Consider the following 144,179-nt stretch of genomic DNA (forward strand, 5'->3'; position numbering starts at 1 on the left):
TAAATCCTGTACAGCAGCTTCACTGCGTTCCCACCTGCTGTTAGCTTAACTTTCAATAGTCTTTCTCAGTGAAGGTTTAGTTTCTTACATTTTTGCTTTCACTTTTGTCCAAGGCCTATTTAAAATATGCTGGTTTGACTTTTGTTCTTTGCCACTAAGGATGTCATACAGCCGCAACTTTTGTTTGTCCATGCTTTAAAAAAAAACATTTTACAAGTAGTTGCTATGTGGTAATGTAAATGATTTTATTGCATCATCATCATTCCAAATGTTTTGGGCTGGAAACAGATCAGGTGGTAAATTGTAGATGGACTTCCACCAGAGCCACAATCACCTCTGGAGAAATGGATTCTTGTCTACTTCAAAGTTAATCCACATATCTTTCAACCAACTAACTAGCCAAGCCACCAATCAACCAACCTCAATTTGTGAAGCATTAAACATTTACAGAATCGCAAAAGACTCCCACTTTCCATCAACCACATCGAGTTTTGATCACAGATAAATCGAATCAGAAAACTCCATCAATTGGACAATGAGCACCAGGAGCCAATCTGTGCCATGTCAACCCAGTGGACCAGTCCAACTGGAGCCGACAGGGGCAAGGTCCACAGCTTCCTCTGTGAATCTATAGAGTGTCCAGTGTCCATCGTAAATTGTCCATGACGCGAAAAACAGTCATCACCTTGTAAGGATTGGCTGGTCTAATCCATGGACTCATCCTCGCAGCTCGGAGCCTTTGCAGGACCTGAACGTTAAAGGTCATTCTAACACCAGTCCACACGTCACACCGCTGGACCTCATCTAGGATTGGAACAACTTCAGGCTAATTGTACAGTTTGCCAGAGTTCTTGGTTTGTATCACTGTCGTTGGTACTAATGACTTTTGGCATGGGTTGCTGGCTGGGTGATTCGTTTATTTCTGGTTAATTTGCTTTTGTCAGACTATCTTAATATGTCTCTTGAATATCTAGCTGTTTATTGTAGCTTCTATGTAACTGAGAAACAGCAGGCAACGTATTTAAATTAAGGGTGAAAAGAGTTTTTTGTAGTTTTTGTCTTTTCTTGGCTAAACAAATATATTTTGTAAAGCAAAGCAGTTGTCTCTGCTTTTGTTATTTTAAATTTTTCACTTGAAAGAGACGATCCACTGTGACAAGATTTGGGATGTAGCAATTGTTACGAATTGTCTACGGATATTATGCATGGCAGGTTCATTAGTGTGTGAAAGGGTTAAAATGACTGATCATGCAAAGAAAAAACAAACAAAAATCACACAGCATGCAAGTCTTTTAGCCATTTGCTCGTTTACTGGTGTCTTTCGTTTATCAGTGTTTGATCCCTCCACCGATTCTCAACACCTAGCATGCAATTATATTTCTACTGACGAGAAGTGAATGAAAATATGCAAAGATAAGCAGAACCAGGTCAGAGAAATCTGCTTTTTCTCCTCTTTTTCAGTGTCAATCCCCCTGTGACCTCAAAGATTTCTTCTATTGAGCTTCTGGATGTAGATCCAAACCCCTGAGGTGAAGAAGTGGAAAGGCCTTGGGAAAACTGTCAGAACAAATAATTAAAACTAAATAAATAATGAAAACACAACAAATCATTACTGGATGTTGGACAACGCATTATCCCATAATAACGGCAGATGGATTTTCTTTTGCAGTAAAGTATACATTCCCACGTCTGTAAAAAAAAAAAATAACTGTCTCTGGATAATCAATATTGATCACATTACAGTCCTCTATTAAACCCAATCATCGTCAAACGGCAGCTGCACTGACATGTAAAACTATTTGACAAAAGTGCTTTTGATGTGTTCAGCTCCACACAGTCAGCATCGCACGCAGCGATCCGGCAGATAGAGACTTGAGTGAGACTGACTCCTGTAACTCAATATATGCAAATATCAGCCAGGCAAGGTTCACTTGTAGCGATTATCCATGTACAAGATCTTTGATTAAGCCAGCACGGCGCAGTGTACATTGATTGAAAGAGCGCGTTTCCAAACGACCCCAGTGCCTCATTACAGTTTTTTTTTTCTTTAACCCACTCACTGATTACCAGTGGGTGTGGTGGTCATTACTGTAGAGCATTCAGTCATAATCAGTCAAGCATTTAATACTCATTTCATACCTAAAGATGAGCATTTTTTCATTAATTATCTAATTTTTAATAGGAAAACCTAAACATTTTCTGGCTGAGATCTTTATGGTATCTGGGAATGATCACAGTAAAAACTTTAACCTAACTAAAGCTTAAGTTTTTTTTAATCCTTCTGATAATTCATATTATAAACTTATATTCCACACTACATGATCTCTAAGGTTGGTTAATAAAGCAACTGCAGTTGTTTTTGGTATTTCTTTTACAACGTACAGTTTTGAAGATTGGCTCCCAAAAAAAAAGGGCAACTGACTTGAGTTTTACAGTATTACATTTATCTGTTGTTTGTATTATGTTCCCCAGAATGTCATTTTAAATTTTCAAGGAAAGTTAAAATCATGAGGTGGATATTTTCTTTATTAGACACCAGTAACTTAATCCCTGTTTACATGACCATGTTTTGAAGTGAAACGGGGAAACTTTCACTGCATTTTAGGTGATTATTTACACGACAGCGGTGCCATCTTCATGTAAACATTACTTTCAAAACGTTGCCTATTCAGTGCTTCATTAAAGACACGTTTTACTTCCTTCTTGCTCACTGCCAATACAAAACCCCCCCCCCCCCACAGATTCATGTGTTGAACAGGGTTTCTGATGTGTCGGTACAAACCGATTGTGAACCTGCTGCACCTCGGCGTGTTCTGGACTCACGTGTGACGAGAGGGACTGGCCCAACATGAAACTGTGAGTGACACGCTGCTGGTCGGTGTGTGCTTCACTTCACACTCATCTGCTCGTGCGATGATGGACAGCGCACACACACATTCATCTCCACGGGGAGAGATGTTCCAGGCATAGGCCATACACGGCATAAATGATCCACTGCGCCTGAGGAATACGTTACAGTGGGTTCATTCATTCATGTTGTCAGCAATCTATCTCTGCTTTTCTTTCTCTTCAGAAGAAAGACTTCAGCTCCCCTGCTGCATTTCAGCCTCTGTAAGCATTTCTTGGCTTTGCCACGCATTATTTTTAAATTCCTTATCATACGCAGCACAAAGGATAATCCCCGCCTCACATCGCCAAATACCACGGTGTGAGTTTATCACACAAGATTAATAAACATGTTTTCATGATTTAGAGAAGCCGCTTCTTTTACAGTACCACGGCGAATGTAATCGCTCAAGACTCCAGCAGAGACATTAATGCAGGAGAGCATGTGCACTTTGTAACATAATTAAAAGTTGTCCAGGGGAAGGGACTGCTGCAGGGTGCAATGACTCATAACTGCCAATGTGATAACATGAAAGTCTGTGGATAACTGTATTGTAGAAAAATTAAAACAGGTTTAAAATTGGTGAGACACGTTCTCTCCCAGGTTGTATGAGAGAACCGCGAATGTGTGTGAGAGATTAGGCGCACGCTTTGCATAACACACACACACACACACACAGACTCACACAGAGACGGGAAAGCATGTTGCTTCATGCTGCAATCCTGTGTCACTTGTCAATACTCCGCATTTGGGTAAGATTGCATTAGTCAATAGCATAGAGGTGTCACGATTGTCCCGTAGCTCAGCAAGACGACGAACGAGGGAAAAAAATGGTTTATTCTCCTCTCAAGATATCCGACAAGCTCGTGACTGTCTAACATTACCACCAAATCAATGGAAACTGCTGATTCCCGGAGCCTGCGCGCCCTGCAAACACCTGCGCTTTCATGACAGCCATTTTATGTTGCTGCAGATTTTTTTTTAATGGGCCATTGATTTGGCAGACGCAAACAAAAACAAGGTGGGAAATGCATTCTGGAGCAGTCATAATGCAGGTTTGAAGCCACCGCGCTCGTCTGGGTTGGATGCTGCATATAATTAATGTCTCATTGTTTGTGTTGGACGGGGTCACCGAGGTTAATTGAGTTTTACTTCAAAATTCTGGCTGGGAGCCACACGTGCGGTCTTTACTGTATATTCACTTTAATTAATATAAAAGGAGTAGGCAGCCAGGCTTGCCGAGCCTAATGATGGGCAAATGCTGTGTAAACAACAACAAAGGCTGGCCCTGTTCAGATGCCGGAGCAACATTAGCAGACACAGTGTCGAATCGCGCCGTGGCTGTCACCGCCGCTCCCTCTCCGCCACTGATAGATAGGCTACTCGAGTGAACTGAGAATAGAGCGAAGATAACCTCCCAAACAAAGCCTTGTGGGTTTTGGCGACTGGAGCATTTGCAACGCGTGTCGCGATACCAGCCTCTCACTCTGAGTCGCTCTGAAGTACTCTCTGGAGATAGTAAACACACTTTAAGGGTGCTCATTTATGCCCCCTCCATCGCTCTAAACTGACCCCTTCGCTGCAATTAGCCATATGTTTATACTCGTATTCTAAACTTGTAAATCTGACTCACGGGAGTGCACTTCTCCTGAAGGAAGCCGGCCATTACGGCCAAGCAGGAAACATTACCATCTGATTGCATTTAAGGTCGTACATATATAATATTAGAGTGCTGTCATAATGTCCAACTAATATTGGCTGCAGCTGTTCAACTAAAGAATGAAGTTCAGCAATTTTGATTGAATTATTTCATTCAGTTCCAACAAAGAAACATCTTTAAAAAACAAAAGAATAAATAAATTAGTGGGTTTTTTGCGTTTCTGTAGTTTGGGGAGTAGTTTGCATGTCCTCTCCATGTGCTCCAGTTTCCCTCCACAGTCAGTAAAGATGCATCTGATATGTACTGTTCTCTTCTAAAATGCCCTGATTACCTTATAAATGTGAGTGTGACTGTTTTTTACATCATGACTTGTAAGTTTTCATCCAAATGTGTCTATTTAGTCTTCAAATCCCGTTCTGCTTTTACCTGTGGAAACACGTGTTTTGGTTCTTAATGTCTTAAATTTTTAATTATGTAAATTTGAGGTTGCGGTTATTATTTCATAATTTAGGGTGATTTATTCTCAGAACATCTAAATGAGTTCCCAGCAGGTAAATTCTAATATCAAGCACTTAGTTGAGTGAGCTTTAATTAATTCAAACAACAATAATTTCATGTGGCGAATAACTCAAAAAGGATTAAGGTATACTTTGATTGCAATATCTTAAATGTCAATTTTAATAATCTTTGATTGTCCTCAGAAATTTACTCTGGACTAGAATTCTGACAGAAGATAGTCCACCGACATTTGGTACCGATACCGGCTTAATCCAACTTAGAATCTCAGGGGGAACAATTCCAAAGCCAAACAGTTAACATAAGTCAGAATACAGCTTGGACAGGTCGATCACAGGGCAAACAGAAAGCCTCACCTGAAGTTAATGTAGAAACGGAATAATTTTGCCTCTCTTGTTTCAAAACAGCTATGCATGCGGACACATTTTCATCCCGATCAGGAGCAGAGGTGTCAAGAAAGTACTTTCCCATGCCATGTTTTCCATGTACCCAGTCAGTTCTCGAAGAGCTGGGCTGATTGTGATCACCTGGGCCCAGAACTGTTTGTTGCAGGTGATTCAAATCAGGGCACAACAAAAACATGGCATGGGAAAGTACTTTCTTGACACCTCTGATCAGGAGGCAAATGGAAACTCAAGAAACACTGAAAATGCTGAGGTTTACAAGTCAGTCCTTCTGCTGTTTTTTTTTTTTTTTTTTGAAATGTGCATACATGCAACAAGGTTTGAACATTAAAATGCCTTTAAGTTGTTCTTTTTCATCTCATTAGCATCCCTGTGGATCCACATGACGGTGTGGAACATGCGCGTTTTGTTGAGGGACCTGTTAAACACAATCGTGAGCAGAATCTTGGAATCCAACAGTCAAGCTGCTTGCACATGTGCAGAACACTGACTGAAATGGCTATCAGTGCAAGTATTTACTGAAACTATAATATGCACTAACTGTAAATATCAGTATTAAGTAAAGCTGCATATTCCCTGCCTACAAGTACAGAGGTGTTCCAAATACTTTGCACTCTGGGAGCCTCCTTTAAACCTTGAAGTAGGCTTTAAGGATGTGTATTTACCAATTATGCAGCTCTAAAAATTGTGGCAGTGTTTGGAGAACATTTTTGTGATGATGTTATTTTGCTTATATTTGAAATACACCAACGTTTTCCAGATTTAAGAAAATTCTAATTAATAGCAAAAGCGATTTGCACCGAGCCACTTAAAGCCTTCACTGTGATTGAATGTTGAACCCCATGAAAAGTCATCTTGAGAGGTCTTTCAATTTTTTTCTGCAACAATAAAGTGGAATTTCCACCCATGATTGCAATCAAGGTCTCCAACATGCTGTACTTTGCATGAGCAAACATGTAAAACTGCATCTTTACAGCTGTAGAAAGCTGGCAATATCACAGAAAAGACATTTCATCAAATAAAACACTCAAGTTCTTTTTTTTTATGTACAAGAGCTGAAATGTTACTCTGACTATGCAAATAACATGACCCAAGCAAAGGACAAAAACAACATTGTGATGCTGTCTGCATTCTGATGACAGCCTGAGTGTAGGTCAGGACTGGCGATGCATGCAGCGTCGGCAGGGTCAAGTGTAATCACAGAGAGTTTTTGTGAGAAAAATTAATCACTCCTTGATTGCACTCTATAGGTTCTCCAACACAAGTGTACAACTCGGGTTTTAATTCCCCTAGTTTTCCTCCTTGACCCTAAAGGTCTCCTTGAACAAGAAGGACCATCACTCACGTGAGATTTGAAAGACTGAATTATGTTATTCTTGAAGAAGAGGTGCTTTCTGTAATGTCACAGGCTCATATGGCCATATTTGTAGATGTGACATTTATCCAGAACCTCGCCGAAGCATCTGTTCACCTAAATTCCAAATATAGAAGTGTTGATTTAAAGGTCACGAAACTGCGGTTTGATTCCCCACCGCCCTCCTTTATACACGTGAACAAACTGCTTCACGGTTTTGAGCTGGCATTCAGTGGTTATTGAAGATAGATGACGGGGATGATAAGGATGATAACGCTAATAATTCAATTGATAAATCAGGTTGGTCAGGAATCTATTATTGCTCGGTGCCTTTCTCATCTATAACCAGTGGCTGAACCCCGCTAGCAGTCATTTCCCATCTCACAGACTGTCTGGATGACTGATCAGGGTTGTGATTGTCTCCCCTCTCCCCAACACGCCACCGCCACATACGTCAGCAGCGGCACATACATCTTGAGCAGACTCTAACTCCGAGCCAGTGCAGTCCAGAGCTCCAGTAAATGTTGCAATCAACGGCAGAATTGGGCCAATTCCTCATAACCTTGTCTGCACATGGCACCTTGCCTTGAATCATAAGAGGCGGTATCAAGTCAGGCTGCAGCAAGTGTTCCCTCTGTCAGCAAAGCGGCTATTTTGCCCCGGTGCTGTTGAGGAGAGTGAATCGACATTTAATTATCTGTGTCTGCCCACAAAAGCTGCACGGGCATTGTGGAGCTGATGTAATGGGGTTGCTGCAAACGCATCCATGATGGCAGTATGCAAAAACAAAATGTACGCAACGGTGCAGCTCGTTTCGTGAAACGGCGTTCACACTCAGCTGGTCGTTCGCCGATTTGATCCAAAGTTTGAAAACTTCACACATGAATCTGGTTTACTTCACGCTCACTCTGATGCTTTTATCATCAGACCTAAGGACAAAATCAAAACATGCTGACAGATATTCTGCACAATACCTTTCACTACTAATCTTTTCTTTTGGGGACAGATTGAGGCTTTTTGAGTTAAGAACTTACTTATTGATTCCTTTTAAATGCCCCAAAAAGCTGAAACAATGTCTGAAACTTTTCTGTTATGCACAAAAATTACAATAAAAACCCAGGATCACCTCTGGAGCCTGTCACGTTTTGTTTCGTGTCCACTTACATCCACCTGTACTGCATTTATACTATCAGACTAAATTTTAACCGCAGCAGAAAGAGCTTGCAGGTGAACTGAGACCTCCTGAGGCCCACTTGTTTATATGCAGATGGCAGTGTTCACTCCTCGACAAACAGAAAGCACTAACACAAGAATACAGGGTGTATCTGGACCAAACCTGACATGTGTGAACACTCTTCTTTGCTATGACAGAAAGACATATTTATTAAAAAAGATTTCTGAAATACATCAAATCCATCTAGAGGTAGGTGTACTTAATCTCTCCTGGAATATGCATCCCCATACAGCAGCCTCCAAACAAACTGTTGCTTTGTCGTGATCGTTTCTACCAAGAGATCAATGGAAAACACTTTCACAGTTTAAAAAAGTTGACTGGTTTGTCTGTTGATGAAACAATCATCTTTTCTTTAAACAAAGCCAAAGTTTTCACCTTAAAAAAAAAAGTGAATATCACAAATAAATGAAAGACTGCAAAAAGACACTTCATTTACAACCACATTATCCTTAGAGATGAGTTCCCATTGACCATTGTTGGGGGAGACGTTCGATCTTCAGCATTATGTTCAGTCTGGTGGCAGAGTTCTTTATGCTTCTCGTGAGGAGACAAGGAAAAATCGATGGTGAAAATGTTTCACAATGATTCATTTGTGAGGCTCAATCGAAGTAGCAGCAATTTTATTCCAAATAATTATGAACAATCTGACTGCTTGGATTGCACATCTTCTCCAGCCAATCACAGATATATAAGCAAGCAGTGAAAGGCATTGTGAAAATTGATCGTCCTTTCTCCTCTCTCACAATCTTCACAAAAAAAGAAAAGAAAGAAAGAAAGAAAGAAAGAAAAAAAAAACAAATGTGTTGATCAATCCAGTCACATAAGTACACCTCTTGTCAATGTCTCCAGCTTTACAATGGGGACTTGATGTTTCTGAAGCCATTAGTTATGACCAACTTGCCAGACGAGGCATTGATCGCCGGCCGGTGGTGAATGCAACAGCAATCATTCCACACAGAAAAACTCGAGCTGACTGTGCTGTCATCTGTGGATGTGTGACCTGCTTAAAAAGTGTCGACTCAAACAGAGCTTTAATGTACTCTGCGAGGAGACCAGAGTTATTGTCAACAGTGGTTAGTATTACAGACCGCGGTGCTCCTCGGCATCATTTCTACATTTGTTTATTCAGGCCGCAGTGTGTGCTTACACGGACACACCATTGCAAGAAAACTTTAGAAAGTCCATCTATCTAGTGGAGTTATGCAGTTTCACCCTGTTGTGATTTTAAAGTCACTTTATTGTTTCTTTCCTTCATCCAGATTTTTTTTTTCCAGCATCACATATGTGAAGTTGTGGTGTTAACAGCTGTTCATGTTTTTTCCTGCCTTCCCCTGAACACGAACAGTTGCAGGTTCCAGTTATGAGAATGAATTTCAAAGCATGAAGTGTCATTAATGCGTCGGTTTGAACAGTGCGCGGCAGGCCTCCCCTGGGGGCGCCAGAGAGCTTCAAGGGAGACGCTGCAGAAGAGGAAGCAGACAACTCTGGGGGTCAGGGGAGATACCTTCTCACTGCATACTTTGAAAAGGATCATGACAAAAAGAAAGAGCTTCAGAGCAAATTGAACAAGATTTTATATGAACACACACTTTAAAAAAAAAAAAGTGAATTTATTCTCAGTGTGATGGAGGCACTAAATTATAAAAGAAGCTTTACTGTAAAAGTATGAGTGCAGCACAGCAACAGCTGCAAGCTATATAAACACTTAAAATGTAATGAGAATCTAATTTTTATTGCATATAAAAACCTACAGTCATTAAAAATTGTGTGTTATATCATGGGGAAAAACAGTAAGAAGTCTGGAGCTTCAAATGGCTACTTTGCACGAGACAAAAGCTTGTGCTGGAATAGTTGGGGAAACCTCTGTGACTCTTCTCACACTTTGCTTTGCACTATATTCATCTCACATATGTAACTTGAAAAAAAAATACAATGTGATGTTACACTTTGTTTTTGTTGCTTTGAATTGGGATTTAAACCTACAGAATATTACAAGTTTGAAAGATGAGACATTTCTCTAGTATTACTAACAAAACATTCTGACTTCACACACTTTGCACTAACACTGCCAAAGTGTATTTCTTTAATTTTTGAAACATACAACATATGGTTCTCCTGACAGCGTCAGAAGACAAGACTGATGGTTGCATGACAAACCAATGCCAGCTGCCATAAAAAAAACAAAAACAAAAACAAAAAAAAAACTGAAACCACACAGATCCACTTGGTTTCAGTGACGAGGTTAAATCTGTAGGGAAATGACTGGGACGCTCCATTTTCAGTCTCTCTGTCACAGTGGGGACCTCTCCTGCTCCGGAGCCTGACTCCCTCCAGTTATCAGCCCAGGTGATTGAGAGCACAGACCGCCATCTCTCTATAGAGGGCACCCACAGACCCAGAATGTCTTGTTTGCTAGAGCTGTGTACATTTTGTATTTGAAAGAGCAGCAAGTCAATGAATCTCGATAATGCGAGAGCCGGGCCACATAACTCACGTTGATAGTCCTTACATTGTGCCAAGAGGCAATAAATCTGCTCCGGGAGACATGAATATGCAGTGGCAGTCAGTCTGGCTTGTTCTTGCTTGCATGCCCCCTGATGCACAGTTTATTCCTCTCCCCCATTCCAAACAGAAAAATAAAACCAATGAGCCGCAGCACGATCTCATCAGCAGCATTGTATTAAGAAAAGGAAAAGAAAAATGTAGCAATGCATTGTTGAAGATATGCTTTAATAACAGCAAATCATCAATGGAAAACAGGTTCTTTTTAATGTGACAAGAGTTTTGATATGTCAAATATCTTAATTTTATATTCATAATGCTGAATATGATTGCATTTCAAAGTGGAATAACATGCAAATCAATCTAGCTATTCACCTATGTGCATTTTAAAAACATTAAAAAAGCTAAGTAAAAAAAGATTAATTAGAAGGAAAATGTGAAAAACAGGTTGATATTTACTCCTAAAGGCAGTAGGTTTCATCTTCCACACTAGATTCCAGGCTTCTAGAGTGCTTAAACTTTGATACAGGCAGAATGTATAATGCATTCACAGTTATGAGTAAAACACATGTAACCTGACTTTCCCCAGTCCACTGCAGTGGAGAGCCAGACTGGAGTAGCCTGCTCTCCGTGGCTTTGTGTATGGAACCTGCAGCTTCTATTTAAAGGCTCTTTGTGAGAAATGAAAAATGCACAGCCAGGATAGGCACACAAGCAGTTACTGGGGATTAATGTACTCACTGACACGGTCAGAATGTCTCAAATAACAGCGATAACAAGTCTGCTCTGTCAATGGCCCAGCCCTCAGCTGACACTTATTTCCCTCATGCAAATAATTTATCCCGTTCACGGTGCTGCAAGCAGTCGTGGGGTTTCCTACGTTGTGGCTTGGGGCAAAGAAATACGTTGCAATTTCCACGACAGTGCCAGAGAGGACAAGAAGAAAGTAGAAAACTACCGCCGACCACGAAATTAAACAAACCCGACATGTCGCTGTTAAAGTGTGAGTAAAGAAATGAGCTGGAGTCGAAGAGAATATTCGGGAAAGTAGAGAACCAGCTGGTCAGTGGAATCCCTCTCACCTCCATGCAACACTTCTTGGACATACAGTAGTTGACAGCTATGCGTAACGACGCGTGCCTCTAGTGGCACCGTGGAAGGAGGGTCGTCAGACGCACGCAGATGCTCGGGTTTCTGCACTACCTTCGCCTCCAGCTCGAGCTGGAAGACTGGGAAACGGACGCGGCTGCAACACAGATCCTCTTCAGCAGATTTCCACCCTCTTCAATGAGCAGCCTCCCGCGAAGGACCGTGCGCAACTGGAGAGGAGCGTCGCGGAGCGGCTTCCCCCTCACTGCGCTCTGACCTGCCGTCATGACTGCGCTGAGAGACAGGAGTGCTTAAACTGCTGCAAACACCTTTTCTTTTTTTTTTTTAATCCATCTCTAAAATGTGTTGAAATTCCTACACTCGCACCCGCAGCCTCATTTCACCCCGCGTTCGTCTTTTGTTTGCGGAGGACAGGATCGTTGGAGGCGCCTCAGAAGTTCCGCAGGCGCAGTTCCCGTCCTCCACAGCGGCGCAGCGCAGCGCAGCGCAGGAGTCCGGCTCGGCTGTTGTCGTGGTACTTGCCAGAAGAAAGATAGCATCGTCGGTAGGAGGGGATACAGAGACTCCTGCAGGCTACTTGTAGCAGCCTGCGATCGCAGGTGTTTGGCTGATTCGCCTGTGAGGGACTGGAGGCTTCATCCTTGATCGAGTCACCCTCGGACTTGTGAGAAAGAGGGAAAAAAAAAAAAAAAGAGAGAAAAGAAAAAAGAAAAAGAAACCCTGGGAGAATGTTGCACCAAGTACAATGAGCGCAGGTTTGTCGCAGACACCAAAAACCATTAATGCTCCGTCGAATTCAGTTCTGATGAGCAAATCTGACTTGGAATTTTAAAAAGTGGATCCCGCGACTTTTTTACAACCATGAGAAATACTTGGCAGCCTCCCCGGAGTGCGATTTGGGAATACTGGACATCGCTGATTGCATGTCTCTTTTGGATTCAGTACTCTAACGGGATGCCTCACGTTATCCGAATAGGTAAGTTTGTCCACACATACACCTCAGCACGCACCGAAAGGTTTGTGTTCTAACCTTGGAAGTTGCGCCCTTGTTCAGTCTCCAGCCGTGCGTACGCGGTTAGTTTTAGTAGTAAATGAGCAGTCCCTTTCATTTTCCGCTCGCCTCTCTGAGCTCGGTGTGATTTTTTTTTCCTCCTCCTTCCATTTCAGCCTTTTACTTAAACCAGCGAGCAACAGGAGAGCGGCGTATTAATACACACGATTTCCCCCTATAAAATTGAAGATGCCTTCTCCACTCAGAGCGCCTGCAATAAAATAGCACGGGTTACTGTGACCTCCATGCACTCTGCTTTGTCTGTTCCATTTTCTACAGCCAGCGCGTTGAGTCACCAGCTGAATTCAGGCTCTTTGCCATGCCTTCTGGAAAGAAGTTTTTAAGGACAGTCTGGTAAATTAAAGACGAGTTTGGAATTAAATAAACTACTTTTTTTTTTTGCCGTTGCAAATCTATTTTAAGGAGTATGATAAAGTTTATTATGGAGAGAAGACATGAACAAAAAAAGAAACATCCGAATTGGCAAAAGTTGCCTGATCCAGGTAAATAATGTTCTCTTAAAAACAAAACAAAACAAAACAAAACAAAAAACAGATGCACCATATTTGAGCTGTCTTTGTTTCTTCTCTCTCGCTGAGGAACAATGTGAGATTTGTCATTCGGAGGCAGGCGACGTGCTGAAACATTTTACGCGGCCAAGGGACAGGAACAGAATGAAGATCAATACGGTTTCTTTTTTTCTCTCTCTCTCTCTTTTTTTTTTTTTTTTTTTGGTCACCAGGCAAATCGTTTTTGACATTTGGCGGAGTGCCATGCAGGACAATTACTCAAAATGGCATTGGCCCACATTAACATGCCACTACAACAGCCGGGGCGCAGGCGGGGAAGTGAGGGCATCTTCATGTCTTGGGGGCTTTTTGTCTTCCAGGTGTTGGGCTATGAGAGGAAGTGTATGATTCTCAAAATATTATATTCCATATATTCCACTCGAAGTGTGTAAATACCCTTAAAAAGTAGTCTGTTTGAAAAATCTGCACACATCCAACATATCTCTGAGATCTGTCATTAATAATTCTTAGCAGGTGTGTGATCGTTCATAGATGAAATGCTTTTAAATAACCTTTTTTTCCTGCAATAATTTCCATTATAGCCACATTTCTTAGTACAATAACCTTGAGTGAATGCTGCTGACCTTCTGGTAATCTCTCGACCCTTGGCATGCTGTAAATCTTGAATAAAAGACGCTCAATATATGAAGCATCATGTGCAGCTCGTGGGCAAAGCTTTGCATGTACCTGTGATTGACTTTTGGACTCTGAAGAGTCATGACTTCTGACATCGCTGCATGTGGACTTTGGCAACGTCTCAGAGGCTGCATAAATCCTAAAGCTGTCCTCAGACTGATGTGAACTGAAATGGTTCGGGCAAAGGGCCATTCTCCCCTTTATTATTCCTTCTTTTCCCCCCTGTGTGTGTGTGTGTGTGTGTGTGTGTGTGTGTGTGTAGTTACAGAGGCAGCAGCTCAAATGAAGACCTGAAATAGATTTGACAGGCTTTGTTTTTAAAAATGTCAAAGTGCTGAGACAAATTTACCCTGAAATGTGCTACAGTCGCACTATTGCTTTTTATAGAATCTATCACTGCTTGCGGTGCAGGAGCAGTTTGTTTTGTGTGTGTGTGTGTGTGTGTGTGTGTGTGTGTGTGTGTGTGTGTGTGTGTGTGTATGTGTGTGTTCCTGTGATTGTATTTTGACAAGCTGAGAAGAGGGACATGTAAGAGAAGGTTGCTGCATTCTCCTCAATGCCACAAGAAAAAAAAAAAAAAGCATTCAAAAGGAATACGTCTTCATGGGATCGTTTGAAAGTAAGCGTTTGTGCAACGACTGTGTGTGTATTTATTTTTCGCTAACCTTTGGAATAAAATGTAACTGTGTGAAAATAATATTGTGGGAATTAGCAGTGACATGATGAAAGGTGCATACGGTGTGCTACATATTGAAATTCCACATTTTAGGTGAATTAAAAACAACTAAAACGATTCTCACGCTCTTCTGGTTCAGTAGGGATGTGCATCGGGTGTGTTGTGGAGCATTCCCCCCCCCAATTTCTTACTCATAAAGATGCTTGTGAGAGCGCTCTGTGTCACAGCCACCCCGTTAAAACCAACAGAGGGCTCTCTCATAGTCGCTGCACGGCGGCTTAATGTGGCTCCTCGGGACTGGGTACCAACACAGGCGAGCCAGTGAGACTGGTGGAGGTGGGCGGTGGCGTTTGAGCGCGGTGCACTCTGTCTGTGCTGTCTGCTCTTGGTTAGGTGGCTTGCAGTTCTCCAAGTACACCATCTGGGTAATGGTGGGCATCCAAGGTAGAGTTGTTGCCATTGATTTTAGTGCTTTTACAGTGCACTGCTCTAAGTTGAGGCCAGATGGTCGCTCTGTCTCATTCAGCAGCTTCTATTTGTTGGAGGGAATAAAAGACTACTCCGCCTGTATTTGTCCTCTTACATGCTGTGTTTCTTTTTAGTCTCCCTCCTCCTGCCTTTCAGAATCCTCTTTCACCCCCCCCCCCCTCCTCGTACTGACATGTTTTGCAACCTCTCATCTCATTGAGGAACCATTTCAGTCGATAATGCAATGTTTTTTGTCAAAAAATAAAACGCTCAAGGATGTGGATGTCATCTCTAGCTCTTTCTCTCTAAAGATAATATGTGTGTGAAGATTTTGTTTTTTTAAATGTTTGCCAACATGGAAAAAAATACACAGATAGAACCAGTACACTGATGATTCCATTGAATATGATAGTTTTTGGTGTTGAATTATTCTGCAAGCGGCACTCTCTCTGTAATTTATTAATGCCGTACATACATCATACAGATGGAGGTTGCACATTCAGAAATTTATTAGGATTAAAAATAAATTCATAAAGCAATCATATAATAAAATCAAAGCATGACAGATTATTAAATGTTGTCCTTTTCATCTTTAGATTGATGAAACTAATCTATCATTTGTGTACTTTTTTCCCCCCCTCTTGCTCACGGAGGTTATTCACCGGCTGACAGGGATTTATTGAATAATCAATTACTTTATCTACCTAATACTTAAAGCACTTAATCAGTGCCAGTTAATCAATCCCCCTCATGATTTCATGTTGATTTCATTTCCTCAGCTCCCCGCTCTGCCTTCACAACACCTGGTCACATGCATTTTTCATTTAGCTTCCCTAAAATGCTCTGGGCAGCCGAGTCTCCAGATTTAATTATTGTCTGTGAAGCAGGCCCAACGTTTAAACGCGAGCTGACAAATGTGCAGCACTCGAAGCCGCATGCGGTGTGACCGGTCTGAGGCTTTTCGCTGCGATAAGCCAGGCTCGTGGTCACCACTTCTTTTTTTTTTTGGTTGAAGTCTCCAAACAGGGGGAAACACTTCAACCGCTCGCCGTTATCCCCACGCAGGCGACAGAGAGAGACTCAGAAGTTTTCATGTGATTAACTCTTTATGGAGAGTGCACTCCTCGCTGGCACGCTCCCTGAGATCCTCCGCGTTGGGGTGGATTGTGCAAATGTCTCATCCGAATGACTCAGACATATTTCAAGAGACTGGGAAAAAAAAAAAAAAAAAAAAAAAGCTGTTATGGTATTTTGCAATTCTGCTTTTAAGAAAGTCAAATCCAAAGGGGTGCTTGTATTGAGAATTTCTCAAAGGAGGATATGATGGCTGGGTGGGAAGAGTGGGAAGAAGAGGAGGAGGATGTGAACTAAAAAAAAAAAAAACCTTGTGATGAAAAAGAACAATGAGAAGATGTTGCATCAAAAGTTGTATCAAATTAAGATGGCCATCAGTTGCTGAGTGGAAATGAATATTTCATTTTCATCTAAATTTAATCTCTCCCTAGACAGAGGGAGAGGAAGCAGGGAGAAGCCTGCTGGCGGAGGCTTGGGGCCGGGAGTTGTTGTGGTGAATATGAACAAAGGCTGGTAGAGGTCACAGAAGAATTGGATACACAGAGAAGCTTCTTTGATGTGTAATTCCATTATCTGTTGGTGAAAGCAGAGATTGAAATGGGAGGAATACAACTGTTGTTTTACCTGTGCTAACATACTCCTCTTCATCCGCCTGTATAAACATGGACGGGTAAATGAACTGCACAAGGAAAAGCAGAGGCCTCTTTTCTGCGTCTCTGGCATCTCAGATACTGTGCGCACACACACAGTCACACACACACACACACACACTGACCCATACTATATAAAGCGGTAGTCCATCCACAACATTTTCTAAAACATATGTCTGGTCTCAGTGGGCCTCTTGTACACAATCCAATTCCATTCTCTTTGTCAGCACACTCGTGGCTCATCATTAGCTTCAATCTTGCTGATGAGAAACGGCAGATGTTCGTTTGGTTGAGCGGAGGACCCGTCTCTGAATGTGCCGCCTTCCTCTGTGATCCTGTTTTTTTTGACGCATTCTCTCGGAACAGTTTCACTTCCATAAGCAAATGTGAGCTCCAGACGGGGCACCTTTTAAAGACACGCCGGTAAAGACAGTCAGGATTTACTAATCCTAGCGTGTGTCCGAGTGTGAGTGCAGTGAGAGAAAAAAAAAATGTCTACGCTCAAGAGAAAGTGCGGTAAACACATTACATGCTCAGAGTGTGTCTGATCGCCACCATTAACAGGACTGAAGTGCGTCGAGCGAGTGCAGGTACTTAGCTCTATGTTCAGTCACACATAGTAATGATCATCCAATAATCCGAGCCACTAGGGGCTAATAGAGCGGATCTACCAACCAGTAAGATAATCCTGTGACACAGCAGGGCCCTATCTAGCCCCGGCTAGCTTAGCCTAGCCGCTGCTCACACACCAGATGGTGTTTTCATATTGCACTACAAAGTGGTTGCTCGGCAGTGAAAGGTCTGCTGCAAGCATATGCCTCTGCCTATTGAACTAAACAAGGAGGCAAGTTCCTTCTGCAAGTGAATGCAGTCTTATTTTCTTTCAGAACTTTGTTTTTTTATGGATTTGAGGTGTTATTTTGATACCAGCACATCCTCAAAGTTTTATAATTTTAATCTTTATTCTGCAAATTACTACAATACACAGGCTTTGGCTTTTGGTTTTATACGTTTGGCTTTTATCCATCAAAACCATTGAAACAAACGCTGTTATTTTTATATAGCTACAGTAGTTTTGATCCAAAGATACCTATTTTATGCAGCCACTGCCAATAGTATATTTGCACTTGTTTTAATACAGTGAGTGGAGAATGAACAAACACTGCATGAGGCTGCAGAGGTAAAATCATGGCACTATGTTTTAGTGACACTTTCAGGAAAATCAGAAATATATTAAAAAAAAAAAAAAAAAAAAAAAAAAGGTGGGGTGGGATTCTTTGTAACATGTTTGCTCCCATATCAGTTTTTTTTTTTTTAAAAAAGACCAGAAAAAAAAAAAGGTTTTGAATAGAAACAAGTGGAGGGGAAAAGAATATGTACTATAAAATGAACTTTAGGGACTAGTTAAGACTGTCACAGTTACAGATAAAGATGTATTGGATATTTAAACATCAAACTGCTGCACTGGAGCGAAACTGTGTGGTGCAGATGTTGGTGGAGGGACTTTCAGTCTGAGAACAGGTACTTATCCTTCCGCATCTTGAAAACCCTGCAGCAGATACATGCACTCAATAAATTAATATTATATTAAAATAACAAAGGGGAGGAACGTGTGAAAGTGCATCAATCAGATTGATGTTTTTCAGAGAGGAACTCTGCAGGATGACGCCAAAGCAGCTAAAGGTCATCTCTCATAAATGAAAATTATACATTAAAACTCTTTTTTTTCTGAACGATGCACGTTATTGATCTCAAACCTGACTGAATAAAACTACTAAAATGTGTGTGTGCGTGTGTTTTGTGCTCAAACAAGTTTTAAAACAATTTTCATACCACTCAAGAAAAATATGTCCATCAAAAACACCGCCCTGATTGATTTGGTGCACATTGGGCTCGGGTTCCCCTGTGGCTGCCGCAGGCACCGGGTGTCATTATGCCAGGACGTGTGCTTTTAGGATTTGACAGTGTTTTGAAATTCATGGCATGTCAATGTTGGCTATTTCCCTGCGAATGTTTCTGTACCAAGGCAATGAATCAAATTTCATGCTCTAGCCATTTGTCTTTATTATGTGCCCTTGTCCTTTCCATTTGACTCTCCCATCTCAGCCCTCCTCGGGGCTCCGCTGGAAAAGTCAAATAACATCAAAACAGCTTGAGAAAGAAGCTTGATCATGGGGCATTTTGTTTCAGGGTCACGCCGGCAATATAACACAGTTAATTAGAACAATCTTGTTTGAGGTAATTTGGTGATTATTTTTTTTTTACATTTCAGCATGGGAAGCAATTTGTCTTCACTTCTCCAGACAGACTGTTTACTTTCACAAAGAGGGTGCACTATAGGTGCATGAAATGCTGCAGCAAAAAGAGACAGAGGGAGAGAGAAAAAGCCAGGGTGGCTCCACAGACCGAAGCTGGGGGATTCTTATTTAGCCGGTTAATTAGCTTGAACCTTTTGATCCCAATTTTAAAACTCGCCATGTTGCAATACTGGCTCCTTTTGTGTTTTGCCCCAAGCCAGATAAAACTCTGCTTTATTCCCGTGCCTTTCAAACGCCATGGCATTCACCGGAGCCGTATTAGCTCTGCCTTCCCGCCCCTACCAAAGCGTCACTCTTATCTGTTCCCAGACGTTCCGTGTAAACTTGGTCACCTCTGACACCTCACTTACATACAGTTACGTACATGCGTTGCAATAACAAGACCTTTTCTTCTGGCCGCTTTAAAGCAATCAGACTCTGACAGCGGAGGTATCAGCCGCAGTGCACAGGTTTAAATCCTATTTAACTTGGGCTAAGGACAATGAATGGAGGGTGACACCGTTTCATTCTGCCCTTTTAATCAAGCTCTCATTGTTATAGGTGCACTGCAAATGTCAGGTCTTGGTTGTGTGATTCCCTCAAATTGCCGTTCCATGACTTTAGGGAGATGTGTGTATGTGTGTGTGTGTGTGTGTGTGTGTGTGTCTGTGAGCGAGAGAGAGAGAGAGGGAGGGTGTGGGAGAAAGAAAGGAAGTGAGAGTGTGTGCATGACAAGGGGATGTATAAGGGGAGCTGGCATAGAATCCCTGGAGCGTAGGGGGAGAGCAGGAGTTACTAATCAACTGTGAGAGAGCCGGCTGCAGAAGACTCACCCTCTATTTTCCCCCCGGAGGGAAAGAGAAGGAACAGACAAGACAAACTTCTTCAGGGCAAAAACACTACAAATGAATGGCTATCGCCAAAAATATTGGTGGGGTGGGGGTTACAGAGATCCTCCTCCTTTCCTCCACATTCCGTCCCGCGACTGTCTCCCCCACTTTTTTTTATCTTCACAATAACAAACACAAAGACGGCCACAGGACTCGGGGTTTACCTCCCTCCCCATTGACGGATCGCCGGGAGGTTGGAAGGCAGTGTCAATTTAGTTAACACAGCCAATACCCAGAAGATTCCACTCAGCACTCGCAGTGTTGCTCTGTCCTCCGTCTCAGTCGGTGTTTTTTTTTTTTCTTTTTCCTTCCTGCCGATGCGCCGTCCAGGTCGCCCCCAGAGAGCAGTGTGGTTAACCACAAAATGTTCCCCTGTGACTCATCGGAGGACAGCTTGTCTGCATGCGACCACTTCAGATATATGGAACGAGGCAGAGATGATCATTGACGGGGAGGGAGGAGGAGGAGGAGGAGGAGGAGGAGGAGGAGGGAGGAGAGACTGTGGGCGGCGTGAGGCTGGCAGGACATTTTAGTAAAGCCATTAGTGACGCTTGTATGAATTAGGGCATTTAATGTAAAGCCAGAAAATGTGGTCTCTGGCTGTCCGGCAGGTTTCTTTTTCTTCTGCCCTCTCAGATGAGGTTGGAGGCGTCCAGATGGCTGTCATAGTAACCACTTAGTTGGCGATCTGGATTGGTTAGTGGAGATGATAGTTTGTGATTAAGCTGCTGGGTTTTTTTTTTCTTTGTTCAAATCAATTCTCTATCACTGGGAGTTTAATGACGAATTAAGCTTCTGATTGTTCCTAAATCATGTTTTCCAATCTCCAGTGCTTCTGTTTCGATTCCCAATCGTATTTTTTTCCTCCTTTCCTTCAGCGCTCGGTCTGGAGTGTTATTGTCATTTTGCACTTTTTTTTCCCCCACAACGTTTGACGTCAGACGTAATTCCTTCATTCTGGTTTATAAGATTCAGTTTTTTGGATGTGTAATTGAAACTCCTTAACTCCAAATTCTGTACACTCTGCTTTGTTGCGTCCACAAAACGTCACATTTTCGAAACATTTATAAAGCGCAGCTGCTGCTGCTGCTGTTTTCCATATTCACCAGAAGAGAAAAAAAAAATCACGCCTCAATATCCCCCTTATTTAAACACCCTTAACCTCCTCGTTATGTTTTTACTTTTCTTGAAAAATTGAAGGGAATGAATGCAGAGAAAGCTGGTTAATTTCTGATTTAAACCAGGCAAACAGCGAGCTATGCTCCTAATTGCTTTTTGCCAAGACTGCACATAATACCATGAAATTTTCGTGCTCCAATATAATCTGCAATCAGCAAGTATTATCTGGTTTGATGAAAAGGATCAATTGAAGTAATGCTGCAGTAATCGTATGCAAATTTAATGAGGCATCTGCAGTGTATTAGGCTGATTATTTCCATTGCCAAAGCAAACAATGCATGTCCTTCGAGCTTGCCATTTAGTCAGAGTTGTAATAAAAAAGAAAAAAAAAAAGAATACATTGGCATTAGATATCGTGGATTTTTTTCATGTTTCAGTTTTAGGGAGTTTGTGACATTTAACATCTGTATGAATAAACTGTGATAGATCTGCACAACATCAGAGCCCAGAAACATTTAGTAAATGCTTAAAGAGACTTTATTCCACAAGTGGACGCCACAATGAAATATACATCAGTCCTTCGTGACTTTAAAAGGGAAAATAAATGTGAGCCTGCTGCTTTAATCACATATCTGACTCCCGAAGCCACTAAGAAAATTCAGAGAGGAACGTTTCTGAGCGATGTCAGCTCTTCGCATGGTTTGGAAGGCCTGTTGGACGTGTTATGCACAACAGTGCTGCTGTGTCTTTTCCTTACTTTTACACTGTATTTATGTTTTTGAATCTTAATTCAGTTCACCGCCTCAAGCAGTTCTTCACTCTTTATTTTGTTGAAATAACTCTTCAAGAAGTCGCACACCGTTTCAGTATTTTTTCTGTTCACTGAACTCTTATTATTACTGAGAGAAATTCAGGACTATTGCAGCTCTGACCACATTAAAAATAATTGGCAACGTGCTGTCATCACAGAATTAATGCTCAGTTAATGTCCTGTTCAGCCTCTTTGTGCACGGTTCACATATGGATCGCCTGTCTGCCAGAGCAGTAATTACTTTAAATGTGGTTAGGAACATTTCTTCACTGCAGAGGATGCAGACTGCAATTCACAGTGTAAAGAAAAGAGCCCTGTCTTCATAAGAAACGTTTTAAAGGAATTTAAATAATTCAGTCACTCACAGTCAAGAGGATATTCCAGACAAGTTTATTTTTAATTTTGTAAAAATGTTGCAAGTGTTTATTCATAAAAGTTGGTCTCCTTCCCAAAAATTCACTGGCAGCAACCATTTGGCTTTTTATTGTTTTCTTAATTCTTAAAAACTCAAGTCCTAAACATCCAAAATGATCAAACTCTCATTTATAAAGATTCATAGGCCCTAATTAATAATTCGAGGGTTTTTAATTAATGACCTTGTCTAAGGTTGAACTTATACAGTAGTTCTGGATTATCTCCCCTTTATTCTGACATTTCGTTGCATGGATGCTACTTCATCTCTGCAGTTATGTCAACAACAATTAAGTTTTAATCGAGTACATAGTGTTTTTATGTTAAGAAGATCTCCAGTCACTGACGACAGTGCAGCATATAGAATATCATCATGATGTTCTTATTGAATATTTTACATTATCAGTTGTGGCTCTCGTCCCCAGTGTGTAAGAAAATCGAAGCTTTAACAAAAAAACAAGAGAAAAGAGTAAATCTTTAAAGTAGCTTTTCCTGAACATGGAGCTTGAGGTGGCTTTGAAACATTCAGCTGGTTTTCTGACCTGGATTTCCAGTTTGTTCTAATACAGGCCAAGCAAAGACAGATCAGAGACCTCGTGCTCTCTGTCAATACTCTGCCTTCGCGTTGGAGGACAGCGCTGGACGGCAGCACAAGCCTGCTTTTCTGAGTGGAGTGAGCCTCTTCAGCCACTGCCAAACTTAAAACAGGGGCCAGGAGGGGATATTACCTCCAATTACTTGCCGTGGTGCATGTGAGAATTGTGAGAACTGTCCAACAGCAGGGCTGTCGGGCCTTTTTCCATGTATTAATTTTTTTTTATTTTACATTATACTTATCATGGTTTCCTTGTCTTCCTCTTGTATTCCCCATCTTCCTGTCCTTATGAAAAGGAATAACTATTGAAGTCATGTTCTTTTAAGTGGGTAAAAGAGAGGCTTTTGTTTAGGTCCCATTCATTACTCTCCCTTTTTTTTCCTCACCAGAGAAAAAATGTGACCCCGGCTAACATATGCTCATTGTGTTAATCCCTCGCCGGGGTAAAATGAGAGCTGCCTCCGCTCACCTCTTCGACCCGTGCACCTTCTGTCTGCTTAACACTCCATATTACAAGACTTGCATTTCAATTTGCGAGCTCAATCACCGAGAGCTCACGAGCGGCCGGTTTGGAGGCGACTGAACCTCGTTCAATCTGTCCCCCGCGTGTCTCTGATTCATTTATCATTATTTCAACATATTAAATGGGCAGAACAAAAACGCTTCCACAACCAAAAGTTTCTACCTTTCTTTCTTCTCCACCCCCCCCCCCCCCCCCCCCCCCCGCCACCAAACACTTCATTTGATTGCAGCCCCCAGCCACCTTTGCCTCTTTCCAGTGCTTCCCTGGTCATCTGTGCACCTTGATTTGAGAGTTGGAGGTTGGGGGTGGGAATAACAGCACATGGAAATGGGCTGGTGATTGCCTTCTTTTCCACGCGGCGATGGAGGGCTTGAGTGATCGTGCCCCTCGGGCCCCTCCTTGGTGGTTGATTAGCCGGGGAGCCCTGGAGCTCTGGAGTGACACGCTGGCTCATCAGACCCTGCTCGGCCTGTCAGGGACCCCCTTGATTGCGCGGCGCTTCATAATTGTTCCCCCATTCCGCTCTAGTGTCCGGCTTGCTGCTGCCGCTTCCTCCTCATGTCTGCGGAAGCACCGCAGGATGCTCGACTTTTCACGTGGCTTTTCAAAATACGCACACTTGAGATGTTTCTGCATCAGGCAGATGCATTATATTTGAAAAAAAAAAAAAAAATCACATCTATCCAGAGAAAGATTCAAGTTAGTCAAAGATGACAACATGATAATGCTCTCTGAGGCATTCAATGCATGGAATTTATAGCACAGCTGAAACATGTCATTTCTCCGAGGTGTGATTTCTCCCTTGCAATAATGGAAAGAAAATGAAAAGGTCCTTGATACATGCCAGTAATAACACATATTGAAATGTATGGAAGCAAGGCTGAACTGAATTGACACCTGCAAAAAAATAAAGAGTTAACGTTTATGTCAAGGAGTGCTTCTGTCTGCTTCCATTCTCTTTGCCAACACTGCCAGTTGTGAATTGGCCCAGTGTAATGTCTTTTTTAGTAAGGCAATTTGAAAAGAATTGCCGCCGTGGCATTTATAATCACATGATTGAAAGTTAAAGCAGTCAGAACAGAGAACTGGAAAAGTCTTTGACCCAGGTTATTGATTCATGTGCCTTATGTGGCTGAACTGCCCGGAGAGGTGGAACTCATCAAATCATGGACTGTATTAATTATTTTTATGTTCTGGCATTAGCCTCAGGTGACACTTGAATTTCTTAAAGTTGAGACTTATGGCCATGCCACGGTGATCGAGCTGTAATTTTCTGGCCGGCATTAGATTGACTGGAGTCTTTGGAGCCTGCAGTGGGCAGCTCAAGCCCGGACCTGAAATATGTGCAATGGAATCAAGAGCTGGAGGGAAAGCTGGTCATATGTAAACTTGAGGTCATCATAGTAAACTGATTTATTTAAAAAAAAAAAACAAAAAAACACTGAATTTAAATCAGGAAATTGAGGATTATATGTAACATCTTATCATAAGAATGCCATGCATGTATTGAAAGGATTTTAGAGCAATATAAACAGAATGCTGTACGGCGTCACCATTCCGATGGCCTGAGGAGAAGAGGCTGCTCATCGCGTTAGATGTGTGGCTTCAGGACCAGCTGTCTGAGTGCTGAAGCAGAAATAGTATGTTGCTGGGGTGGTGAGGATCCTTTATAATCCTACTAGCTCTGGTTCTGCAGAGTGGTGGGTTTGATCCAATGGTACGCTTCACTCAGCTGAGCAAACCGTTCTCTCTCTCTCTCAGCTATGCTAGGCAAAGTACTTTCCATAACGCTCATTGGTGCCTCTCCTTCTGCTTTCTACAGCACCAGAGTAGGTCTTCAGGGTTTCTGTGTAGGGCCATTTTTACATTTTTTTTCATTGTGTGGAATACAAGGTTGAAGCTGGATGTGCTCATATTCTCTGCATCTGCTCTTGAAGTGCGCAATTCTCTTCTACTGCCTTTTCTTCAGTCTAGAAAAACCACTTAGAATCTTCCTCACCCATCTCTCCTTGACCTAACTGGAATTGTTAAGGATCCTTGTGCCAATCACAGTTATGTCCACCTAGCAGAAGATCTGTACCTGAGCACAGTTACACCGCAGTAACCATGTCACCGCAGGATTTCACATAAACACTTATCAGAAAAAAATATGAGACCATTTATGATGTCTAGAAATGCCCAGAAATGTTTTTAGAACTTGCTGTTTAACAGATTTAACATTTTCATGTTCCTTGGTCCAACATATAAATAAGTGTTTTTCCGTCTCGTGCATCGGACAGCTGAAGCGCTGCGCTGCGCTTTCAGGCTCCTGGTTTTTGCCGCTGGTGACAGGCCCAGCAGGACTGCACTGTCCACACATGTCTGTGGGACGTTTCCTCTCACCGCAACGCTGCGATGACCTCCAGTCACTCCGCTCAGCAGCTGCTTTTCACTCAACCACATCACACAAAATGACAGTTTTTTGGCTCCTAGAAGCCGCTGCCTGTGTGAAAGACAAACACAGCGCCCATGTAGCAGGACCCAAAATGTAAAAGACAACTTCCATGTTTTGTAAAATAGCTCAGTGTGTGCAATTGCATTTAAGTGCATGTCAGATTCTATCGTATTTTCTACCAAAGAAGTGATGACTGTGGCCACGGGCTTATTCCTGTCTGGAGTTTTTCCACCAAAAATGGTTTTTACTGATGTCAAGCTTTGGATAAAGTCACTCACTTGTGTTTGCTGGTGTGTTTTTTCCTGATTCCTCTTCCCATCAAATTGAAAGCAAAACATATTCTTTGTGGACTTACTTTTACACTGACTTTTCCGTGCTCTTCTGGCTTTGTGGAATCTTCCATCGACTTTGACACATTTGCTTTATTCACCTATAACAATCTGTGATTTTACCTGCCGCACATTTACCTGACGGTGAGCATAATACATGACTTTTCCTCGGTGTTGCTCTGATAGAAATTATAGTGTCACAGCTCTCAAATGAAATAGGACTCAGTGTCAGCCTTGTACAGCATGATAGACTTTACAGCACTGGATGAGTCTTGTATTGAAAAGTAAATCCACCTTCATATTCAGCGCCGGCATTTACATAAGAAGCACGGGGCTGCAGCAGATGAGTGGCTTGTCGTCACGTTATGCGTTTGTTCAGTCAAAAAATGAGCCAAGGTGTTTGCCGTGCACCGAAGGCCTCAGAGAAAAATCTCCGCTTTGTGGAGGGTCCCTGAAGAGCACTGTAACCGGGGTAAAAATGACATGTTAGTTTATATCATCCCTCTGTGAGTGTCTGTTTGTAGTGCGCTATGAAAGATAATGAAGGTCCACGCATCTTGATTCAACATGTGTGTGTGCTATTCAATTAAGTGCAAAAGTATCATAGACTGCATTTGTGAGCTACTATACTATGGTGTGCGATATCTAATATACCATTATGAAGTGTGTTATGGTTTGTAAAATGTCGTGTACCACTGTGGCAGGTATCACAGTTTACCATAGTGTGTGTTCAAGTTGAAGGTAATTGTTCTTTTAGTCTACAAATGGAGAATCACCTCCAGAGTGTGAAGTTTGGCGCACTCACAGAGAAACACCTGAAAAGTTGAAAGGCAGAAAGCTGCTCGCAGCCACAGAAAAACCCCGGCCTCTGCCCTCTTTGTTGGAACCTTCCGGTAAATTGAAAGCAAACTTCTACGAGGAGTCCTGAACGCTGTGATGTGTTGACTAAAGGAAGAGAGGCAATTCTGTTTGTATTTTATCGCCTACCAGACCAAAAGGAACCTTCAGCCAGCTTTATCGGTTCGACCACAGTCAGCACCTTTCCTGGTTATCAACCAGTAATCGGCTCCACAGCAGCTCCGACCCTTTTTCTCCAACTTTCTGGGTCTTTTCAACAGTTTAGCGTCTGAAATAGTTTGGGAAACATTGTGATAAAAGAAAAACCAATTTAATGGGTTAATAAATAAAAACTAAATAAATGAAAATTTGTATTTTTAAAATGGCACTTTTAAGAATAGCACTTTGATATTCTGAAACAAGAACTATTATTTTTTTCTTTCTCAGTTTAGCTTTAATGCATATTTTTACTGAGATGCCACTGGGCTTTTGAGTTTTTCAGCTGCTAAATTAAATGATTTGCTTGAAGGGTTCACAGCAAATAACAGCAGATAAAAAAGGAAAATAAATGTGGTTGATTAAACAGTTATACAGTATCTAAGTATTTATGTTTCACACATTCACAGCATATTTGGTGGACCTATGTAAAAGTTTGCAAATTCAAATAGAAGTTTTCCCAAAAAACATCTATTGTGACCTCTGACATACAGAAGTTTCACGAATCAGAGGAAATGTTCAAAATCTGTTGGTCATTCTGACAGATTTGATCACAGAATGTAACCATCATCAAGCAAATGGTGTTAAATATGCAAAGCATTATAAGTGTAACCTTTTTTTGGGATAAGTTCCGATACAGTTTGTCAATTGTCTTATCACTTAAAAAATTTTCAAATTCTTGTCATTCTGTCAATCATAGTGATAGCTGTCTAGAAGAAAGCTTTTATCCACCTCTGCCCCCTGCAAATACACTCCTACCCTCCCTTATTTAGGAAGATTTCCTTCAGAATGTGGAGTACCATCCCCACAACTTGAGGAGCGCTCAGACTTTACCGATACGTCTGTGTGGGGTCATTTGTGGCAAAAAAAAAAAAAAAAAAAATTCTCTATTTGAAATACAATGTGTGTCTCTCTGTCTTCATCAATAGCACAAACTCCCGACAAATACTATCAACAATTAACAACATGCAAATCTGTCATTGACACAAACTAAATGTGAATAAGTTGTTGAGCCCTGAGCCGCTTCTCTTGGTGTCATGCAGGAAGTTTTATGTTTACTGAAAAGCTGCGGTGAGCCCCCGTTGTATGCATCCTAATAAACGAGCTCGCGGCGGGGGCTGCGGCTTCTACCAGTCCTCCAGTGCAGATGTATTTAATATGTAGCGAAAACAGTAGGTGACTGAGGCTACAAGGAGCGGTGACAGGAGGCATTGTTTTTGCATTAGCATACACGACGACTGCGTCAGACCTCGTTACCAGTCTGTGAAACGCAGAAACACAGAGGGCTGCATCCGCTCAGGAAAATCCCGTTGTTGATAGTTATCAGGGATTTAATTGAAAATAGCGACATATTTGAAATAGTCTGCTAGAAATGCCTTTTTTTTCTTCCATCCTTCATGCAACTCTGGAATAATAAAGAGTAGGTCAACAACTAAAGTTATACCAAATACCAAAATGTCCACTGAATAGTTACAGCATGCTGTGTTAACGCTCACAAAATATTCTCCATCATGGCCAGAAAACGAGTCGATCTTTGTTCACACGCCGGCGGATCATGACGACGTGACGTTCTGAGTCCACTCTCAGTGCATCCTGACTCTCTGCGCTGAATAATATATAAAATCTTGCAAAGTTTCACACCTTCCTGATAATGCCTCGCTGCTGGAGACAGCTACATTCAGCCCAGTTCAAAGTACAGCATGTCATTTTGTTGACAAGCTGCAGCTCGGCGCTGGTGAGCACGCCTGGCGAGATGTGTAATTCTGTATTCTCTCTCAGCAAAAGTCTGTGTCTTGACAGAGAGCCTGTCTGCACCGCGTGTTCGGAACACTTCAGTGGAGCGTCGGGATGCGGCCGGAAACACTGCGGTCACATAGTGATGGATTTGGTGGACTGATGATGCTTCTGATCTTAAAAAAAGGAAGATAGGAAAATGAGAAGGACGAGGAAACGATGCTCAGAGGATTAACAGAAGCTGAATGACAGATAGTGTTCTTAGATGAGGCAGGAAGCTCTTCTCTAATTCAAATTCATGACAATATCTGAATACAAAATAAAACTCTACTGTACCTGTAAGTACAAAAGCGGAACACTGATCAGGAACAAAAGTGCATGGCTGCCATTAAATAAAACAGTAGGATTCCTCATTTATGCATTTTACTTGAAAAACAAGTGAAACTAAGACACCATAACTGCACATAAAAAACACAGTGTGTTTAATTACTGTGGCGGGGATTATTGATGATTACAAGAGCCATGAAAAGTTCATACTACCAAAATGCCAAAACATGACAGACCATGTGTTCTAGGAGGAGAGGAGGCATGGACTGTGAAATCTATGAAGATTTTAATCAAATATTCAATTTAATGCTTTGATTACATATTAAATATCAATTAAATATGGAAGAAATTACATTTTTTCCATCAAGTATTGAAATATACTGACATAGTGTGCAGCCTGTTTGCAGTTATGCTTTTAGCAGTCTTTTTTTTTACAAATAAAAAAAAGTAAAAAAAAAAAACAAACAAAAAAAAAAAAAACAAGTATTCCAGTGGAGTGTATGATTTGTACAACTGATAAAACATTCCGGACACAAGGTTCTTTAATGACAGTCAGGCCACCAGGAAACCAGATTCTTACATTCAACTTCATATATGCAAACATTTTGGACTCTATCCATTTCTGAAATTCATCTTTTAGGTCAAGATTGAAGTCCATTTTCATTTTAAAATCTCTTATACTGGACGGCACTTGTATCAAACCATGTTGACCAAGTAGTAACTGAATACCTAACCCCCTTTAGGAAAAATTTCAATGTAAATTTAAAGCGTTTGCAGTGCTTTATCTCTCTTTTGATGTCAGAGAATATTAATTTAAGTCTTCATATATTTCAGATCGTAAAAACAAGAAAATCCGACGAAATCACTTAGTTTGTGCAAGGAATTATTTCAGCTGCATCAGACTGACTCTTTTCGGGATACAGCAAAATTGAGCAGTTCATTTTGAATAAAGTGTCATTTCTGGAGGGTTTTACAGCATACAGCCATCTTTACAATGTATAAATGTGTGAATTTTGACTTACTGTATATTTGGGAAGAAGCATACAAAAAAATCTTCAATATCCTTGACCCACACCTTTAATGGACGGCCTATTAATGGTGATTGATTGTTCCAAAGTTCTTTATGAGCAATTCTCACCCATATTGTTGTTTTTTTTTTTTTTTTTTTTTTTTTTTGCAATCATTATATAATTTGAATTGAAAACAGGCCTTCAGTTGCCATGCTCATCGGCAACCAGATAAAACCAGGCTGACCTCCTGGTTTCAAACCCACATGGCTGACCTCCTCTGCAGGCCCTGGACCACATGAGCGTGCAGCAGCGAGCGCTGCCTCATAGCCATGATGTGCAATATGACCCCGGCCTCTCCGATGCAAAAGATCAATGCTGATGCGCTCATAGTATCACCCTTCCTCATGTTTCACCCAGCACATTTTAATTTCATAAGTTCTCTCGAGTAACACAGAATATGGGAATCAATAAGGATGTGCTTTTGGCATTATGATTAACTCCTCCAGAGACTGGGGATAGTGCACGGCGAACAACTGTGTGCACACTTCAGGTCAGGGAAATATGGGAGCCATTTGTTTTCCACACTGAGATTGTTCCAGGAGCAGCAAGTCAGCACTGTGGCTACTGGTTATTAACTTGTTGTGATTCAACATCTTTCTAAAGCCGATTCCTACTTTCCACCCCCTGTAACCCTTTATAGGTTCAGATGTTCGTGATATTTTGCCATTATGCTCATATCCATCTGCGAACACACTGAATTTCCTCTATATCTCCAAACATAATCCGTGCAAATATTCCTCCAAACTGCTTCCCTCCCTGCTTTGCTTTAATTAACAAAGGCGAGTGTATTCCAGTCCCTCTCATGTCACCTCATGGTTGTCATGCTCTCTGACACAGTTTAATTGAAAAAGGGTGTCTGCGAATTTATCACTACGTTCACGATCAGAACTGATCACAGAGTGTGTTGATGTGAAGTGAAATTTGTCCAAAATAACACTAACGTGCTTTCCACACTGTGACACCGTGACCACGACCCGTCCGTTCCCTCCGCTCCGTTCATCCTCCGCCTCTCTCTTCTCTCAGATATTTGTGTTTTCTGGGTTATATTCCATCACAGCGACAGTGAATGCGAGACAAGCCCTCCATTATAAGATCTTGATGGGTTCTCTGAAGGCAAATATCACAGCCCCATTTAATGCCGTAACCACACGCACCCTGTCACACGCAAGCACACCTCAACGCCGCCCGGCCGCTTTCATAATTTTCTTGTCAAGCACAGCAAGACAGCGTAATGTGTCGGGGTGAGCTCAGAGTAAACAGTGGACAGATTTTAGATGTATCACCATAATGGAGTAATTACCCGGCGGCGGGGGGGGACGGCGGCGCGGGGCTGCTTACCAACACTCCGAATCAAAAGAAATCTTCAGATAAGATATTAAATTTTAATTGCTCACGTCTTCTGGCAGCTCCATTCGTCCATTTTTCAACCTCAAAGTTAGAATTTCCCTCCACACACAGTTAATAATGCATCAATTGTTGGTCAAATAATGTTTGATCACATCTGCTGATCTGCCAGAGATTAAAATGTAATTGTCTATGTTCTAATCTATGTTCATTATATTATTGGTTTTTACCAGTAGAAGTAGCCAATGAATGAACTGCTAAGCCTTTAAAAAAAAAAAAGAAAAGAAAAGGAAAAAAATGAAGTGGCTGCACGTAATTTTATTTTAGTCACAGTTTTGGAGTTACGTTTATTTATATATTCCATTTTATGTGTGGACTAACTCATCTGAATAACTTAAATATTAGCCATGACTTCTGCTTTAATGGGGGTCACAATAACAACGTTCATGTAATTCAGTTTATGTTTTGCAGTTTTGATTCCTAATTTCATAGCAACTATGTAGCGGCCAAAAATTCTGTCAAAAAAAGAGACTTAACCTATCCTGAAATTCATATCTTAAACTATTGGAGTCAGTTTTCCGATCACACTGTGACAATCATCCTGTCACAGTGTAAAGTATCTTGAGTCACTGAGCAATAAATCACCTGGACTGCATAATAATGATTTTGCCAATATCGATGATAGTTTTTGTTGACATTTTTTGGCATTAATAAGGTCGAATATTTGCAATATTTAAATTGGACAAGAAAACTTTTGCTCCAGCGACTGGCCACTGCATCACTTCTGCTGAATTATATTCATCATATAGGGGCATTGATGGATTTATTCCTCCTCCATGCAGATTAAAGATGCTTCACCAGCTGATAGGAGAAAATATCACTTCATTTTATTTGAAAATCCAATGAAACAAGGAACTCTCGCCTAAAAACAGAGCATATATTGGACTAATAGTAATAACAATAGTGCGTGATCCTTATTAGCTCTTTCTTTGTGTCAAGTTGGTGTGTCCTTTTACCTGCAACTTCCATAACCATTTAAGTAGTTTTCACTACATTCATACCACACTAACTAATAAAATGTATTTTTTTTTAAACGAATGATGATTTATACTATGATTCATGTTGTGGAAATTCTGAAGTCACACAGCAGACCTGGATTATAGAGGCACATTGCCTTTCTGATTTTCTGCCAGTGTTGGGATTTTTTGTTTAAAATGAATCAGTATGATGGAAAATGCCAAAAAAAAAGAAAAGACAGAATATTATCCAAGCTGATAATACTGGATTTAATAGCCACATGGAAGATTTCTATCCCACTTCCTCATTGGGACGCGGAGACTCTCTCTCGCTGGTGTTCACAGTTTGTGGCAGATACCGTCCCCCCCAAAAAAGGAATTATTAGATTTAATAGTATGTAAGAGAGAGAAAAGCAATGAATAAATAAGAGGTTATACAGTGGTGCAATTCAAATCAGCCTTGGATTCAATTTGTCGATGGAATGGTAATAGGAAGGCCAGAGAGAAGAGGCAGAAAATGGTATGTGATTTCCTCCACTCGCTTGCATCACCCCATGCTAATTTGTGTTTCATGCTCTGCAAATGCAAGCATGAAATGCAAACCTTGGCAGAGAATTAGAATTTTTTTTTCTCTCTCCCTGTTTTGTTTTTATGGGTTTCTTTTATTTATTTCATTTATTCGGTTATTTTGAAAGCATTAACCTCAAACAGTGGTTTTTGGTAATAATTGCGTGAGGTGAGCAGCTCTGTGGCAGTTTTTCATGAAAACAAACTAAAAAAAAAAACAAAAAAAAAAAAACTTCAGCCCGAGTAGAGGCTCACGTTTGGTTTTTCATGTATTCTGCGTAGCCTTGTGGCTCTCTTCTAAGACCGCGGGAAAGAAAAAAAAAAAGTGTGTGAAAAAAGAAAGGCGCAGTGTAAATGGCCCTCCTAATGACTCTCAGCAGGACTACTCCTTGTATCTTTTATGAGCTCGGAAGAAAGGCGCGCATCATTATACAGTGCCCATCTGAAATCCACCAGCAGCGTGATGCTCAACAAAAAGAATCCCCTCCTGGCAAATCGGGCGTAATGGGACACATTAGCGTATCGTTAGCCTGTTAGCATGCCTGGAGGTCAGACACGGGCTGCCAAATTCCTGCTGCTGTATGAAAAGGACGAGCCGGCTCGACACGTCTGCTCATTCATTTGTGGAGAAAAGATAACAGACTATGGCAGATTTCAAACATATCCTCGGGATTTATCGCTATCAAGAAAAGACAATCGTTTGCAATCCGCCGGTAAAACGCTGATATCCGTAAAGGTTTAAGGTTTCATGTGGAAGAAGAAGCGGCTTCGCTCTTTAACAGCAAATGTTGATCTGGAATATATCTCTTAATCTCTACTTAAAAGACACGTTGGTTTTAAGTATTTGACAATATGTTTGGGCCATAAAAACAAATTAGTATAAAGAATTGAGGATTTATTTTCAACTGCGTCGATTCTGGGTCGCTGTGATGGGATATACCACAGATGTGCTCCACTGAATATGTCCCCAGTTAACGACAGCATAATGCGAGTCTGTATAGCATAAGTGGCAGTTGAAACAATCAGAGCAAATCAGTTATCTGGGTAGCTGCTGATTAAGAGTTCAGCTGCATTTTTGTATTTAGCCTCCTCGTGAGGCTATGGGATACATGTTTGAGTTGTTAATAATAGCAACGCAAGAGCAAGAGTAATTTATTAAGCAGCTCAAAGGGCTCACGTCAGCGATGTAGATACACAGAACTGAAGGGGAAGTCAGTGAAAGTAGTTTATATTATGTTTTGGTCAGGGGGAATCTAATAAATGGAAAAAAAAAAGAGATGACGGCAGTCGCTGTGGCAGTCACCAAATGTCATCTCTTAGCCGTTTTTACGGCGGTGGTTTGATGGAACTGAAATCGAAAACACCATCAAATTTGACTCACCTTCAAAGGATGGGCAACGTCCCAGTGATTGTATGCGGCATTATGGGGGAAACTTAATCTTGAATAGTATAACAAATGACCTGCTGCATCCCGCAGTACAGGGCCGGAGATGCTTTGATTTCCAAGAAATGATAAGTGGCGTTTGAATGCATCGCTGTGCAATCTAGTCGGGGGTGAAAGGTGGAGGAGCCGGGAATTGTAAGGCTAACAAGTGCAGGGGCTAGTCAGCAAATAATGGGAAAGTCATCTGTGAGAGATGACTATCAATTAAAGGCACTTAAGGTGCTAATGATCAGCAAAAGGGTTCCTAATGAGGATATGTGAAGGTGGGATCACGTCTCTTCAAGTCAAGTGCAGTGTTAAGATTCCAGCGGTACGCCGAAAGCCATGAAAGCACACAGGCCCACTCATCACACTATCAAGGTCATTAGACGCTGTAATCAACTTAGCCGGCATTGTTTCGGGAAGAAACAAAGTTGCTCCGTTTTAAAAACAGCAATGGGAAACCATGTGCTGCGGTACAGCAGGTGATTACACTAATTAGTTCCTTCTGTCAGCTCCAAGGTATGCTAATCAGAGAAATCGCCCTGTGCAGTATCGGCTGGAATAAAAACCTGCACACTCCAGGCTATTCCCTGTCACATGGTTGCTTATCCTTGCGTTATAATGGAGGCTTGGAGACAGTGAGCAGAGCCAGATCTCTCTGGCTTGCTTAGATACCTAAAAATAATTAACAGGGTTGTAAAAAGTGATTGTTACTTTGCAGCCTAAAGAAAAAGGACAACTAAACAAAATCATATTCTTCCTGAAGGTATCAGTGAGGTAAAAAAATATTATGTTTGGTTAATATATATCTCATCTAGATATTTTTTTTTTCAATTTTTCTGGTTTGAGTGTGGTTATGGGCTGGTTGTGAATGATTGGTATATCTTTCCTGTGCATATAGGTGTGTAGTTACATTTCTTTATATCGGGGTCGGACTGGCAATCGTCCAGAGTGTAGCAGCCACTAATGGATAAAAATGTTCCAAATATGGACAAACACTGTTGCCACTTTAAAACTAGGACTGCACATAAAATATTGCATCCGTAATCATGCAAAGAAACATCATTTGACAGTGTGGAGCATGTGGTGACCTCTAGCGGCTGCAGTTAGTATGACAGAAGCAATGTATGGCGTGTTTTGCAACTTTAAGTGTGTTTGGATGACAATGAATTTAATCAAATTACATAAATCTTGTGATAGTAAGCAAGAGTAACCAAGACACATTGAAAAAGCAATTATATACATATTTAATTACTCTGAGAAAAATAGAAATTAAAATAGAGCTGTTTTTTTGGGTTTCTTGGAGAAAACAAAGAGGCAGATGTCATTTACATCGACACTTTGAACTAAAATCACTGTGAAGGACAGTGAAGGTTGAGTTAAACTCTACGAATTATTCTTGATCAATATAGAATCAAACCATTTACAGCCACAAAAGCTTGAAGAGGACAATAAATAGTGTGTGCTGTCATCAAGACCAATGATTTTGTTCTTTGTATTTTGAACTGGATAAGGATCTTTGTTTAAACCTGATCAAGTGGAATAGGAACCTCAACCTAAGGCAAGATTACAAAGCTCTGGTCCTGCTGCCAGTATCAGTCTTTAACATGTATATTTATTAATGATAACAAGAAGTGAGTTTTGCATGTACAAAGAGATTTTTTTTAAATGTCCAAGATTAAGTGTCTGCCTCAAATAAGAAAAATGACAGATGAAGTGTTTTTGTCAGTGGCAGTCCATCGTCTTCCAGACGATGTGAGTACACACACGTGTGTGTGTGTTTACTCAGTTCTAGCCAAATTTACATGTTTACAGACTATAAATTATGTGCATGCAGAATACATTGATGAGATTCTTGTCAATACTATTGATACTATTTAACATGAACACATTCATGGCACCAGGAGCCGCGCTTTTCCTGAAATGACTTGGTCTGATGCACATTAAATAACCAATGAAGGAAGAGCGTGATCTGAGACCGCTGCCTTGGTTTTAGGAAGAAAACATCGTCTGGCCAGTAAAGAGCGTGATGCCACTGACACCGCACACTCTCCGGCACCTCTGGGTATTTTATTATCTCCGTAGAAACCTGCTCAGTGATGACCCCCATTACCCACCTGGCACACAGGTCAGGCACGTATTGCATCGAATAAAATGTACTTCCTGACAATCTCGCTCACAAGGCCATGGAAAAACACGGAGAGGCTGGAAGAGGGTCCTCGACAACAGTGGGACCATCTGTGCATCTGTGGGCTGATTCAATCATGGTCTGCACTTCTACATACTGTGTTATGCTCCCCAGATGTCCGCGTGGAGCTAAATGACATATTTGAAATGATTTTTCTTTTTTATTAGTGGGAGGCACTGGAAGCAGGGCATGTCCTGAAATTTCACAGTGAATCAGCTCTGTTCTGTATTTTCTCACGTTATTCATCCTCAGAGGTCTTTCAGTGAGTGTAAAAGCAGAAAATAGTATCTCATAATGCAGATTTTCAATTTGTGTGATAATGTTTGCAATGAAAAATGTAAACATTTGCATGGTTTCCAACATCAAAAAGCACATTGGCTGAGCTGCTTTTAAAGCTTGTAAAGGAGCCTCTCTTGGAGATGACTTCTTTTTCATTGACATGAGTTAATGCACGATAATATTTCACCTTTGCCATCTTACCTGCATTGCTGTAGCAGACTTTTTTTTTAAGAAATCTGTTGCAGACAACACACTGCGTGACATTTCGCTGTCTCTCAAGGCCAATACCTAATGCTTTGTTTCCTCTACAGTTACCAGCAGTCGCTGTGTTTGTGGAGCTGGCAGAGCAGTAATCTACAGGATTAGCTGTTTGATCTGAATACAGACCAGGACAAGTCCTCACTGAAACTTGGCACGGATCATAAGGTCGACTGCTTCTGACCCTCGCGCCCCTCCGTCCCTCCTCGCCTTCTCTCTCCAGTCAAATTTGAGAGAGCTGATTGTGTCCAAGTGTAGAAACAATCTTCTCTATTACTTTTTCATCGGATGCATCCACAGGTGTAGTTCAGTGTCATCCCGTTCAGCTATAATACTCCATCAGAGCGGCTTGAGGGGAGGCCCAACAGTCAGACAGGGGTCAAGGGTCATTTCCTTTTAATTTTTGAAATGAGACTATGAAAAAAATAATTAAGTGGAGGGCAAAACTGTATTCCTTCAAAACATTTATTGTTGCACGATAATCTATTCTAAGCATAATGGAGTTAAACAAAAATCATTAACCAGGCTTTGGTGCAAAACCATATTTGTATTAAAGCGGCAGGCTATATATAAAGCTTCAAATTAAAAACATCTAACTAGCATGAGAGGAGACGTTTTTTTCAATCGCCCAAGGATCACCAATAATATCATTGTGAAAAACATTAAGAATTTCATCATTAAACAAAAACTTGGCGTGAGACAGTGTGCTGGAGGGGCCGACTCTCCCCCACAGACACGTTCATAAAACCTGTTTTGCTCGACTCCGCCTGAACCCTGTAGCTCCCTCTGTCGGTCTCAGAGGAAGAGATTGTGAATTAAAAAAAGCCCGTCCTGATACTGGCATCAATTCATGCGGTTCATTTACAAGACCACTGCTGGTAATGAGTGCAAGCTCCTGCGAGGAAAAAAAAAAAAAGGGAGAAGTGTGATTTTATGCGAATGCCAAAAACTATAATTTCTCAAGAAGGAATATCATTTTGATAGAGGTATTTTTCACCTCATTTCTCTTGGCAAAGTGGAAGCGTGACTGAGTACGTCTGTGTCATTTGGCCATGTGGGTGTTTTTGCGATAGAGCGCGAGCTTTCACATATCTTGCAGGTTATTTTTTCATTCACTCAACTGTGGTAAGGAAATGGTGAAAACATATGCCGTGCATCGGTTATTATGTTGCTCACATTTTAATTTATTCTAAAACCGCCCTGCACGGTTCACAATGGACGACGTTTCTTTTGAACTGTAAAATGAAGTTACGCTAGCCTGCCTCTTATCTTAATGTTTAAAAAAAAAAATAAATTACTTTTCCTGTGCAGCAGTGCTATTTTTTTTTGCAAGTTTCCCATTCATCATTGCACTAAGAAAAGATAAGCACACCATAGCACGCTCGGTGATACAGGTCACAGTTAAACTGAGGTAAATGCACAGATTGATGAGGCAACATATACTAGATCAGAAAAAAAACAATATTTATAAATGTCAGGGATGAAATGTGGTGTAGTGGCTAGCACTCTCATATTGTCCAGAGTTCGATTCCTGGCTTTCTTTGTGGAGATTGCATGTTCAGTCTCTTTATATCGTAGCAACAACCACCAAAATAACATCTGCTGTTAACCGGAGTTTAACCTCTTAACCTCATCCAGTATCAAAGCAGTGTGACCTTTCCAACAGTCAGCGTAAAGGAACGTCAAGTCGAAATATGATACTAAAATCAAAGTATTACACATCACTGTTCTCTCTGTGTATACTGGCTTCATCCTATAGTCTAAAAATGTGTGTGTGTGTGTGTGTGTGTGTGTGTGTGTGTGTTCTTGTATTTCTATCCTTGTCGGGGCCAAATGTCCCCACAAGGATAGCAAAACGTGGAACGACGTGCCTTGTGGGGACCTTTTTCCGGTCCTAAGTAGGAGAAACAGTGTTTTCTTGACCATGTTGTTGTTACTGAAAAAAGTAAAAGTGCAAAAACATTTCTTTAGGGTTAGGCTTTGTTGTGGTGTGGGTTAGGGTTAGGGTCAGGATTAGGGGCTAGACATGAATGGGAGTCAATGGACGGTCCCCACAAGGATAGAAATACAAGACTGTGTGTGTGTGTGTGTGTGTGTGTGTGTGTGTGTGGGGGAGGGGGGGGGGGTGTTGTGTCTGTTGGGATCATCTGTATGAATGCATATCGAGTTCGAAGGCTCTGACAGGGATGTGAAAGTATAATAACCAATTAGCTGTAAAAGCTCAATATAACGCCTCGTCCCATAACTTCAGAGCTGTGTGTCTTGGTCCACATTCAATTTAGTTTTCCATACAGGACTTTCCAACGGAGTGACAAAAACATGACATTCAGAAAGCTCGGTCTCTACGCTGGTTAACTGCTTGTGTGTCTATATCTTTGTGCAGAATTCATTCTCGGAAGGGCCTTAATGTGTGAGCTCCAGGGGCCAGATTGGCGTCCTGTAGGGTGTGAGTTTGCATTTGTGGTGATGAGATTCCCCAGGTTGTGGCCTGAAAGACGCCGTAAAATGAAAAACACATTTTCCCAGTTTTTGTCTCATGGTTATGGACTATCTCAGTTTGTGCCAAATACATGTCCAAAAAAAAAAAAAAAAAAAAAAAAAAATATTAAGAAAGTATTGTCAATTCAGATTTTCTTCTTTTCCCGTGAAACTGTGTCTGATGAGTCCTTCTGCTCTGGAGGTCGCTCTCTATTCTGCATCCAGTAGAAATGTACATGCAGCTCAGTGTGTGTTTCATCTGTTGAAGCAGCAGCACCAGTGTTGAACCTTTGACCTGAACCGGTGGACATGTGTAACATTCAGTACAACTTCTTGATGGAAGTCCCAATCAAATTTGGCAAATACTTCCTTGATTTTGTATTGTTTTTACTAAAACTATGCAAATTAATTGATTCCAATATCTCCCTGACATTGCTTTAAGGGGTGTGGAATCAGCATGCTGGTGCATTACAGTCGATCACAGTCGCCTAACAGGGCTCCGGTGGCACAACGCAGTTTTTAACAAACTGAGTTACAATCTCGTCTCCTCCGCGGCGGTCTCGGGAGTCGTCCCGGCACCCTCCCACACCTGCCAGGGACGGGCTTTCCCCGTGGCTGCCGCTCCTCTTCCTCCTCCCACTGGCAGCAGGGCAGGCGGTAATTAATTTCCACATTTTAACTGGGAGGCAAAATGCAAGTGTCCTGGGACCGAGTCGCATGCCACCAGCCTACATTCCGGATTCAAGGGATTAGGATAATTAGCCCCCGGAAGAGCGGGCAGACAGATGGAGAGAGGAGATAGTGGCACCTCGTGGCCGGGCAGGCCGAACCCGTCCATTCCTTCCTTGAGCTCATGTAGGCAAAAAATTTAAAAAATATCATAAAGAAATGTTTAAACTGTAGTTTTTTAATTGAAAAAGGCAAGAAAATGTAAATGCAAACAGATTGTGGAATACTTTTGCCTCAGGACAATATTTTTTACTGGAACATGTGGATTTGGAAAGATTTCAATCTGGATTTCTTGGCAGTTGATATCTGCTAACTTGTTGCAATCCTACAGGGATTAAAAAACAAAAAAGTGAGTCTGTGTGCGTTCCTTTATGTGCACGAATGTAAGCAAGCCCTGTTATTTCTCAAAATGGGCGCCTGCTAATGTGTGTGTGATGGCTGAGCGGGGCGTTTTGACAGGAGCTCTGCTCTCTGCTCCGCTCAGCCTCCAGGATCCCTCAGTCACTTAATGAAAAAGAGAGTAGACTTGTTGCAAGTCACTGATGCAGAAAACAGATTAACTCAGCTGGGCTGTACTCGCCCAATATCATGTACAACAAAAGCATCACCTCGAGTCATGGGTGTGAGGAGACGGAGCACAAGAGGGACGGAGAGCAGGGGAGAAAGGTGGTGCAGTGATGTTTGCTTGCGTGTACAATACTGGTGCAATTATAAGGACTCCTTTTTTTTAATTGGGTTTCAAAAAGTGGGGGGTTCACATCTGAACTCCTGATGGCTTCGTACTTTCTCAAAGGCACTGTTCTTTGTGGAGAAATCCAATGCGACCGTGTCTTTACAAGACAAGTGGCTTTACTGGTTGATTGTCTCTGCGACGCGCCTTTTCAATCAAACCACAGGTTTACAAGCACAGGATAAAAAAAAAACTAAACAAAAAAAAAAAACATGTGAGCAGCTTTAATGTTGCTAATTCATCAGCTTTGTTCAGTTCAGCCTAAAATGGTTTTTAAAGGCGTGTGTAGCAGATTTACTCTTACAACAGGATGCACTGGCATCTCTTTAAATGATTGCAAAATTGAATGGGGGAGCAAAATCAGTCACAGAAGCAGACTTGCAGTGTTCACATATAAAAATCTAAGAAAAAAGATTAATTTGCCTATTCTATATATAAAGACTTCTTGAAACATGACTGTCTCATGGATTTTTCTTGTTCCCTGGAGGACGTGTGAGAGGAAGTGTTTCATATCCACAAAGACCTCTTTTTTCCTCAAAAGCAGATGTTGGAAAAGGGATGGGCATCTTGCGGTCCATCTATTCATTGATCCACTTGACTTATTTAACAACAGTGAGCAGAAGGCAGGTTACACCCTGGACAGTTTGCTGGTCCATGAACAGACACGTATTCACACTGAGCTGAGGGACACTTAAGGACACCAATTAGCCTCATATGCATGTCTCTGGAGTGTGAAAGGAAGCTAAATTATTAAGGTAAATCAGTAGAAGGGCATCAATTTCTCCTGTTTTTTGCATTGTAACATTTCAATTTTCCAAAAATTCACTCCTATGAGCCTGCATAGCTCCATGTCTCCTCTTGGTTTTATCAATTATCCAACAATGTAAGTACAGGTAGCGAATTTCTTCAAACTTGCATGATGTCTCCAGTTTCTCCATGAGCATGCTGTAGTAGCATCACTGACAACACTAATGCTACATGGACCTAACGTGTGGATGCTGTAATGTTCCTCCTGCATGCTGACAGCTGCAGCCATGTCTTCCCTCTCCGTGCATGTTTCTGTGCTTCTCCTGCTTCTCCTCATGAAAAGCACAGGAGAGGAAAAAAAAATAAAAATGACAGTTAGCTCCGGAGACTCCAGCGCAGTGGTGCACCGTGTCTGAGGCCGTCATCTGACAGACCGCAATAGGGGGGCCTGCGATTGTGAATAGGCTGAAGTAGTAAGGGAGAAGGGGCCAGCCGTGAAGGAGGGGGGGCCTGGCGTACAGGCAAGGCTTTTGACAGGTAGACAGTAGGTGTGAGTAAAATGGATATCCTTGTACCTGTTCACGGTATGTTGCGCCCCTGCAAGTGTCTCTGATATCCCCATGTTTCTGGCTTTTTTTTTTTTTTTTGTCTCTTGAAACTGTGGCATTCAGATATATGGACTGCGTCTGGCTGCTCATTTCTTTTAAAGCAATGATTTCCCCCCGCTCCAGAGACTTGCTTTGTAAATTTCAGCCTGCACCTTAAAAATGTTGGAGAGAGGGTTTGTTGTTCCACTGTAATTGTGACAAGCCGGCGCAACAACTCTGTGAATTTCAGCTGTGAAAAAAGCCGAGAATTAAAAAAAAAAAAAAACTCTCCTTTGAGGTGACTTTATTGAAGTGTTACTGTTTCCCTTCTGTAGACTCACATAATTAGAGTTCACTTTGGAGTTAACGGCCTCATATGAATTAATTCCTGCCCTACCCAAGTCTTAATCAAGTTGACCTTTTAGTTTTTGTTGAATTTACAAGTACGACAGTAACTCCGGGGCAGAAGTGGCAGTTAATTTTTAATTTTGAGAATGTAATGGTGTTTATTTTACATGAGTTAGGGCCGCGGATTAGGTGTTAACTCATCTTCAGCAAGGTTGTGTCTCCTGAATAAATCTCCGGATTGTGCGATAGCGCCGCGCGCATATGGAATCGGCCTTTTTAATGACTAACTGTGAAGTAAGTGCTGACCCGGGCATTGTTCTGTCTTAATTCCGTTTTGCCTGAATGCTCTCATAGGCACATAAAACTGCTGTTTGTGTCAAATTTCAAACTATAACACATCAGATATTAAGGCTAAATCTGGGGTCACAATAACGACAGAAATGTTAGTGCTGAGCAAGCTTAATTACTTTGTATAGTCTCAGGAAATCTTGTGTAGAGCAGAGTACAGTACAAGTCTGTAACAGTAACATATATAAATGCCTTCAAAACACGATTTAAGAAGACGGACAAAACAAACATGGTAACTACATAATGTGACATGGTGGTTTTAAATGTGTGGGATTGGCTTCCCCTAGGGGGCAGCAGTGAGCTTCGGGGAAAGACCTGGGGTCAGGGGGATGCTTTTTCCACGTGTTACCATTTTTGAGAAGTAATCTTGATGAAGAGAATAATAAATGCTTGATTAAAAAAATCCCGGAAAGCTCCTCATCTTGAGCACATGCATCATTTTTATTGACCGTAGTCTAAACTCAGCCGTTTGCATCTTTCGGGGAGAATGCATACTTCTTTATTTTAACTCAAGCACCTGGCAGGAGCAGTACAGCAGCCCTGTAGCCCTGCACGGCAGACCATGGCTTGAAAGAAGAATAATTATGTCCAAATTACCTGGTAAGCAATCATTTAATTTTCCTTGTCACATTGAATAAGGATTAATTTGCAGACAAATATTACACAATGAATTATTGAATAACCCATCTCCCAGGCTGAATTAATCTTGAGGATTGATGGTGTGGATGTAACCTGTGATCGGAGCGGCGCGTTTCATGAGTCATTGGTGGCGCGCCACGCACTCACAAGGGCATTACCAAGTGATGACTTGATTTCAACTGACTGTCCCCGTTCGGATCTAGGTTATGTAAACAAACAGGGGACGTCGGTTCGGCAGTAGACCGAATTATGATTGCATAGTCACTCGGCTTTTTAATTAAGTCTGTTAACGGATTATGACAGTGCCTGAAACATTACGCATCGCATGTAATGACTCATGAACCATTCCTCCCCTGATTTCTCCAGACAGTCGAGATGATTTAGTGCAGTGTCCTTCTTAAAAGTTGAGCGCGGCTCCCTTGATGTTCGGGATCTCGGCTCAGTGATGCACAACAGTTACGCAGCTGTACAACTTGATTTTCTGCAGGGTGTCATTCTCCTCTCAGAGGACCGCGCAAGGATATTGCAGACAAGGTAAAGCAGGTCGTTTTTAAGTTCCGTCAGGCGTCTTACGGCTCCAGGATGACTCCGCTCTGAATGACAATAGAGGTCCTTGACTTCATCCACTCGCTGCCTTTACAGCATCTTTGCTTTCATGTTTTCAAGTGACTGTCGCTTAACTGGAGCTGTGTGAAAGTCCCTAAGAAAGCAGGCGTATCTCAGTTGTTTCTCTGCATGCGTCTCCTCTCCCGCCACAGACGCCGCGCTCGCCCTGGGCTCTTGATCCTATGAGCACCCTCGAGAATGGCCAGGCGGGTTTAGTGGTTCCCTCCTGGCATACGGCCTTTATTATACTGTTTTAGATTGGCAGAGGAAAACAATCGCACTTTCTCAGTGTGTTGGAGGCGACGGGGCAGGGTCACGCCTTGTTTCAAGGGTGTCAGCAATATACTTAGCGATACACGCCAACCTCTTAAAGTGCAGCCCTGTATATTGTAAAATATATAGTATATACTGTACAGCCATAACATTATGACCACCTGTCTAATCTCCCAGTGCTGCCAAAACAACACGATCCAGGACGTCAGCTGGCCTGGACGTTAACAAATGGGGATCATTTGCACCAAAGAATTTTGGTTTTCCATGACCTTGTCATCAGTTCTGAATACTCCATTAAAACTGCAGCTTTTTGGGCTGTACGAGAGTTAATGTTTGCTCTGTGATGGGTGGAGGCTACCTGTTACTCTTGTAAATTTAGGTCAGCCCACTGTGACCCGTGGATGGAGGGATGGATGTATGGATGGAAGGGAATGTGCAAAAGAACTGTAGAGTTGGATTTTTCTTGTCTCCTTTCACCGCATAATTGCACCTTTTGTTGTGTCACCTCATTTACCATTTCATTTTATTACTTGATTCTTGACGTTTCTCTGCCTTCCTGCCACTGAACATTACATTAAAAAAAAAGAAAGAAAAAAGAAGAAAGAGAGAAAAGAAACTACCCACATGAAATTGTTTCCAGTGCTAAAATGACTGATTTGAAGACATTTGTTTGAACAAAGTAAGACTGGAAGTCCTCATGACGTCTCTTCTGGGTCTGTTCTCCAGTCCGCTTGTATAATTTCATCGTGCCACTTTTATGGACTATCTTTTTTGTTTTAAATTCATCTAATCATCTAAAAAAAACATCCTGGCTCAACTTCAGTATATCTTTATCAAACTGCTTTTTTGATTAAATGAAATAGCTGCACACTGCTCAGTTAAATAACGGAACAAAGCTTTGCTTGATTTGATGTTAGCAGCAACTAAGGAAAAGGTGGAGTGTGACAGGAGGAGGAGGAGGAGGAGGAGGAGGAGGAAGAGGAGGGAGAAATATAGGATTGAAAACATGACCTTGACTTGACACAGAGTAACCAGCATTGTGCTGGTTGGGGAAAAATTGCCATGTTTGCAGTTATTTTTTTTTTCTCAGACGTTTTATTAGTAAATGCCTCATAAGGAAAGCTGCTGGCCCGCTGGCTTCAGTGGGTAATGAACTTGTCGGCTCTGAGGTTTTAGAGTTTGTTGGCTTTGTCGTTCCTGTTATTATTCAGTTCAGCACCTTGGTCACTTGTCTCCCCCCTGCTGATTTCTCGAGCCTCCGCTCGGCCGCTTGTTTTGCACGAGGAACACATTTTAGCCTCTCTCGGCGGACCCGAGGTATCGAATTGCCTCTCTTTCAAAAATAAATAATCTGCTCCCATAATGCTCCTTCTGTGTATTCCCACAAATGCTAAGCAGCCAAAATGCTGTTGTAGCAAAGGGATTTTCTCTTCTTTTTCAACAGCCCATCAATAGCATTAGGCCTGCCAGATAAAAGCACTGAGACCCGACTGCACAAGAAGGTGAGGCGAGTGTGAGGTATGGATTCTCCTCAGTCCCTTTTCACTTCATTTGAGATTTCTTGCCTTTTTCATTTGGCAGAAGGAAACGCCGTGGGCTCGGGAAGCACGCATTAGTCTGCAGTGGACGGGATGAAGTTTTTATGACACTCCGCATTACCTGGTGATACTTTACAGTGAATTCCGTGATAACCAGGAGCAGACTGAATGCTAGAGTTAGAATTTGGAGGGAAAGGGAATATTTCTAACCCCCATAAAACTGTCAACACGTCTGGCCAAAGTAGGAAAATGTGGAAGAGTAACACTTTTATTAGAGTAGAATTTATTCAAATTTTTTAATAAACTATGAGAAATTATGTATGGAAAAATATGTAAGTATGAACCACAACAGATATTTCTGTCTATTAGAAAAGATGAAAAGTATCTTTCAGAAATAAAAATGTTTATTGGTACGTTACTGTAGCATCATGCAGTCTTGATCACACTGGTGCAAGAACATCAACCAACAATCAACTATTTTAAATTTAGTAAATTTAAATAGTTTAAATTCATGTCTGAGTGAAATTACAAATCATTTGATGATGCAAGCTGTTATTTTCCAATACTGTATGCTGTTTAAGGCAAACAAATAATTATTTCACCAAAATTATCAATTCACTTAAAGCTAGGGTAGACGATGTTGTCCAAAAGCACTTTTTGTCATACTGAGTGAAACGCTCCTTGCCCCCTGGGAGAAGTCAATACATTATGTGGACGGAAAAAGGTGCAGAAAAAATCTGAATCCTGTAGCGGCCAAAGGACAGTAAAAACTCCGACCAATCGTAAGGCGCGGACCGCTCTTAAGACACCAATCAAATCCCTTTGCTGTTCTACCAGCTCCCTGCGCGTTCATTTCATTGGCGTGCACTGGCCCTGGTTCAGTGCGCGCGCACGTTGCCAAGGCGCTCTCGGCGCTCGTGGCTCGCGTGAAAAATAGAAGGAAGCGGAGCGGGCGCGCTGCACTCCTATGTGCGTTGTGTGCGGGCAGTCAGAAAGCTTGATAACATTGGAGGCGATCACAAACTCCGTGCTCGCGGCGCTTCCGCGTTCAGTGTGTTCGCTCCCAACGGGAGCTCCTCCAATGGGGTGGGAGCTGGGCGGAGCCTTGGGGAGATGCTACATTCGTGCTACATGTTAGTTTTCCAAGATCGCCAACCCTAGCTTTAAGAAATGAATAAATTAATAAGTATTATGGGAAAAAAGTAAATAAAAAATTGCCATGGACTGAGTGAAAACTTTTAATTTGTTTCTACATGTGAATCATTTTCCTCAGAGATGATGGACAAGTGAGCCCTTAAACAAGGTCGCACTTCTTCCAAGTGATCTTTTTTTTTTTCTTTCAAATATCCAGATGATTTAGAACTTTCAGTATTCCACTTATCTAACACTTTTAATAACAAACAGATAAACTTGATCTCACTCAACTGGAGTGGCTGTAATTAACGATTTTTTTTTAATAAATATGCAAATGCAGCGTGAGGAACGGCAGCCATCATGGTCGCCCTCTCCTCACAGCACACATACCAAACACATCCATCCAGTCATGGCTCCAGTTTAAAGTCGTCTTGAAGTCTGACAGTAAATCACTGTTCCTCCTCAGACCGGTGTTTTCGCCGTGTTTTTGCAGGTGAACGATCCGACACGGAGCGCCGCCGGTTTCACAAGGTGCACATGTGCCGCGCGTTTCTCTCGGCAACAAAGTGTGGGATGATTGTCAGTACTCCACACGGCGCCGCTTTAGCAGGATGCCATGTCCGTGTCAGGGATCAAAGCAAACAAGTGAAGACAATTTATGCTGTGCAGCGCGTGTGACCATCGCTCGGTGGGCGAGCCGGGAGGAAGCAATGTGAGAAAACAAGCTGATGTGGTCCTCGGAAGATGTTGGCAGGAAGACGCGGCTGTTTTCGGGAAGCCCTTCCAACTCGCTCGAGTCACCTTCAAGGATTCATCAGATATTTCCTGATTTAAAAAGTGGAGCATGATGTAGAAGGTCATCGATAAGGACGCTTTGTTTCAAAATCTAATATGAAGAAAGGGAGGCTTTAAAAGACAGCGTGACCTTGAACCCTGCTTATCTTCCCGCCACATAAAGTTTAAGATGCTCACAAACAAATCTTCTCTTTATAGTTGTGCAGTGACGAACTGTGTCTAATTTCAGATAGCTTCGGTGACCTTCAGGTTCGATAGTGACTTTACACGTAGCTGCAAAGAAGTAATTTACATTATGTCCTGTACTGATAACGGAGCGGCGCCCTTGAAGACTATAAACAATATGATACAATATTTCACTTTTGAGAACAAATACAGCTGGCAATCTGATGTTTTGGTGGATTTAATGGAGGAAAACAGAATAAAAAAATCATGCATTTTCCACAGGATTGCCTCCGGACTTTATCAGTGCCTGTGTAATGAAACACAAACTTAATGGGTTTGTTTAAAATGGCCTAATGGTGTTCTTGGTCTGAGTCCAAAGATACTCAGGAAAGCAATACAGGAATAATTCAGACATTTAACTTTAGGCCGTATATTTTTGTCAAGGGCACTGATCTCATTAGAATTATTCCTGGATGCCGCTGAGTGACGTTCCTTCTCGTGCTTTGGCTTTTTGACTAACAAGTGTTTGCTTTGATTCGGATTTCGCTGCGATCCGCGGCGCGAGGGGAACTTGGCACCGCCGAACAAAGATCAGTGATGAGTCTCGTTGCACCTGTCAGAGCTGACCAGATCAGGTAATGAGGAAAGTCCCTCAGGATGTTAACGAAGCCATTAAGCACTCATGTGTGAAACTGCGAGGAAGCCGGCGTGTTAAATCGTAGAAGGCGAATTAAAATTCACCGCACATGGCAGTGAAATGTAAATATCCTGCCTTTGCAAGGATGAGCTGGCCTCCTTCTCCGTTCTCTAATCGGCTTTGAAAAGACGGTGCAAAGTGCTTAGGAATAATGCTTGTGCTCTGTGATAAAACAGGCAGCTTTTATTATAAACCTACAATAGCCGAGCCATGTTTGAAAAAGAACTAAAATATAAGCTTTGCACATTTTGTTCTCCACACTGAGAATAAATGAGTCTCATTCAAGACACAATATGCGTGCAACAGTTTACCTCGCTAAGCGATGCTATCGCTTTGTTTTGTCTCATCGTTCCCGGGACAAAGCTGATGTGAGCGGGAGATGTAGATTACGGAAACAGAGATCAAAATGAAATATTGTCTATATTTGTGTGATTAAAATGATTTTTGATCTCACTTGCTTTATGTATTTCTCTTTCTTCTATTGTTTACCATCGAGGCTTTATGTTGGCTGTCAGTCACATCACAACTGTCAAAATGTTGTTTTACATCCATTTCAGGAGGGGAAAGTCTTTAAAGCTTTTCATTGGGACTATTTTTTTTTTCAGTCTAGGGATTTTAATATGATGGATTTTCCTGCATTAAATGAGATATGAAAAAGGCTACCTGTAATAACTTAAATTTAGATTTTTATAAATGTCCAATTCCTCTCTGAATGAATCGGTTAATGTCCGTCGGTCGAACGGTCCTCCTCGTTCATTTTCCCCGCCGCTCTCCGCTAATCCTCGCGAGTGCACGGCCCTCTCTTTACACGCCCGGGGGGAAATAATCTCCCACCTCACACTGCCAGAGAAAAGTTGGATAAAAACGAGCGCCCAGGGCTTCAATTCAGATGTGTTAAGATTGGTCTCGTTCCAGAGGAAGCCGGCGCTCTCGCAGACACAGTGAAGTTAATTTCCATTTGAGTGCCTCCTGTCCCAGAAACTAGCCAGGGGTGTCCCAAACCATCTGACCTGCACCTCCCCCTCATTTGTCTACATTAACTTTGCATGTGCGGTCCGTCCGGTAAGAAGTGGGGCAGGTTTATATTTAGCTGTACCTGCAGTGACTTTGAAAATCAGGGTGACTCGTCTTCAGACGATCGTCAACCCTTCAGCTCGGGGCTGTTGTTGCAGAAAACCGAGCGCATTTTTTTTTTTTTACTTTTGTTAATTGTTTAGAGTTTACATCAAAAACTGCCATGCTGTTTGTCATAAATTGAGATGCAGCCAAGCTCTGGGGGGGATTTTCTTCTTTTTTTTTTTTTCCCTGTATTGCAGTTGAAAATTCAGCAAAGCCTGACAGAAATGTTTACTGTCTTTTACAAAAGTGAAGCAGGAGATCATAAAAGATACTTACGTCCTGCTTTCATTCTGCCCCCCGGCAGAAGACACTAATTTCTGTTGGTGGGTGACGATAATAGCACTGTCAAAGAGTTTTATATGAGGCCGAACTCAAACTCGTGTTCTAATTATGTTCAGCATTAAAGCAACTAAGCGGTTGTCAAAACTGCACAGTAATAAGGTGGCCTAAATTAAACAATGCCTTTCCATTTTCGTATGGACTTTGAAGCAGCTTGCAGGGAGAGGCCGCGATATTAATTGCGCCTTCAATTGTAAAATCAATGTCAATTACACAGCACAGCTTTTGTGACCCAGAGTTAAAGTTATCTAACCCTTCACTCTGGGAGCTTTACGTCCTACTGCGGCGCCATCGACCCTCAGGAAGACTCAGCTGAAGTGCAACAGGTTTGGGAAAGTAAAATTATAAGGTCTCTCTAAAATAGTGCTAATGAAAATGAAGAACCCGGAGGAGATCAGACAAAAAGAAGAAGAACATGAAACTGTTCAGCAGAGCCTCGAGGTCAAAGACGATTACGCTCAACTTCCTCCGTGCCGCAGTTTCCCCAGCGTCCGTCGTATTGTATTGACTCGAGCGTAAAAAGTTGAATAATAAAAGAACAGCGATAAAACGTGTTTTTTATGGGGGAAAAAGAAATGTTAGTGAGTAAACAGTACACACACACACACACACACACACACACACACTAGGACTACGCAATAAGAAGTGAACGTGCAATGTGTGATCATTTCGTCAAGTGTTTTAATAACAATACGATTTCTAATGAATATTTCACATACATTTCAATAGTGTTTTCTTTAGTCAAATCACAGTGCTCTTTCTCTTGTCTGTAAATATGTCCATATGTGTTTTATCAGTATTTTTGTTTATTTCTCCACTATTTTATTTGACTTTAATGCAATGCCAGGTATGAAATCATGAGGTCAATCAATCATAATAAATCGTCCAGTTTTTAGTAAAAAAAATTGAAATTAATCACAATTACATAATATCATTGTGCAATTTGGAATTTACAGAGCATGGCATCAAAATTTATGTAACAATTTGTAATGATTTGGTTCATGCGTAATTTAGAAATCACCAAATTTTAGTATAAACGGAAGTTTTACCAGAAAGATTCGCTGATGAAAACATTTCCTTTATATTGGAGGAACACCCCCAATTTCATCAATATTGAGTGTTTGCTACTTCTAACCACTTCTGATGCTGTTTTAAACAAATGTTGAAGCAACATTTAGTTCAACAGATGACATTATGCTCTCACATGTTTTCAGACATTGGAAATAACACCAGTGTCGTCATGGACAATAAGGACAACTTTATTCAAGACAATGAATCTCTGTGAATGCGTGGTTCAACACTTCACTGCATGCTTTTAAAGACACTCAAAATCAGACTTAAATTCAAATTATTTTATTCCTAATCTCTCAGATTATTAGGAGAAAAGTGTAAATATAATTTCGAATTCCAGACAAACTGGTTTTCTTTAATTGGTGCTGTGTTGCGCTTTATTCTAGGAATACTCCGAAGATTTTGGACCCACGCCCTTTCCCTGTCATTTACAAAGTGAGATATGCTCATAAATACCTTTTTTGTGTCTCTGTGTCCAGTGGCTGGATCCCAGCTGTTAGCATCGCAGTTAGCTTAGCTCAATTGCTGGAGGTGAAGGGGAGACAGAGCCGGACTGACGAAAGTGGACAAAATACTCCTTCCAGTGGTCCAGGGGACGGCGTATTAGCACGTGAAGTACATCCGAATGGTTATAAAACATTTTAAAAGACGTGTTTTCTTTTTAATCCGTTAAAATAACGTTTTGATACACACAGATCTGCACAAGGATAGTGGTCCGCGGAAGAATATACCAGAGTATTTTGTCCACTTTCGTCAGTCCGGCTCTGTTCCCTATTGACTTCCAGCAATTGAGTTAAGCCAACTATGATGCTAGCAGCTGGGACACAGCCACTGGATGCACAGACACAAAAAAGGTATTTATGAGCTTGTCTCACATTGTCAATGATAGGGAAAGGGTGTGGGTCCAAAATCTTCGGCGTATTCCTTTAAAATAGATCTGTATTGTGAATTTCTTCTCTGAAAACCTGCAGTGTTGTCACTGCTGCTCAGAGTTCTCATTGAAATCTGTTATGGTTCCCACACAGCGCTGCTGACAGTAGAAACACAGGCTTGCACTGTAGGAGCTGAAAGGATCCTCAGTCAAATCACCCGTACTTGTTTTCCTGATGGAGCCCACTTCTTCTGTGTCCCCCTTCTTTAAAGTAGCCATCCTGGAGAGCAACGGAGATACAGTACGTGCATGAGGGTGTCCAACGTGTAGTTTCAGTCCAGATTTATACAGGCAACAGTCTGATTTATATAAAGTCTTTTTCAGGTTTTGAAAGTAATGGTTAAGAGGGGATCTTTTTTTTTTAATGTCAACAAAGGAAATCCCTCTTTTCATTTGTTGGAGCTTTTGTCCATAAAAATAGCACGATGATAACAGCTTCATCAAGTCTAATGACTGGCCTGTCACTTCCCTGTGCTGTTCTAATGTTTGCTTATTGTTGTTGCACAAACAATGTTATGTCATGCATTTATTTAAAAATGGAAAAAAAAAAGTGATGTTTTTACTTCCATAGTTAATGGAAAACACCATAATGTGACTAATCACTTCAACCTGAGTGCAGGGTGCTTGAAAGTTTTAGCAAACAGACAGCCGGCTGGTTTCTGCACAGTGGAACTTCATGTTTAATCACCATTTAAAAACTGAACAAATACAAGGTCACATCCATTTTTTGCATGTTTGAGGAGCTTGATCGTACACGTTTTGCATGATGGAAATTGAGATGAGAAGGAGTATCATGGCTGATGTGAGTGAAACAGCTCATCTGAGGGTCAGGAAGTACATTATTTTCAGTGTGTAATTTTACTGTTTTGACATAATTTTGGACTACAGTGAGTGTAGTGGATCTTAAGAGAAAACGGGGGACTTGTGAGGGGTCGTGAACAAATTGCTTGTTGACGAATGTTGCCTAGGATACAACACAAAACCGTATTTATATTCCTGTAAGCCCACTTGCAAAATGCACACACCCACGTGACTGTGCATGCACGCCCGATGTCGAGCATTTCGGTGCTGTTTTGCCACCTTTGAGTCCCACTGCGGCAGAGAGCCGAGGCTTCAGGTCTGCGTATTTCCTCTGGACAAAGAAAGGTGGCGACGGGTGAGGAGACGGATGGTGGGGGTGGTTGGGGATGGCGATGGACACAGGTTGGCTTGGCGCGGCTCGGAGCCCCCGTCCGCCTGGCATCAGTCACTATTGTGTGCTGCCCGTTTTTCTGGCACGGCTTTTGATTGAACTGGCAGTAAGGTGAGGATTTGGCACGGCGAGGGTTTTACCTCCGCGATAACAATGGGCCACAGACGGTGGAGGTGGCTCTTTGTATCCTGCATTGTGGAACAGGATTGTCTAATGGAGGTTCGCTGTGCATTGTGCGGTCTTCCTGGAAAGGGATTTGTTGTTTGGAAAAGGGCATCCGAGCCCCGCTGCCTGGGTTGGTAATCAATTCTGCATCCTTACTGGGTCGTCCCACAATTGTCCTACAGTAAGAGGTAGTTTTTCTTTACTACAGAGTCTAATTGACACAACCGAGTTTCGTAGCATGCAGGGAGAGCAATACAGCCATTACTGCTAGTCTGGATTTGACTTAAAAAAAAAAAAAAAGAAGTACTTTCATTGCAAGCACGCCCTGACACCCCTAATCATGACCAGGGTGCCCTGTATGGTGCAGAACACAGGCTCCCGCCCCGGCAGATTATCCGGTGTGAATGTTTGGGAATGATAATGAGATCAAAACACCTCGCTAAGCTGGGAAGAGAGGGTGGAGACTGAAGAGGGAGCGAGAGAAAGCCAGCGCCGAGCGAGCGAGCGAGCAGGGGAGAAGGTGAGCGATAGCTGCGATAAATTGCAGAAGCAGAACCACTTGAGCATAAAATTAGATTTTACAAATGTGTTGTTACCTGACAGTCCTCTGACAGAGGAGATATCACAACATTATAGGGCTGCATGAGTACTACTAATCGTATCAAATAAATAAGAATGCCTCTCAGCTGTGATGGAGATTCAATGTGGACACTGAGTAACAGGGAGGAATAACATAATTAGAGCAGCCTTTTTCATTATGGACTCAAACATTAGAAGCCCAAATTCAATTTATATGATAATCGATGATGCTGCGTGGAGGCTGTACACATTAATTACATATTTGTCTAAATGTTTCGACAGTCAAAATGCTGCCACTGATGGATTTGAATTCACTGGAACAGTCCCAGAAACAATGCTGTGCTCAGTGTGGGTTTGGCTGTTTTAAAGGATTTTTAGATCGTGTGATTTAATAGTACAGTATATAATACACTTTTTTTTATTTACGTTAGAAACATTAGGAAAATAAGAATCAGCTATTCGTAGATTGTATAATCTTAGAGATTCAGATATTTTGTTATCAGTCAGGAATTTTTAAGAGCAAGCACACCAAGGTACAGAAATTCAAATGCAATGAACATAAACTGAGTGCTGCAGTGACTTACTACACCATATAAAACACATTTAAAGTTTACACCTCAATCAGTCCTTTTACTGGCCAAAACTTGGCGTTATTTAAGCTTTAAGCAGCGTCTTCTGTCCGTTCACGTGTTTCTGTTCATATAAGTAACTCATCCATTCAGGACGTTAAACACCAGGAACATTAAATGTTGCCTCCAGTGGCTTGAGTTAGAAAAAAAAAAATATGACAAAATGTATATTAACTGTACGCAATTTGGTAAAGCAAGAAATACCGACCGTCAGTCGACATAATGGATTGCCTGGAGGCATTTCGAGGAAACAATTATTTGTTACTGGTGGTTACAATAGTAAGTTAAATACATCATTAAGGCAACAATGAAGACGGAATGACTCAGTCTAAATGATATATTAGAGGCTGTAATTCGTGTCGGCTTAGCAGAGCGACAGCATGCGGAGCAGACGGACAAGTTAGAAGCAAGCTTTACCAATAATTCGCTGCAGAGAGACATTGTGTTTGAGTGAAAAAAAGAGATGCAATTCAAATGTGTTTTGTGAAAATATCCTATTTACTGTACATGTGCTGAAAATGTCTTAATGCATTATGTGCCTGCGGCGACCGGTGCCTGTGAATATTCACAAAGAGACTGTGTTGCACTCGGATCAGATATATGGATTATTTCTTACCCAGGGTGATTAATCTATAGGGGATTTCTTTTACCTCATGGTTATTGCTTGATATTTCAAAAAGATGAACATCACTGTATCGATTATAGTGCAATAGTGTGCATCGTAATGCCAGGAAATAATAATGTCCCATAAAAAAAAAAATTGCAGGCCCTTTTATGTCTGCATTTTGCAGGAGGTTTCCTTCCAACAGGGAAACACTCTCTTAAAAAATTTCCTTTTAAGATCAAATTGGCATCGTATTTCTTACTTTCGCCGCCATTTCTGCACAGAGGCAGGGAGAGAAAACGTTTGGAATAGCTGTTCATTTATTTTTTGGGTTAGATTAGATTAACTTTAAATCCAACACCAGATCAAGACTCTTTTGTCTTGAAAAATGGTTGCTTTAATTTAAGGCTAGTTCACATGCTTTGAATCTTTGACATTAATTATTACAAATAGTAGACCTCTACTCTGAAAAAAGGAATCTCAAATCATCAAAAACTTTAGATTAAAATATAATAAAGCAATTAACCAATTTTAGATTCTCAATTTTCTCCCCTCTTAATGTCCCAGAGCAAAACAAGGAAGAGATCACTTCAGTGTCAAGATTCTGAATATATTATTCAGTAAGTGAACATTAAACTCATGACCACACTCCTCTCACGGTTCAGTTTGCTCACATGGCGCCTTTGTCGGGGTTAATTTGTTGGACTGATATTGCTTCACTTCATCACGCTGAAACAACAGGAGGTTGACTCCCAAAAGGACATGAAGAGGTGTTTTAATCAGTAGGTTCAACACGATCTCATACAAGAAGGATGAAATAAGTGGTTTTATTCTCAATATGGTTCCTCACCATGATGCTAAAAGTTTCCACTTTTTTTTTTTTTTTTGCAGTGGAGGTACCCCGAATACATGATGTGTGTGCAAATACCGACATTAGTTTTCACACAGGCTACAAAGATCAGCTTTGTGGGTTAAAGTGTCTTATTTAAGTCACTTTAGGCAGGGGTGACAAACATGTGGCCTGTGGGCCAAAACCTGCACACTCGAGGGTCTGCTGTGGCCCATGCAACAAAGCCGCAGAGTATAAAAATAACAGAGATAAACTGCAACATAACATGTTGACAATGACAATAAAGGAAGTGCAGATTACTTATAGCAGAGAGTGAAAACTTATTTACTTACCGGACGCTGGAGAAACAGCATTAAACTCAAAACTACAGTAGGAGTTTGTGACAGCAGAGTACCATCATACACTTTAATCTACTTGAGGAAATTGCCCCCCCCCCCCCCCCCCCACCCCCCATCGTCTCCCCCCCCGCAACCCTGAGTTTGACATTAAATTAAGATTTGTCTAAAGTTATGACTCATAATTTCAATGCATTTTTGTTTTAGAAGAGCTTGGTCGCAGTGCAGGCTGACAGTACAGTCGAGTTATTCTAGTAAAAGTGCATTAAAATGAGCTTCGTATTCCATATTGACAAGAATTGCTGTGGCAACAATGGCGGATCCATATTAACTGCCACTAAACTGCAGTCATTTAAGCTGTCAGCAGACAGATCAATAACTTCCTTGCTGTAAGTTCAGTTTGATTTATGCATACCTGCAATCTGCACGGACACTTTCGCAAAAATGTTTCTGAAAACACTGAATTAACAGCCTTTTGACCTTTTATACTACCCACATCACGGATCAACTTTGTCTTACTAGAGTATTAGATCAAGCAGTATCCACAGAAGTGACCTCTACAATGTGGCGGTTTACATACTGATTAAATCAATAAACACAACCTCTGCAAGGATCAGTCTGCCTTCGTTGGGAAGAGGGTCTCGGCCATTACTCTAAATCGCATTAACGATATATCACACAGTGGATTAGGCACCTGCATTCATTGATCCATCTTCTATACCTACTTAATGTGAGTAAAAGTCACAGGTGGCTGAGATTTCTCAGGATGTGGACACAAACATACATACACACACGATATTCAGAGAGGATATTAACCATAAAAGTATGCTCATGGATTGTCCACAGGATCAGTAGGAAAATGTAGAAACACCGTAGAACACGATTTAAGAATAATAAAGACCTCCAAGTAATTTAGAGCCTGACCTGCATGTGTGTGGACTGAAAACCCGAACCTTAACCTTGAAGGTGGGGGGGGGGGGGGGGGGAGGTGGAGCATGAGTGAACATGCAGAGAAGCTGCAGCTGAGATCAAATCCAGAGCCGCGTTGCTGCGAGGTGACTTTGCTAACTAATGAGCCAGCATGCTGCCAGACACCATTAATTAACCAGCACCCTTAATTTCCTCTCATGATAATCATCATTGATTAAATGTAACAGATTCCTGGCCTCATTTTTTGCTACATGGGGTACAAAAACGGGAGAATTGGCTAACTTAGCCACTGGTCTCAGCATTGTGTAACAGTTAGTCCCAGAGTGTTGTGTTGTTATCCATAATTACCAAGGAACACATTCTTCGGAAATTGGCTGCAATTCTGAATGTTGGGGATGATTTGTGAGTGTGTGTATGTGTGTGTGTGTGTGTGTGTGTGTGTGTGTGTGTGTGTGTTTGTGTGCTGGTCATTGTTTGCTGCCATCATTGTGGAAATGAGTGCTGTTGCACATCCAGAGAGACAGGAAGCTATTCACAGGGAGATTGAGAGTCCCACCAGCGGAGAGCATGTACAAAAGAGCAACATTCAGAAATGCAGTAGGCGAGCGCACGTGAGTCCAGGGGCATAATGAGCTACTTCTATTGTTTGTGCCTCTGCACCGGTTTGTTTGGCACTGACATAATTTGTTTTAGCAAGCTTAATGTATATTACAATAAAACTAAACGCAGGGAGCATATGCACTTAATCACATCCTGCATGAGTCATACACGCAGACTCATGAGGGTTTTTTTTGTTTCAAAGAATTCAGTGTATTTAGTTTGACTTCCAGTAAAACCAAGCCTAAATATAAAATACTGTATTTGTGAGTTCAACTGAAACGGGCGTCTGTCAAGTCATTTAGATTTAGAGAATCACAGAAAAAGAAATATTTTTTGCCGCATATGCAAGGTCAGATTCCTGCTTGGTAAAGCACAACAAAAAGGTCATTGATCTTTCCTCTGGACAAATTTCACGTTGCACAGATGTAAAGGGCTCACAGTATTTATTTATTTATTTCATACCAAGGAATAACAAGTGCAGATACCCTAAAATGACCTTGTCTCGGTTTTAAAATGTGATTTCTAGTTTTATTTAAAGCACACATGTCGAAACAATGAAAACTTTCAGAGTGCTGTCTTAAACAGTAAAAAAGTAAAGCTAAGGATATTTTATTTAAACTGTCAGAGTGTTCTTGGGACTCGAGTAAAAACACCAGAAGTTATTAGTTTGTGTTGCTGTTCATTTGTGCCAAACACAAAAGGTCACAAAATGTTCTTTTACTCTGATGATCAGACTGTAGTTTGACCTTCCTGAACTGGAACATAAACCCAAACAATTAAAGCGGTTTTATTGGTAGTGATTCAGTGCACAAGTCATGGAAATAAAAAAACAAACAAACAAGATTATCTAAATAACACTAAAATGTTTATTTTTTCTTCCAGTTCTTTCTCCATTTCTTTAACCAGAGGTCATATTTGTTACTATCAAACATAAAATTGCTTTTTTTGTTATAATTTATATGTTATATGTGCAGAAATAATAGATGGAATGATTATAAGTTGTGTCTTATACTGTTTTAGCTTAAAAATTTACCACATCAAGAAAATCATTTTCAGATTAAACTAGTGTGTGTGTACAAATGTTGTGTTAGTGAAATCTTAAAAAAAACTTAAACACAGGATGAATCAATAGTATCGTCTTAATCTCACTCAGATTCTTAAAGACAGTAAACTACAGCATTAAATGAGGACTGAGTGAGATTTACATTAAATAACTGGTTCTGGGACGTGACTCACTGTGGAGTTCAGGTTGTGATGCTTCTTTGTGAGCGTTCGCCGAGATGTTTACGGTTCTAATATTAGTGCCTTTCACCTCTTCCTCTTCGTTGGACTGAAGAAAGACAAAACACTCGAGTGACTCACGACCGGAATTAAAGCTCCTTCTGAAGGGGCTGGAGAAAGCTTCTCCGGTTTGTTCCCGTTGTTAAGCACTCGAGCGGCTCAACACTACTTCACCCGAGATGTCCTCCATAAAGAGTTGGAGATCGGCATGTTTGGCGCTTGAAGAACAACAAAAAAACAGTCTTTTGTGAATTAAAGACTGTCTCAATAGGACTAGCTGTATAAATAAACTTTATCTTCAATCTGCTATTAAACAACTGTGATTAGCCAGGATTTGATGACATTCGAGGTTTCTGTTTCATATTTTCTTGATTATTGTCAATATTTTAAATCCCTGAAACATCCATAATGTTCCAGTTCTGCACTTAAACGACGATATCATTGTTTTAGTTTTGGTGAAGTTTGACTTTGTCTCTCCTCGCTCGCACCAGGCGGCTCCATAAATACAGTAAATAATCGAAAATAAGTATTTTCAGGAGTGCTCAGATGATTCCACTAAGCCGGCTTGTAGGCAGCGTGCGGGTGCATAACGGGCAGAGAGGGTGGGGGGGTTGATGCCTGTGCTCCCGCTCATGTTGTTTGCGGGTACATAACATGAGGGGGCTTTCATGCTACAACATCAATTTTTGCGAGGGCATGTACAGCTGATATGTGAAACCTCTGATTCTGACTCGGCACAGCATGTCTCTGTCAGCTCCTCCAAGCCTGGCGGACCCCTCCGCACCCTTCCCTGCTTCTATTTCAGAACAAAACTCGGCTCCCATTTACACTCACAGCACAGATAACCAAAGGCTTTCATTTGCATGCCCGCCACATGTTTTAATGTATAATTTATTACTCTAATTAATAGTGTTTTATGAACTTAAAAGGCCGGCCTTGATGAAAAAAGGGTTTGTTTTGGTGCTATATTCAATACGACAATATCCTGACATGTAGAAGTTTACTACGTCTTATCTTCCTCGTGCGTGAATAAAGTTATCGTTTTATTGAAATTAGTAGTACTACTGAAATCGCTTTTTGTAGCGTTCATTTTGGCTCATGTACTTTGGTGCGCACTTTGCAGAGAAAGTTTGAATCATCCTCTCTTCAGTTTGTGGCTTTTTGTATGCAGCCGATCCACAAAGTCCTCAAAGGACAAATTATGGAAACTGCTGCAATTAGTGGCTGATTTATATATTGTGCCGGGACCTCAGAGACTAATTAAAAGCCTTTGTGTTCTTGTCTGTCGAAGACACGCTAATTTGAAGCCTTTTGACTGAAATTCAGGAGAATAAGTCTTTAAATCCCTGCGTCCCGATTTGCCCACGCCCACCGCAATAACCGGCATTCAGCCGGGTTGTCGAGTGAGGAGCTGTAAACATGTTTCCGTGATACTCCAATCTGCGCGGCATCAGAGGAGCGTTCTGCGCGGGGGCCACTAGAAAGAGCCGCTCGTCCCCCCTGTTCGCTGGAGCCGTGGGAGGTCTCGTGCATCAGGCTCCGCCGTTGTGCCGATGGCAGATTTCTGGAAAGGGCAAAGCAAATTATCCGCAGGATTCTCCTCCCCTGGAAGCAGGTTTTCCCCCCTTGTTTATTAAATTTGTTAGAGTGCTTCTGAGCAATGCACATTTTATCCTCTTAACAGTCAAATTACTATATACTCCGGCAATTACTTAATGTACTCTAATGAGATTTCCCCATGAAATGGAAGGATTCATTTATTTTAATGCGACGCATTCCACCGGGCAGGTTTATGCATCACGTCCTCCTCGCCATCCAGAGAGGCTGCGAGTCATAAATAGTAAGATGAGCTTGGCTTCGGGAGTCGCCGCCCTGCCCACAGCAGCAGAGGTGTGTGTGTGCGTGTGTGTGTGTGTGATCCAGTGATCCGAGCACCGGGGGTTTTTGTTCGGGGGGCATCAACCGGTCACAGGTGCTATTTCCAGGCTTAGCTCGCCGCAGCCAGGTATTCTCCGGGATTAGTGAAATAATACCGAAGCCGACAGGCAGCGGCTATTGCTACTGGTGAAAATGCACAAAACACACACGAAAACAGGGAGGGAAAATAAAAAGTCACTTTGTCTCCTTTATTCTATGTTTGGAGAATTTAATTAAAAGATATTTGAATAGTTCTGTCCTATTCACTTTGGAATAATGTTCAAATAATTCAATTGTGACTGTGGTTTAATAAAATAGAATTATTAGGTAAAGAAAAAAAATCATTACAAAACAATAAAAAACATGATAGCGAAAGTGATAAATGCACCTGATTAAGGAAGTCAGAGTCAAATTAACCTCTTAAAGACAAGATGGTTGAGAGGAATCAAAGTTATTAGTATCTAGTATTGCACATGTGTCATTTTGATGAGTGTGTTTTTTGTGAATATGTGTACATGTGGACATACATTTGAAGAAATATATATATATTTTAATCTTTTCACATCTTCATTGCACGAGTATGCATCCACTTTGAAATATTGCTGTTTTAAAAGTTCTTCTTTTAAAAGTGCTTTCACACCTTTTCCTGTATCGCACAAACACATTGTGGTATTCATTAATCCAATATTCATCATCTACTCATTTTCTTGCTGTTTTGCACACTGCTGGACCGGGGATAAAAATTCTGTTCCTAATAGATATTGGACACTTTAATAAACCGAATTTATAATGGAAGTTACAGTGACAGAAACATTAAATTTTGCAATTTAAATATAGAAGTATACGAGTCTGAATTAAAGTAGAAGATAGAAGGTGATATATTATCGAAGCTCTGTAAAAATACTCCACTTCATCACAGAAACTGCCCCAGAATAGTTTGAAAACCTAAGCTGGGATTTGATTATAAACTCATAAAGTGGGAGAAATAACTTTAAAGACACCTACAATGGTGATTTAGTGTCGAGGAGCCTGATCTCATCTGCAGACGGAGCGGCGTTGAAAGGCTGTCTCTAAAGTTAAAATGATGGCCATAAAAGTTAAACCTAAGTACAGACATTTGTAACTTTTGATGACAGTGAACTTTTTTTTTTTCTTTCCGCCCGAACTGACAGAAGATAGCAGATACATTTTGCTTTGTTAGCTGATATGATGAGAGTGGAGGTGGAGGAGCAGCCTCACCACGAGCTGATGTTCCTGCAGGCGGCTTTTTAAGAAGCTGTCCAAACTGTCTTCTTAAACGCTGCAGCCAAGACACTGAGGGACTTTGCTTTCTTACATTTGACAGCACATGTTTGTTACTTTACCAATTACATGCATAATTTATGCGCTTTAAGTAATATTAGATGGAACGAGCTCAGACTGGGTGAGGAGTTGAACTACTGTCCTTATTTATTCACACCAAACTTTTTCACTTTATTTTGATAAGTTGATGTTGAACAGAATTATGAGTTCTTTTCTGTTCCTTTTGTTTTGACGTCCAATTCCGATACTTCTGCTGTAGTGGTTTGTACCCTTGCCTCACAGTGAGAGAGTCACCGGTTTGACTCCAGGTTGAGCTTGGTGGCCTTTCTACAGTGTGTGTAGACGACGCATTACTGTAACCTTTCCAGCCTGCCTTTACTCATAGTCAGCTAGCAATGAATGAATGAATGCATAAATTGACAACAGAAAGTCATCAAAGAATATCTGAACAACGTACCTGAGCAAAATGTATCGCTTAAACCAGAGGATAAGGTCCAAACACTGGACCTGATTTCTTGACGGAGGCTTTAATAGGTGTTCGTTATGTGGTTTAATTAAGAACTGAAGGTAGATTATTTCTTCACAACCCTGATGACATCCCTGTCAGTTCATTTGACCTTGTAAGGCTATTAGGCCAACTTTGTACTCGGAGCGCTGTTTGTAAGTGAATTAAAAGGTTTACTGGAGGGTAGAAGGATCATTTATTCATTTTGAAAGAAAATGTTTGGCAAGGAATACAAACTGAACTGTTAAATGTAGAAACAAATATTATTTTTTAGAAAATGTGACAATACAACACACAAAACTTCAAGATTCTTTCCCTGAACCCTGATAAAAACCTGTTTGTTTCCTTTGTTTCCTTATTTATTGGAACATGGATCTGTGGGACGAGGAGCGGAGCAGAATTGTTGGGTTGCATCCATAAAACAATCCCACTGCTGCTGCTGCTGCACCCACAGACTACTCTGCTGCTCATCCCACAAATGTGGCACCATTTAAAAGCATGCTTTCTGAACCAACAAGAGTTACTGCTACAAAAAAACGCTAGAATAAACCCTCAAATTCTTGCTATGAGCCTTCAGCTTCCACAAGTTAACAGATGTTATACATAAACCATGGATTCCAACAGCAGAAATCATTTTTATAGGAAACATTAGTTGATTAGTTTCTCTGCTTCATTTCATTTTAATGTAGTTTTCATCTAATGTTGTATTAGTAGTAATATTTTAATGTTATATAAATTACTGTTTACTGGGTGGAGAAGTAGTTCAAAGGGGATATTGATCAGGGAAGAATCCTTCATGTCACACATCACAATACTGATTATAATCCAGATTCAGCAGCGTATACATGCACTCTATGTCCAGTTTTATCACATATATATAATATGAAAGCTGTCTTCACTTTAGTTACTTTACTTTGGGCTTGGCACCTCGAGAAAATACACATTCAAACCAGCGAAAAAGTGTTTTCTATTCCTCTTCATTTCAGGATCTAGTGCAAGACTGATGGTCCGACACACAACAGCATCTGAAGCAACACTCCACTTTGATGTTCCTATAGACATGTTTTGCAAGTTTTGAGTAGTAGTTCAGGCCATTGGGGGGAAAAGAAAAAAAAAAAAAAGCCTTCCTTTGAATTTTATGTAAAAGAAGACTGCACAAGTCCAGTCATCTTCTCCAGCGATGTGGTATTCAGGTGAAATAAAAGGATATCTTAATGGAGAGACAAGAGCCCGAGATATGCTGCTGCCTTGATGGAGCAGACAGGCGAGCACGTTAATGCACACACACTCACACACTCTCACACACGTACTGCTTAAATCCATTATGGGTTTAGACTTCAAAGCTGATATTTCAGGGTTTTCTTTTTTTTTTTTTTTTTTTTCTAGCATTCCCTGAAAATAGAGAGGGTTGCTCCATGTTTGCTGAGTAAATTTAATACCTCGTGTAATGTGGACTGCTCTCTTCGCTGCTAGTCCTCAGTGCAAATGCCTCTCAATGTTTTGTTTTTTTTCTGCATTTAGTCCTCCCTGAAATTGTGTCTGTGTTCCTTCTCCGGCTTTGCGATTAGCTGTGAGACGACGACACTGATGGGCCTCTTTCCCCTTCTCCTTTTCTTTCCCCTGCAGGTGGGATTTTTGAGCAGACGGAAGGACCCGTGCCGCTTGTTAGCGCCGAGGAGCTCGCCTTTAAATTTGCTGTCAATAATATTAACAGAAACAGGACTTTGTTGCCAAACACAACATTAACATATGACATACAGAGGATTAATATCTATGACAGCTTTGAGGCGTCGAGGAAAGGTGAGTGGCGTTTGGTTTAATGCAGGACTGTGATCATGCTGTGGATGGAGGAGGGAAGCTGAACGCTCGGAGAAACAACCACAAAACGTCCATGTTCGTTCAGATGACGGTTAAATGTTTCTCAAGTTCTCGTCTCTCCCTCCTCTCCAGCTTGTGACCAGCTGTCTTTAGGTGTGGTCGCAATATTCGGACCCTCTCATAGCTCGTCATCCAACGCCGTGCAGTCCATCTGCAACGCGCTGGAGGTGCCGCACATCCAGGTGCGATGGAAACATCACCCCATGGACAACAGGGACACCTTTTATGCCAATTTATACCCGGATTACTCATCGCTAAGCTATGCCATCCTGGACCTGGTGCAATTCCTCAAATGGAAAACGGCCACTGTTGTATATGACGACAGCACAGGTGAACACGCCAGTATATTTTCCTTTGTTTACATGAATACTGCAAAAAAAAAAAAAAACAAGGTAACACATGAACCTTGTTTATGTTTTTAAGGTCTTATAAGACTACAGGAGCTGATCATGGCCCCGTCCAGGTACAACATCCGACTAAAGATCCGCCAGCTTCCTCTGGACACGCAGGACACGAGGCCCCTTCTCAAGGAGATGAAGAGGAGCCGGGAGTTTCGCATCATCTTCGACTGCAGTCACCACATGGCGGCACAGATTCTCAAACAGGTTGGTGTGAGTCCTCCGCAGATGCCGCTGCTGTCAGATCTCAGAATAACTGGCCAAATGAAAGCGCGCAGTCCTGTTCGATCTTGCCGCCGTTCTCCAGCGGCAGCGAGATCGAACAGGTGTGTCACTAACAATAACACAGCAGCGGAATTGTTCTGGTGTCGGGTCGTCTGGGGATTTCCTCTTGTAGCACATGGCTGCAACAGAGTGCTTCCCAAGTGAGATGAAAAGTGTTCGGTGTTAGATTTCACTTCCAAAAATGGACACTTGTTGTTCACCGACAGACTCAAAGATATAAAGGACCTGAAGAGCTTTTCCTGTGATGATAAAGAAACACAGACTGGAAAACAAACACTTCTATACCTGAAATATTTCAAGCTTTTATGTTTCATTCCATCTATTCTAAATATGACTGAGATATAATAAACATATGCGAAGGAATACACTTCTGATTTTATAAGGTTGGACCATTTTCTTTATTTTTTCCTACCAGATACCATAATTATCATGTTTTAATCCCTAAAATGCTTGAAGTCTTCTAGTTATGAGTGCAGAAATCACTGATACATTTTTAATGACAGAGCTGGATCCGTACTGCGGTGTTGTTCTTCCACTGAAACATTGACTAAACTCATAATAACGATGGATTCATCTCATGCTGTTTGAACCTAGAAATGTGCTTGCATCACTTTTGGTGGCTCCTTAATTGACTTCCATGCCAGAAATAGGATCCAGCGTACCTCACTGTCTGATACACATGTTTTGATATTAGTGATTGTCAGTCAACAAAGAGCTGTCAATGTGATTCACACAGACTCCGAAATGTGGAGGAGGTCTGATGCTCTGGAGATGTCAGGAACAGGATGGTGGATCCCCTCCCCTCCATTCAGTTTGCTGTCAGCTCGTGTTAACGTGTTTACAAAATGCATCATCTCTTCCAACGATATTTAAATAACTCAGCCCTCTCAAGCTATGGAGATCTAAGGTGACATATATTTGCTCCTGGCCAGTCTGCACATCTCGCAATGAGAAATCAGCGTCCTCTCGGGAGAAGTAGCGAGAGAAGGCTTTGAGGCAAACAAAAAAAAAAAAAAAAAAAAAAAAAAAAAAAAAAGCTTCACACTGTTTTCTTCCACCACGAAGCCGACCCTTGCTTTTAAATATAAATAGGGGAAAACAAGTTAACCTCGTGCAACATTCACCGCTGTGCTCCTGCACACTGCTGATCAATCAAAACCAGGCCTCCGACGCGATGAGGCCAAGGCCTCAATGCTGGGTGGAAATCTGAGACTTCACCTGAGAGGTTGTTCTGTTCTGCCACACGTTGTGCTTTTTGTTTTGATGCTTCTAAAAAACATTTAATTGTTGTGAGGATTTAAACTGCATAAACTACATATGCAAGTATGCCATTACACTTACTGTATCCTCAAGTCCAATTTACATGTAAATCACCTCCTTAGTTTGTATACGTCCAAAAATGTTTTTATCTGCGTTTTGCAGACAGTAACACTGTTTTTACAAAGACAATCTTTGTTTTATATCTACAGTTTTCCTGAACCATACAGTTAATATTTTTTTCTTTTCTATTTGGAAGCTTAGTTTGAATTTCGATTTCGATTTTATTTGATACAGGTAAAATAAACCAAATAACTAAGAGCATTTTCTACTTTTATCTCAGTGCAATTTTAGTATCGTCAAACTCGGTATCGTAGAAAGTACGAATTTAAAATACTCCAACTCTATTAAAATAGGACAAAATAATGAGAAAGGTATCTGATGTGATAAACTCATTCAAAAAAATAATAACATTAATGAAAACAGAAAGATCATATTTAATTTGATATGGATTTTTTATTTATTTATTTTTTCCATACAATCAAATTACGATAGAGGTGAATTATATAAGGCAACGACAATGACAAGCATGTTATGCACAACATGCAGTGATATATTTAACCTGGTAAGTAGATGGAACAAAAGTGAGCACTCCTGGTTCTGTAGAGCCACCATCCTGCAGATCTTCAGTATTTTCTTGCTCCAAAACACTTGAAATGCATAAAAGTATAATTAAGAATTTGCACAAAGCATCTGATAAATAGCTACTCATTATGATCACATTTGGAAACTGTGCAGAACGGTGGTCCTCCAGGACCGGCAAGAATATAGCAAACACTCAGGTGCACTTATAATTACTGTAAAAAAGATGCACGATAATGACATGTACAAGGAGTCCAGTGCTGCTGGAAGAAGAGTTGCAAACTTAATAATAAGAATAAAAATAATAAGGGTGAACTCGTCACACTGTTATTTTATAATCTGACGACAGTGGCACAAACAAATGGCTGAAAATGGCTCAGCTGCTCTTTTTTAGTGGATTTAGGTAAAAAAAAAATTACTTATTATTGCTTAATATGTCTACTCTCCCATCAGGACGACTGGATCCTTTCCGTACCTGACAACAGTACTGAGATGTACTTGAAGAGAACTGCAGTTACTTCAGTAGTTACAGGCAACTAGTTACTCAGTGTCTTAATTAGGATGTCATTGCGCACACAGTTGTTTTGCTCTCGCTCATTAGCTGAGCCGTCAGCTCTGCGAGGGTCAGAATAATGGCTCATTCACCCATTGAGGTCAGCTGAAGTTACATCACCTCGTCGGATGTCAGCTGAAGATCGTGCACATTTATTTGGGTTAGTTTCAGCCTGGTGTTTTCTACAGCAGGCACTCCACTGCACGAGGTGGATACCATTTTTAGCAGCCGTGCCGAAAACACTCCGTCTTTCAGGGATTGATGCACTCACGACAGTGAGAGGTAGCAGTGACAAACTAGTTGAGATAAACCACAAACGTGGCGTTAGCGGACGACAACTCTCAGAAAAAGCAGCGTAGCGGTAGGCTAATGCCGGCTGACGCGAGAGAGACAACAGCTCTTCAACTGTTCTCATCACCCATCACTATGAGTGCAGTGTTCATTTTGTACTAGTATTGAGTAGCTGGGAAAAGCAGACAGTGCTTTCGTACAATTGGGTGAATCTTGTAATTACTCACAGCAGAAAACACAAAACCGTCCCTGCTTCTCTCGGGGCCTGATTGTCACTTAAAAGACTAAAAGCAAAGTCTGAACTGAACTGGATTGAATACTTTAACTTGTAGTTCAGCAGTTTTTCACTTTTACCAAACAGTTGCTCCAAAAGAAAGATAAGTACAACTTTTAGTACTGAAATATATGTTATATAAAGCTTATATCACAGCGTGCAGGGTTTTGCCTGGATGGTTCAAGAGTTTAAATATTAGCGCTGAGTAATACAGCAGTGCTGTATTGTGCCTTTGGGGTATTTCCTCTGTCATGAGGTGATTCTCAACAACATCTCTGGTTGTGTCGTCGCTCTGACAGGCTCACCTGAGCCGCTGTCGGGCTACGCTCCTCAAATTGGACGGGAGGAAAATGGGAAGCGTGTCTCCTGTCTGTTTTTGAAGGGGGACTCTTGTTGTCCTTCACTGTTATGTCTCCTGATGAAGGTTTGCCGCAGTACATGTCAGGAAACAGACGGAGACGGTAATATTATGACAATTCTTCACGATGGAGGAAACAGCATATGCAATATATTTATTAAAGGAATCCTCTGAGTTTCAAAGTCATGAATTGGGTTTTGGTGTCGATAGATGCTGTGTGTTCGCCTCCACATAAGCATAACATCTTATTTACATAACCTTGGCTTCTTTTTTTTTCCCCACAACAGATGGTACAATTAAGTGGGAAACACAGCCGCTATGGGAGTGCGCTGCCTTTGAATGTAGATGGAGTGAAACAAGTGGCAGTGATGGAGTGTTGGGGTATGAGGCAGAGATTACCCAGCTCTTTTGATTGAAGGCTCTCTCCTCTGTAACGTCACATGCCCCGAGCCATTCCAAACAATTTAAATGCATAGAAAAGCGTGGAGTACTGTTGCTATCCGGTAACTCTGTGGGACCACATATGGCGAAGAAATCCCAGCGAGCAACAGCGGAGTATTGCCCGCGAAATGAGCGGCGCGTTAGTCAATATGCTCATTAAAACCTGGATTCCCCCTTCCTTTAGTGATCAAAAGCCTTTTTTTTTCTGTGCATCTCTTTAGCATTGTTCGTTCTGAAGGTGCTGCCGACACCGAAATGATCATTTTGTTTATCTCGTTTCTGCTCATTCACACCTTTTCTCTCCCATCTTCTGTCTTTGTTTCCTGCCAGGCCCAGACCATGGGGATGATGACAGAGTATTACCACTATATCTTCACCACTCTGGTAATGTACCATGCTTGTTAATGCAAATAGAGTCTCGTTTGTTCTCATCTCCCCGCCGCTTGAGTTTTTGATGAATAGTGGCTAATTGCCAATGGAGTTTGGATCTAGTCCATAACATCAATTTTGTTTGACAAGCCGGAGGCATAATGGAGTCTTCGGTTTGCTGTAGTAAACACTCCACTTTATCCTAAAGTCAACAGAAATCTTTGAGGTAGCAGCAGAAAAACAACACGCACGGATTCAGCACTGAATGGGACTGCTAAGTTGGAAACATAAACTTGAAATTTTAATCTTTGAGAGCTCTGACAAAATATACAGGTGAATAAAATTAATGGGATGATATATGAGAAGGCGTCTAACTAATACCTCAAAGTCAATATCTGGCATGAAAACAAGAATCTATCCAGTTCTCTTCCAGGCTGAGAGGCCTTTGTGTGCAGAGTTTGCATGTTCCCAGTTGTGCAGGCATGGATTTTCTAAAAGTTTCCCATCGTCCTCCCTCTTTCTAAAAACACGTCTGGGGTTAGTTTGCTCTCTCCATGTTTGCTCTGTGCTGACATGATGACCTGTCCGGCCGTGTGTGTTATCAGCTGGGATTGATTTTAGCCCCTGACACCACCTGTGTGAATAAAATGGTAAAGATGAGAGAAGGAGCAAGTTCTAATACCTGAAAGCACAGATAAAACATCCATTTCTACCAAGACGTCGTCGGCTGAGTCAAATTTAAAACATATCAATGTAACATCTGTGATCATGAACAAGTTCCAAAACTGTAGCCAACAGAGACATTGTAGTGTACCTTCAGTAAATCTTGAAAATATCAAGAATGTAACACTCACCAACTGTAGAAGCTAAAAATTGGACACAACAACCTGCAGTTTGCTCAGGAAAATGCTTGGCTTTGTTTACCTTTGAAAATTATGCATGATGGCATGATGGCATACACACACGGCCTCATGTTTTCCACTGACTCTGTTGAAATGCCACAGATGATGTGGCGAAGCGCAGAAATGTTGACAAGAAATGCCGGTTAACCATTTACGCCATTAAGTGTAAAATGATTTCAGCTGCCACGCTGCTTTCAAACTATCAGGCATGTTTAGTTTGGACACGTCGGCGTTCTCTCCACTCCTTGAGTGTTTTAAGCTCTCACTCCGACGGAGTGATCTCGTCTGACAAACACAAGCAGACCCAGCAGGGAGCCGCCGCCGCTCTTAGCGGCGACCCCGGCTATCTGGTGACACACAGACTGAAAGGGAATGAATAGCAGCGTGTTCTGTGCTGTTCCTTTCACTCTCTGTTATTGTCTCTCGTTTCCGCGTCTCTGGTGAGCTCACACTTTGGGTCTCGGCGGACTCGGCCAGTCGCTTGCGATAATCCGATACGACATGGAGGCCCAGGCATGATGTGTGTCATCTTTCCCGCCCGGCGGCGCGGCGGTGACATTGTTCTGGCATGCAACATGTTTGTGTGGCACGTCTTCCGCTTTGGTAGTTGAATGTAAGACTCATCTTGACTACAAGCAGAGTTGCGCAAATCACTGAAAATTAGCGCTTAATTGCAGTTACGAGGTGCTCCTTTGAAAATCAAGTTTTTGAAGATGGAATTGAAAATGATTGTTAATAATCTCCACCAGTCAGATTTGTCTGAAAGCTCTATGAGTATATTTTGGCTGTCACACATTAGCCAGAGCTGTCTGCACTCTGTGGGTCAGTTTGACGACAAACCCACTAAAGTTACATCAGCTAGTTGGAGGAAGATGCTCTAAAATCATGACGTTAGTAGTTCTACATTACCCCTGCTACGGACTCATACTGATATTTGTCAGAGTGGGAGATATTCCACCTTGCTTTAAAAAATTAAAGCCTCACTTCTCTTTTATCACAACAGTTACTATTTCATAAACTCCTGTTTACTGCCTGGTAGAAAAGGCTTTTCTCTTCCTAGTTGCTCCAGTTAGTGTTGCGGTGAAGTGGTGAAATGCAAGTTAAGATTTTTTTTACAATTTACGGCAAAAGCATTGGTCAATGCTAAAGCTAACAGCATAAAGAGACAACAGCTTAGCAGTTCTACATCTATAATATGTCAAAAAAGTGGCAGGGAATAAGCTTAATGAGCCTGTGATGATCGTGATTGTGTTACTATCTTAGTTATGTTTGATAAAGTGTCATTCTCAACACATCAAATGTTGATGTAACACTTTCCTAAAAATAAATCAACTTGATATTTTCCACTCGAATGAAAGAGAGGTGTATATCTACAACTGTATTACCGGGAGACAGGCCATTAAGAAGTTTTTACCTGGCAGCTTGTTTTGATCCACAATGATGAATTCTCACATGGTACACAGGCAATACACTTTCCTCTTGATGGAATTCAGTGATGTCTGTGTATCTTCTGAGGGGATCCCGACTTATTAGAGCATGAAAAGGCAACGGCGCCGGTAAGGGGTAATAACTTCCCTGTCCTTTGAAATGAGCCTGTCATACAGCCTCCGTCGTGCTGGAGCTATCTGCGAGAACCCAAAACCGAGAAGTTTGCACGCACTGAAACACTTCTGCGTGGCTTCAGAGGTTTACAACATGCTCTTATGCAGAATGGAAATATTAAAAAAAAAAACCTGAACTTCTAATTGGAACAAGTTGCTTTTCTGACGTCTCCAAAATGCCTTAACAAAAATGAGAATGTCACAAACGGTGAAATATATTATACAAACAATTCTGTCCCAGTTAGTTTGTATTCTTAGCTTCAAAGCCAGAAACTTGTAACCTGATCTACTTTGCAGAGCTTTTCTGAATGTCATATAGAACAACAGCGATTCACTTTGATCTCGCCTTATAAAGGGAGAGCATTGTGGGAAAGGGAAGAGGAGGAGAGGCGTTTTAGTGACTGGCGAGGACGTTTCTTTACTAAGTGCCTTCCACGCTCCCGTTCCCCCACCACTAACCCCACAGGGTGCTAATGAAATATCTATGTTCATCCAAATGTCTTTCCCAAGCCCCGCAAGCCCATCCCGACACGACATGTGTCAACATGCGACTTCACACTTCAGCTACAATGGCTGCCCCAGAAATTACAGCGGCTCAAATTCAATTGCTTTTTGCTTAGACGTTGCTGAGGGAATGCTAGTGTTGAATTATTAATATGATTCAACACACTTATGGGGCTTTTCTTCTCTTTTTCTTATTTATTTTTTTTCTGTACTGCAAACACAAATTAAAACAATCTCAAATTTAAAAAAAATACAGTAAGACAAATGGCATGCCTGCTATCTTTTGAGTATAATTCAGTATGATGAAAAAAAAAAGTCAATTCTAAAAAGATTTGCGAGCAACAACACTGCAATTACAGCATCTGTTTTTAAATGTCACTTATTAAAAGAGAAAGTGCTTCACACAGAATCCATCTCCTGATCGACTGTAATATACAATCAAAAGCCAATTCATTAGGTACACTGTTACAATTGAATATGATTGTGCTGTAAATTCTGCTTTCACATTTAATAAAGCCCATCTGCTGCGAGAAGTTTAATACAGTTACATATTTACTTGTATGTTTCTTGTTTGCTGTGGTGTTTCTAAAACTTCAGTCACCCTAATACCAGCACCTTTGATTTTTTTTTTTTTTCAAATAAAGCAGCTCGCTCCTGTTATCCTGCTGAAGGCTGATTCTATGTTGGAGCTGGATCTGAAAAGATTGTACAAATGTACCTAATGAAGTGTCTGGTAATGCAGCTATCTTCTTAATCAGCTGCTCCATTATTTCCTCCTCCTGTAAGATGAAAAATCCTCAAATGGATACTTTCATCAACGATATTCAGGGCTCGCAGATTCAATAAGAACACATTCTTCTCTCCGCTGTCGTCTCTCAAAAGGACCTGATGGCCATCGACCTGGAGCCGTATCGCTTTTGTGGCGTCAACATGACCGGCTTCCGGATCCTCAACGTGGATAATCCTCAGGTCGCGTCCATTGTGGAAAAATGGTCGATGGAGAGGCAGATTCCGCCCAAGCCCGACTCGGGCCTGCTGGAGGGGATCATGACGGTATGTTTTATCGCTGCTCGTTACGTTTTTTTAAGCCTGCCTTCAAAATGTCACCAAAGAACAGTTTGTCCCATCTATCAAGTTTTTTCATTAACGAATGACGTCTTTAACCCGTTTCACTAACTTTGCTCCGCAGCAATCCCTTGATCAGTCTCTTTTATGAACCTCATGATTCAGGCCAGTGGTTCCTAACCGTGTTTCTTTGGAGCCCCGCAGCTTGACAAGCGACTGATTTGCCTTAGTGTTGCCATAAGGTGAATCATTGTGGTTGCACCGGCATCAGAAAGCAGGATCCTGGAGGATTAGGCCATTCCTAGATTGTAGAAAACTGGTGGGGTGTTCATTTTCTTGAGGGGAGGATGCTCAACCATGCAAGGTCGGACCATTAATTCCTACTCAATAGAAATCTGTTTGGATACTGTTCTGTTCCTGCTCTGCATCGGTGAAAGGCTTCCAATTGTTTGAGTGCTTTGTCTCACAGATTGAATCTAATTGTAATTTTCTAACAAAGCAGGGAGCGTGCCCATGAACAGGTCTTATTATAGGTAATTTTTTTTTTTGACAAGTGTAAAGTTAATTCAGACATCATCAGAGCTGACAAAGCCTCCGGCCTCCAACTCTGGCAACACAAACAACAGAGTCCTGGACCTCATGTTTGGAAATACTGGTTTAGACAGACTGTTTACTGTCTCAGGCTGCAGCTCTGACAGAGCAAAATATTATGGTATGAAGTAGGTTTATTTAAACCTTGAGTTTAGCTTTATCTTCACAAAATATTGAACTTTAAGTTGTTATGATCGGTTTTACAAACTGTTAAACATTTCAGTTCCTTTTTTGATGTTATTAAAGGCATGAACTGTTCTAAAAAGGTAAACACGGTATGTAGATGAGCCAGTCAATTATTTGCACTGAGGAAACACACTGTGCTCAACCTCGAACCAGTGAATTACAGTTTCTTTGCTCTCTTTAAATTGTTGCTACAATGAGCCAAAAACCCTGAACCTGAGTGACAAATGAGGAAAATTGCACCCGGTATGAAATACTCCTGCCTCGTGACGACAGCAGGGTCAGATTCTGGCAGGAATATTTCCCAGTTATGAGTTTATGCCTTCAACACTGCAGACAGTAAAGACGTGATGGATGTAATGGCGTATGGAGCGGTCGCTAAGCCCTTTCAAACCAAATTATCCTTTGAATGCACCATTCCCCTAAACTTTTATTTTTTTATGAGCAGGTGCATCCCTTCATAGCCATTGCTGTTCAAATGGGTACTTTATAATGGTTCATGCATCATTGTCTCAGTGTGTTTTCCTGGAAAATGATAGTGACTTTGGCTTTTTCAAATGGCCTAAACAGTCCAGACGTCGGCTCAGCGATGCTCCTCAGAGGGAAGACGGAGCACGATGTTTCCAGCATGTGGAAATGTGATGAGCTGTTCGATTTGACCTAATCATACAGTCAGTAAAGTAAACAAGGGAAATAAGGTTTCATAGAGGTGTAGAATTAAAATGGGCAGTGGTGGCTGACAGGTTAGAGAAGCGAGCTATCAGGGTTGAATCCCACTGCCGTTAGGTTACCACCACATCCCACTTGTCAAGATCATTGACCCCTATCAACTCCCCAGGGGGCCGCACTCCGACAGCCCACTGCTCCCTTTATATTTAAAGTTAACAATGAATATGATGGGTTGAACACAGAGAGGTCATTCATTTCCTCAGAGGGGGTCACAAAATGTTCCTTTCTGCTTTGTTCTCAAACTTAACTAATTTAGATTCTACACAGTCTACAATATAAATGCTATAGCAAATTTTGAGTGAACTAAAATTAACCACAATGACAGAAATTAGAAAGGATGTCTGTAATTTTGTTTGGTCATTGAGGGCAGTGCTGCATACAGTGGCCTACATCCTAATGACAATTTTTTTCCCAGAAACAGACAGAATAATAAATAATCCTCGCTTGCATGTTTTTATGCAGTGCTTCATGTTAACATGTCAGATTTCCTGAAGACGATGTGAAACATTACAATAAACTATGTGTGAAAGAAAGCATTTGACACATTTTACATTGTACTAATTATAATACTTCAGTGTTTCAACTAATTATTCACACAATCATGTGCTAAGTGTTTTCAGCGTCACAATTTAAAGAAATAATGTGTTATTAATAACACTAATTAACAGTATTTAATAACCATATGCACGTGATGACAGGCTGTTTTTGCATTCATAATTAAATTTAGTGAATATTCTTATCCCTAAAAAAAACAAAAAAAAAAAAACAATAACAGGCAAAATGCTTTTTATAACTATCAAAATGATCAGTATTGAGAAAGTAGAGGGATACCCTGTGCTGTATGTGTGAGACTTCTACTACAGAATATACAAGTGATCTCAAAATCTATTCCACGGTCAGAAAAAGTCCCTCAATTCAAAATAAACTCAATCTATAATCATGGAAACTGTTTCACGTGTTTTACAAGCCATCGGCTAACACAGTGTTCTCCCCTTATTCCAGACAGATGCGGCTCTGACCTACGATGCGGTCCACATCGTGTCCGTGTCGTACCAGCACGCCCCGCAGATGACGGTGAACTCGCTGCAGTGCCACCGTCACAAGCCCTGGAGGTTCGGCGGGCGCTTCATGAGCTTCATCAAAGAGGTGACGAGCGCACCTTTAGCCCGTCTGGCTTCGGTTTCGGAGTTATTTATATTGGAACGTACTGATTGAGTGACGAACGAGACAACGGGAGCGGAGCGGGGATCATGTAGTCACCCGAGACTGAGATATTTATCCAGCGAATCAATCACATCCACACACAAAGTGAAGCCGGTCTTGATAGACACATCAAGGCGCTGTTGCTGTCAGCTTCATAAATTCCCTGTATTCATAACCTATTTTTCAGAAAACATGTACTGTAACCTTTTGAAAGCGCAACTTGTGTAATCGGCTCCTATTTCATCTAACACGAGTGTCTGACAGAGCCTCGGAATACAAAAACAAGCCTCTGCAAAATGGCAGATGAAGCGCGTGTGGAGACGCTACTATTTGTATCTTCGTTTGTTCAAACAACAAAAATCATTTGTTTTTGTCTTGGGTGTGGTTGAAAGATGTTAAAAATGGCAGGAATCCCATTTGCTTTGTGTTTATTTTTTTTTCCTCTTCATATCATCACTCACATGACAGCCAAATTAAGCCATTAATCTCCCGAATCTACCGAGTTTCACACAAGCTTCCCTTACGAACCAGGATCCCTCATCTGTGGGAACATTTTGAGATAAAACCCTTTTTCCTCGGCCACTTTCTTCACCAAAAACAGATGACAGCTCACTATCACTGCTGCTGTTATACATGCCTCGGTGCAAAGCACGCTGTCAGCATTTGTGGCCAGTTTCATGCACGCTCCGAAATGCCATTTTAGGTCATTTTTATCTCTCTTGAGGTTCAGTTCGGGACTGTATATGTACCCACCCGCCCAAAGCCGGACAGCATCCTTCCCAATCTAGATGCCACAATGTGTCTTCGCAGCATCATCCCCTTATTGTCATGCTCAGGAGCAAAAAGCTGCGACTGCTCCCAGGCGCATGGGTCAAAGTCCAAGCGGGCCGCCGCCGTGGCTCTGACGGTCACCTTCAGATGTCGCAAAAGTACTAAAACCCTCTCTCGCACCGTGCCGGTGGCGGGTCGTTGCTTTGCATTCAGCGGGGACAGCAGGGGATCGGGAGGTAAGCAGTGCCTCCCACTTACTGTAGGTCCACTGACCTGCATCTTTCAGAGGGCAGAGCGGCTGAGTGAATGCAGGGTGACCAGAAATACCCGGTATCAGTGGCCACTCCTCCTCTCGTCTGTGGGAAGCTAAAGCTGTCGAGCTCAGTGGTAAACAGGGTCAGAAAAGGACTGGAAAACAAAGTGTAAACAAGTGCGAACTGTTGTAGGTCCTAATGCATTGCTTGAAAGAAAAAAAAAAAAAAATTTGAGTGCGTGGGAGATTTTAAATGGCCGCAGCTTGTTGTTCCTCCAAAGGTTTTTCCACCAACAGCAGCAGACAGCATCCTTGAAAGAAAAATCCCTGATCTTTCTAGATGGCATCTGTCTCACTTTCACAACGTGCACTCAAATGCAGCGGTTGAAACATTTATAGCTCAGCTTGCTGCGGTAAATGGGAAGCAGAAAACATTTTAGCTTAACCTCCAAACTAAATGATTTGAGCATAACTCAGACATGGCTGGTATTCGTCCACCCTCCCGAGGTGGAAAGATGGTGAACATGTTTGACATTTTTTCGGGGGGATGAGCGGAACACTAAAAAAGACCTGTCAGTTGTTTATTTTACTGCGGGACATCAACAGCGGAGAGGTGTTCCAATGTGTGTCAAGGCTTTGTGCAAATGCTGCTTCAACAGCCACTTAAGTGAGACACATTTGTCTGACTTTAGGCAGCGCTACAAAACAGGTTTGCATATTATTTCTCTCGCTGGTAGTCTCAAGCTGAACAGTGATGGAGACGCTTGCAAAAAAAAAAGGAATCGTTTGTCTGGGAAGTGGACAACAAACACACCCTGCTGGTCTCGGAGCTGCAGAATTAAAAAAGGACTTTTACGAAGTTCAGCAGAGCAAGAGGATTGTCACCGAATGAGGCTCCATCACTGGAACCAAACGGTGCTCTCTCCACTCCTACTGCATAACGCTGATGCTAAATTTAAATTCAAATTTTCTGGCAGGTCTTTATAGATAGTTTGCAACTGTCACAACATGTGCTTCATTTTCTTTTGTCACCATTACACTTGCAATACAGCGTGTATTATCAGGATAATTAGTAGATTTACCTTCCACCTATCTTTTATTCAAGGATTTTTTTTTCTTCTTCTTCTTCTTCTCAAAACCACACTGTGTAAGGGCTTCTCCATGACCCCCCCAGAACTCCTGAAGCTCTTTGTTGCCCCCTGGAGAGATGTACCCCACACTTAAAAAAAAACACTGCTTTGAGTCTGGCAGGTGAAGTAGAATATATTATTTCGAGTGTGCTGTGGGGCAGACTCAGACATGAATCATGCCAGATAACTCCCACCCATTTATAATGCTGCTTCAATGGAAATGTTAATACAGCAGTGCTAATGTGGTTTTACATGTTTACTGACTACCAGCTCTGACCGAGGCAAATGGCTTCACGGCTGAGAAAGTCCTGCTTTCTTGCTTGAGGATTTATTGCGTGTAGCTATGAAATCCGATGGCCGATTTCCCAATATTTTCAAATGATATGATACCAATGAAGAGGAGATCACTGAACACCAGCGCAAGTTATATATACATGTTTGTTTCCTGTGAAATCCAAATTCTGTGCAGAATTGTACGATATTCGTGCATGTGTTTCGAATCCTTGAGCCCTTGAGTTACAAAAAAAAAAAAAAAAAGTCATCCTAATAAGATGCTCGTCCCTGATGGTGACAAAAAGCAAAGGAATCTGATTACACCGATAGAAACATAAACTTATGTTTGGTTGTAAAAACACTAACTCAGGCCTGATTTACCGCGGCTGCGAGACAGGACTGTGACATGTTGTGAAGGTCGAATTGGCCCTCAGGATGTGATATGGCTGAGGCATTTATGTCACTCTCTGAATTAGAGCTGTTTGAACATGCCACCCACCTCGATGGCAGGGGGCCAGAGGGAATGAGGTATGAGGGGGTTCGGAAAAGCAGAGTGCCACAAATTTCTCTTTGAAGCTTCGATCTTCTCACAACAAGTTCTGGCAAGCTACAGGGTCGACAGACAGCTATGGGCTGCAGGGCGGCACCGGTTTGGATTTTAAATATCAGAAAAGTGCTGCGGTTTGACACACAGGGATGGATTACTCTATTGTACCAAGTCATATTGTCTTCTAGTGATTGCTGGGTGGGGAGAAATGAAAGAAATGAAAGTGGAAAATGTTAGTCTATTAAATATATGTTCATACAGATAGATAGTGAGACTGATAGGAAACAAAATAAATCTTTGTGCATATAAAAGAAATGCTCAAACAATGGCGGATATAGACAGAAACAATTCATAGTGGCTGCAGGCCGTGGGCACAATCCGGCCCGTGTTTGCTTGTGCACACGTCAGTGTGGGTGGTGGGTGGGTATCAGAGAATTGTAATACGGGACAGTTTTATCCCCCCCACCTCATCAGGGATCAAGCAAAAAGGAGATGGCTGTTAATTAACCGGAGGTCTGGAGGGATAATGCATCGGAGGCGTCGAGATGTAAAGTGTAATTAAAAAAAAGGAAATGCAGTCTGTGTACAGTTTGTGTTTGTGCACGTGTGGGTGTGAACTCACGAAGCATGTTGTCACTTGTTGCCTAACAGAGAATCACACACCTCTGTGATGACAGGATTATTTACAGTGAAACATACAAGAAAATGACGCGTAAATAAAAGATACATTCAGAATACACATTCCACAGGTCACCATTCTATGTAGCATGTATGTATGTCATATTGTTATAAACTTGTCAATTATTTTCTGCAAACGAATGTATTAAAGCTGAGAATTCTGATCTTTCAGTCCCACTGGGATGGCCTGACGGGGAGGTTGTCCTTCAACAAGACAACAGGCCTTCGCACAGACTTCGACCTGGACATCGTCAGTCTGAAAGAAGACGGACTGGAAAAGGTACTTCTTTCTGAGATGTGTTGTTTCAACGATGCATTCGGTGCTGTGATAGAATAAGAGCAACCTCCGCGATGACTGCGCCATAAAAAGAATTTAATGGATTACTGATTCCAGAGAAAGACTTTCGATTTTCCTCTCGATGTGGAACAGATAATGCCAATTTGACAGTATCATTTACCTCCTAACAAGGAAGCAAATTGGCTGTTTCAACATAAGCATAAGTTAGTGGATCATAAAGCAAATTGGATTAGGGTACACATTAGGGTGTTAATTGCTGCCTCTCTTAATGATAATTTGAGGTGATGCCCAGAATGCTGTTTGGTGGTAATGAGCTGTATAAACATGTTTCACAAAAAAAAAAAAGGGAAAGAAACAAACGACAAGGTTGGTAAAGTAGAACTTATTTGATTGTACTGGAGGGCCTTCGGACTACAACTGCTATTCTCTGCTAAGGGGCTTTCATACATTATGAATACATCAAATAGGGATAAGTCCCATTATGACTTCCTCAAGTACTCCCTAAAGGCTCAAGACTATATAATAGCGGGGGCTTTTCAGCTTGTAACCCTTCTGTTCGGGGATAGAGCCTGTAAGTCTGGAGCTTTGAAATGATTTTCCCTCCTTTCACTGGCATCTTGTCCTGCACGTGGTCAATTAAGTTGAAGCACAGTCATCTTTGGAAAGTATTTGATGCCATATTAGTGTCTTCTCATTGTGTCGCTGACAAATCCGACGCTAAAGCATGTTAGCGTTGATCCGGCGCTCTGCTGCTGATTGCTTGAATTTGTGCGTGTGTGCGTGTGTGTGTGTATCCGTGCAATCGGCTTTAACTGTTTGAGCCTGTTAAGATGTGGACTTTTTTTCTTTTTTTTTCCTCAACTAATCCATTGTAATTGAATATTAGCCCAAGTTTGAGCCTTTGCTAGAAATATGAGCAGGTTCTCAGAAAGTCACTTTTGGCTCAACACCGACGCGCTCAGGAGGGCGAGATAAGTGTAATACCCTGCGTGCGGTTACATGAGTAAATAACTTTTTGCTGAAGTCTTTTCCTAATCATGTTTAATGAATTGAGCTAATTGCAATTGGGTACAATTAGAAGGAATTTTGCAAAGCGGAAACCACTTGGATATTTTTAAGTCTCTCTCCTGGAGTCCTCTTTGGTTGTGTGACAAGCTGTAACTAATGTGCTTTTCAAATTAGAGCATATGCCTCTCACTGGATTAGGCAAGGAGGACACTAACATTCATGCTTTTTGCGGCGTGGGTGAAGGGGGGGGGGGGGGGGGGGGGGGTTGTACATCTTTAAAATGGATCCACCTCAAGCACAAACCTCAGTGAATATTAAAAGCTCTGTCTGTAGGAACAGAAGATGGGAGGAGGGTTCGGAGCTCGACTTGCAAACAGAGATTGTTACCGACAGCCACAGGACTATTTGTGCTAATGATATGTTCCAGAGTGCGTCTCGACAATATGCAGGGATTCTTTGCCTGCGGGCTTCTTGCATGTGTAACTCCTTTTATTTGCTGAAATCTCTTGGCTTATCTCACCGAGACTGCAGAGAAAAAAATTGCTTTCACGATGCGATCCAACCAGCAACCCTCTGCTGTATCTTCATTCAAATTATCCCTAAGCTTTTGGGATTATTTGCTACTTTTAATAACATTTCTGTTTTGTGAGGCTTACCGATGATCCTTATATTTCTTCTGTGCACATTTGCACACCCCGGATTCTCAGAGCTCCTTCACATTAGGCTGCATTTTTTTTTTTTTTTTTGTCTAGAAATGTATTTCTTTTGTTGTATTTTACTAATGCAGCTGTGATCTGTTGGTATAGTATACTCTCCCTTCAAATGATTCCAGTGTCTTTGATTCAGCCATCATGCTCGATTCTTTTCAAGACACACGCTTAAGTACCCTCCGTTTTCCCAAACACCCCGGACCGATGATAGAAGGTGACTCAGCCAATCATCTAATGCAGCCAGAGCTGTGTTCAACCTGGGACTAATGCGGGAGACGGTCGGCGGAGGAGTCTGCTGAGGTCGCCGCCCGCCAACAGACACAGAACACTTAACTACACGCTTTTCATCTTCCTCAGGTGGGGAAGTGGAGTGCGTCGGGAGGTCTTAACATCACTGAAGTGCCCAAGCGAAAAGGGATGAACATCACCGACTCCCTGGCTAACCGCTCCCTCGTCATCACCACCATCCTGGTAGGTCACCTGCGCGGTCTGTGTTCCGGAAAAAAGATGTCCTTCCCAGCTTTCCCTCGGAAAAGACTGAAATCCGGCCTTGTAGGTGCAGTTCAGAAATAAGTAGAAAATGTAAAACACATTGAAAAATAATAAATGTGCATTTAGATGCATTACAACTACAAGAAAAATTTCAAAATATTAAAATGAATATTAATTATAATAATTATGTGTTGGAAGTGTACAAACTCACAGAACAATTAACTTTCCTTTAATATATTTATTTGAACTCCACTCGTATGTGTAGCTCTATCAGCGATATTGCGATCTTTAAAAAACATCTGCAATGTTTTACTCTGAAAATTTAACCACATTAGGTGTGTAAACTGAGGTGTGCTCAGTTCACATCAAATAACTGATCAAATCTTAACACAGCAAAGCCAAAAATTATAGACTATACATTATATTGTATCGCAGTATGCAGCCCTGTCAGCTTAAAGATTTGCTTGAAAAAAAAGAGAGGGAGAGAGAGAGAGAGAGAGAGATTGGGCGACAATAGACTATTCCAGAGAGCCCATTAATTACATGTTGAGACTGAAAGAAAGAAAGAGAGAGGTGTAGTTAACACTGTCACTTGCTGCCGAGGTCCTTGTGGAGCGAACATGGTGCTGCAGGCACAGACGGTTCGCCATGCATACCCCTCCAGGACAGATATACAAGCCACAATGATAAACACAGTTATTACGTCTATATTGGGAGTATAAAGCGGCAATTATGACAAGTGCGGTCAAGTTGGGACATAATTAGTGTCTTTTGGGTGCCGTCTGTGTTAATTCTGTCTCTAAGAGGAGAAATGGAACAAGGATTTAAGTGGTGTAATGTTGAACTACTGTACAAGGAGACACCAGTGGGCATGCTTTTAATGCCAGGGGGGCTGTTATTCCGAATATGAGCAGGGTAACAGGCACAATTTAAGTTTTCTCTAAATATTTGGAATAGTTAGTTGTTTTTTTTTTCTGTCATATTTCTGACGCATCTGTTAATTTGCTCTCTCTTTGGGAATCATTAGATTAAGATCATAAAACCGACTATTTCCAAATTGCCGACGAGAGCTTCGACTTTAATATCAATCTCCCCTCTCGGTGTAATGACATTGCATCAAACTGATTCCAGTGATGCATGAACAAGACGTCTGACAGCTTTATAGTGATAACTCCGTGGAAGAGATTAAGGCGCCTAATGTGTTTTTCCCCCTTACATTAATTGTTTGCACTCCATTGCCTGTAATGTGTCTGCGCAGGCCCACCTTCCTCCTCTCACTGTTATGCACGCCCATGCTGCGATTGTGAGGGTAGATGTGGAATAAACACTTTGATTTGAGTCCAAACCTTGGGGAATAACACGAATTGGAAGGCTAGAAACAGATGGTAATGACTTTCTCCTTTAACATGCAAACTTTTTGATCAAGTTAATTGGACAACTTGAGCAAAGTTTGAGGCGAAGCGCTTACTCCCTAAATGCATTGTCATCAAGTATTCATATCTTATTATTTATTTAAGGGGACATCCTAATTGTAATGTCCAAGTGGCTTCATACTTTAATGGCAAACAACATTGTTTATCACTTACTGTGTGTTTTTCCAGACGGTTCTATTTAGACGGAATTTATTTAATAAATTAGAGCCGACTTAATGTGAGGTTTATGCTGCTCTTCAGAGGCATGCCACCGGGACACACAACGTCTTCTTTCCGCTCCCCCCCTCCACCTGCACCCTCACCACCACTGCCTTATCCCATAAAATAATTTCCTGAGGGAATAAAGAGTGTCATGCCTCCCTGTTTCCCCCTCTCTGACTGCATGTTTTTGTTGGTGCTACACCAGCTCCAGTTTGAGCACTTGTGTGTGTGTGTGTGTGTGTGTGTGTGTGTGTGTGACACAGACACACACGCACCACAAAGCATGGGGGTCACCTTCACAAGAGAATCAATTACTCCTCTTCTGAGCTCAGTTTGTAAATTATACATCTGGCTATTGGAGGCAATAAATTGTATTACAGCTTTTGCATAAATGGTCCAGCATGTTTTGAAATGCACAGCGGGATATGCAAGTCTATCCGGCAGACAAATGGTAACAGGCACTAAATAAAGGAAATCATTTACGAGCAATTCTGTGTTAGTCATTGTCACTGCAGGCATCAGCTCAGTCGCTCTCCCTTGGAGGTTGGTGACAATTGATGAAGGCGGCGTCGTGGGCATGTTCCATTTCACTGCCGCATTCTGTTCCTAATCAAGCTTTTATACAGCCCCAAATTATGAGCAGCCAGGCAAGATATTACGGGCTAGTAAAGAGTGTCGGCTACCTGACCATAAAATGAACCGACCTGTGCACGGGCTATATAGGTCAATGCACAGCAGCGTGTGGAAAGACACTGGGTTTAGCTAGCTCAAAGCTGGAAGCACATTCATTATGCAAACACGCCTAATGTTTTCAGCGGTGCTGCCACTGGCACAGCTTTGCAATGTAAATGGCATTTAGTTGCATTACTTCTAAATGTAGTTCTGGTTTCATTTTGTTATTACATCAATGAAGGAAAAGGCCTCAGTCCTCTTTCATATTTTAACCCTGCCTGTGGCTGCACCTTGAGCTGGAATCTGCTGTCAATGTCTGTTAAGTGCAACGGCGGCTCGTCAGCTCACATCACTTTGCCTCAATTAGGCGCATGCGCTGAAACAAATTGCGAAAGCTGACCTCACCATTGCTTCCCATTTGATCTTTTGGGTCTGCGCAGGAGGAGCCATATGTCATGCTTAAGAAGTCTGACAAGGCGCTGGTTGGGAACGACCGTTTCGAAGGATACTGCATCGACTTGCTGAAAGAGCTGGCCAACATCCTGGGCTTCACGTACGAGATCCGTCTGGTGCCCGATGGGAAATACGGCTCCCAGGACGACAAGGGCCAGTGGAACGGCATGATTAAGGAGCTCATAGAACATGTAAGTTTTACTCAATACGTTTTCATTTCATAGATTGTTGTTGTTGTAGGTGTAGTAATGTTGGTGGTGTTGAAGTATCTGTGGTGTAGTCCATGATTTACATGATATACAACCACTTATTTTTTAGTCAACAATGCGTACACCCACTTCCAAATCCCCCATGATGCACCACTCAGCGGTATCTAAGAGCCAGATTTCCTATTTTTCCCAGGGATGATGGAGTCATGACCCATCCTACTGTGCTTCTAATTGCCTGGTACTCACTGCATTCAATGATTTGATTGGTCAGTGTCAGAGTTGACCGTGCAGCGTGAGGAACGGCGAACCAATCAGAGGCAGAGCAGGGCGGCTCATGAGGAGACAACTATTAACTGATAAATTAGACCAAAATGTGACAGTGAGGAAATACTATGGAGAGATTTTCACTAATTAGAGAAGCTTTACATTCCACTTTTTCTAATAAAAAAAAAAAAAAGGAATTCTGGGCTGCCGTAAAAGAAGGCAAAAAGAGAGAAGCCGCCTCTCTAGAAAACACTACACCACTGAGTGGAAGTTTTCAGTGGCAGATATAGTTTTATTGCTCATGTTTTGGTTGTGAGCGATAATAGCAGCCATCACAGTTGTTGATATAATGCAACACAATCCAACTAAAATATTCAGAAAATACAAAAATACACAACCTCACGATCCACTGGTACATACATCTCCACTGGATGTATAATTCATAAGTTGCCTGATTGCATAACTACATGTATTTGAATTAGCTGAATATTTCAAGGAGCACTGGGTGAACATACACGGAGCATTGATATGATATTTATGTTCTTATAATATGACCCGCACAATATTTCCACCTAACTGTAGTTCTTTGGGGACCAATGGGTATTTACTATCCCTTGCAGCTAGTACTGGTAGCTAGTGTTTAAATTGGTGTATTCATGGTTCCAAAAGGAAAAACTAAATATTTTATTCAGCTGTTTGACTGGTTTAAGCTGATAAAGTTGATTTGACAAGATCCGAAAATTCACTTTACACGATGGTGTGCATTTTTGAATATCTTCAATAAACAACAATATGTTTTGTTGGCTTTTAATTAGTCTTACGACGACTTCTATCATGCATCAGTAAAGGATGACCCTAATGTGTAGCTGAAGCCTACATCTATTTCAGTTTTTCAGAATTAGAGATCAGCACACACGAGCGCCGCTAAGTCTTCTGCACAGCCCAGCACCTCGAAAGCTCCCTAATTATTACAGTATCCTATATGTGTTTATTTGGTGCAAAAAAAAAAACCTGATTTTGCAGGGTTTATGTGCCTTGACTTGTTTCTTGACTGGGAGCAGTTGCCAGGCAACCAAAAAAGATCCAGTGATCTTACAGTAAGCATCAAATAATTTCTATGTTAATTTTGGCGCGAAGGGAGGAGACGTTTGTTGCCTTTAGATCGATTCACGCTGGATGTTTGCTCATGTTCCCATTGTTGTGATAAAGGTACATAATCCATCTGCTGGGTCCAGCTGCATCATGTTCTGTCTTGCTCTTTGAAAAGAAATTAAATGAGCGTACTTCTAATTGTATTTGGTTCTCTGGAGTTATGTTCCCCTCTGCACTGTGACTGTACATCGCCACGCAGCCTTACGAGTCCCCGCCACTGAGCCGAGGCGCAGGTGATGTCCTCCATGTGGCCGGTGATATAGTTATGATTGAACACGAGTCAGGAAGAGCCCGCAAAGCTGTCAGTTACTTTTATTGCGCAATTATGTCAAGGTTGCCTAAAAGTTACAATTGTGCTGCTGCCATTCAGTGAGACAAACCACTTCCCTCAGCTGGATAAGCCACATATTTAAGATGAGCATGCAATACTGCATAAATATGTTGCAAGGATTGGTGGGGAACAGACCGGGCAATCATGTCTCTGAGGGATGGTGGGCAATGGGAGCCGTCTGCGTCAAACTCAAAGCCTCAGCTGCCATGAAACATCCTCACATTGAAGTGATGGTGGCAATTCTCTGCTGGCATTTCATAAGTGTCCCTGTCAGTGCTCTCTCTTTGTCCTCGGCCCCATCAGGTCAGCGCTGTACTCAGCTGAAAACTTGTAATAGCTTAAGTGGCATTTAGTGCAGGGAATTGTATGGCAGGAGTCAATGGCTTGGTGCTGAAAGGGTTGGAAAAGGTGGGTTCCCACTGCAGCACTTTATTTCTCTATCCAAGCTTTTTGCAAGATCCATGCTGATAACAATAACCTTTAGCGGAAGGAATGGATTGCCAGAGGCAGAGAAAGTTGGCATGAAATGGAGATGTATGACTCCCTCCTTTTAAAAAAAGCACATATGGTATTTGTATTAGCCTTTCCTTTGATTTGAAAGAAAAGGGGTTTCGATTGGTCACAGGCAGTCTGTTCATTAGCTCGCAGTCAAGCAGAGGATGAAAGTGTTTTGTTGTCGCTGTTTGTGACATAAGGTTTACATGTGTTTCATAAAGATGGAGCATCTGCTGAAAGTGACCTCTGCACTGATATGAATGTGAGCTGCTGAACACACACTTACAGAAGACACATTTTTTGCCTTTCATTCAGAAAAGAAGAAATTTTGCAGCAGACAAATATGATTAAATGGATTTATAATAAATGGCGCGTTGTGTGCCATTTTTCTGTGTTGACTTTGTAATTATCAGAAAGACTGCAGTATACTCCGCTCGCTATTGCATTTAGTGATTCTTATCCCAAGACCAAGGATGCAGGACGACCTTATTGTGGATTTCCAGTCACTTCTATTTTGTGGTCTGATGGTTTTCTTACCATGTTGTTATGGCTAAGCTCTGATCATGATTCAGCAGACCTGAAACATAAACTTTAGGGCCGGCTCCAGAGATATGGCCCTGAGATGACATGAGCAACCAGCATGGACACAGATTCCTTCGGGAAAAACCATAAACTACTGTAACTGCATTTCTTAACTTTGGCGAGATTTGCAACACGCTCCAGAGGAGATTACTGTTTTCTTGTATTGGTACTTTATACCACATATATTTATGAAACATTTTTTTATGGATGAATTGCATTTATTGCAGGTAGGTAGACGTAAATGTACTGCCGAGATTTGTTATCTGTTCAATTTGTGGGTACTTTCGATTAACCTCAAAAAAAAGAAAAAAAAAAATTGCTGCCCCCCCGTAGTGTAGATAGATAAGCTGTGTAACAGTTTACCAGGGATCAGTGCCTTTACTTACAAAAGGTTAGATAAGGTTTGAGCTCCCAAAACAAAAACAAAAAAAACACACACACACACAGTAGTTGGTTAAAGCTGATAAAATGGTCCTGAAACTTAAAGCTTATATATTTTTGCTATCGGCTCACTCACTCACTGCTCATAAATCATAATTACACGACACGAGTGCACATTGACTGACACTTTGTGTTTTACAAGAACAAGAGTCGACTTAATTAAAATGAGTTGTAAGCCTTCACTGCTCTGTGTCGTTCATTAAGCTTTTCAGAGAGAGATGTGACCCAAAAATACGTTACATGGGTATGCTGGACATTTTGGGCAGACAAAATTCAAGCTTGTGAACGAGAGAGTGCAATGTTGCCAAGTGGAGCGATTTAGCATCGTGCAACATGCAGCACTAGATTTCCCTCTGTGTAGTCACAAAGCGCCGTACGGTGCCAAAGGGCATTGTTTGGAAGGTGCTAAATGATGCAACAGGCCTTGTTAAACTTGATTTAGTCACAATAGATGATCGCTTTAATCACGCTGTGATGCAAATGTTAATGGCGTCCTCAACACATCATTTGTTTCTGTCACAGCAATTAATCTTTGCTTCGGCCGTGGCTGGCTGTAACCGCAGAAGGTTATAGACAGCCTGCTTCCTCCTCGTCTAACTGGGTAGCTGAGCAGATTTATGTCTGAAAGAGGAAGTTAGCCCTTTTTTTTTTTTTTTTTTTTAATCAGGAAGCCACATCATGCAGACCACATTTGGTACGCTTTAAAACGGAGAGACAAGTGTGATTTTGATTTTGATTGGAGACGGCAGGGTGACCCGGTGCTGAGAGTGACTGACCTATAGCTGCAAGACGTCACAGCAAACCCGCGTGTGCTGCCTGCCTGACATATATCCTCAGAGCAGATCACGGATACACAATCACAACACTGTGTAGCCTTCGTGAGACAACACTTCCTTGATTACACTCTGAATGCTTCCTAATTAGCCCCTTTGTATATTTTCATGAGAGACTACATTACACAAGAGAGTCCAGGCACACCAGTATACTTTATCTGCACAACACTGTCACACGGTGCATTTATTTTTTCCCACCAAAGTGTTTTGTGAATGCGTGTTCCTACTGGCCAATCAGATCTTTTTTGTATTCCCCCAGCATCACTGTAGAAGAAATTGCTGGCTTATCTGCCATAACCATTGTGTAGTTCAGCAAAGTGGAGGTTTTTTTTTTTTTTTTTATGCAATTACACATTCTGCTGAGGCAAAAACATGCACTTCCTTCAGCTCTGAGTGTTTATAAAAGCAGCGCATATTTCAATGTGAAAACATGATATGTAGTTGCTATGAATTTTGGTAAACAGAATAAAGTATAAAATATATTTATACATACATGCATTGCAAGCGGTATCTGGTCAATGTTTGCAGCTGGTGAACATCCAGTTTCATTGTTATTTGGAGAAAAATTAAGCAGGAAAACGGCCAACGACAAGCACGTACGCCATCAGTGGACTAAATAAAGTGTCATGAAATCTTCAAGGCTGCTGTCAGGTGAGGGCGTCCACAGGGAGAACACCACTAAGACCTGCCATCTGCAGTCCAAGATAACAGCCAGCCGTGTGGCACGGCGCAGGGCACTATCAGGCTATCTCGCTTGTGCCCAGTTTGTGTGCCTAAGCGGAAAGGAGAACAAGGACGTGCGGCGTGTATATTAACCCACCATAGGGATGTCTGCAGGCGTGCGCCGGCTGATCTTCCGGCTGAGTGGCAGGTCGGTTCAAAGCTGCGTTTGGCGGCGGAGAACAGAGCGAATTTCAATAGTTTGAGAAGCAGTGGATGCGCGGCGGGACGCGCCGGTTTCCCCCATCTCTTCGGAGGTCACCGTGTGTTTAAGCACCGTGGTGTGGACCGCGGGAGCAGGTAATCCTCGGTGCCACATGCAAAGTGAGATTGTGTTTTCTCTGAGCTGTGTTTACTGCTGCGTGGGAGTTACTCCCCGAAAATCTGAGGGAAGAACCACCGAAGTTTATTGCATGTTGAGGATAGCCCAAGGGCCTTTAGAGGAGAATCGGTGTGAAAGAAAAGGTGTGCTTTTTGTCAGACATGGGCAGAACGTATGATCACAGACAAGAAAATGTAAACAAATCAAAACGGTGTCGTCACGAAACTTGGACAGCTTAAGCACTAAAGGGATTAGTGAAGTCCTGAAGTGTTGGTGTTTGGGAAAATAGTCGATGCAGAGACCTCAAATACATGATCACTTCTTGCTGCCGATCTGGTGTTGGGGACCTGTGGTGGTGTGACTGAAAAGATTTGTAAATGTAAATGTGTGCCAGGAAAATCGTAGCTTTGTGAGAACAAGTAAATTGGAATGAATTTTGAAGCTGATGGGACGGGAAGTCACTGGAGATAATATTTGTGTGATCAGTGTGGCCCCTGAGCTGTGTGACCCACAGCTTCACCAAGTTGGTGAACGAAATATGGAATACCTTCTGGAAATAAAGTAGTTAAAAAAAGTTTAAACCAAAGATTAAAAAGAACAAAACTACCAACGGCTAATAGCTTTCTATTTTTTCAGTCTAACACACTCAAGACAACTAGAAAATCACAGCGAAATAAAGAAAACTCAATTCAGGCAACAATCCAGTAAAATGTCCACTTTTTAAATAAAAATTATGAAAAATACTACTGTGTGTATAGCAAAACGATAGATTCGCTTATCGGCTCATGTTAAAGGACAGATACATTTTGTATGGTTTGAAGTATTTTGGTGATCGTGATTGCAGACGTTTGGACTAGTTTAAGTCAGTGATCACACGAGGAACCATTTCTAACACTGGCTGAAAGCTTATGGATCTGCTGAAAAAGACTAATGCAACCCCCCTGCTTTGTGAAATGACAGCCATGAATCAATAAGTTATTGGCTTCACAAGTGATGGGAGGAGGAAGGTCAAATTAACCACATTTAAAACTTACATCTGTTGGAATTCATCTGGTGAAGCAGATTGAAGTTTTAATTTAACAGCATCAAACACATGCATGTTGATTAAAAGAGGAATAAAGTTTCTTTTTTTTAATGAAATTAATAACCACATGACTTAAGTATCATTGTGGTGAAATACTGAGTCACAGTTTGGCCTTCTGGTTGTGAGAACGATAATGATAAAGGCTTTCTGTCTTTGTTTTAATCATCAAAGATAGAAGATACCATAAAGCATGCACAGAAAAAGAGACGAGGAACCGATGCGTGAATCCGCTCATTTCATTTGCCTTTCATTTTATTAAAACTGTTTTTATGCAGGCAGCACACTGAGTCCCTATAGGGGCAGCTCTTATGGTTTTGCAGAAAGTTCCAAAACAAGTCATTTCATTGGATGGAGATGCTGCACGGTGAACTGCTGTATCAACCAACCGGCCTCGTGCCCCCCCCGGCTCAGTATGAAGGAAGTAAAGAAAGCCTCCCTTTGTGAGTTGTGCCGTTTCTTGGAGCACAGAGGTATCCGAGCGTGAACCAAGCAGCTGGTTTCATTAACCTCCTGTCCAAGCATGGTGCAGGAGAGCTGTGGGGGCCGCCAATATAAATGCTAACTTTCTCCGAATATGCAGCCGTACACGTATAATAAGTGACTGCGACTTATACCGTCATGCTCAGCCATGTGCGTTGCATTATGTTATACGGTGTCATATGTCACTCTAATAACACTGTGTAATGGCTTTATGAGAAAGGCCTCATCTGACATTCTGGGGGGAAAAAAACAAAACAAAAAAAAAGCATCTCTGCATTTCTGAAAGGCACTATTAGGAGAACAGAAACATTTTGCATTCACATCATCATTCTGGACGACAATATCTCTGCAATCAGCCCTCATGCACATCCCTGTTTGTTCTGACAGCTGTGTATAGCTGTGTTCAGATATTGTTTTGGATCATCCTGTTGCTTAAAATTACAAATTACTATACACCTAATTAAATTCGGAGGTGGTGTGATTAATCGAAATGCATTAAAGTGATCAGTCTCATTTCACAGAAGCATCCACATTTCTGGTCTCATTTAAAGTTCCATATTTTGACATAAATTATGTTGTGACTGATCACGTCTTTTGGAGCCACAGATTTGGATGTTGCTGAGCTGGACCACAGTGCAGTAGGAGGTTAAATAAGGAGTTCAGAAACATCTTTACCTCAAACTGCATTCTGAAGCTGTTTAACAAAGTTCATTGCTTGCAGATTACATGACTCTTTAGTAGATGTTTTTCTGGAAAACACCTTCATCAACAGATCTTCATCGCCACTCCTATTAGGAATGTATATTTTACGGTGTTTTTTCTGTTATGTTTTTCCCACTCATTACAGAAAGCAGACTTGTCCGTGGCGCCACTCACCATCACCTACGCACGGGAGAAGTTCATTGACTTTTCCAAGCCCTTCATGAGCGCAGGCATCAGCATCTTGTACCGAAAACCCAACTCCACCAACAACGGCTTCTTCTCGTTCCTGAACCCGATGACTCCCGACATCTGGGTCTACATCCTCCTGGCCTACCTGGGTGTGAGCTGTGTCCTTTTTGTCATTGCAAGGTAAGTGCAGACATTACCCGCCATTTGTCCTCTCAGCCCTTCTCATGCTTCTCCGTGAGGTCTTTCAGTGGATGCAGTCATTTACTGGGTGGTGATCATTACGGCCTGGGGTACGAGTGCCGGACTCAGTTTATCATACTGCGCTGGCTGCTGGGTGGCGATCAAGGCGTTTATGTCTGCATGGGCTCTCTGCAGCCTAGCAGTGGGAGGAGGAATACCAAAAAACTTCCAGTTGAGCTGCTCAGTCTCATTCAGCGTGCGATTTCTTGTTTCCTGTGCAAGTTGAAAATGACCTTCTGAAAGGAGGAGAAATGTTTAAGGGGAAAAATAACAAGTAATTACCGTGCTTATCTGCACAAAAGTAAAAAAAAAAAAATAATAAAAAAATGCACACCTGATGGTGAAATTCTGTCAGAGCAGGCTATTTATAGTTGATCACCCGCATTTGTGTGTTAAAAATAAAGAAAATTCAAGCTGGAATGAATCAGTCACAATTACGGATGGAGATCATCTGTTTGATTGGGTGAAAGTCTCTCACTTGTAATTTTGGGGGTCATGAATACGATGAATATCCTTTTAGTATCATTGTCTGTATTTCCTGCTGCTTCTCATGCAAAGTGGTGCTTGAGGAAGTTCTAGAAAAGCGGGCGTTGAAAAGGATTTCTGGGGCTCGAGAGCAAACAGCTGCACTCCTCTATCCTCGTTCGCCGCTGTGAGACCAAACAAATTCTGGAGTGGCTTCGCATAAGTGCAAAATCATCTTAAATTACTGCATCCATTTTTTTGGAGCCTGGCCTAGATACCGTAGCTGAAAGGCCACATCCCTAAAAGTGCGTCATAATTGAGCATAAATCAGAGAGTGCAGAAACAATGAGAGTTCTACTTCACACACAAATAGGTAATTTTAAATGGTGGACAAAAGTGTCAACACATTATCAACAGTATCAGGCAGAAAACACTTTTCAAAAAAGCTCCAGCGATGCTGCATTGGGAGATTCATGCCACAAAATAGTTGGAATTCATCCGCCCAAATGTGATAATTTCACATCTGCAGATGGATTACACATAAAATTGCAGTGAGAGTAATGTGCCCGGGGCAGGCTGCCCTTTGTTTTCAGATAATTTCTTTATTTTTTATATCAGCCTATAATTTAATATAAAGAGGGTGTGAGAACAGAGTGTATTTTGCTCCTACCGTTCAATCTGCTGATCATAACCTGTAGTTATGTGTCAGAATAACAGCGAATCAAAAAATAAAACAGCCTTCACAATAAAAAGCATTCAGAATGTGTCCAACGTGTCATTGGGAATGATTATTCACACCCTGCATTGTCTGTTTCTCACATAAGACACACAAAGTCAAATCTTAAACATGCTCCCAGGTCAGTAATGATAGAAAATATCTGTTCAATGTTAAAACATTGTGGCTCAGAAGAGTTACAGGAGGTCCAGTCAGTTTCCGAATCAGGAGGCTGTAGTGTTGCAAGTCTAATAAAAGCTCACGTCGCGGCTTGTCAACACAACCTTTTTAGAAATTAGCAGAGAAAGCAGGTGTATTGGATCAGCGTTGTTACATTCTCGATGGAGGAATTGCACTCCCAATAATGAAAAAAGGCATTCCTTTCATCTTCATTTGTCCCTGTGCATTTCGGCTGAGCACAAAGTCGCTATCGCATATTATACGAGCATGGCTTTCAAAATAACATTAAAGTAAAGCAAAATGAGACCATAGGAATCCATTAGAATGGCAGGGAGCTCCACATTTGTACAGCAGCTGCCCAAGGCCTCTCTGATGTCTGCAAATGTTATTATGGGCAGATGAGTTGGGAATATTAATAGAAACACTTTGAGATCGAAGCACCAGTGAGTGTATCTGACAGTCGTCATTATAATTCACATGAAACAACACTTAGGAAAAACCATGGCCGGGCCCAAAAAAACCGTCTGGTTATGTTGATCAGCTCAGATGTGCGGTTAGTGAAGTAAGATGAGAAATGAGTGACGGCTGGAGAAAGACTCCACTGACTGTTTGACGATTAACCGTCAGTCCTGTGGAGCATCTCATTAAAGCTCGACGCCGACGTATTTGAAATGATGTCTGCTGCCTGTAATTAGATTGAAGTCTATCAATCTTCTGCACAATATAATTCTAATTAACATTTTCTCAAATTTTCACGCCATGTTCCCTCATTGTGGTCAGTGTGCCGAGCCGACTCAGTCAGTTCAAGTAGGGACTTTGAGGTCACGACCTCAGCCACTTCAGAAGATTCCACTTAAACGCTTCTCAGAAGATGATACAGACACAAAAATTCAGACCAATGCTCTCAACACAGCTTGAAAAATGAGCTGTTTCCACATTATCTGCATGTGTTTTGAAATTACAAAGCAGTGACATTGAGCGCTTTTTATCGCAGCTGTGTGTGAAAATGTCTCAGTAATTTCAGCAGATGTCAAATGAAATGGCATGTATGGCTTCACGTGACTTCAAGAGGAGTGTCGCCTGCTCCTGATTTTCCACCTGACATTTTATATCCTCTGAAAAATGGTATTTCTGTGCCTCATTGGCCACCTTTAACTTCAAAGCAAAAAAAAAAAAAAAAAAAAGTGAAGGACATTTTAAAAGGGAAATCTCACAGAATCACAGAACGAGTGGATTTTATCTTGACGTGACATTTGATTAAACAGTAATTTTTTTCATCTAAAAAAAAAACTGTTTTTTTAACTTAACACAAACTTATGAATGCACCTTTATCTTGTGCGAGTTGGATTTTGTTTGTGTGTGAAAATCTTATCCAAGTTCATACTGTGCATGAATGTTCATAGGATCATACATGTAAGCTCCGGTGTTCCGGAAATTCCCCGTTCATGATTCCCGGCTGTTGCTCAAACACAGCGAGCCACAGGGTGATCGCCGTTACTGCACCATCACTCTGAAAGGACCCTGCAGCCGGAAACTAAGCCAATCATAGCTTTTAAATCAAACCTTTTTGCAAAGTGCCTTTTAAAGATATCAATGCTCTCTTTTATCTAAAACTCCATTTCTGTTTCCAACTGTCATTCAATTTACAAAGAAATAATTGAGTTGTGTCCCATTATAGGTAAAATTTGGTTGTTTGTGGTTGGTAAAATTCACTCACCCTGCACTGTCCTGTCTTTGGCCCCTCTGTCTTGTTACGACACATTCAGATTTCTCTTCCTGTAAAAATCTGTCTGTATGACTCATCCTGCAGACACAAGTGTTTACGTCCAAAATAAATGCAAATGCAGCTTCTGCACCAACATCAGTGATATGTTCGAGCATCACCTCTAAGTTTGGCCGCTGAAAATGTCAATCAAAACTGGATAATTCACTTTTTATTACTTAAGAATTCTTACAGAACGTAAGTAAAAACACTGAAATCAAATGGCACTTGGATATTTTCCCACATTGTCTTTTAATATTGTATTAAAAGGTGTGTAATTTGAAATGTGTTTCTCAGAGTGGAGAATGTATTGCTGCTGTGCTGAGCCGTCTTGGAGTCTTTCAGATTTAGTTTTCAGGTTTAAGTTCATTCTTTCTATGTTATTGAACTCCAGTATAACTATATTACACTACAGCAATTTGCTTTGCAATGTTGTGCATATAAAGCAGTATTTATCAAATATTTAAAAAATATGTAATAAACTGAATGAAAAAATATGGCTAATAATAAGAGTTAACCAATAAGTGCTGCTTGTAAAGTTGTCCTGATGTAGTCATCGGTACTTCAGTTACTCCAAACTGAAAGAGGGACTCTAAAATAGCACCTCTCAGAATAGATGCCATTATTCAGTCTATAAAATTCTCCTTGTGGAAGCAACAGCTTTGTTCAAGAGGGAAACAAAGGAGATCACGGCATCATTTCCTCGGTTTCGCATGACCAAAAAAAAAAAAACACTGTAAAAAATAGATTTCTGACTTCCTTCCTCTCTCAATCCCAGGTTCAGCCCGTATGAGTGGTACGACGCCCATCCCTGTAATCCTGGATCAGACGTGGTGGAGAACAACTTCACCCTCCTCAACAGCTTCTGGTTCGGAGTCGGCTCCTTGATGCAACAAGGTATGGCGGAGCGCACTTTTTATTCTTGCCTGTCAAAAACAATACTGTCACCCCCCCCCCCCCCCCCCCCCCCCCCCCACCCGTTCCCCCCACTTCACCGCCAGCTCCCACTTTCTGCCTCTTTAACTGACAAGCCCCGTGATTTCCATTCCGCGACTGTTTCATAAGACATTTACCTGTCAGGAACAACTGCAGAGCTCAGTCTTACATGACAAAGGAAGGCTGTTGTCACCTACCTGCTGTTTAAAAAGGGAAAGACTAGGTGCCAGGCACTTGTCAGAGATTGGCGGGTGAGGATGGAACACGATGTTGCATTCGTTCCCCCCTTAACGCAGTCGCCGGCCCTGCTCAACAGCTTTCCGAGTGTTGTGGACGTAAAGGGTAAGTCGAGGAACATGTCTGACAAATGCCAGCTGTCAGGGATGCTACGACTGGCTGCTGCGACGGTTTTCCGCTCTGCGTGGCTTGCACTGGGAGTGACCCACCGTAGACGACCCATATGTCTTATTCATAACCGTCCAACAAGTCTCTCAGCAGCTAATGTCACTGTGATCTTGTCTGATGTTGTATAATGAGAAAGCAGGTGTCTTATTGTTTTAATGTCAGGACAGAAAAAAAAGAAAGGGAAAAAAAAAACTCCTCTTACTGCAGATGTGATTCTTGTGACTGGAAAAAACCAAAAGCGATATAAATAGATTCCCACTTGCAAGGTGTCCCTTAAAGGGATAGGTAAGCAAATGAAGGCCCAGAAATAAGATAATGAAGTCAACTGTGGAGGAAAAAAAAAAAAAAAAAAAAAAAGCCAGTAACAAAATGTTTAACCTCGATGTAACAAGACAAATCAAGGAGGCTTAGTGAGAGTCGGCAGTGGATCTTTGCCCGTAAGGATAGCAAACACATTCAGCAATTCATTAAGCACAGAAACTCGGCAGCACTCTTGTGAAACTGCACCGCGGCTCTGCCAATTTACTGGTGCAGGCGGAGGGCTGAGTGTGGCACCAGTGTGCTGGAAGGAAAAGGAGAGGGAATCAAAACAAAATGAGCTAGTTAGTAGCCTATATTATTAAACTAAACAGTGGAGAATTTTCCATTGTAATTCATACCATGGCGCGCAGTGTTGTCTGCAGATGCCTCGGCTTCACTGCTTCTCCCATTTGGTGCAGCTGATGGAGACTGCTGGAGATAATCAGCTCCTATTTTATACTTGAATGAATAAAATATTTCACACTGGAATATCAAAGTTAATATGAGATGTGTGTGTGTGTGTGTGTGTGTGTGTGTGTGTGTGTGTGTGTGTGTGTGTGTTTATTGAGTTTGTTTGCATTAGAGATGTTTGAAAATGTAATGATTTTTTTTTCTAGTTTTCAATAATTGCTATCAAAAAAAAAAAAAAACCTCAGCAGAGATATTCTAATGAATTTCAGTCAAAAGCAGACATATGCTGATCCTCGCTTTCCGTGACACCTGTGTGTGTGCCAGCGCACCTTGTAAACACATGCTTGCGCGCTGGTATCTGCGGCGAGGTATATTTTGTCTGTGTCACACAAACAGACATTCCTGGCTTGTCTGCCAAACACGGTGACAGCAGCTGAGACGGTAGCCATTTCCTTGACATGTTTAAAATGCAAATGGACGTGTTTGAGGAGATCCAGGAAAAAAAAAAAAAAAAAAAAAAAAACCCTACCAACAGCTTGTCTGTGGGTGGGAGGTGTCGGAGACGGCACAAAGAACATAAAATATGAGGAGGTGCAAAAGCAAACACTTTGTGTACCTCCGATGTATTTACGGGGGGTCTCATAGGCTTCTGATGTCAACAAACATATGTCTGATCACTTCCCCGTAAATAGGGCTCCTCATTTAAATTCTCTTTGAAAGTAAATCTGATTCCTGAGTTGACGAACACCTACTGCTCTCATTCCTGTGTCCCCAAGATCTGCAACTGTAAAGTCAAATAAGGCATCCTTAATTGGGCTCTTTAACTGAGATTAGTTGTGTCTTTTTTTGTGTCTAGTTAAGAAACAAGTCGTGACTTTGCATCTTTGTGCGACAGACTCCACAATTCACTCAAACCAACAGTTCAGTTCCGTTCAAAGGCGTCATTACTATGAAGCAATTAACAACTGGCAGAAGCCCTGAGAGTGTGTCTTTGTGCGATGGCGCTACAGAAGAGAAGCTAAGTGCAGGTAATCATTCTCATGGGAAAAGCCCGCTGCTCTCATGTGGAGGTGATGCATCGCTGGTGGGGGGGGGCCCGAACGCTGCGGAAAAACCAGGGCATCGTATTTAGCACAACGCACTACCGAGTCCACAGAGAAATACCGTTTCCCCCCAGGATGGCAATTCAAAAGGCATCATTAGATGCAAAACAGTCTGTTCATTTATTCAAGGGAGAACCACAATGTCAGAGTGACTTCTTTATGATCCCCCTTTAACAAATGTATGCAAAGGTGTTTGTAGTGGCTTCAGACTCAAGGTCTATACATACTCCGGGAGAACAGAGACATTCGTTCTTTCTTCCAAGGCTGTGGGAACTTTGCACTGCCGCCTTAAAAAAGGCAAAGAAAATAAGATGTGGAGCATTTATCAGCCATCGGTGTATGTTGATGAATAAAAACTCATACAAACTGAAAGTACTAACTGAAAAGATAGAGTACTGTATTCCACTCAGTGACTACTTTTTCTCTGGATTTAATTGAATTTACGGATATATTTGGTACCAGAAAGATGTACTTTACACTATAACATTTTTTTTGTGAACAGAAGTAGATAAGGAGCAAAGATTTTCTCTTTAAAATAAGCTTAAACTCATATTGTGGACATACTAGGTAAAGAAAGTCTGAAATTGAATGGCATGATGCAAATTGTACAAAATATATCTGTAAAAAAATCTAATTAAAATTAACAAAAATGAATGATTTGTAAAAGCTTGAATTATTTGTTGCATTATCTGTAATGCGTCACTTCCACTCCTATAGCAGAGGAGTGATAAAGCTTGTTAACCGCGTCAAGACTTCTGCTCCAGTGAACATTTAAAAGCTACCTGCTGTTCAGAATCTGTGGACATGTGACTGTTTTACACATGTGAAGCAAGTTTAAAGATGAGGCAATGAACAAAGACATGCATGCACCTCTGGCTGTAATGCATCCTCATAGTGATAAATATCAGTTATTTTTCTCTCAAGGTTTATGATATCTGATAAAATGTCTTATGACTATTTACCAGTTAGTACAGTGTGAGTTTGAGTTACATAAGTTAAAATCCATACTCTGTTGCTAAAATAGAATTCATATTCAAATATTAAAATACTAAAACAAAGCCAAGAGTGAGAAAGAAAATGCCTTAATCTTGCCGTGTTTTTGATTGTTCAAACCACAATATGGAGAATGGGGCAAATTTCCTTCCATGTCTTTTCGAAGGACAGTAAACAAGGAGAATGTTGGAATTCAAGCGGTGCAAAGGCAAAATCCTCACGGAGGTAAGAGGAACTGTCTGCACGATCATGATTATCAAGGGGAGGTAGTGCAGCGTGGGGCGTAAAAATATCCTGCGGATTCTGCGTGCGAGCTCACTGCATGCTCCGTGATGGGAGCCTTGTCTTGTTTTGTGTTTTTTTTTTTTTTTCTCCTTTGTGAGGAACAGGTTTCTCTGGGTGTGAGGCAGACGGAAGAGTTTGGGTGCTGAAGAACTTGTCACTGAATGTCACATAGATAATTAAAAACATAAGTCAACCTTTATAAGCCTATTAAGAGTTTTGAGTGTCATCCTGAACAGTGTGTTATCATTCCAGTCTCCATCAACTGTATCCGTCCCCTCCTCACCCCCGTCCTCGTCCACAGCCTTGTCACCTCCCGCCTGGATCACTGCAACGCCCTCCTCTTCGGCCTCCTTCAAAAGTCCCTCCATAAACTCCAGCTGCTTCAGAACCCTGCCGCCCGGCTCATTATTAAAGCTCCATCATTCCACGGCGTCGCCCTCATCCTAACCGACCGCCGGTCAATCAAAGAATTATCTGTAAAATCCGCCTGTATGCCTACAAGTCCATCCATAGCCTGGCCCCTCCATCCCTCTCTGACCTCCCGCATGCTGTCCCTCCATCCCTCTCACTCAGATCTCCCTCCTCCATCCACCTCGCTGCACCCCCCGCCGCCCCGGCACCACGGGGAGCATAGCCTTCACTCGTTCTCCCCCCCAGCTCTGGAACTCATTGCCACACGACTTCTGTACCTCCACCACTCTCCCCATCTTCAAATCCAACCCCAGCGCTCATCTGTTCAGCCTGGCCTGCTCTCTGTAACTGCTTCTCGTTGTCCCTCACCCTCTGTAATGTATGATGCCTTTCTATCCTTTTCATTCCACCTGTATCTTCTTGTTATATTCTCACACAGTGACCTTGAGTGTCCTTTTAAATAAAATGCATTATGAAAATTACCATTATAAAACAAAGTGCATGTCAGTAGCAATGTCAGTGTCTTCTCTGTTTCATGCAGCTTATTAAAGCAGTCACAAGACATGTCTGGTTCCGAAACACAAGTATGTACCAAGTACGTCCACAAAATAAATTACTTCACTATCTCACTATGTCACTAAAAACCATCAAAAACCAGAGTTTGACAGTTTCCCACAATGTTATTAAACTCAAACCCCCAAATGTCACTTTGATTTAAAAATCACATGCAATGTCTGTTTAATAAAATTGTCAAGAAGTCAACTGAAACAGCTTCTATCTTTCAAGAGTCAAGCCAACAACACTTCCATGGATGTCTCATGAGTTGAAGAAGCACAAAACAAAAACGTCTGTTGATGCATTCGTCCAGTCAGATTCACACTTTGCCTTGTGATTCTCATCCAGGTTGTTATTTTCTTACTAAATACATGTGTTGTATGAAAACTGTTAGTATGGACTAATTGGATAACGCTTCTGCTTTTTCTTATCCAACCATTATAATGTCATTCTCCTCACGGTTAAAGGAAGCCACGGCTGCAGTGATTCACTTGATATAATATTGACAGATGGCAAACATCCCTTTTTTGTATACACGTGAGATTTTGCAACATATTTTCTATTAAATAAGCTAATGTTATTTTATTCGATACTAAACTGTATTAGTCTAATTTGGGCCGAAAACCCAAACTTGTTTTACTTTTAAGACACTTTCATTCTGCTGCTGTCAGCATTTTGCACAGTTTCCCTCTGTGTATCTTACGTCAAAACCTTTTCCGTGATTTTCTTGAACTAAATCTTTGGCCTTACCACGCGTCTGCTTTTGATAAACATATCTGAACTGATCTTTAAATTTCAAAATGACCTTTATTTTGAAGAAGCATTGCAGCCATGCATGAGACAGAGGTGTTTTGTCAAAGACTTCCTGCGTTGCCTTCTCTACAAAAAAAACATTTCTCTTGTTTGCAAGAAGAGACAAAGCCTTTCTCAAAGAATGGAGTGGGATATTGACACCATTTTATTTCCCTGGCACCCTATGACTGATCTGCTTTTTGTATTTATTAGAGTGTTCTGATGCAGCGCCGTATATAGTCCCCTGCTGACAGCAGCGCTTTATAGTGTGGAATTCAATTGAGTTACCCGTTGCTTCACTTTATTTTTAGTGCAACCAGAGAATGCATCTGGATCTTCCTTCTCTGAAGTCAGAGTGAATTAGGGGACGCTACTGTCTCCCCTTGTTGGTAACCATGTAGAGTCTTTGTCAAGCCACAAAGGACAAATCCAATCAAATTTGGTGGAAGAGGTTAAAGAGCAGGCCACTCTGCCCCCCTTCTGCAGCTTGTTACTCTTCAGAATTGCCCTCATAAATCTTCTTTGGTAAAGTAACAGAGTGCACAAAGCGCAAGGGTATTTTAAAGGTTGTCAGAGATGAGATATAAAGTAACTTTAACGCCAGTCAGTGAGCCATTGTGAACACGGTATTACTCAGCAGAGGAACACTCAAAGTCCACACTGATGCAGAGCTGGACTGTCACTCTGGTCGGGAACCAGGTCTTCATTTTGCCTTTTCAGTTATTTTTATTCATGCAGGGAAAGCTCGATAAAATAATGCATTCAAATGTACATGCAGTAGACACAGGTAGCAATGTGTGATTTAAAAACAATTTCCAACAGGAATGAAAGTTGTATTTTATCAAAAGAAATTATTGGGATTTGAATGTAATGTGAGAAATGCCATTCAAAATGATAAATGACTAAGTGTACGCAGTAAAGCTAGCTGGCAACAACCAATAATATTATAACAGCCAATAACATAATATCTGGCAATAATGTGATAATGTGTTTTTCAACATCTTGGACCCTGTAACATAATAACGTGCAAATAGTGGATAAGATTCATTATATTAATAACATTTTGTAATCCAAAAAAAATCCTGATGTAATAACTGCAGCCAATAATGAAATGGCACATAAACAGGCTGCATTTCTTGGAAATGAAAATGTTTTTGCTGGTTTTATGCAGCTTGTTCTTCTAAAGTGGTTACAGGGACCCAGTGGTCATTTGCACTCATTTAGCGTAAATACTGTGTAGCACTTTTTTCTCAATCGCAGTCGTAAAAGGTTGATTACTACTTTATTAAATTGCTGCTCAGTTATTATGTTATTGGCTTTATTATTTTGTGAATGTCCAAAATTATGTCATTGACCATTATTACATTATTGGTAGTTCCATACCTAAAGTCTGTTTTGAAGTAAAAATAAAGAGAAAGCAGGAAAAAGTTTGTTTGAACCACAGATTTCAAACTGAGCAGCAGCCACATATTCAAGCCACTAAGGTATTTTTTTTAATGCAACCTACAATATGTTTACTAGGCTCTATTTAATTATTTCTCAGCAATTCAAGGGGAAGATGTGAGGAATAGCGAATGATATAAAAACACATTTACACAAGGTAGCACATCACATTATTTTGGCAGCAGGTTCACTGAAACTCATTTCAGACTAATGAGTCAGTAATAGACTTTGATCGATCACAAATCCCGCTAATTCTCGCTAGATAAAACCAAATTGTTAACTGAACGCTGGCAGTGTTTTGGCAGTTAATCACTGTTAACTATGATTACAGTGGGGAACCACTGCATGCAGCAGAAGCAACACTCCCGAGTCACGCTTACACTGTAGCTATGGGACAGTTTAACTTTTATCATACAATGACAAAGCAGCAGATAATTAGTCTCACAATAATGCTTCCCAGTGTCACAAAGTCACAATTATTGCTATTTTAAATCTGCAGATAGACATCAATTGATAAAAGTATGCACACTTGATGTGCAAATCTGAAAATGCAGGTTTTACTGGGCTGATTTTCCTCTTCTGAATTCTTCGCCTGGAGTGTGGCTAACCTGCCAAGCTGGCTTCAGTTCCTGTTTCCTCCCTGACAGTACCTTGATCAACACTCCAGCCACTGCCAAAAACATTTGCAGGCTAATTAACAAAAATACGAGTGATCATGTAACTGCATTTCTTTAATTCAATTACAATACTGGCAAGTACAATTTTATCGAGTTAATGACTTAAAAATCCTTTCTCTCTCTCTCTCTCTGCGATTCCACTCAGGCTCAGAACTGATGCCCAAAGCCCTGTCCACCAGGATAATCGGCGGGATCTGGTGGTTCTTCACACTCATCATCATATCATCATACACGGCTAATCTAGCAGCTTTTCTCACCGTGGAGCGAATGGACTCGCCGGTGGACTCGGCCGACGACATCGCCAAGCAGACCAAGATCGAGTACGGAGTGGTCAAAGACGGAGCCACCATGTCTTTCTTCAAGGTAAACGTCTGATCATAAGAACTGCTGATATATGTAAAATACAGTCATTCTCTTAATAGGCAGCTGAATGCTGGGAATGCACACAGAGGTCTGTTTTCTGTATTTCTGCACTGACTGGCCAAACAAAAATCGCTACATAATTAAAAGAAAGTGTATTTTAATCAACTTTGTCTCTGATACTTGGCTGCCTGTGATGCAAAAAAGTAAATGAAAAAATGTCCAATTTAAATCCAAGTACAGCCTCCGTATTCGGTATTGATGTGTGTCCATTTTTTGTTTTAGGCAAATTTAATTTAAAGAATTAGATAACAGCGTGTTTCTGTAGAAGCAGTATAGCATCATGTACTCCCATGATGAGCAAAGTCGTTTTGCATAATTCACAAGTAATTCTTTTCTGAAGAGACTCCAGATACATGATGCTTTAAGCAGAATTGTGCGCTGGTTGCTGCCATAATATTAAGTTGCAACGGAACTCTGCTGTATATACCAATTCCTGCAGGAATAGTCAGGGAAGGAACGGCTCCATCTGTCCATCCTCCATATTGCTTTATCCAATGACGGGTTGTGTGGGGGGTTGGAGTCAATTCCAGCTGACAATGCGGAAAGGCGGATCCACCGTGAACAGATCAACGGTCAAACAAAGACATAGACCTGGCGGTTCATGAACTCCCTGCAACTCTTGTCCGTATGTCTTACAACTCTGAGAGATTTTATAAACCATAATAAATCATTGGTTACACAGATAATGATGGGATTATGGTGATTTTAAGCACATCTGAATCAAAAAAAAAAGTTTGAATTTATCCGAATGACAGTTAAGTTGAAATGATTGTTGCAGATCCATCAATCACCTCTCAAACTGTTTTTGTGCTGCGGGAGGAAACTTGTACGTGGATATACACAGGGGCATCATGCAAACTCCATGGAGAAAGAGGATACTTTTTATTTTAGTTTTGAACCCCCTCACAGCTCAAACAAGTAAAATAATAGCAAAATAGTAGAATATGTGCTAAGAAAGAAGCAAAATGTGTTGGACTGAGAAAGCATTTACATACGTGTGTGTATGAAATTCCAGCTGGATCTTAATTCCCAAAGCAAAAGAATATTCTTCTGCTTCTTGCCTATCTGTGCGACGTTTGATGTATTCCTGATGCCTTTTTTTTCCTTTTCTTTTTCCAGAGTTTCAGCATTTGCCTTTAGGGTTCTTGAATTTATTTCATTATTTTCAGATTTGCTTTAGATGCTAGTGCGGTGCAGAGCAGCATTTGTAACAGGGTTATATTTTCTCAGAGCAAGAAAATGAAAACACTGCACATTTCTGTTGAAGACAGTCCATACATTTTATAAAATTCAATATCAGAAGAAAAAAAAAAATACATCGCCGGGCATCTGGCCTAGTTTTATGCCTCGAAATTTTGAAGTTGAGCTCATGAATGCGTTATGTTTTATTGTTGAATGTGCTGAATGCACTGCGTGCTGAATACTAAGGCTTTGGTTATTGCATGCAAGCTATTAAAAAACACGGGGATTCAGTTACTAATGATACTGTAAAGCTGCCAGGTTTTTAAGATAAATGCAGCTTTTCAGGAGAAGATGAATCAACCTGCCTTTCCTCTGTGAAGCTATGCAAAGGCAAGTTGCCTTTAGATCACCCGCTGCACTTTGAAAATCTGGAGTTGTGGTCCTGGCATCATAAATAGAAGGAGACACAGGTGTCTAATTACCCAAGGCTCAAGTGCCCTCTGCTCTCTCCTGCTCTTACAGAAAGGTTTAATGATGTTAACTCAATGAGGCAGAGAAGCATGATAAATACTGACGAGACCAGGGAGTAGATGAAAGCTTCGCAGATGTATGTAAATGGAGGCATTTGGTATTAAACTAACATTACAAAAAAAAAAAAAAAAAAAAAAAAAAAAGGAAAAAAAAAATCTTTGAAACTTATATTTGCTCTCCCATTCAGTGGAACGCAGTGTGAGCTGTATATTGAAAAGAGGCCACTTGAATCACCAGCCACCGGATAACAGATGGCTAGTTGTGAGCCAAATGCTGTTTTTTCTTTTTTCTTCATGACATGGAAACAAGGATTCATGGGGAGAAAATCAGTTGATATTGTGGCAAAGCCCACCAGCGGCAAATCTGTGCCTGCGGGCATTTCTCCTATTGATCATTTCCAATTTGATTCACAACTTCCACCACCTTCATTATCCATTGGATCAGTGCACAGCGTTCCCTCTTGTCACATACGCTCCCCTAATGCAGCACAATCCTGCTATTCAATGAATTAATGATTTAATTAATGAGCAGATTTTTTTGTGAGACACAATCTAAATACCAAGTAAAGCCATTGGTAGAATTTATTTGATTACAATTTTGCAGAAACAAGCTTATTGAATGAGAAACGATTCGCATTTGACTGGAAACTACAGAAGCATATTGCATTCATTTAAAAATGAACATTTTTTTTCTCATGTCAGCAGCATCAGCAATTTATCTTTATTGAAGCTCTCCACTGTGTTGAGTGGCTCACATTAGTCACAATATACTATTTGGAAAATGTAATAAACACAGGCAAATTGTCAAAGTGTTAGCTTATTTTATTTATTCATTTGTTTACATAATTTCTTCCTGTAATTTGGAAAATCAAAATCCCCCAAATATTTACGCATGGAAATCTATCACTTTCAACATTTTTAATACAACATGCTTTTGTGCTATGTACACAGAAGTACACAGTGTCAACAGTATGAAAGCTCTCATTTAAACTTCAAGGATTTAAATGCAGTCTGTGGTTATACATCCAAATATAACAACAAAACCTACACAAATCAGCCATAATGACATAACTGACATCTGGGGGTGTCAACGTCTACACATGTAAACTTAAATGTTCTCCCTAGTTACCTGCATACATAATAGATGCATAGAGGACACTGTTGCACTTAAAAAACAGCAGCAAAAAAAAAAAAAAAAAAAACACAGCCACAGTCACGTTGACGGTGACTAACAACAGGCGGAGCACTGCATGGCACTTTTTGGAACAAGCTACCAGTGAAAATACTGTTGAGTGTCGACTGTATCAGGCAAAGCTGGTTTACAACAGCAGCATGGGATCCATGAGAGACCACCGGCAACGGAAACACCCCAACAAGCTGGAAGTAGAGACTGCTGCTGCCAGTATCGGCGCTAGCAAGCTATTGACTAGCGGTTCACAGGCTAGCATGAGGGACTTTACATACAATTCGAAGAAATATGACAAGGCATGTCGTGAAACAGCTACTTAATACCTGAAAGGGTGGCCCTCAACATGCTGCCTGTGTCAGTGGTTGAGGATGGAATGAGCTTTTTTGTCTGATAACTAACGATACTGGTTTAATTCAACAATGAGGTATTTCAGTGAAGACAGAACCCTCTAGTGGTTATTTAGTGCAACTACGGTAGAAAAAAGATCTCAAATCTCTTACGTGCGCTACTCTTAATAAAGTCATTCACGCTATGTAGTAACAAAAACCAGCATCAGCAGTAAGCTCCCCTGTGGTCAGATGCCAACTTGGCAACATTACGTCTTAATTACTACTTTTAAGTTTTCAATATCAGACTATCATAGCTCAGTTCAGAACAGCCGCCACTGTGCTTCTGTTGGAGTTTACAATAATAGAGTGCTTCTTATAATAGCATCTTTCACAATTTGAAATGGCTTATAGTCTTTAGACAGTAATTATCTAGGATTAGGCATGGCATAAATGTGACCTCGTAGAAAATTGCATGAAATACCACACAGCCTGATGCAAGACTAATGGCAAGGCATTCTATTATTGCTGCTTCAGTGGCACTTATGAGAATAGATGTGTGCAAAGCTTCAATTTACTGTCCTTTAATCCTCTGGCAATGGAGATCTGTAGGTATCATCATTTAAATCGATTCGCTCACCAGGTAAAGAAACCATACTCCCATTGGGGTAAATGACCAAATAGGCTACCATGTGTGTAATCGCTCACATTTTAAAATGGTGCCAGGTTCTTCTTGCATTCTTTAGGAGTACAGAGGTGCTAACGTGATTTCATGGTTAGCAGTATTTCCAGGTTCCACCCTGGGGGCTCTAATATTTCAAAGTTATTTTTCCTTCAAGTTCAACCTTTTTAGCAGTGAAAGCACTGTATATTTTTCAGCTACTTTTTCCTCTCCAACAGCAAAGAGAGATTGTTCAAATGAGCTTCAAAGACATTTTTCTTTTGAGCCTATCTTTCTATGCTTTGCAGAAATCTCGGGTTTCCACTTTTGAGAAGATGTGGGCCTTCATGAGCAGCAGGCCACGGACATCGCTGGTGAAGTCTATCGAGGACGGGATTCAGAGGGTGCTGAAGTCGGACTACGCCCTCATCACCGAGTCCACCACTATTGACTACATCACCAGGAGGAACTGTAATCTGACGCAAGTGGGAGGGCTCATCGACAGCAAGGGCTACGGCATCGGCACTCCCCTCGGTAATGGCTCGCGGAACGAACTCAGATTATGTTAGAAACTTGCAACTCATAAAACAAAAAGTCATCATTTTTTATGGGCTGTGTGTGGCTTTTGAAGGAACAGGGTGAGAGACTGTGTTTTTTTTTGTTTGTTTTTTTAGATGCAGCAGCAGCATAAAAGTTGTTCTTTTTTTTTAAGTGACAAGTCAAAATGTATGCCACAACATGTTTATGAACCTTATTATCACACGGTCCAGCTGGTGTTTCTTCCAAAGTAAAATGAGCCTTATGTTGCTTCCAGGCTCCCCGTACAGAGACAAAATCACCATAGCGATCCTGAGCATCATGGAGGACGGGCGCCTACACATGCTGAAGGAGAAGTGGTGGAGTGGGAGCAGCTGCTTGGATGAAGAGCGTCGCGAGACAGGCCCCATGGGTATCCAGAACCTGGGTGGTATATTCATCGTGCTGGCGTCGGGCCTGGTGCTGTCTGTTTTCGTGGCAATTGCTGAATTCATCTACAAGCTGAGGAAGACTGCAGAACGTGAGCAGGTACATATCCATGTAAATTACCTGAAGAATATTTGCTTAATTTAATCCTTCACCTGTGGTTTGGAAGGATAGAAAATTAATCCCGAATTAATTCAATTAGACTCTAGTGGGATTTCAGTTTGTTTTATTTGATGATACTTCTTCCACATAGCTTCTGAACCAAAGCTGTGCTGTATTCATGGGTTTTAGTTCAAACATGTTATAAAAGGATTTGCATGCCTTTGGCTAATCCCCAAGAGTACTTGGCCATAACACCACAACATTTACTTATTTTAACAGACATAATTGCAAATTGGAGCATGGAGAATTAATCCATTATTAGTCATTGGAGCTGTGAGAATGGCATGAACCCTTTTACTGTCGTAAATTACTAATTTGAGTCATGCTAAGTGAGTAGCTGCATGCGTGCTCATGCACTAGTAGTTCACTCTCTGACACAGCAGCGATAACCAGCCATGCACAGGCCCCGTGCGGCGATGCTGAAGTCTGAGAGATCGCCGACAGCCACGGATGCTCACTCACGTGCACACACACCAGCGTTAACGCAACATGAAAGTTCAGATTCGTTTTTTTTGTGCTCTGCAGACTGTTGACACTCTTCTGCTGTCAGAACAATTTAAACCTAAGGCATTTACCCCCCGTCCCTTTTCCCCTCTTTCCCGTCTCTGCTCCCCTCCCCTTTTCGCCCAGAGGTCTTTGTGCAGTGCCATGGTGGACGAGATCAGACTGTCGTTCACCTGCGAGAGGCGGGTGAAGCACAAGCCTCAGCCTCCAGTCATGGTGAAGACGGATGCGGTGATCAACATGCACGCCTACAACGACCGACGACTCCCAGGAAAGGACAGCATGAGCTGCAACCCTGGGATGACGCCCGTGTTCCCATGACAATGTGCTCCCCGCCGGGAAAGAGCCTCCTGAGCAGCGTGTCGGGGGCGCTGCCAGAGACGAGAGACAACGGCATAGACGGGATCACCAGATACTCGATTAACCACAGTGACATAGGGACGCTAACGAAGCACGGGCAACTCAAAATGGCAGCATCAGCCACACAGGTATGACAACATTTACCACTGTAATCCAAACTGAAGGAATATCTGAGGGACGTCCTGGGAAAAAAAAAAAAAAAAAAAAAAAAAAAATCTTGCCCTCAGAGAAGGAAACCGTATTCCCCCAGCCCCCAAAATTTGTTTCAAGTCTGATGTTTACCTGCGTGACAAAAAAAACATGAGAAAAAAAACAAAAAACTGAGAATTTCTCGTTCGATGAACACACCGAATATTTCATCTGGAAGATCACCTAAAGCAAGAGGAAAGGCTTTGTGGACAACGGCAATAAATGACAGATATACAATACAGGGAGGACGAGGGAGAGCAGCGTTCATTCAAGTTTTACCCCCTTGTGAAAATCCAAATCAAACTGGAGCTCGGACATCTATCCTGTTGATTTACTCACTCCCGAACGGCCTCTGACAGCAGAAAATAAAATTACCTCAAACATGCTGTCAAGCCCCGAATGGTTGGTTTCTGAGATCCAAGCTGTACGAACTTACGGCCTACAGTATTGTTCCTGGTGGAGACCCCCTATCAAAATGTGGAATAGTAAATTTCAGTTTGTTGTTGTGTTGTGAGATGAACTACATTGGTAGAACTCAATTGCTGATGCAAAAGTGTGGCGGCATCTACATTAGAAAATGAGGATTTGCTTTACTGACTGCTGGAGCATAATGTTGAGGAATTGGATTTATTTGAGTTGAAGTGCATTTTACGTCAAATGATTTTCTTCTCGATTGAATTTCAATCATTCAAAATATCAATCGCCAAAGATTTGACCATTCAGCAGAAATACTGAGCAGTGTGTGCCGAAGCTTTTTCAAGCACTCATCTTGTGTTCAATGCAAAGTTAATTGGAGTGGCTTAAATGGGACCATTAAGGGATTTGCTATATAGTGTTTTTTTTTTCTTTTTCCAATGGTGCAGGGTAAAATGTATCCAAAGTAAATTATATTTGGCACAGTTGTGGTAATCCTCCTCACCTCAAATACTGGTATCAACACCGTCATGTAAATCGACCCTTTGCACAAGGAGCATTGAAAAAAAAATCCTAATGTAATGTCTTTTTTCAGAAAGTCCTGTGCAATTTTCAAATGACCAATCATAGAAATATTGAGCATTTATACTGACCTGTCGGAGCGACTGTGCTCACCTTTGACCTTCGGTAGCATGTCTGGAGCCTCATTGATCAACCGTGCGCAAGAAGAGCGTGTACGAGCATTCCTACGCAAAGTATGGAATTCATCAACTTGTACTTAAACTTAAGTACAACTCTGACCATGCTTACGCACATAATCTAGTGGTAGAATAGTACAACTACAAATAGGAAGCATGAAGAGAGTCACAGCAGGTACAACGTCACACATGTCGTCCGTTTCTTTAATTTAATTAAAAATAATGCAATCAGTTATTTTAGCCAGATAAGAAGAATCGAAGTTTCTGTCCACTCTGGGATTTCTGGCACTGACTTTAACGTCAAACCACCTTTTTTTTCCCCCCCTTCTCTGAGCCAACAGCATTAACTGCGGTGGTTACTTTATCCTGGGCAGCATTTCTCCTCCTGTTGGTTTTCCCAACATTCAATGCACCAAACAGTGTTTTCTGGTTTACTTCAACCTCACAGACAATTATTTCCGTTTCAGAAAAGTGCCTCTTTTTAACCTCTTTACCATGATGATGAAAGACGATGAAAAAAATCAATTGATAAAGAGGCATGTTGTTTCCATATATGGTTAATTGGAGGCATTTCTGAAGGCAAAGATCCCGAAAGTGCACAAGCTCAGTGATTAAGAATGACTTAATGAAGAATGTTTCATAAAAACATATTTTTTTGTACATACACACATTCCAAAATTAATTTATGAGACAGAATTCAGAACCTTTTCTACGCACGGTTGATAAATGAGGCCCCGGGAGTTTTCTCTCGGTATTGGCTGGGTCAGGAGGCAATAGGAGGCATTTCTGTTCATCCTTTAGTTCAGTTCAAAGCTGGACGTCACAGAGACAAAAGGTAAGCGACTGTGACCTCTCGACTGAAGCGCATTGTTCGAGCGCATTCAAGTATTCATCAAGCTCCGTGCTGGTCTCTGTGCACGTGTGGCCGCGGGACCACCCACTGTTCCAGGTACCTTCAAACACATTTTCAAACACTTCATTTTTCAGGTGTGATAAACTGGCTTTTTGGCAGCAAAATGGTTGTTTTTTTTTTTTTGCATTACGGAAAAAAAAAAGAGGAAAAAAAACTGGACAGGGGTTTGGTTTGAAATCAGAAGGGAAAATTCTGAAGGTTATCTCTTTCGACACATATGCCAGTTTTTTGTTTCTTTGTTTTTCTACCCAGTAACTAAAAAAAGAAAAGAAAAAAAAACCCATAGATTGACTGGACCCAGAAAATCTACACTTGTGTGTGAACAAGTTGAAAGAATGGTGGTGAATGAGGGAGGAGAAAGTCGCTAACTGTGTGTGTTCATGTTGAATTTAATGCCTATATCAAGTAAGTGTATATCTTCAGCAAGTGTCATGAAGAAGGAGGATTCGAGGAGTCTGTGAGCTGCTGTCACCGTGGACCTGAAAGAACAGCAAACCTCTGTGAGGTTGTCGTTGTTGATACAGACAGTTGAGAAAAAAAAAATGAGATAAAAAGTAAAAAAGTAATTGTTAACTATCAAGGAAACTCCAATCTGTAAAACTTAGCAATGGTTTGGTAGAGATTCACTGTATAATTGTTTATTGATTCCCTTCTGCAGAGTAGAGTATGTAGATAAGAGCAGCGGGAGAAAATGTATTTTGCTAAATTTATACTGTTATAAATGAATTCTGTTCACAGTCAGATATGTTCTAGATGCTATTTATTTCATTAGAGAGGTCACTTTAACCTACTTCCTCACGTTACCCCAGTTCCACATCCCCCCCAACCACAGTTTATTTATTCAATGAAAATGCATTATAATATGCTGTATTGGATTACTATCATCCAGACGGGAAATATGTATGTAAAATCCTATTTTATGACGCCTAATATGTTTCCACGAGGTGAATATAATGTGGAAATACTGAGCATCCCAGAGAGTTCAGGGGAAGCTTTCCTGGAGTGGGTTTATCTTTTGGAAGGGAACCTTTACTCTTCACGAAATCCCCGTCACAGCCCGGTCTGAAGCACAGCTGCAGAGGACGAGCAGTTGTACCAAATTGCTGTTTCCCTCGTGTGAACTGTAGCTTTTCATGCGAGCGATTCAAAGACTCGAGATCGCCTGTTATGTCACTTCTGTAAAATGTGAAAATAATTGAACACGTCATCATTAGAGAGATGGAGTTGGAATCACAACAGGGTTTCTGATTTGGCTGAGTCAGTCAGTTTGGTTACAGAATATATACATCGTTTTTTTATAAATTAATGTGAATAATAATGTCATTTTACACAAAAACTGTATGAAATGTGAGAGAAAAGTAACACAAAATGTAAGCTACATAACCTGTGTTCCATTAGCAGTGTGTGATATGAGTTTTGATTTTCCAGCCGTCATGACGATATGCCTTTTCTTATGTATACCTTACTCTTCAGTTGCAAAGCTTCTATCATTTGGCGGAAAACCTCTCAACAATATGATAAATATGTTGGTGCCAACCAGGGTTTTCTTTGTGGACATGCAGAATTTCTATGAATATAGTTTTTGTAAGGTTTTGTAAAAAAAAAAGGAAAAAAAAAAGATTTTGTTTTCCTAGTAACTGTATGTGTTATGAGAACATTAGAATACCTGACATCCGAGTAAAACACGGGGAAAATCGACAAAGTATTATAGAAAAGCTATTGAATTATTTTCTTTTTAACACACTGTGAATAATTCAATTGTACAGTTTGCTGTATGGGTTATATGAAATTTTAAATAAAAAATATAAACTATACTCACTGATCCACTGTCTCATAACTATTGTAGAGTCATACTGAACTGTGGTTTTAGCAGATGAAATCCATGAAATTACTCCAGTCACTGCTTTTTATTGATGTTTCATTATTTCATTTATTTAGGTCCTCAAGGTTGAAATACTGTGTTGAACAAGAAATGCTTTAATTTAAAAATTTTAGAAAGATATTTATTTCTGGTCTCTTTAAATATGTCAAAAGAAAGCTTGTTTTATAGTTTGGCTTTTCAATGCAGATACTGGCTGATTGACTCAACATTTAAAGAGATCAAATATTAGCTTAAAAAAAAACAGAGCTAGAAAAAGTTGAGAAATGACAGTACTCTAAATATATGCACGTTCAAAAAGTGCAACCAAGAATGGGTGCACTATAAAATTAACAGTTATCACCCAAATCATATTCATTAATGTTGTTTATACACAAGAATATTGAAAATAACTTCATTAATCCAGCCTTTTCCATCAGTCATGATTAGGAGGAACCAGGTTTCATTTATCTCACTGGATTTTACCATGTTGTTCCATTATGCACACATAAATCCTATTATGAGTAATCTGCATGTAATTTACAGTATATGAGTCTGCATAAAAGTTAGGAAATAATCACACTATTTCCACTCAACCTGTTTGTTTTCTTTGTGTTCATGTCTCATTTTTTGACTTTCTATTAACTTGAAAATCATTGATTGCAATAGCGCCCATTTACAATGACTGAAATTGTCTCTCTTTATAACATTTGTGTCAAGATGTTTGACTTTACTCAGTCTGGAACAGGTGAGAACACAAGGTTAACGTTTTGAGACTGTGGATTTAAAATGATCAACTTATCAGTGAGTTACATCAAACATATTTCAGGTATTGTAGATCAAAATATCATTAAAAAAAACAATCAGAACACAAACTAATCTTATTCTCTTGTCTTTTGGCACGAAGATTAATTTTGCTGAACTGGAAGCAGGTAGAGCCCCCCACTCATGTTCACTGGCTCAGAGATGTCATGATGCACTTGGAACTGGAAAAGATTAGATATTCACTTCAAGGAAGAGAGGAGAAGTTTTGGAAAGTTTGGTCATCATTTTTTAATCTGTACCAGGAAGCCAGCAATTAAATACAAACTTGAATTTGTCACCCCAGCTTGATTTGTAACTAACCTCTCATTCACCCTTTTGTTCTGTTCTGGTCTTTGTTCTTTCTTTACATAAAAAGGTACATTCCTATTTTTCAGTTTAATGGTCCTGATGTTAACTCAAACTCTGTATATTATGGTTGGATTGTATTTAATAATGCAAAAAACTTAAAAAAAAAAAAAAAACATTTCAGGTCAGTGACGCAAAAATGAAGCCAAAAGCAGTTCCTCCAAACTCTGTATTAACACAGGGGACAGGAAGTTAAGCCAGTTATTGTGGAATGAAGTTAATTAATTTTCAAGTTGGTTATTCACTTCAGCAAAACACGGCCAGTCAGTTTGCGTTGCCTGTAAAGCAGCAAGTCCCACAAAAGAAATCTTCAATAAACAATATTCAGTCTTGACGTTAATACTTGTTGGCAACATTACGTGACTTTATTATAATAAAGCATCAACATCCCAGCACAATGCATAGGCAATAAAAGTTTTCTATGATAACTATTGATATTGTCATTCATGGTGTTCAGCTGCTGTTGTTAATATTCAGGCAGTAAAACAACATCTCATCATGGGACATGTTATAAAGGTGAGGAGCTGATGAGATAATCATGTGTGGTGTGATCCGAGTGCTGACGACGCGAAAAACCCATCAAAGATGTCGTTCTTTGACTCAGTAATTGGGCATTACTCATAATTCAGCATCACCACAATAGTCAATAAGAAAAAGAAATGCAGAAATACACAATGGCTCGCAACCGCTGCTGCACGCTGACGCTGCTCCTCACGACAAAAGACGGAGAATTGGAAAACTAAAGCGGAGGAATAAACACACGCGCTTCAGATGGTGTGCCTTGATGTTGAGGTAGCCAATCGACTGAGAGAGATTAACCTTGCTGGCGCTGGGATGGCAGATGTGCGTGTTAAAAGAGCAGGGGGAACCCCAGGCCGTGGCGTTGAGGAGCAGCGGGCGCATAATGAGGGATGGGCAGGGGCCTCACGCCTAATGGGAAGATTTATTATCTCTCACTATCAATTAATCCCTTTGGACAGACCGGGGCCAGCAGGAGCGCATCAGGAGTATGTAAAAGAGAGGGAGGAAGGGAAGGGGAGGGAAAGAGGGGGCGGGGGGGACGGCTGGCCAGACGAAGAGAGATGTGAAAGGACATCAGAGGAGGATGCAGCGAGAGCAGTGGGGCAAAAATGAAGAGAGATTGGTTGAGGGATTAAGAAAAAAAGCCAAACAGAATGCGAGAATGGTTCGGAGACAGCAAAGTAGCCACCAAGATTCGAAGAAAGTGCAAATAATGAGTGAAGATACACTTGAAAATAGGAGCCGGAGCCATCAATGAGAGACTCTGGGAGCATTAAACAGAATTTGGAAGCTTCATAAAAACACTACAAGCTACTTTGTGCTTTTAGGGATTAGCTATATGTTCAGCTTCAGAGCTGGTAATGCAATATTGTAGATAAGAATCTCTGGAAGTAGGTCAACAAATCTCCTATTTTAATGAGAATTTTAGAATAAACTACACAGTCGAAATGGATTTTAATTATTCCATTTAAAGGCTGTTATGTTTTCTGGTGCACAATTATGTTAGAGAGGCTTTTAGAAAGAGATTTTTTTCCTTCAAATAATGGAAAGTCTACATTTGATTTAACGTTAATGGACTGCAGCACAATGTTGGACCATAAACTATTTATCTGAAGTGATTATACACAGAGCTCCTCATGTTGTGAAGAGCAGAAGCAATGAAATACATCAATACCCGACTGATTCACTGCCATATCCACAGATCCATCTGCGCATCTTCCGCCGTGCTGTATGTGTGCTATAAGTGAAGTCCTGCACCGAGAGAGGACAACCTGAAACCGACCTCAACCTTCTTTCCGGAAGCCGGCGCGCTCCGCCGCTCATGCACACTACCCCCCCCTTGTTTTTTCCCTCCGACGGCACATGTCCAGACCTGTGCTCTTTTTGATGACCTTGACGGGGCCGTCGCCGGGTGATGTTCTGCTTGACACTCCGGGGCAATGTGCTGGAGCCCCAAGGCCGCGCATCATCGACCCATCTGGGGGTGAATGACTGCCCGGCCCACGCCGTGCCCGCCTCCGCGGGCCCACTGGGTGAGAGTCCCATCTCAGCCGAAGCCACACCAGAGGATTGGCTTGATAGGAGGGCCAGTGTGCACTGAACCTTATTATAGGCAATGTCATCATCCCAGAAAACTGAATTCCCCCCAGGAAAGCGCAGGATATGTGGCTGTAACGGATGCAGTCGAATAAAAACCACTCCGGAGGAATGAAAATAGATATCGCCTCGGAATTAAAAGAGCGGACAGTTTAACAAAAAGGTCAAGGAAAGTCATCTTCAAAGTTAGAGTTGGAAGATTTTTTTTATAAATGAAAGCCTGCCTTTGCTACAGCGATCTCTCAGTTGAACCAAACACCTAATATACATTGTTAGAAGAGCAGTTCCGTCCTACTGCCTTCACACTCACAAAATAGCAACTGAAAACTACAGTGTGTAATCCAAGTCTCAGCTACAGCATGTATCAACCCTGACAAGTCAAACATTCTCACTTCATTGGTCCTGCTTCTGTATTTACTAATAAACATTGATAATACAAAAAGAAATCAATCCGTCCGTCTAACTTCTTTACCCACTTAATCCAAGTTAAGGCTTTAAGCTCATGCTATACAATATGCAACATGGATTCATTAACATGGGTCAGCAGATTTGGCTTCAATGGGTGCGTTTACATGCAGTCAATAACCCTTTCTTAACCAGAATATTCGCAATAACCCGGTTGCGCACAGCCATATAAACACGTGCAAAAACCTGAATATGCTCATATTCCGGTTTTTAAAAACCTGAATATTACCCCTGGGTTACTCCTTTTCTAACCTGAATTTCTGGTCATATAAACGCGCATCGGAATATCCCGATCGAAAGGGACATGAAATACTGCTCTGCGCATGTTCTACAAGCAAGGAATCTCGGTCATTTGAGTCCAGGAACTACTTTTGACACAGTTTAACTGCTACTAAGTAAATAAAATGTGCCAAAACTATAGTTCAGTTCTTCTCTTTTACTGAAAAAAAACGGTGCATCGCATTATTAAACATATTACCACGTCTCGCTGGCTTACTTTTTTTCTAACAACATGCAGAGAGAGGCTGTGTTCGAAACCGCATACTTACGTACTACTCATACTAACTTATTGAGTATGCAGTGTGTTTACACTGGCAGTATGCGATTTTGAGTATGCGAGAAGTTCCCGGATGCATACTGCATTCGCCAGAAATGTTGAGTATACATCGTGTGTTCACTACTCATACTGAAATTGCCCAAGATGCAACGCGACGGACATTTGAATAAACTTTATTCAGTTCACAATGACTGTTTCTTCATGATGTACATTTAGCAAGCTGAGTATGGTTGTAGATTTAATCTTCCCTCCATTGTTTGTGCTCGTAGGTATGTCATATTATGAGATTTTTGATTGGATTGACATTGACAATGATTAAAAATAGTAAAAACAAAAAACAAAAAAACAAAAAAAAACCCTTACATCTGAGAACAAGTCCATGCTGAAAGCGACCATGATGCACCGAAGACGGCGAGCCGATCTTTGTTGAAGAGCCGAAAAAACTCTCCGTCGGTAAAGCATCATAATTGGCATCATAAGTGGTCCGTTAACGGGACACCGGTCCAAACGGCGACGTTAAGCGAGATATATTGCTGAAAGATTGCCTTCTTGTTTTCAAAGTAAAAGCATAGATTTATCACTGAGGTTGTTTTGCATGAGAAAGGGAAAGGGGTGGTTTATTTTGGTGAAAATAACCGGAAGTGCGTTGCTCACTGCGGCTGGCTTGAATTTCGCCGAATTCGTCCGAACAAAATCATAAACGGCTGATATTCGGACAAATAAACGACACACTCGGGCTCTAAACCACCACTTTGTCGCCTAATTTTAAAAAAAATCTCGATGAAGTTATACATTTGACGAGTTCAGAGCTAAAGTGAAATCAGCTTTAGCAGATCGATTTCTGCTCATGGAAGAAGTGCAATGCATTGTGGGTTATTATGTAGTATGCTGTAGTGTAAACGCTTCGCATACTGTTTGATGGACTGAGTAAGCAGGATGCAGGATGGATAGTATGAGTATGTAAGGATGTAGTAGACAGTATGCGGTTTCGAACACAGCCAGAGCCTGCAGCGGCTGCAGCGCCCTTCTTCTTCTGTGGTGTCTGTGTAAAATAAGGTTGAACATGCAAACAGCACACCCAGTGGCATAACGTGCAAATGCAGTCATGGCGTCGTCTGTGCTCCGCGGTTTGAACGGGGAGATCCCTGATCATGTAAAACAGGAGTAACTCTGTCTGTTTAAGCATGTAAACGGGTTATTCCAAATGATTCAGAAACCGGAATATTGACCATAACCCGAATACTGAGTGCATGTAAACGTAGTCAATGATTTATGTTGCTCTGCTAGAAAAGCATGAACCTGTACGTGATCAAGGAGTGCCAAGTTTTAGCTCCATGGGAATCAGAAAATGAACCTGTGAGTGTCTCACCGGAAGTTTTTAGCAATACCTTGGCCAAAGCAAGAACTGGCAACATGGCAATCAGGAAAATTTCTCAGTTTTAGAACGTTTTCCCATGTTTTTACATTCATAAATGTCCTCTCATTGTTTCACATAGGAGCTCCGTGCTTGTATCACAACTAAAGATAATGTTACGCACATGCAGGAAGAACATGCAAACTTCAACCAAGAACAGATGGAAGCCAGAATCAACCCTGGGTCCTATTTCTGCAGGGAAAGGTTGGAGATTGGAAATTCACAGGTTCGGACAACTACTGAGAAGACCTTTGACCCCACGAAGCTCCCCCGGCTCTGCACAAATGCAGCACACTGCTTCCAGCATGTCCAGTTCAGGTTAACTATGAATAACGTGTTTTACATGTAGAACATCCGCTTCCCCACAAGGATCAATAACGTACACTTTTTCTCTGTTCACTCACTCACCATGTCACAACTACTGACAGCAAATTTTGTAGCTTTTTCTTCAGTAACATATTAAACTGATTATTTGAAGTAGCTTATTATTCAACCATAAAACTCCCAAACTGAAACCTGATCTAGGAATTTGGATCAAGTAAAACACTAAAATACATGAAGGACTGAACTCCTGAGGATGCAAAATCGGATCTAAAAATCGATCCCAAAGCCCTTTCTGTTGAGAGGCTGATTACCTGCATCTAATACAAAAATAAATACCCGTTCTATTTTACCAGTGGAGCTGGATTAGAAAAATTAATAAGTCCACAGCAGCGTCCATCCCAATAATATTGATCATGACGAGCAATTAATGAGTGTGTAATTACAGTTCACCACAATTGCTCTAATGAAGTGGTAGCGCGGCGGAAAGGCTCATGCATATTCCACCGTCCATAATGAGCTTGGCATTACTTGTGTCGTATTCGTACTGGGAGACGCCATATGGCGTACGAGTGTCATAATGAGAGAAAACCATTGTTTATCCCAGACCCCATCACTTTCCCTGCAAATCACCGACACCGCCAGTATCACAGCTTTATCTCCGCTCCATCATGTTGAATTATCCATTTGAGTTTAGGTAAAATAGCCTGAGAGAGAAACGCGGGCCATGAAATGCCTTGGTGACTTGCTCTTTCTCTTCTCTGCCTCTGACCCTGATAATGACTGGAATAGAGGCTTTTCATGAATATAAATCTCGAACTGGATGAAAGGCAATTTTCTCCAGTGTGTGTAAAATAACACTCCTGAACATTTAATATAGAGTGGTGTTTGTCGAGAAGGTGGTGTGCTTTTGCAGTTTAACACTGCCTTATGCACACAGCAGCCACTCCGTCTCCTCATTTATGGAAATCACTCACTTATCTGGAGAGCAATGCACACGTAATTGAAGCAAACTGTAAAGCGTATGTATATTATTAATTAAACGAGGAAATTCTAATGAGATAATGACGATACACTGTTGACTTTTAGATAAGGCTTTCGTCTCACATGGACGCAGAAACAACCTCAGACTGATTTTGTCAGAATATTTTGTCAGCTGTCATTTTATTATTTTTCCAATGTTAATAAAAGTTTACAATGCATAATACTATGAGAGGAGAAACCATAAAAAAGCGATCACTTATGACCACATTTTATGACGAAACAATATTTGACTGTCATCAGGTTGTAATTATATTTAACATTCATGTTATGCTGCGATGGCATTGCGAGGTAGTGGCTGGGATTTCAGGCTAATTTTAATTATGCATGTTCTGCCTGTGCAGATGAGATTTTCTCCAGGTGTCAGCGTTTGAGTTGAACTGGTGTGAATGCGTGAGGCTGTTTCTCTGGATTGGTCTTGTGATGTTCTGCTGGTTCGCCTTTATCATGATCAGCTGGGGTTGGATAAACCCCAGAGACACCGAGCTGGATGAAGTGGTGCAGAATATTGATGAGTGGAAGCTACTGTATTTTCTAACAATGTATTGAAATGTAATACATTTTTTTAAAGCCATAAAGTGGTATGTTTTGATGTATGTGTTTTGTTCTGTGTGGATACTTTTCTGTGGATATTTTCCTTGAATTTGCTTTTCTCCCTCATACACAGGAAAACTTGTGCGACTGTCAAGAGATTGACGTACAGTACTGGACATCCTACAATTTTTTTAAGGGAAAAAAAAAAAAAATTCAGTCAGTGATAGAAAGATTGTAACTTTTTTGACAAGAAAGCACAAAACCTTAAGCGGACGTCATGAAGCCTAATGAATTATATTCAAACAACACAATTTCAGAAAGACTAACCGCTTTGTTTTGTTCATTTGTCAGCAGAAAAAGAAACAATTTGTTAAAGAGTGGAGATTCGCGGGAAGACTGTGGATCCTCAAACATGTGGAAATTGCTGTTTTTCTACTATACGGAGACTGGAGGCTACACATCAGCTCAAACAATGGCTCTCAATCCAGAAAAGAACCTTTGAGATGAAACATTAACGACATGAATGTTTCCCAGAATTTACTCCACAAAATGATGTTTTCTTGTCATCAAAGCCTGGGATTCCTTTGAAAGGCTTTGCCTGAATTTCACTGACTCAACACTACACCAGTTGTTGAGAAAACAAGGGCAGTTTTGAATCATTGTGACTGATGAAAAGCTCCCTAAAAGCAACTTTCATCCATTTGCAGAGCTGTAAAGTAAATAACCTGCAGGATGTGAAGTGTACATTTACAGACATTTTATTTTTTTTAAGATGGATCTACAAGATTTTCATTTTATTTTATTTGAATCTATAAAGTAGGCAAACTCATCTGCATTATCCACACACACAGCGGCTTCTCTCCTAATGTAATGACCAGTAGAATTTGTTGCGTGAGGCAGGCGTTTCTGATCATCAAACAGCACCTTCCACCTGAGGAGATACTTTCAGTGTTTTATTCCAAGGCTGCCTTGCAGCCTCCAGCGAGGCTGTTTGAAGTTGGCCCAGGACCAGACTCCATTCACTTCCAGAGGGGGATGAAGTTCACCGTGCGATGATTTGCTATTCTCTATCAAACTCCATACCTACAGTCCCAGCCGTTCGCTTGGGAAGCTGCCAATGCAGGCATCAATACTCTTCCATGCAAATCCTCATTATATGGGCTGCGTTGTAAACATCAAAGCTGTACAAAGGCAATGTTTATCGTGAATAGTTTGACATGACAATTGTTTTGCGCTGCACACAAGTACCAGTTTCTCTTCTTTTTTTTTAAAGTTGGCTAGCAGCAGTTAGTATGACGACTCGATCTTGATGATAATTTTGATTTCTTTTACAACAAGAGGGTACGAGCGATTCTGCTGCACAAAGAGTAATTACACCAGAAGTTGAAGGCAAGTAAGTCTTGTTCAAAAATTCTTTTTGCCTCCATAAAAAACTTCCCGGTAATGGAAGTCACACAGTCTCCATCCTTTCTTCTCTAAGAGGACATTATATGACCTGTCCACGGGGAAGGTGCTAGAAGGTGTCTAGCTGGCTGGGTGAAAGTTTATGATGTGTGAAGGCCAATCTGAGCAACCTGCAGCCGGAAAAAAACTGCTTTGGAGCCTTTCCTTTTTCTATTTCTATTTCCAGTAGGATCTCAGACACTTATCAGTGTGACGGCACTTCCGTCAAATAATTGCAAACCACTAAATGGATTGTGAAGCAACGACATGGATTTGTGTTCTGTAAACCGCTCATTAATATTAAATAAGGAAGTGACAGTTGGGGGGACTTGGCATGCACTCTTGGCAACTGGAGCGGAGTTGCGACTGAAGGCTGGGCGCTTTGTTTAACTCAATATGTGGTGGTTAAATGAAAGAGCAGCTGCTTCCCACCTCCAAGACCAGGACGCTGCTTGGCTGAGTGAAGAAAATGTTTGGAAAATCCGACAGCTGTTCACTCACTTTACACATAACTGCAATGCAGTTGTTGGATTAGTTTGGATGAATCATGTTTATTTTTTTACAATGATGTCAAATACAGCATGCGTTACACTGAACACACACCAACGTTGAGATCAGAAGATTGAGATTTATTTTACTCCCATATGGCCAGACAACCTCCAGTATGAGTCGGGGCTTGGAGGCTTTTCTGTTTGATGTTTGCATGTTTTCCCTGTGCATGTGGATTTTATTCCTCCAACAGTCTAAAGGCACGCATGAAATGAACTGGTGACGCTAAGGTCCTGTTTACATGACATCAGTGACTAGAAATGGCGTCATTTGGCATGTTCGTTTTGAAAACCATCGCTGTGCACATGGAAACACAAGACATGCTGAGAACAGTGCAGCACTAACATTACTGTGGTATTCACTGTTGTATTTGTTGCTATATTCACATCTGTGGGAAAACCCTCTTGAATGTCAGTTTAAATCTGTACTGCACATGTCTGAAAACTTGCAGGAAAAGCAAAACATTTGGCAAATGTTGCACACTTGAAGCAGAACAAGAAACATACTCTGAGGTAAAGTTTATTTCTAGTCTTTTGAATGTAGTTCCTGCATCACACTTGCAGGGTTTCCTCTTGCTCCACACATTGACTAACGTCACCTTGTGACACACACTAAATGTGCAGCCACAAACAAAGCCCCTTCGCTGTAGCTATAAAGCCTATGATTAAAAGGTGCGTCTCACTTTCAGTATTTATGGCAGCTGACTTTTGCCGTGCGAGACCGATGTTTATATCCACAGAAAGCCACAAAAATGTTAATGTGCAGCCGCTGAAAGTAACAATTAATGTCCCCTGTTGTGTGTTGTTTTTGTGGCTGCTCGCTGGCTGTGTTTATGAGTGAGGCCAAATGTAAAGTCATATTTAATTACTGAGCATCATTGCTCAATGAGGCTTTGTTAATGCAGGCTTGTGTCTCGGATAAAACAGATAAATAGGCAGCACCTGTAGCTGAGCATAAATGAGACAGCGTTACCTCTGACACCGAATGACTAAGCGATTCGGTTTATGTGTGCTTTCGCGTCAGTGGTTTCGGTGACATGAATGAGCAATCCATAACTCTCAGGCAAATTAAATGAAAAATAAAAGCACTGAGGGTATTGTCGGCTTGCTAAATGAAGCAAATCGGAGTGATCGAGGGTCAGCGAAGGCACCTCAAAAGCAGTTTACTGGAATCCGTCTCGGCACTCAAGTCGTACTCTGTAATAAAAAGCCGACAGTTTTAAGAGGGGATTTGGGACCCCCCGCACCCCGCACTCCAATTCCTCGCCTCCGACTCCCGCGACTAAAAGACCGTTAGGAAATGCTGTTTGGCACCGAAAGTGAGTGGCACAGGCGTCGCTGGCGGTTTGTGCCATTGCATATGGGAAGTCCTTCAAAGTCAGCCGTCGTGCCGCAGGCAGCATCCTAATGAGGTCATCAATAACCTGCAACAGCTGCTCGGAGAGAGAGACCTCATCTGTTGAGCTCCAGCCATCAGTGACTCCGCTGTAACTGAACAAACGGCTCCCGGAATAATGAGAGGCATTCGACGGCACATGCAGCACTACTTTACTATAAGGCATTAATTGGTGGAACTGTGGTGTGTTTTTGTTTTTTTGTTTTTCTTTTTTCCATGAAGTGACTGTAGTCAAAGTGAATGAGAAGGAGGAAGAAAAGCCCTCCGGGTTTGTCAGTTACTCCATTTGATGCGTTCAAAACAAGGCTGCGGCGAACAGGTCATCGTCGACAGAAGGATGCAGATTACTGATGGTGCACTGAGATGAACTTCATCTCTTAAAGCACGGAAGATAACATTCTACACTCCGGCAATTGGAAAAATCTTACTGGAACATCTGAATAAATACAATCAGCATCTCAAGTGAAGCACATTCAGAGGAGAAAAGAGCAATGAAAATATGTCCAACAAAACTACTGACGTTGCTCAAATTGTGCTGAATTACAAGTAAAAGTACTTTTAGTTCTAAGGAACTATTTTAAGTGTCACTTTCTATTTACTGGCATGTGATTGCAATGTCAATAGCAAGCAGTCAGATGGATTTTATTTTGTGAAATTGCTCTAATCAAAGCACATTTTACAAGTGGAGTAGTGGTTAGCACTTCAGCACTTTCACCTTAATGCAAGATTATCCCCACTTCAAGTGTGGGATGGAGAGCATGCAAAATGTAACATTCAAGTATTTTATATGTAGTTTTATCTGGAGTTTCCTCAACAGGACAAGAACATGCAGAAGGTGAATTGAAGTTGTCCATAAATGTGAAAATGTGTGTGGTGACAGCAAATTTCTCAAACAGTGACAGATATAAAAAGACACAATTAAATTTAGATTCTTTTAAATGGGAAAAATGACTGAAAGAATAATTATTTCTATTGCTTGTGACAGAATAAAATATCTCTAACTGTACTGTACGTACTACGTACCAAATCACATACATTTTTAAAGCAAATTTAGCTGCAATGCAGGATTTTTTTAAAGCATAAAGGACAAAAAATACAAATAAGAAGGTCTGATTAGGCAAACTCATAACTTTTACTTGTGAGTTTAGAAGCAACTCAAGGTTTAAATTGCTTCAGTATGAGAAAATTACATATTCAAAAATATGAAAGTCCAAGTAACCAAAAAAAAAAAAACGTCTTAAGCACAATAAAGTGGGTACTGAGTGGGTTTTGAGCTATAAAAGTACGTGCTAATTCCGCTAAGAATGATCTTAAAATGTGTCCAATAAGCGATAAACTTTATCACAAACTAAGGGGCAAAATCTCCAAGATCTAAGATAAGCTTCCTTATTGACATTATTGATGGATAAGCACTGACAAACCAGATGAACAACAGCTATTCAGCTCATACACGTTATCTGAAATAATGGTCGAGTAGACGAAAAGAGTTGCTTGGTGTTTCATGGCTACTTTGGAAAGGCCAATGTGACCTTCAAGTTTTGATATAGGAGGTAAAACCTGGACGAATGACTCCTGATCCTCAATTTCCTCCTCTGTAACATCCATGTCAAGGTTTTTTTATTTTTCCCCCAATCTCGCCATGCGGTGCAGTCGTGGTTTTCATCATCATTGCATGGTTGACCCCTTCTTTTATCTCCCGTCTCCGACTCACTGGAAACACCATGAGCTCATCTATTTCTGTGACATTTGCAGCATGGCACCTGAACCCAAGTCTTCTTATGTTGTCAGGACAGCTGCACAGGCAGCCCAACGTCTCACTCTGTGGTAGATTTATCCTGCAGTTTATTCTTTCTTGACTAAAACAACAACCAAAAAAAAAAAAAAAAACAGGTGCAACTGTGCTCAGTGCTAATAAAATACCTGCCAGCCAACAAAACAATTCTTTCGAGGGAATACTGTTGGAGCTAGTGAGAAGAGACCAAGAGCATATACTGTATGTCATGTATATGACAGTAATTCAGATCACTAAAGGTTTGATTCTGTGACTATTGGGCATGTCTACCACCACAACACATAATACTGGCAGAAGTATATCCTCATGTATTAATTTACCATGAGCGACGTGATCTACATTGCCAACAAGCTGTTCCGCTGTTTATCATTTAGTCTGTACAAACACCTTTGAAAAAGCAAAAGGCTTCAGTCAGCACAACTTTTAGCAAAAGTGGTCACTGAGAGCCATTTCAGATCCTCAGCCGGACCCGACAAGTTTTAATTCATCAAGTTATGGGATATTTTCTTCTCAGTTCTTCTTCTTGTGTCTTAAAATGTTTAATTTCTGTTCTTCCGGTTCTTTCCCCACTTCGTCTTCGGCACAGATCACGTTTGCTTTATCACATAAATATTAGGGTTCTTAATGATTTAGATCAAGCTCTATATCAGGTCATCAGTGCATATGTGCCTGTGAGCCAGTTGAATTGGTGTGAATTTCATTATGTTAGTATTAGAAGATGTTCTCCCTGTGGCTGTGCGAGGTTTTCCTCTGGGTGCCCCGATCTTCTTTCACAAACTTGCTGTAAGAGGTTTTTCCTTTTTCAGAATTTCGCGTCATTTTCCAGGATATCAGCTGCAGAGGTTGCAGTGGTTTGGATTGTGTTGCGTGTTTCAATTCAGGACATGGCTTTCTGTCTGGAGCTTCAGTGTCTTCCCTCTTTGTGTTCTGGATTCCTCTACATTCTCCTATTTCCTCCCACGGTGCAAACACTTACATTTGAGGTCAATTGATGACTCCTAATTACTCACAGGAATGAACGTGAGTGTGTGTCTCTGTGGTTGCATTGCGACAGCTTTGTGACCTGTCCGGGCGTCTCCTCCCTTTCCCCACTGTTCGCTGGGATTGACTCCAGCGCCGGATCAATATGTCCAAGGTGTGCACTGCGTTGTGTGTTGTGTTGGCCACAACTTGCCCCAACACTCGTCATTTCCTAGTGTGAATGAGGTGTGTGCTGAGGACGGACGTGATACGAAGAACACTGACAGCAGGTTTGTCTTGTGTGTGAATCTCACACAACTTGCCAGTACAGCGGGTGTAAACACAGTATGGCATTGTCACATTTATCTACTCATAAATATATTACAGTATGAAAAGAAAAGCACTGATTTGGTGAAACGAGCAGAAAAACATGGGCTGAAAACCGCTAAAAGATTTTACAACGGAACTAAACCGGACTTTGAGCTACACATATATAGCACATTTTTATGACTCCAGCTGACTGGAAGCACTGCTGAATGCAGTAAATATGTATAAAGAGCAGAAAAAAAAACAGATTACACTGCAAGAACAGGACGCTTAATCATCTTTATAGGTCAGATGGCCACAAAGTGTGAGACAAACATTACAACCTGGCAGCTTCGCAGGGTAACACCTCTGATAACGGTGTTGTTTATGCTGCTGGAAATGTTTCTGACCTCTAGTGCTGAATTGGAAAGCCGCATATGGGCGAGTTTGCTAATTCCCAGGCTTAAACTTCCATCTATACGGAGCACTTCTTCAATCCCGTCTCCTATCCATTTTAAAGCTGTCAGTGCGCCACAGGAAAGTACATAGTACTCTTAAACAGAAAGAGCTTCAATTTGCCATGACTAATGTGATCGTCCCCACTGATAGCTCCCACTAAGTTACTAACTGTGCCACAGGTTTCTCACATCTATCCTCCCCCAAAATACCCATTATCATCACATTACCTCAATTCTTCTTGGAACAGTAGTTGGATTACTGACACAGGATGATGTAGCAGGAGTTTGCAGGCAGGCTGCAGAGCCGAGATGTTTCCAAAAACATTATTACTATAGTATTTATGTGCGGAGTATTTTCTCGATTCAATATTGATTCAATTTCTCATACAGGCGATGCAAAACTAATCTAGTTTGATAGCTGTTATTTACAGGCAGGTGTCATTTTGACTTGTACTCCGATTACTTTTGAAATCATCCTACGTGAGAGTCGTTCTTCAATGTCGATCCGGGTTGACGACGGGCAGCGTTAATAACATTTCTGATAAGCCCCTTTTCCTCTGTAGTTCTGCCAAGAAGGTTCACATACAGCGGTGAGTAAGGAGGAGGCGGCGGGATTAGGGAGAGGTGATATCTGCGGCTCGCTGGCAGCGGGGCAGCCTGAGGGTGGGGGACATAAAGTGAGCAGATGTTGCTGAAGCACAGTCACAGAGATTATATACGGGGGGTGGGGGGGTGGGGGGTGGGGGGGGGGGCAATCTAATCATGGCGGACAAACAAGGAGACAGCAGCATCTCCAAAATATGAATGAAAAACCAAATAGGATGACTATCATTACCTATATCTAAAAATTAAATCCAATACTAAAGACACTGGATATGCATCTGCTGTGCAGTCGTTCCCTTTCATTTCTTCCTTCAAATTATTATTGATCAATGTCCCTCATTCGTCAGTTAATCACCTTAATTACACAATTATTTACCTAATAGAATCTACTTAGTCATGCCAGTCCTCTTCAGTGTGATGTATTGCTCTTATTGATGGATTGATTTTAGTAAACTCCTGGTGTTTTTCCCTATTGTCACTATAGACCAACATTTACTGTCGTGTCGCTGCTCTCCAGTCACCAGTCTCTGTTGCATCCACTCATTCAAATCCTGCACCTTCCATTCTGTTTCACAAAACTGAAGGTGTTGGGAACAATAACACTGTAAGGTGCAACTGCTAAGGAGGCCTGCAAGGTAATATGTGAACATGCATCGTGTCACAACCTCACGCCGAAGTTGTTTCTTACCCGTCAGAGAGCCACTTGTGTCTTAAAAACTATGACAGGCATTTCTAAAGGCACTGATTGTTCAAAGTTGAATTGTTGCAATAAAATATTAATAATTTCACCACTGATGCTGAAAGAGGCACATTGAAGTTTGAATATAAAAATGACTGCTTGTGTTTCCGGATGGGGAAACCATGGACATGTTGATATTTCTACAAAGGGAGGCCAGGGAGGAAAGGTTTCTGAATCACTGGTATAATCCATGAAAAATCACTCGATCTTTTAGAATATGTGTTTTGTACATGTTGATTTAAAAAAAATAAAAGATAATTTTGTGGCATATTGATATTAAACCCTGTCAGTCGCCAAAGAAAAGGGTCTCGTAAAAGTGGTGCAATTAATGCAAGAATTCATTTTACATTAAACCACATAACTTTCTGGCTTCATGATGTTTCAGCTGACAAATGCAAACCATTCCACTGCATTGTTGTATCAAGACATCTCTCCTTGAGCCTCCATGATCATTAAAACAGTCTCATGAAAATGTGTAATGTTTAAAAAATAACCCTGAGCTCTATTTTCACATGTGCAGGAAACATCACAGTTTCATAAGACCGTAAAACGATTCTCTGATTAAATGTGACTTTTTAAGTTTGCTGGCCGTGTGCATCACATGATGAGAAGGTCAGACGCAGAGAATTCTGCAGTATCATGAAAACACAGCTGACACCAGAGCGAACTGGATTAGGATGGGGTACCAAATATAGGACCTACGCAGGACCAGGGATGCATTTAAGCGGGCAAAAAGTGAGAGTAACATGGATTCTGACCTCTCCTTGTCCTCTCTGTAACTTCAGCAATAGTTAACATCATAATGCTGCTATTTATGGCACCTGTTAAATAAGGCAATATCTCAGGATCGATTTTGCTGCCGCTTGCTTTCCCCTTTGGCACTCTCTCCCAACACACGTTGGATTTGATAACTCAAGCTCTATTGATTTTTCTATAAGCAAAAATAGTCTGCACAAAAGCATAAACAAAAAATATTGGTTGTGTCCACATGCTTTTTTAAAAAGATCAATTTTTAAATGTTTCCGTTTGGTTTGTGTGGGACACTAACTTTATGCAAGCTAGAAACAGAAACTGTGTGGACTGCAGGTACGTTCTCTCAAAAGCATGTGGAAAAGAAGAACATAATTACTTGATTACAAAATAAAATTAAAAATTGATTTACAGGGAGACATGTGAAATCAATCGATGTCATATTACAGCGTTTCTTGCTTCATATTGTCAGGTTTACTACAGCAACATGCTACGTCTTGTTGATGAGATAATATGATATAAAGGAGGGATTACTGTAGGACACAATTAAAACATATATCACGATACAAATGTAGAAAAGGTGATGGTAAGTTAGTGTTTCAAAGTGTCTTGTGGGATGGAAGTTAAAAAATAAAGCTGCTAGAGGGGGAAAGTGAAGGGCCACAACATTCAAATGGCAGATTGTGATCTGGCTTCCTGAGTTGGGGAGAAAGTGACAGAGACTAATGGATTTTTGTGCCTGGTGTGATTAAGAGGCTGTACTAAACCTGAGATAATGTGCTGATATCTGCTGGGAGCTGCTTGACGACGGCTGATCCTAATCATTGGACCCAAGACAGTCGAGAAGCTGCTTCACCTCTGAGCGGCTCTCGGTCGGCCCTGAGCATCCAGAGTGAGGGAGGCCGCCAAGCCTCCCGACTACTGCTGGAAAAGAAAATAACAGAGGGGTGACATGTCGAATACGTTCCCCCATCGAGCAAAATAAGCAAAAGGTAATAAAGCCGGGAATTACCTGCAATGTGGGTGAAACATTTTGGAAGAAGCTTTAAGTTTTGTGGAGTAACCCCATACAGTGATGCATTACACATGGCCCACCGTTCTCTTACTTGTGGTCCTGAGACTTCACTGTGCCGTTGCGCATTTTAAATTTAATCTTAATCAATGTTCCGTGCTCTAATGAGAACACTGGTTCTTACACGCTTGTTGACCTGCCAGATCAGGATGTACTAAATGCGATCAGAGTCCTATTAGCCCTGGAAAGGTAGGCAATAGCCTTACATCCTCACAGCAGCACAACAACAGTCCCAGCCGGTGCTGCAGGCCCTCACCACGGATCGATTAGCACAACCAATACACTGTTCTTTCTCTGAAAAGAACAAAAGCTCTTTGATGAGGCTGAATATCAATTTGCAAAAGCCACAAAAACTACAAGTGGCACTTCAGTGCCGAACCTGTAGAAATATGACAGTCGTCAGTTCATTCTGGACTGTCATTACGACTTAACTGGTCCAGTGGGACACCGACGCTGCAAAATAACACATTTCTACAACACAACAACCATATGTCCCGGGTTTTCCCTGGGGAAGATTCCTCAGGCAACCTAAAGCTGGTTTTATTCCCGTCAGTTTCAGGCTGGCGGATATATTTCGTCCCATAATGACCGATTAGGAAGAGGTACTTTGCTTTCAAATATGAATTAAAGCCCATTATTACAGCGTTGAGTCTCCCACTTATTGAACTTCCATGTGATCCTGTGAAAATCCTCTGCTACAAGGGACGATCTTACTTCATTAAAAGTCTAAGAAAGGGTTTACTGTAGAAACAAAAGCCAGGATTTTGACAGAGCTTAAGCCCAGTAGTGCTAACATCAACATGGCAGTGCACCAACCTGTGTTTTGTACAAATAAAGAGAATCTGTCATTGGCTGTTAAAGGTGTTGTGCAGAACTTTCAGTGGATAAAAGCCTGATCAAACATTGTTACTTCGAAGGTCTGGACGCTCTGAGACAGGTTCTAGTTGATCATCTTGTCTTGCCCTGGAGTAAAACCTGAAAAAATAATGCTGAGATCAAATATGTTTCTTTCTAGCTTGATCTGGACACAAATGAAAAAGTAATAATGGCAAGACTGGTAGAGGTGGTGGATAAAGGCAAAGGAAAGCCTTAAGCGCAACCTCCCAGGACAATCCACCTGGGCAACAGAAACTGAACACAAGTCTACTGGATGCACCTCTCTGCTCTGTGTATTTACAGCTATTTTGAAATATAATTTTCTCTAAATCACACTGTCAAGGAAAGTATAATGACAGTATGATTTACAATGAATTAAACAAATGGTTAGTATATCCCAGTTATTCATTTTTTTTTTACCCTTTTAGCTCATTATTGAATTAAATGTCACAATCCAATTAGGGCTGTGCATCACCCTTTCTTGCAGTTCAATTAAGCAAGTAACATATTACAGCTGATGCACAGCCAAATGATGCAGCACTGCAAATCCTCCAAATCACAGGGCTTTTCATTCATGTTCAACAATTTTATCTTTCGGAAACTGTCTGGGTTGCAGCATGAAAACGCTTTTATTTGTTGGTAGTTTGGACAAACCTGTCCACTGACGTCTAGTTTAATACCGGCATCATTATTTAAATAAATCTTTGCAAAGTGTGTTTAACTTTTTTTTTTTTTTTCTGTGGAGCTGTGGTTGCCAACACACAGGAACACACACAAAAAAATGATTTGTCTCTGCCGCTTGCTGTCTAACAATATTCTGATTAAGCTCAATATTTCCATTGTCATCCCTGCTATTCTTGTGATATCTTGTCTTTCCTGCTGGATTGCCGGAACAGCAAATATTTGAATAGAAATGACCTCAATTTCGAGGGAACATTTCATTTGGCTGCAGTGTCTGTTATACATCTTGAGGAATAGCAACACGTCAGGCCTGCCAAGCCGATTCCGAGAGTCGCTTGAAAATGACATTGCATCCGTGTGCTGAGTATTTGGGTTGTCACTACAAATGTTTAACAAATCAGTTGGTGAGGATGGTTTGTTTCTTTATGCCTTCCCTGATTATATTCACTTTGTTTCATTCTTTTCCGGGAGAGCCATGACACACACCGAGCATGTTTTCATTGTCTATCAAATGATCACCTGACAGGGTTTCTAAGAAAACACCTTCCTCTGTGCCCAAACACATTAGTGTGACGGTGCGTCTGCCGGAGAACAACAGCCATCGGAATAGTTGAAGGTTATCACTTCTATTTTTCTGGGGGGGGGAAAAACATGGCAGGTGTCATTTATAATCCCCTGACACGTAGCAGCTGGCGCAACGGAGGGATCGCCTCAACACGAGCGGAATTAAATACTTTTATCCCGAGATCCACCAAGGCGAGTGAACTACCTGAAAACATAATGTGTGACCCCAATTTCCCCGACGCTCACAACAGATGTTGCTTCTTGCAGGTCAGTTTAAATGTGAAGAGGTTTGCTTTTTCTTGCAACCGGTCTTTAGCAGGCGTTGGAACATCAGCTTGGCAAAGCATGTGATCTGTAATCTGGGTGAATTGCTGTGTCATACATTAAAACAAGAAAAAAAAAAAGAAGAGAAGCTTGGCACCTTATCCTGGGTTCAAAACAGTCAGAAAAACAATAGAGTGAGTGAGACGCCTGCATGCAGCACTCTGGACCACAGAATAAATGCGTCCGCCACAGTTGCTTTTAGTTATGCCAGTTTCCTACATCGTGAATGATTGATTTCAGGGTTTGTTATTACCATATGTTTGAGAATTTATTTGTCTTGCAGTGTGTTAAAAACGAAGGCAGCGTGCTGGAGCTGACCTCTCTGCGCAGACGACGCGTTCGGCTGCTACACTAAGTTCCCACTCAGCAGTAAAATTGGACACAAATAAAAATTGCACGGCCGAACCAGCGCTCTGTCAAAAAGGACATCAACGGAGAAATTGAGTTCTCATGAAACAATGGAATAGGAGGGGAGAGCATCTATTTGCTATAATAAAGTGCAAATACGAGCAGCCAGTCCTTAATGGCGCTCCTCACCGCATTGCTCATTGCTGGGGCCCCCCAAGGCTTAGCAAGATTGAATACACCATATGTTTATCTGGAGCTTCTCCCCTCGTAAGTGGCACTGACGGCATGGTTTTGGCAGTACCCTTGTCCTTCCCATAATGCATCAATCCAAAAGCTCATTTAGGCAGTTGCTTCCCAGACATCGCACGGAAAAAGGGAGTGGGGATTTTATTCGCTTGTTGTATTGCGGCTATCCATCCACTTTGTCTATCTGACTTTATTTATCTGCTCAGACGCTCTTCTACTACAGCTGTTTACATACTGAAGGCATATATATAACAAATTCACTCGACTGATCATCTCACTACATGATTCTCAATGCATTTCTTTGAAATTACAATTGCAGATTGGTCATCGGGTTTTTATGGTTGATTTGCAAAGTATTTACGTATCAAGGTGTCATGAGGTTGCAATAAAAACATTCTTTCTGTTGCAGAAATACAAGACAAAAGCATGCAACGCATATTATTAATGCATGTTAAAATACCATGACTGTCAGACATAAAACCTTGTTGCGACTTGCTTGTGTGTAGAAAAACCCCACAGCCTTCTCTCTGTGTGTGTATTCTACATTAAAGTACCCAAATCTCACTTGGCGTGAGAGCTGAGTGGGCTTGGGGGTTTAATCTCGGTGAGGGGGGCTAATCTCCCAACACTTTGAGAACCCCCGTGCCGGCATAATTAGTATTTGATAATTACTTTCCACATAAGTGTAGATGTGAAGTTTATAGATAATATTTGACGAGACAAGAATCTTTTCAGCTGTGTCTTGGCTTGAAAGAATGATGAAAAAATGATTTGTCATATATCTGCAGACTTACATGCGAGCATGATCAGCTCGGAAATGGAGATTGATCAAACAGTGACTTCCTGAGTTTCCTGAAGAGAGATTGAAGATGGAACTTTTAAATATGGATTTCACCTGTGGGTATGTTATTTCAACACATCTGTTTACCTTTAGGTATAAAAAAGTCACTGCAATGCATGAGACAGTTCAAATTATTGACTTTTTCCAGCAACCCTCTGGAAACCTTGAGAGTCACTATCCTGTATCTTTTTCGTTTCTGTGCTCCAACAAAATCGAAAACTATGCTCTCAACAGAAAGTGTCATTCAGCACAATAAGAAACACCCTCACCATGACCAAACGGAAGCATGTGGGTCTGTGGTCCACAATGATCAGGATTTTCTGCTTCCATTCTCGCGTTACAGCGTCACATCCCCCTGCCGGCCTTCAGCACGACGGCGAGAACAAAGCAGCGATGCGTTCACTCTTCGACTGGAAGGTTCAAGAGGCAGGTGTGGAGCTAGTCAGTCAGCATTACTGCGTCACAGCTCTAATCCAGCCAATCTGCCTGCTCTAAATGTGTGATAGCAGCTCCGATTATTAGTTTGTAATATCCATATCTCATCTAACCTTGTAATGATATTCCCTTGTCCTGCCTCAGCGCCCCCCCCCCCCCCCCCTCCCGTTACCCTGCTGCTGCCGCGCGGCCATTTTTAGCCCCATAATTTCCTTGGCAGTAAGCTCCTGATGAGGTTGGTCAGGGATGAAGACTTCTATTAACTCAAATGTTGTACATGAAGGGAATTGCAGACCCATAAAGCAAGGTCTTGTCAGTCTCCCAGGTGAGCTCTAGCATGAAGAGCATAGTCTCCCTCTCCTCCCACTGGCAGATTTGCCTTAAAAGTTTCTGTGCCCGAGGGGGTAAGGGAAAACTTTGGGAAAGCAGCTTGATTTTCCCCTTCGCTTCTCAAGCATTCAGGCTGTGCCTGCTGTTTGGTGGAAAACGACTCTCTTAAAAGTAGCTAAATCTTTATTTTAATAAAATATACTAAAAAGTAGCAACGAGAAGGATGCAATTTGTGGAGGAAAAAAAACACACTCACCACTTTGCTGTTACCACACATCGTTAGAGCACTGAACATCTCAAAATGTACGGCAAATAATACTATGTATTGCTTTAAAACAGAAAAATATTGATGCACAACATCGAGATGTGCAGATCCAAACCAACATTTCAATATTTCAATTTTTGTGAGGTTCTTTAGGTAAATTTACATTGAAGTTAAAATACACTGTGCTATTTACATGACACTTCCAGGTAATTCACATGTACAGTACATCCGTGTGTCAGTGATGTTAATACAGCTTTACAAAAGTCCCACATGCTGCGGCTCAACCTCACTTCAGAGTTTACTTGATATTAGTTTGCAGTAGTTAGATATATCAGTGGTATTACACACCATGAGCACACAGTCCAATACTCCATAAGTAATGTTTGACAAGGTTTTTAAAAAAAATCAATACACCTTGACCAAAGTTTGCATGTTTAAATTTTAATCAGTAAAAACAGAAACACCTCCATGCTGCAAAGCACCAGACAAAACTAAATCTTATTGCTCAGTCCTGATGACACCTCCTGCAGCTGACGTGCTGATCATCGCTCTACTATTGTACTTAATTTATTCAAATGCATGGAGGGAGGCTCTGACGTTTGTTGGCAGAAATGTCAAGCATGAAAATGAACTTCTTTGAATCTATTTCTTGCCTTTTATTCCTTCTCATCTATAGAGTTGGTGTTGCCTTTTTTCAAATTCTAAGAACGTTTTATTACTGATGTGTTCAAACTGACAAAGTAAGAATTCTTGGAAGCTTTTCTCCATGATAAACATGCCAAACAGCTTCCACTATGGATGCTTTTGACAGAACACACCCTGGAAGACAGTAAACTGACTCCAGCCATCAGTTCACTTTTTGTCTTCCTGGAGGAACAGGAGAGTTCTGCATTCAACTGGGATTTCATGGCGTTTTAAAACAGATCTGAGGGCAACGGCTACATGAAGTCAATTCACAATCATTTAAATTAGCGAAAACTTAAGCAGCAGTTCAGCCCTGTTTCACCATAGATGACTCAATTAACACCGTGGAGCAGAATTTAAAATAAAACTTTGAAAAATTGAGCTTACTAATCTTTGCATAGTGTCATCTTTTAGATCTTATTTTTTGCAGGTTTTTTTTTTTTTTATAACATTTTTCATCATATCAACATGTATTTCTCTGAAGACATGAAGACATACTGGAAAATGATTTTTATGTGATAGAACAGTCCACACAGTTCCTTGACGGCAGCAGGGAGAGATGTGCAGACAGGAGAATCTGGTGGAAGCATGAAAGCAGAAAACAGGACCACAGCGAGTTAAACTGTATTAAATCATATGTAGTGGTGGTGTTTGTACTGGTACATAGACATTTGAGTATATAATTTACTGTGAGTAAATTATACGTGAAGAAAAAAAATCAGAAGTGCCACTTCCAAAAAATTAAACTTAATCACCGTTATGCTTTTAATTTTATTTTTCCACAAGTGTATTTTCAGTAGCAGGGCATTACTAATGGCGGTAATCTCTGTATCAGTGCATATAAATGTCCATAATTGGCACTACCTGACGATATATCACACCCAGGGAAGAGAAATAAACAAATACACAGATATTTTTTTTAATGATTGTTTCGGCATATTTGAATTCTAGCCTTAATATAAATCAATGGTTTTAACTACAGTATGCAAATTGAAACAGTGCTATTGCACACATAGCTGCTCATGAATTCACTTGGATATTTCAGGTCAGGAAGTTAACTTGTATGTGCGAGTACAACGCTATCCTGCTATCGTATTGATTTCCCCCCCCATTCAGTCCTCATGAGAATACATATATTTCACAATAAGCGGTATTTAAACTCTGTATATTCACCGTATTTCCTGAATGTTCTTCCAATTTGGTTGGATATCCGTGGATATGCTTCCCACGTAAAGTCCTGAACGAACCCTTATAATTTGGTTGATAACCTCGTGTGTTGTGTCGGCGGTGTAACATTCCTGCTGTGGAGCGAAACAACAGTGATTAAAGCACGCTATCTTCCCTGCCTTTTGACACTTGTATATCTGAGGTTGGGTTAGGCAGACACACGCTGTCAGGCAATAAATCTCAGTTATTTCCCAGGGTCTAACATGTTTACATTTAGAGCCTCGCCTTCAGTTTTTGTGAGGTTTAATATCTTAGACAGTCACGTCGGTGTTTGGGAACATGTCAGTAACCTTTCTGTCAAAACAGGAGTTCTTTAAATTCCTGATAAATAGACTGCGGAAACTTATCAGCTATCAGTTAATGCCAGAAAAAAAAACTCGGCAGCGGTTGATTCGTAATAACTGTAAAGCTGAATGTGAGCTGGAAAACAGACAATGATAAAAGACTCAAATGTGTTTGATGTGGCTGATTTATGAGGACGGTAAAGCTGTATGGATTGAATCCAAATCTAAATAAAAGTGCATCGAACTTTTAAAAGAAGGCTGAAGTAATGAGAGAACGGTTGATTGATTGCAGGAGTATGAACATAAAATTCTGGTACATAAAAACTGGTATTTCAATCCAATACAAAGATGATGACAACTAATGCTAATTACCATACAGGACTTTCCTCAGTGCTGTTCTCTGAGGAGAGTCCGTTCATGTTGAGCGGAAATGATGAGCATCAACGATACTGGAGGCGTCAAGGAGAGTAGTCAAGGAGGGCCGCCCTTCAAAAGTCAAGAAGAGTGGAAAGCCATGCCCGAGAAGACAATAATTTGACCTGTGAACAGCATGAAGCGTCACTGTCAAGCTGCAATTGATGCTCAAGGTCACATGACATTTTTTTGTGGTACACAAACTACTGCTGTTGGCTTTTGCTTCAGTAAAGTGTTTGACGTGAGAAAATCACTACTGCATGCTTCTACTTAAATGCCCTTACCTGATGAAATAAAGACAGAATCTGTGTTTAGTCATGTAAGATTTGTAAGGGTTTTTATTTATTAAAAAAAGCAAAGTTTTTTTTCATGTTGTCATTTTGGGGTATTTTATGAAGAACTTTGAGAGGAAAATAACAAATACAACATAAATATTCAAAACCTAAAGCACTGAGTATTTTCAGGATTCAGTGTAACAAATATATAGACAATTATATTCAAAACTTACAAAAAGAAAGAAGGAACAGACAAGTGAGACTTCTATAACGATAACACTTTAGGAACTGAGTAGATAAAGTGGTAAACTACTTTTTTTTTCCATTAAGCAGATGAATTAACTAAAAAGAACATCTGTGCACACATTTTTGTATCCAGAAGGTGTCCGACACGCCAGATATTAAGCTGGACACAAGTTACAGACTTGCAGCCACAGTATACTTCGGAGAATTGTGGAAAATATTCCGGCACGCCGCACAATGAATTCTCCCCATCAAGGTGTCTGCTTGCACTTTAATGAGAGTCGGGGTAATGGGCTGTTTAATCTGGCCTCAGAGCTGGGATGGATATTATGATTAAGAATATGACAGTGGCACTTCCACACCTTGAGAAAGTGATGATTCTACACGTGTTGGCTGTCGCCTTGCGTTAAATGGTTGTTTCATCACTGTCAGTGACAGATGCCGCGGTCCCCCTACTGCCACGCCGAGCTGCTACGGAGGAGCTTCGCCGCGACACACTGATGTGACAAAAGGAGGGGATCATTCGCCGGTGTGTGTTATTCTCCTAAAATATCAGTCCCGCTATGTATTTATGCAGGAGACACTGAATCATCCACAACAACAAGTGTCCCCCATGACATCTGGCTCAATTCTGTGTCACAAAAATGCCTCAGATGAAAAAAAAAAAAAAAAAAAAAACGGCCACCATTTACTACCAAGACCCCGGCTGGATATGTGAGACTCGCTGTAATCTATCACCTGTTTCAGGGGAGGTGCTCTGCTGCCGGCCATTAGGACCACTGTGGGGTTTAACCACAGACCAGCAATGACTTGTAGTCATAAAGTACTAGAGCGTAATCGTGTGCATCTGTATGAGCAGGTTCTGCACAAAATGATGGAGTGGCCCGACTTCAGCGGACCTCGGAGCTGGCCCACAGTAGGATCATTCGGATGTCATGCTGTTGAAGTGCTATATAAATATAGATTGTTTTGCTCTCACTGGAGCATAATCTATAACCGTGACCTGGGAGCCTTTGATCTGGAGCGAGCGTAAGACCAAGGTCGGCTGTGTTTGCTGAAGTAAACAGGGCAATCCATAAAGAAACATCACCTCTACGGATTACTGAAGTATGCTCATTCTTTTGGGAAGTTTCAGAAGAAGGAGAGTGTATCTGTGGATGTGCAACACAGACCGGATGATCTTTTATCATGATACTTTTTTTTTTTTTTTTTTTTTTTTCTAAATTAAGCACATTTTTCTTTGGTAGCACCTGATTCATTTACACATGCATTTAGGACAAAACACTTAAGCAGGCCTCTAAATGTAGTTGTATTTTATCATATTTCTCCAAGATTTGTCAAAAATTCTACATTACAAATAACTGGTGTACAATGTTACTAAAATTTAAAAGTTAAAAATATCCACAAAATATCATTCAGTATCTCATGAATGACGGTTAATGCAAACAATGCTGCAGCATTTCCGATGACCAGTGTAATTTGTCTAATTTTGTTAAATTTTTCATTAGTTCTAAAGACCAAAAACAGGATTTTGTGAGGGGGATTATTGCAATCAGTGAGGAAATCGACATTCCTGCGTGGGGTTTACTTTCAACTGCTGCTTGTTTGGTTATTCAAATTCAATGGGGGGGTTGTAAACACCAGACCAAGGAGGCGAGCCAAGTTGTAAGTGTAAACAGGAGCCTTTTGTCCAGGAGACTGCTCCCCCAGTGAGCACTGACACGATGATGGAGGGAGTCCGGATGGGACCTTGTCAGCAGGCCACGGCGCCGTCCCCCAGAGCGCCGCGGCGGCGGATGAGGGTGCCAGCGCTCTGTCCGTTAACACAGGAAAAAAAACGAGCGCGAGGTAAGCCGAGGACTGTAAAACAGGGTCAGTGGGGACTCCCCGCGTGTCAAGAACCCAGAGACGACACACAAGCCCGGCTTTTAGAGGGAGCGCACTCACAGAGCGGGCAGTGAATGGAGCTCTGTCAATTTGCCAAAGTAGCTCGGGTGATTAACATTTGAACTGTGGCACATCAAGAGCCCCCTGTGGATGAATGGTCATTCTATCAGCCTCATTAGGGGGAACCTATTCAAGGATGCCAAGCACAAATTGCCCAAGCCCAACTGTCAGGCCTGGATAGAGAATGACAATAGCAGCCCAAAGTAAACACTCGCGTCTCCTAGATCGTTCAAATCCGCCAGTAAACAACATTCGGAGCCAAGATAAGCAATGAGCTTCTTAAACTGATGGAGTGTGTCATAATCAGAACCTGCGCAGCGTCATGCTTAATCGTTGCAGTGGAGTCTTTGCAGTAAATAACTTGGCGTTCATCTTGGTGTGTTGACCAGTCAGTCAGCTGCAGTGACACGAATCGGTCATTTTATTTTTATTCTACATAGATCAGTATTTGATCAGCTGTCAGTAAACATACAAACCTCGGCTGTGGGCAAGCAAAGGTAAAAGCATTAATTTCCACAACACGCCCTGTTTCAGCACGCCTTCTACAACATGCCTCCATCTAATGATACAAAAACCAGCAAGCAGTCCAAAT

General features: G+C 41.3%; 1 protein-coding gene across 2 annotated transcripts; it reads left to right on the forward strand.

Moving 5' to 3' along the window:
* Positions 1-12,096: 12,096 nt before the first annotated feature.
* On the forward strand, positions 12,097-112,026 carry grik3 (glutamate ionotropic receptor kainate type subunit 3). Of its 2 annotated transcripts, none has more exons than XM_030103701.1 (16): positions 12,097-12,643; positions 65,252-65,425; positions 65,576-65,833; positions 65,927-66,108; positions 70,333-70,386; positions 74,261-74,431; positions 76,949-77,092; positions 80,974-81,081; positions 83,175-83,288; positions 86,056-86,259; positions 93,829-94,052; positions 98,013-98,131; positions 105,691-105,908; positions 110,165-110,390; positions 110,671-110,921; positions 111,612-111,911. In XM_030103701.1, exons 1-16 carry the CDS (start codon positions 12,529-12,531, stop codon positions 111,804-111,806), a joined length of 2,757 nt encoding a protein of 918 aa, XP_029959561.1. In that variant the 5' UTR covers positions 12,097-12,528; the 3' UTR covers positions 111,807-111,911. The 2 variants fall into 2 exon arrangements, with proteins under 2 accessions (XP_029959561.1, XP_029959560.1); XM_030103700.1 differs by lacking the exon at positions 12,097-12,643 and adding an exon at positions 14,189-14,542 and having other exon boundaries at positions 111,614-112,026.
* The last annotated feature ends 32,153 nt before the right edge of the window (positions 112,027-144,179 follow it).

This window comes from Salarias fasciatus, chromosome 11 (assembly GCF_902148845.1).
Source record: "Salarias fasciatus chromosome 11, fSalaFa1.1, whole genome shotgun sequence".
In the NCBI taxonomy this organism is placed as follows: Eukaryota; Metazoa; Chordata; class Actinopteri; order Blenniiformes; family Blenniidae; genus Salarias; species Salarias fasciatus.

Coding starts and splice junctions, on each gene's coding strand:
- grik3 (XM_030103700.1), top strand. Junction 83,289..86,055: donor TCGTCATCACCACCATCCTG/GTAGGTCACCTG, acceptor GGGTCTGCGCAG/GAGGAGCCATATGTCATGCT. Junction 86,260..93,828: donor TTAAGGAGCTCATAGAACAT/GTAAGTTTTACT, acceptor CACTCATTACAG/AAAGCAGACTTGTCCGTGGC.